We start from the raw sequence: 121,896 nt of genomic DNA, 5'->3' as shown, positions 1-121,896 counted from the left end.
TATTGCTGATGTTTTTGGTCTGGATACTTTGTTTCAGGGGCTGTCCTGAATATCGAAGGACTTTTATGAGCATCCCTGGCCTCTACCTACAAGATTCAGCTGCCAGCATCCCCGCTTCCTCTCCAGTCCCCCTGTTGTGACAACCGAATATGTCCTCAGACACTACCCAGTGTTCTCTGGGGCTGACACCGCCCACTCCCTCCGTGAAATCCACTGCCCTTGAGATAATGAAGATCCTTACTAATACTCTAAAGGCTTCAATACATCTCTGTTCAAAGAAAGACCCAAGAAGGTTTCTGTTTAATTTGCACAGAAGCTGAGCCCTTGTGCTACAAAATGTGGAACTGTCTTTTAGGTGACCCTTGCCAGCACAGAATGACAACGCTGAAATGTAATCAAAAAGCTCGCTCGGGGCTTCTGGATAGAGTCCTAAATCTTCTCCAGGCTATAACGGGTCATTATATCAGATCATGTGGGTTCTTTTCCAGTTAACAAATTGGATTTTTTTTTAAAGCATGGCAGTTGGATTTGTAATAATATTTAAGATTAAGTGGGAAGATGAGGGAAAAATTATTTTCTCTTGTCGTGCATGCCCTTAATTGAATTTTAGAATGTCTGTTCGGAAGAGCAAGTTCAATGTTAGAAGGTTGTGAGGATGCCACATGGTCAAAGTAAAAACAGATCCATGATGGTCCAAGAATTCCAAGAAAAATGAACTACCATGAACTCTTGTGATGGTCTATTTTATGTGTCAACTTGACTGGGCCACAATGCCTAAATATTTGGTCAGATATTATGCTGGATGTTTCTATGAGGGTAGTTTTGGTTGAAATTCACATTTAAACCAGTGGACTCCTGAGTGAAGCAGGTTACCTTTCATAATGTGTGTGGGCTTGAATAGAGCTCAAGATTGTCCTTCCCAGAGAAGAGAGAATTCTCCCAGCAGAATGCTTTTGGACTTGAATTATGTTTGCTCTTCTCTGGGTCTCCAGCCTGCTGGCCCACCCTGAAGATTTTGGACTCATAAACCTCCACACGGGACTTCCCAGGTGGCTCAGTGGTAAAGAATTCATCTGACAATTCAGGAGATAGGCATTCAATCCCTGGGTTGAGAAGATCTCCCGGAGAAGGAAATGGCAACCCCCTCCAGTATTCTTGCCTAGAGAATCCCACGGACAGAGGAGCCTGATGGCCTACAGTCCACCAGGTTGCAGAGTTGGAGATGACTGAGCAAGTGAGCACTCAGTGAGCACGGGCCTCCATAGTCACACGAGCCAATTCCTTAAATCTCTTTTTCTATCCATCTGTCATGTTGCAGTCCATGGGGTTGCAAAGAGTCGGATACGACTGAGCGACTAAACTGAACGGATCCATCTATCATCTATTTCTTTATGTCTATTCTATCTATCCTCCATCATCTACATATTTATTCGTATCTATTCTATTTATCAATCTATCATGTACCTATTTCTTTATATCTATTCTATCTATCCATGTACCATCTATATGTTTGTTTATATCTGTTCTTCCTGTCTATTGTCTATTGATCATCTGTCTATCTGTCACCTATCTGCTGGCTCTGTTTCCCTGGAGAACCTCAGCTAATACAACAATTGAGGATATTTCAAGTACACAAAACTTCCTGGTTGACCGCCACCACCCACTCACTCCCTCTCTTTTCTTCAGGAGCATATGGCTATAGATGTCTCCTGGGAGGGTTATGAAATGCCTGGTTTTTTAATTTTTTTTGTTTGTTTTGTTTTCATTTTTACACTGCAGAGGCAGCAGGATGCCAACTCTTGGGGGAGAAAAGTTTACTTTGGGGTTTGTAGAAGGAAGCATTTAACCAGCACAGCAGCTGCGAAGTTAGAAAAAGCTGCAGGGTTGCAGAAGAACCCCACAGGCTGCTGAGGTAGGAGGCAGATGTTTAAAAAAGAATTCATTAATTAAAAACACTTTGGGTCTTGTGGTATCTCCCACCCTGCAGGCTCTCCCTTGAGTCCTGCCCTTTCTCAGGGTGCCTGAGCCTGGTGCCTGCTGGGGTTAGGTAGTCCCTCCCTGCCACATGGGCTGTCATACCTGCAGCCTTGCTCCTGAGCACACGTGGGCTGCCGGCTTGTGGGAGAGCCAGGACTGGGTCTGGGAGCAGGATCGTTCCAGGTTGGTGTGCACTGGTGCACACTTGAGTCGGCATTCGGCAGTGTAACCTCTGAGCAGGTTCAAAATGCTCAGCTCAGAGCCTGGTTGCCTTTGCACCTGCTCTTCAGCTCCCTCCTGGCATTGGCTTTAATTGGGCAGACTCTCACGATGTCTCTGGTCTTGCATCATCAATTAACAACCACCACAATAATGATGATAAATGAACATAGATGGTGTGCTTACACAGCCCCATCGGGGAGGTTCTGGAGGCTTCCTCTTGCTGGTGATGAAGCTGAACCCAGAGAAGAAAACCCAGCTGCCCAGCTGGGGGAGGAGGGACATGGACTCTGAGGGCGCACCTCCCTGGGACTGCATCGGGGGGCTGACTCTGACCCTGGTTTGAGGATGCAGCTGAGTGTCCTCTGAAGCAGACAGGCATCGATGCCACAGACATGGACCTGAGAAGCAGCCCAGGTTCTTTTCTCTGGCCCCAGACAGGAACTGTCCCAGGGCTTCTCATTCCTTTAGGAGGGCACGTGCCAAAAAGTGAACTGGTCTTCCCAGGTCAGGCCAGGCAGCAGAGGGCCAGCGAGGACTTGGCGTGAGGGTGTCTGTTTCTTGGTGCCCCAGGTGGGTCTCAGGCTCCAGCGGTGGCAGCTGGGCAAGCTGGAGGCACTGGAAGATGGCATGTTCCCCTCCGGTACCTCCCAGGGCTGGACTCCCTCCAGTAACACCTGTAAGTTACAATCGCATTTCTTGCTGAAACCATTCAAGGGCTGAGTTTGTACTGGGGTGACATGAGCCCCAACAGAGACCAGGGCACAGCATGCAGGAGCCGGGGCAGAAGTCAGCTTGGTTGATCTCAGGGTCACACGGGATCCCCAGGGGGTCCTTTGGTCCCAGGGTGCCCATCCCTGCTCCACAGGTCACTCACTATGCCTCCTGTCTTCTCTGTTTCCTTGCTGCTGCTCCTGCACAGCGTCTACAGTGGCACTGAGCCAACCATCTCCTTCTGGAATCTTCTCTCCCTGCTAACCCACAATCTCAGCATTGCACAGTTCCAGCATGCTGTTCATGTTGGAAACCCTGTCCTACCGAAACTGGTTTCCCTATTAACCAGGGGGTTAATGCCCGCAATTTTCTTTTCATCTTTTACCAAACTCTGCGTACACAGTGGCCCAATTAGACAGGTGAAGGGCTGAGATCCAGAGATGCTGATTGAGAAACTTCTCACCCCAACAGGGGCCAGGTTGGAACCAGGCAGGTGTGAGCCTGCACCAATGCAAAGCCCACCACCCTAACCCTTTCCTCAAGCCCCCCCATTGAAAGTGAAAGTCGTTCAGTTGTGTCTGACTCTTGGGAACTCTCCAGTCCAGAATACAGGAGTGGGTAGCCTTTCCCTTCTCTAGGGGATCTTCCCAACCCAGGGATCAAACCCAGGTCTCAGGCATTGCAGGCAGATTCCTTACCAGCTGAGGCACCAGGGAATCCCCCTATTCATCACCTTACAATTACTGGTATGTCTGCTCTGACTGGTACCTTCCTTAAGGATCCTGAAAGGAGTGTAAGAGTCCATGGGTCTATCGTAGTCACAGACACATGCAAGCATCCTCTCAGTTGATTTTATTTTTTAAATTAATTTTTTCTGGAGTAGAGTTGCTTTACAATGTTGTGCTAGTTTCTACTGTACAGCAAAGTGAATCAGCCGCACCTGTACACATATCCCCTTTCTTGGATTTTCTTCCCATTTAGGTCACCGCAGAGCACTGAGTGGACAGAGGAGACCAAAGGGCTGCAGTCCACAGGGTCGTAAAGAGTTGGACACGACTGAGCGACTAATGCACACAGAGCACTGAGGAGGTGCCTTACAATGAAGTTCTCATTAGAAACCTGTTTTCTACACAGCATCAGTAGTGCATACATGTCAATGCCAGCCTCCCAATTACTCCCACCCCAACTCCTTTCCCCTCCTTGGTGGCCATATATTTGTCTGTCTATATATTTCTGTTTTGCAAATAAGATCATTTATACCCTTTTTCTTCCCTGGTGGCTCAGACAGTAAAGCGTCTGCCTACAAAGCGAGACCCAGGTTCGATCCCTGGGTTGGGAAGATCCCCTGGAAAAGGAAATGGTAACCCATTCCAGTACTCTTGCCTGGAAAATCCCATGGACGGAGGAGCCTGGTAGGCTACCGTCCACAGGGTTGCAAAGAATAGGACACGACTGAGCGACTTCACTTTCATACCATTTTTCTAGATCCCACATACATGCATTAATGTGCACTATTTGTTTTTCTGACTTACCTCGCTGTGTGTGACAGCCTCTAGGTCCATCCTCAGTTGATTTCAGAACATTTCCATCACCTCAAAGAGAAGCCCTGTTTCCTTAAGCTCTCACCCCTTGTATCCTGCCTGCCCCCCAACCCCCAGCCCTGCGCAGCCACTGTCTCTAGATATCTCCTGATTCTGGACATTTCATGCAAATGGAATCCTATGATACATGGTCTTTTGTGACTGGCTTCTTTCACTGAGCATAATATTCTCAAGGTTCACTCATATTGTCCCATAGATCAGTACTGCATTCGTTTGCATGGCCAAATAATGGAACAATATTTACAATGGAGTAATATTCCATTTGTGTGTATGTGTATGTGTGTATATAACATTTTATGTATTCAGTTTTCAGTTGATGGACCTATTTGGGTTGTTTTTACCTTTTGGCTGTTATATATAATGCTACCCTAAACATCTGTGTACAAATTCTTGTGCAGACATGTGTTTTCATTTATTTGGGGTATATACAGAAATAATAGACATGCTGGGTCACACAGTAACTCTGTTTAATTGTTTGAGGAACTGCCAGCCTGTTTTCCTAAGTGGCCGCACCGTTTTTCATTCTCTGTATGAGTCACTGCACACGGGTCTGATTTCCCCACGTCTTCAAGGCTTATTATTTGGACTTTTGATCCCTGCCATCCCCGTGGGTGTGAACAGGTATCTCACTGTCTCGATTTGCATTTCTCTGGTGACTGATGATCTGGAGCATTTCTTGGGTGCCTATTGGCCATTTGTGTATCTTTCCTGGACCAGTGTTGGCTAACAGTGGCTTTTGACCCTGGGCACTAAGCTTCAGTCTCAGTCTTCCCATCTGTGAAATGGGCTGACTACCACCCGTAGAGCACTCTTACAGAAGATACGATATGTGCTATTGGGACTTAGTGACTCTGACCTGAGGATGCATGCAGCAGAGAGCTGCGATCTCAGGAGCTACTAGAACTGGGGGTGGACGGCCCCCCCACGGCCTGGGTCACTCATCCCTTGGCACTTCTGCCTTGCTCTCTTCCCTGTCCCCCCGCACACAGGCTTTGGCCGCTCTGTGTCCAAAATATGTGGTGGGCAAAACTTTCTCATAGTAAAGCTCAGGAAACCAATTGACCAAATGAACAGCTATTCCAACAGTGTGAGCTGGGAGCAGAGTTTCTGGCTTTTCATCATGTGGTTGAGGTCCTGAATTGAATAGTGTCCCCCCGAGAAGATGGATAGTTCAGGTCGATTCCCAGGGTCCATGAACATGACCTTATTTGGAATTAGGCTTCTTGCAGATCTGATTTGTTGAGGTGAGGTCATCTAGGTGGGCTTCCCTAGTGGCTCAGATGGTAAGGAATCTGCCTGCAATGCAGGAGACCTGGGTCCAACCCCTGGATCAGGAAGATCCCCTGGAGGAGGGCATGGCAACCCACCCCAGTATTCTTGCCTGGAGAACCCCATGGACAGAGGAGCCTGGTGGGCTACAGTCCATGGAGTGGCAGAGTAGGACACAACTAAATGACTAATGCTTCCACTTTTCACACTGGATGGGGGTGGCTCTGGTCCAGTGACAACAGAAGCAGAGACTGGGTTTCTGTTGCAACAAGTCAGTGATCACTAGACATTGCCAGCAGCCGCCGGAAGTGGCCGAGGCCGAGGATGATAGTCACCTGCAGCTTCTGGGGAGGCGGCCCTGCCCACACCTTGACTGCAAACCTCTAGGCTCCAGGACCAGGAGCTCACGCATTTCCACTGTTTCCAGTCTGGGGTACTTCGTCATGGTGGCAACTAACAAATGCAGGTGACGATGATGTTTGTGACAATGTGCCCTGGGGGGCAATTCTGCCCCGTTTGTTGTGTGCTTGGTATTTCTATTTGTGTGTGTTAGTCACTCAGCCATGTCTGACTCTTTGTGACCGCATGAACTGTAGCCAGCCAGGCTCCTCTGTCCATGGGATACTCCAGGCAATAATACTGGAGTGGGTGGCCATGCCCTCCTCCAGGGGATCTTCCTGACTCAGGGATCGAACCTGGGTCTCCTGCAGCTCCTGCATTGCAGGCAGATTCTTTACCATCTGAGCCACCAGGGAAGCCCAAGAATACTGGAGGGGGTTGCCTAACCCTCCTCCAGGGGATCTACCCAACCCAGGGATCGAACCTGGGTCTCCTGCACCTCCTGCATTGCAGGCAGATTCTTTACTCTCTGAGCCACCAGGGAAGCCCTTCACAGTCATATAGTAACTAGATATAATCATGAGTGTAATAAATGGTGGAAGACCTGCGGCTCTTGTCATTCTCAGGTCTGCTTAGACATAGATCATTCTGAAAGATAATACAGACTTTGGAAGAAGGTAGGCTGCATTCTCTAAGTGGAGGGTCTGGGCCCTAATGAGTCATAGGAAGTGTTTGGTAACCTCCTCCCAACAAATGTCTACACAAACATTTCTCAGAAGGCTACATGGTCTGGTAAGTCAATGTTATGTACCTAGAACAACTCTCCCACTAAATGCACAAGACCCTCATTCTGTCCTCAACTTAGAAAGGGGGGTGGAAGCATGAATGCAAACAGCAGCATCCAGAGGTGACACCAGGGGCCGGGGGAGGCCAGGGTTGGGGACACAGACTCTGGCCTTACGTGCCCTCCCCTGGCTCAGGGCCGCCAAGCTGTCCTGTCCTTCTAGGGTGAAAACAGGTCAGGGTCCCTCCCAGCTCACATCTGTTGTCTGACTCTGGATCTCAAAGCTAATAATTAGGATTATTTTCTCATCCTGCTCATAAGGGTTCCAGGGGATCTTTGGATAAATTAGGTGAATGTCTTATTTGTCAAACACTGCTCACAGCCACCCCTGGGCTTACTACTAATCATTCTTCCCAAGTCTGTTCCCAAAGGACCTTCTGAGCACAGGGCCAGCTGCTCGGCCCAAGGAGTGCATTTTAATCCACTGTATTAAAGCTTTTCTACTTGATGACATTTCAAAGGAGGCGATTAGACTCGAGGTGCCAGGTGTCCAATAGTTTGGCTTTGTGTCTGGGAAACAATTTGTGAACATACTCCTTATTTTTGCATGTTCGTATTTTTTTTGAAACCATCTGGTAACCCTAGCGAGATGAGAAAGAACAATCTCTGAGATATAAGAGAAAACAAACCACGCAGGAGCTTTATTAGAATGATTATTCTTGAAGTTAACCATTGATAAATTCATTCAGGGGAACAATTTGCTTTCAGTGATCAGGAGCCCACAGATACACACCAGATGTAGCTAAAAGGACGAGAAAAATGCACAGCACGGCGCTCCTGGCCGCAGCACTACAAGGTACCAAGGATGTGCCTTCATCTCTGCAGCACGTGTGCAGCGGTCCACAGACTGGCCCAGCGCTGCCTGCTCTCAGGGTCCGTCAGAGATGCCGGCTCCGGGAGGTCGCCAGGAGGAGGCTACACACCCAGGTGGCATCTCCAAAAGCCAGCCTCTGTTTATAGGAACATCTCAGCGATTAAGAAATATGAGATGTGACTACGCACTGCCTTGAGGGTGAGACCCCAGCTCTAGAAGTCAGTGAGAGGGGAAACCAAGTCGCCTTTAGGATGTGAAGCGGGGCTGGCTTTTCCCTTAGAGAGGGGCAAAAGCTAGGTCTGCATCACCTTTACCAATCGTGGACATGGAGTTGGAAAGAGTGTCAGAAAGGCTGTGGGGGGCCTGCTGCCCCCATTGCGGACCTGCTGCAAATACCACACTGGCAAGTGGGATGGTCAGGCCACACCAGCTCCCAAAGCATTTGCTCCGGGAGAGTCAAACAACTGCTTTTCAGAAAAGCAGGGCGCCCGGTTGCTGTGAGGCAGTAAGCAGTGTAGGGCAGCTCTGGGCAGGAAACCCAGGCAGAAAGCGGAGGGTAATCTGAGATGCCCAAGTGAACAGTGCCCTGGGGCAGAGGTTGTTCTGACGCTCTGACTGACTGACAAACAGGCTTTTCCAGCTCCAGTGGTGGGTGATGCTTCTACTTTTCCCTCGGGGAGCAAAGGCAGGTTTCCATCCCTCCCATCTTTCCCTGTGGTCAATGCTTTTGCTCTAGTGTTCCAGGATTAGCCATGTGTCTATTCCTCCACCTGGTCAGGGATCACTCCGAGAACTCCAAAGCAGTTCTCGAGATGATCGCTGAAAAAAATGAAGGTTCGCCTTGATTTCCTGGCGAGCCTGTGTGGATGGTGGGGACGTGCAGGACTTGGGACCCACAGAGAAATCTCATTCTGGAAGTATTGTGTTTGGGCAATATTTTTCAGCCAGGTGACTCTTGGAATAAAAGAGCCTCTTCAAAGTGGTAGGCTCTTCTCTGGCTTTTCTGGGAGAGCTTGGTGTTGCCCTGTGCTCGGATCCCTCCTCACAGAAGGGAGGGAAATTCAGCGATGCTGTTGTCTACTGCATATCCTCCCTACTCAGGTTTTCTGAAATTAACGCCTTCATCTCTTTCTCTTCCCTCTAGGTGTTAAAATTTGATTGTCCTATTACTAAAAAGCATGCAATGATTGAGCTTTCCCCTGACCTTAATCTAATCCTCCCAGATTTGTGCCTGCTAATTTTTAAGACCACTGGCAGGGGAACTGATGAACCAGAACTGAAGCTAAACTGGGAACAATGTCACATCACTCAGGTCTTGGTAAGTCCTGCTCAGGGCACAGAGAGAGGTGTTATGGTCCTCGAACGACATCAGCCAGGACTCCCTGGCAGTGAGGTTTGGGGGTCTGATTCTAGTTTTAGAGCTGGAAATTGAAGGCTAAAGAATGGGCGCTTTGCTTTGTCTTAGATTTCCCGATGGGGCAGTGTTTTGAGGAAGATGCCAGTTCTCTTTGCCAGCGAAATACCAAGTGTCGGGGAACCGAGGTGTGGCCGGTGAGGGCGCTGGGTCCTCGCCGGTCACTTGCGAGGTTGCTGGATGTGCTGGGTCCTCGGGGAGGGGTGCCTGTCTATGGAGGCATGGGGCTTCTGGTGGGCCACCTGGGCGGCTGCTGGGGGGAAGTCCTTGTCACCCTGTGGGAAGACATGGAAAGCACTGGCTCAAAGCACTGTCTCAACAACCGTGGACAGTTAGTTGAGTTCATGCATGCCTGTCTGCTCAGTCGCTCAGTCATGTCTGACTCTCTGTGACGCCATGGACTGTAGCCTACCAGGCTCTTCTGTCCATGCGATTTCCCAGGCAAGAATACTGGGGGTGGGGGGGCCATTTCCTTCCTCCAGGGGATCTTCCTGACCCAGGGATCAAACATGTGTCTCCTGCATTGCAGGTGGATTCTTTACTGTCTGAGCCACCAGGGAAGCCTGAGTAAGTTCATGAGCAAGAACCAAACCCAGCATTCTCTGGCTTCCCTGTGCGAGTGGGTGGGTGGTGGAGTGGACAACCTGTTGGAAGGTGGAAACTCATCTCCTAGGACTGTGGGGAGGTCCTGAGGCTTTTTGGGGAGCTTAAAGGGGCACAAAGACCCATGTACTTTCTAGAAGGTGAGAAAGCTCGCCATCTCTGTCCCCACACCAGGGGTCAGGTACCACATGACTCACTCAGAACTAAGCTTGGGTGTTGGGTGGCTTTCTTCTGCTAGAACAGTTCTTGTGGTCATTTTGAATCCCATGGACAGAGGAGCCTGGTGGGCTATAGTCCATGGGCTCACAAAAGAGTTGAACCCGACTCAGCGACTAACACTTCACAGGTATTGCCATGTAATTCTTATTTCAAATTTCTTCAACCATTAAAAATGTAAAAACATTGTCAGCTCACAGATCCCCCAGAAACCCTTTGGCCTGTGGACAGGCTGCTGACCTGGTCAAGTCTAAAGAGGAAGAAGACAGAAGAGGATGGAGGAGAGACAGGCAGGCACTCTGGGCTCTTCCTGGCCACCACCCGGTCTGTCCCCGACCACAGAAGCACGTTCCATGGACAGGGGGGAAATTAAGAGCCTCCCCACCCCCTGGCTCCCGGGTGGATGAGTGGGGTGGAGTAAGGACAGGAGGGATCAGGAGATCATGTGCTGAGACCCCAAAATGATGAAAGGGCTCTTACCCGGGCGATGACTCCGGAGATAAACACGGTCGGCTTGGGTGGACTGGAAGACAAGAAGGAAAAGACATGGACCACCATGACTCACAGAGAGGAACAGCAGGTGATGCGAATGGGGAGACTGACTTTGTGACCACATGACAAATAAGGAGCCCCTGGAGGGAGGCGGGAGCACGCCTCTTGCCGTTATTTCATCACATGGACCCGATGGCCGCCATGCTCCGGACATCCGGGGGGTCCCCTTCCTCCTGAGGCTGAGCTCAGGCGGAGAGGGAGAATGCTGTAGCAGACAGAGGACATGTCGCTGAAAAGTACTCTTTTTGTTTTTGGTCAATCCTTCAGCTAACTGTGGGGAAGCCCAGTGGTTTTGGTCTCAACAGACTGTGGACTTGGGGTGATCCCTGGAGCAGGGAAGGGGCAGGGTCACAGGAGAACAGGAGACTCCAGGCAAGGAGCCTCCTGTCCTCTGGGCTGCGAGGCACTGCCCTTGCCAGAGTCCTCGGCTTCCAGAAACTTCTAACGGGTGAGATTCTCAGAGCCGATCAATGCAAAGCTCTTGGCCTTTCTGGGAATCCAAGTATTAAAAACGTAAGGTCCATGCTTCCGCTGCAGGTGGCACGGGTTTGATCCCTTGTTAGGGAACTGAGGGGCTTCGCTGGTGGCTCAGATGGTCAAGAATCTGCCCACAATGCAGGAGACTTGGGATCGATCCCTGAGTCAGGAAGATCCCCAAAAGAGGGCATGGCAAACCCTCCAGTACTGTTGCCTGAGAAACCCCATGGACAGAGGAGCCTGGCAGGCTACAGCCCATGGGGGTCACAAAAGAGTCAGACAAGACTTAGAGACTAACACTTTCACTTCACTGTCTTAGGGAACTAAGATCCTGCATGTTCCATGGTGTAGCCAAAGAACAAAAAAGAAAAGAAAAGAAAAAGTAAGGTCCTTGTGAAGCTCTTGCTATTTCTTAATCTCTTTCATCATACTGACTGACCCACCCTGTCACCAATACTGAGGGAACAGGATTTAGGATGAAAGCACTACATGTTCATTGTTCAAAAGCAACAAGCCAAGCACGTTAAAATGACTTGTAGTTCTGCTACCTGGAGAGAACTACTGTTGACGTGCAGGACGTCCTTCTAGCCTTCCTTTTTGTGGACAGAGAGATGCACTCGTTTCCTTATTAAATTGTCTTCTTACCAAAAGAGTCACTTTGTTTTGTAGTCTGCATTCTGCACTTAGTATCTGGTGAGCATACTTCTATGATATTATAAACTCTTCTATGGGTTCAATCCCTGGGTCAGAAAGATCCCCTGGAGGAAGGCATGGCAACCCACTCCAGTATTCTCACCTGGAGAATCCCACGGACAGAGGAGCCTGGCAGGCTACTGTCCATGGGGTTGCAAGAGTCAGACACGACTGAGGTTACTTAGCACTCACACATATGCCTTTATAAAAATAACCGCACGTGTCATAGTTTAGAAGCATCACAACACAGTTCCAGGTAGTACACAGGTGTGCACGCTTCTGAAATGTCTCAATGAGAGATAAGGGGACCCAGAAGCCATTAGGTGAATCCAAGGCCGGCCAGTCAGGGTGGACAGTGGGGTGAGGGCAGCTCTGGGAAGCGGGTGGCTTGGCTTAAGGCTGGTCCTGTGGGCAGACAGAGTGGAATCGTCACCCCTGAGCTGCCCAGCCCACCTCCCAGCAGCTCTGCTGCTCCACCCTGGAAGGAAATCACTTGTTTTAGCTCTCTTTTGCTGCAGGCAAAAGTCCCAGCATTCAGAAAGTTTGCTGTTTACATTGGAAGTTCATTTCAGTCACTCAATCGTGTCCGACTCTGCAACCCCATGGACTGCAGCACGCCAGGCCTCCCTGTCCATCACCACCTCCCAGAGTTTACTCAAACTCATGTCCATCAAGTTGGTGATGCCATCCAGCCATTTCATCCTCTGTCGTCCCCTTCTCCTCCCACCTTCAGTCTTTCCCAGCATCAGGGTCTTTTCAAATGAGTCAGATCTTCACATCAGGTGGCCAAAGTATTGGAGCTTCAGCTTCAGCATCAGTCCTTCCAATGAATATTCAGGACTGATTTCCTTTAGGATGCACTGGTTGGATCTCCTTGCTGACCAAGGGACTCTCAAGAGTCTTCTCCAACACCACAGTTCAAAAGCATCAATTCTTCAGCACTCAGCTTTCTTTATAGTTCAACTCTCACATCTATACATGACTACTGTATAGCTTTGAATAGACAGACCTTTGTTGGCAAAGTAATCCCTCTGCTTTTTAATATGCTGTCTAGATTGGTCATAGCTTTTCTTCCAAGGAGCAAGTGTCTTTTAATACCAAAGAGTTTAGCAAAAAAACTTGAAATTCCCCCATGTAATATCTGCTACTCCATGAGACTAAGGACTTCAAGTCTTACTAAGCAGCACAGAAATGTTCCCCACATGATGCTGGCTTTGTTTTATTTAGCTTTTGTTGTGTGGTTAACTGGGTTGGTTATTTTTTTTTACAAATATGGCTTGGCTACAGGATCAACAGCGAGCCAGGGATGAGTAAGTTTGGCCCAAGTGTAAGTCTCTTATGTCGTTATGTTTGGATTTGTCTGGAATCCAAGAACACCATGCCTCGACTGCTCCAAATCACCCACCAGCTCCGCCTCCAGGGATTTCATGGCCAAGGGTTTCCCATTGGAAGCTTGAGAACCATGCTCCGGATTCTAATATTTTAGAGGAAGCACCGAATGGCTTTCCATAGTGTTTCCACATCTTAGATTCACACCAGCAATGCATACGGGCTCAATTTCTCCACACACTCACCACTTTAAAAAAAACTATACATTTATTTATTTAATTTATTCATTTGGTGAGGGTGGGTCTTAGCTGCAGCACTTGGGACCCTCCATCTTCTCTGTGGCATGCAGGAGCTTTCAGTTGCAGCACTTGGGATCTAGTTCCCTGTTGTTGGTCAGTCGCTAAGTCGTGTCTGATGCTTTGCAATCCCCTGACTGCAGCACTCCAGGCGTCACTGTTTTTTCCTATCTCCTGGAGCTTGCTCAAACTCATATCCATAGAGTTGGTGATGCCATCCAACCATCTCATCCTCTGTCGTCCCCTTCTCCTCCTGCCTTCAATCTTTCCCAGCATCAGGGTCTTTACTAATGAGTCAGTTCTTCCCATCAGTGGCCAAAGCATTGGAGCTTCAGCTTCAGCACCAGTCCTCCCAATGAATATTCAGGGTTGACTTTCTTTAGGATTGACTGGTTAGATCTCTGACCAGGGATCAAACCTGGGTTCCCTGCTTTGGGAGCTCAGAGCCTTAGCCACTGGACCACCAGGGAAGTCCCCTCACCACTAATTATTTTCTGTTATTTATTTTTTGATAGAAGCCAGCCCAGTGGGTGTGAAGTGGTATTTCATTGTGCTTAGATTTAGCAACTAATTTTAAGAATAAGCTTTCTTATGGCAGGGAATAATAAACATTTGTATTGATCATTCAAGATCTTTATAGCATAAAATCCACTGCCCCCAACAAAGTCCTCTCTCCTCTAAAACACTGAAAAGGCCATAACCAACCATAAGGACACATGGCAACTGCCTGTGCAGAGGTGACCGACCAAAGGCTAGCCCCTCGTGTCTTATCTAAGAGCGATCTCTGTTTTCACACGTCTGTTTGGCAGAGTGTGTGTGCAGTGCTGGTTTTCATCAGACTTGGTCTTTTCCGTCTTCAATTAATAGCATCTCAAACTGGTCAGGGAGTGTCTATTACCTTCCTGTAGTAAAAGCCCTCTCTAAACTTGAGACATGGTAGCTTAAATTCACAAACCCCAGTAAAGTGTGTGCTCTCCAAGCTGTGCTTGCAAAAACACACTTGTTTAAATTCCATTAGGGTTCCACGTGAAGCATAACCTACATTTCCAAGATTCTATAAACTGTGAGAGCGGCTTTGAGGATTTATTTAATCTGATGAGAATCATTCTGACAGATGTTGGTTTGAAGAAGCAACATTACTTTCACGAAACAGAGACACTGAAAAATATCGTTCCTGCCCTCCCCACATCCTTAGGCCTTTTCAGTCTTTGAAAACCATATTTATTTAAATTTAAAGGAACCGCAAACCGGATGGAATTAGCGGGAATTTAGAGCCCCTGTAACTGTCCCATGGAAAAGGCAATCCACTCCAGCATTCTTGCCTGAAGAATCCCGTGGACAGAGGAGCCTGGTGGGCTGCTGTCCATGGGGTTGCACAGAGTCAGACACGACTGAAGTGACTTAGCATGCATGCATGCATTGGAGAAGGAAATGGCAACCCACTCTGGTATTCTTGCTTGGAGAATCCCAGGAACAGAGGAGCCTGGTGGGCTGCTGTCTGTGGGGTCACACAAAGTCAGACATGACCGAAGTGACTTAGCAGCAGCAGCAGCAACCCTCCCATACATCAGCAGATATCGCAGCTCTCTCACACTTGGCCTGTGTAGCTGCCAAACATTTGATGCATGTGGGTTTCCAGTATTCACCTGTCAATATGTGTTAGGTGCTTAGTCGTGTCCAACTCTATGACCCCATGGATTGTATGTAGCCCTCCAGGCTCCTCTGACCATGGGATTTCCCAGGCAACAATCCTGGAGTGGGTTGCCATTTCCTTTTCCACAGGGATCTGCCCAATCCAGGGATCAAACCTGGGTCTCCTGCATTGCAGATGGATTCTTTACCTGCTGAGCCACCTGGGAAGCCCATTTTACTGGTGAGGGGACAGTAAATCAGAGAGGTCCAGTAAGTCACCTGATGCCTGCGTAGTGGATAAGCACTCTGAGCCAGACTTGGAACAAGGGCAACCCAGAGCGTTAGCCTGTTGCCCTCATTTCAGGGCTGAGAACTGGGTCATGGAACAGGCTCTATTTTTAGATTCTGGATTTTACACACGATTTAGAGTTACAGATTTTTAAAGTAAGTAATCTATATGCAGTCAGAGGATCCACTATCCAGGCAGACAGTACAAAGTATTCAAATCAGCCTCAGCACTTCCTTTCTGACTTGGTAACAGATTCTTTTTCCTTGAAAACCATCATTTATGTCTCTAGCACTTAACTAGGGCACGGACCACTTCCATATAAGTTATTAATGCATCTGATGCTCTTCAGCAGGTGTTTCCCTCATTACAGGTGAAGGCGCGGTGGCTGAAGAGGCTGCACTTTGTTCGTGGTTCTTGGAAGCACAGCCTGGAGGACGCAGGCCTGGACCCCTCAGCTCTGTGCTCTGTGTTGGTTCATGGGCCCCACCATTGCCCACGTCTCAGCTCCCAAGCTTCAGGAGCAAAGCTTGGTTTCAAACTATCCATTGAGTCAAAATGCAGTCTACACGGTCTAAGAAGGAGGCCCAGAGGACGGTGGCAGGTGGATGCCAGCTGAGTGTGGGTTCTGATGTCAGACCATCCCAACTCTGCCAGTGATTGGCGGGTGGGCTGGTGTCTGACCTTCTGAGGCTCAGTTTCCTCATCTGTAGAATGGGTGGCAGTGGACCTTCTCTCACCAGGTGCTACACATACACACACTGCTTGGCACACAGCAAGTACTCCGCAAATGGCAGGTGCTGGGGTGACGAGGACATCCCCAGCCCTCCTATGTCTCCACCCCTGATTCACAGCTGGTTCAGTTCTGTCTCATCTTCAGATCCCCTGACCGTGTAGAATAACCCTGCTGATCCAGGACAGAGAAGCTTCCAGGTAAGCAAAAAGAGGATCTGAGATATATACACAGATGTCATCAAACCATGGACTTGAAGAAAAGAAGCCCTCTGGGTCCTCAGTCTATCTGATTCCTGTTTGACCCGATCGGAACGGCCTGCTTGTTAGTTTCCCAGCCCACGGAAGACTGGAACAAAGCCTGGACAGTGATAAGGCCACTTGAGCTTAAGGTGGGGCGGCTGCCCTGCAGCGGGCAGCTCCACCTGGCCCACCAGCTCCTCGTCCACCCGCAGCTGTGGTCACAGCACAGGAAGCAAGCCGGCAAGGAAGCTGGTGGGGACGCCGGTAGTGGCGGTGGGAGCATCGTCATGTTGGCTGCATGAGGACCTGGGAGCCATCATCACGTGATGCTCCTGCCCTTCCTGGTGAGAAAGCATGTGAGTGCTCAGAAAGGGACTGTACTCTTAAAATCTCCCTAAAGGTCAAAGCTGCCTGGGAATCAGGCAGCAGGGTTCTGATGAATGCTCGGACCCAGAAAGCTGCATCAGAGTCTCAATTTCATTTTCTGACGAGCGGCTAACACCTGGGATGCGGGGTGCGGGTGGCTGGGGTGGGGGTACTTTGTAGAAGGAACCCAGAGCAGACCTTGAGATGTGGAGTTTAGGCTGAGATCTGAGTGTGAGCATGTGCACACACGTGTGTAACAGGAAGGACACGACGCCACAGCCCAGTGAGAAGGAAGGGGCTTGGCTTCATCTGCTGTCGTCAGCAGAGTGCCTGGGGTCCAAGCCTCTCATCTCTTAGTGATGGAAGTGGGCCAGTTTGGGCTCAGGTCCTGTGACGGACTCCTGAGAAAAGCTATCTCCTTGCTGGGAGGACTGGGCCTGGAGGTGGTCCAGTAGCTGAAGCTGTGGCTATAGTCTGTGACTCTGTGTTCAGAGTTTACTGAGAAATATATCCCACCTGGGGTGATGTTGAATAGATTTCCTAGTAAATGGAAGGCAAGCAAAAATCCTTCCTGGCCACTGTTAATTCTTGAAATATCTTTCTGGCTTGGCATTCGCTTATTAAAGTTATTAATTTTCTGGACACCAAAATCCTAATTAGCATGCCTGGTGCCCAGAGGGAGCCCTCGCACTTGACTGCACCCAGGCACCGCTTTGTCTCTCACTGTTCGAAGCTTGGCAGTCAAGGTTGCCTCCCTCCTTCGGCCTAATGTCAGGCGCTTCAAGAACTCTCCACAAGATGGCAGTGCTGGTCCTCCGAGCTTGCGACTTTCAGGCCAGCCAGGCTTTGTCCGGCTAGGCCAAGCCCGGGAAACTTGCCCAGGAAACTGGGGGTCCAGGGTGGGCAGGGGACACTGGCACCCTAGGGTGTGCCCCCTTCTCCCTAAGGGCGAGGCCATTGTTCAGGGGGTCTGACTACAGGGAAACCAAGTACGACTCAAGGGCTTTAGGAGAAATTCTAGATCTAAAGAAAATGATCAGGAATCCAACTCCTTCCAGGATTTGGCATTTGGAGTTTGCAAAATCTTTTTTTTTTTAAAAAAAAAAAGCAAAACAAATTGACTGCATCAGGTCTTCACTGCAGCACTCAGGATCTTTGTGGCTCACGTGGGATCTTTGTTGTGGTTCACAGGCTTCTCTCTAGTTGCGGCATGTGGGCTCAGTAGTTGCGGAGCTTGGGCTTAGTTGCTCCATGGCATGTGGGGTCTTGGTCCCCCCACCAGGGATCAAACACGCGACCCCTGCATTGCAAGGCAGATTCTTAACTGTTGTACCACCAGGGAAGTCTCCTGTAATGTCTTTTTAAGGGCGTGAGCAAAGGTGCTCCTCTGGGGGACAAAGTCTGAATTTGTGTTCACATCTTCGTTTCAACAAGAAGACCGAGCTTCAGCATCAGCCATCGTGTCTCTAGTTCCCTGACTCAGGCCTGCTGATCCCAGGGGGCCATGACTTTGGGACAGAGCCCAACCCAGCCTGTTCCTCTGAGTCTGTCCCAGACATGAGTCTCCATGCCAGAAGATGCTCTTTGGAATTACAAAAAGTCTGCCCTCCAGATGACACTCTGCCCACAGATACCAGACTGGTTGTTGATCCAGATGCCAGCACCTCACCACCTGCTTATTTCGAGAAGACTGCCACCCCTAGTACTGACTGTGTAAGGCGAGGATGGACTACGTATAAACAAGTGTCAGACAGACACTCTAGCCACGGTGGCAGCTGCCTTACCAGGACCTCGGAAGCCCCTTCTTCCCTCTAGACACGTATTTCCAGAAAGCTACTCTAAGCTTCCCACCAGTGTCTTTACACATAGGACCGTCTCATCGTGTGACCTAACAAGTGTTCCTTCCTCCGTCTTCCCTCTGCTCTCACCTTATTCTCTCTCTCTTGCTGGATGCAAAGAGGATAAGATAAACACAGTCTTGATTCTAATTCTTAGCTTGCATCCTAAGGATTTCATACACAGGTGCCGTTCCAGGCCAGTGTGTGTGTGGCTGCATTCATCACGATACAGAGTGGTCACCACGTCCGATGAGGGAAACCTAGCCTGGTCGCCTGAGCGTGCTGGGGTGAGCCGAGCATCTGCAGGGCTTGGGAAAGCACCGCCTTCTGCCGCTGTCTCTACCAAGCGCAGTGAGGACTCGGCAGCAGAGAGCAAAGCTGTGTAACGGAGCGTTTGAGGGCTGGGCTTTGGAGACAAAGGGCTCTGGGTTCAAATCTTAGTTCAGAGGAGTAGCCTCCTTGAGCCTCTGTGTCCATCTGCAAAATGGGAACAATTCCTCTTTTAAAGAATAGTTGTTCAAGTGAAATAATGTATATAAACTGTGCTTACGGTAGGATACTGCCCCCACTGGCAAAACCAGTTGGTTACAACAGAGACTTGCTCTGAGCTTAACCTGAGAACACTTCATGTAACTATCCAACATCCAGTGTAGCGATCATTCTATGTATTAAATATTCTAAATGTTACCTCATTTCAGTAAGTACCACTTACAATGAGCGAACCCATCTTCGATTCTGAACACATTTGTTTCAGTGTCATGCTTTTGAATTCCAATATTGGGAAGTCCAGGTGGCTCAGATGGTAGAGTCTGTCTGCAATGCAGGAGACCTGGGTTCGATCCCTGGGTCGGGAAGATCACCTGGAGAAGGGAATGGCTACCAACTCCAGTATTCTTGCCTGGAGGATCCCAAGGACAGAGCAACCTGGTGGGCTGCAGTCCACGGAGCTGCAAAGAGTTGGACACGACTGGGCAACTAACACTTTTCACCAGTGAATAGCTAATGCTGCTGCTGCTGCTGCTAAGGCGCATCAGTCGTGTCCGACTCTGTGCAACCCCATAGACAGCAGCCCACCAGGCTCCCCCGTCCCTGGGATTCTCCAGGCAAGAACACTGGAGTGGGTTGCCATTTCCTTCTCCAATGCTGACTAGACAGGTGCTAAAACTATATATATATTTGTGGCCTACAGCTTGAAATCAGATCTCATTGGCTGTCTTCAGGGTCAAGGTTATGATTTATAATGAGCTGGGGGTTCATGGTTCAAAGTACAAAGTATGTATTTTCTAGAAGACAGCTATTATGGCTATAAAAAGGAAAATGATTGTGTAAGTAGGAAAAAACCTGACAAGAATGACTGTTAGTAGAATTCCTATTAGAAAGAGGTACACACTGATGTTAAATCAAATACAGACACCAAAACCCTCCTCTGATCTGGGTCTACTCCCATCCTGGGAGGTGCAGGGGGCTGGCTCTGCGTGGGACCAGCTCTCGCTAGGCTGGTTCTGGGAGACCCCAGCCAAGAAAGAGGAGGCCCGGATTAACTCTCTCCCTGGAGACTGTCAGCAGGTCTATCTTGGCTGTGGGAGCTTTGCCTCTCACAAAAGTCAAGACATGGCCTGGGAGGACCAGTCACAGCTCAGGTTAAAGTCAAGTACATGGAGAGATGATGAGAGCTTTTGGATTTCTCTGCTGCTGGATTCCCCAGTAATTACATCCTTAATCCACCCTCCAAACTCACGGCGCGGAGGGACTCCATGAGCTGATAGCGGCCGTGGCTTTCTCCCCAGGCAGCCGGGTGCACACGATAAGCGATAAGCTGCGGTCCTCAGTGGTCTGCGGATTTGCAGATTCACCCGCCGCCTGATTAAAACCCTGCCTCTGTGGACCCTCTTCAGATTGCACCACGCCCTCCTGCCTTTTCCAGAATTAACAGAAAAAGAGGCACCGAGTCAAGTACACAGAAAACTAAATGCACTGCAAATTCTGCCTTCTTGAAACAAGCCAACATGTGAGTTAGGACAACTTCCATTCAGTCAGGCAGCTCCCACCCTGTCCCACGCACTGAGAGCAAGCTCTTGGGAATATCCTGCTAGCATGCAGCGCAGCAGGACAGACCGCGTCAAGGTCCCTGCGATCGTGGGGAGTGCACGTTGGGCGCTGGTCAGAGCCTTCACTCTCTCCCTGCTGGTGAACAGTCAGGAAGCCAAGATTCCCTCCACAGTCCAGGTCACTGTCGGGGGTGGAAATCACTGTTCGGGACCCTATGGTTTATTCTTGACTCATCAGTTTCATTTGTTGGGTTATTTGTTGATTCATCAGTTTCACTGACTTATTCATTCAACAAGAATATGTGTGTGTATACACATACACACCCTAAGTACCCAACATGCCTCAGAATTGGGAAGGCCTCATGTTGCATCAGATGCATCTCCCACTTGCCGCCTGGGCGGTGGCTGCAAGGACCTACCCCCGCCTCTCATCACGGTCCTCCTCTCCCCCACTAACACCCACTGGGCAGCACTCTGGGTTAGGGGCCAGGGGGAGGGGGTAAGATGAAAGTCCTCAGGGAGCTGGGCCCGGAGACCCCTCGAATGTCATCAGGAAGCCCACAGGGCACACCTGTGAGGTTCCCCAGATGCCAAACTGGAAAACGGCTCATCACCATGTTCCAGAAATGGGTTTTCCTTATTTCAGTGTGGCCAGTCTCCATGACAACCACAGGGAAACCAAGTTCGTCCTCATTGACAGGAAGGAGGTCCACAGGCCGATCCTTCAATGGGGACGGGATCCTCCAGGGCTGCTCCTGAGTACCAGCAGGGGACCAGAGGCTCACTCTGAACTTGACCAAGGATTCCAAGTAGGGAAGGAAGGGCAGAGCCCCCAAAGCTCTCATTGCCACCCTCCCTTCCAGTGTCCCTTTGGGTATTGCCTTCCTGAAGGCCCTTTGCTTTCCATGGAGGCACCCAGATAATCTCCTTTTGCCACTGATGATGCATTCATGGTACCCGATATTAACATGTGAGGAGGGTAACAGGAGAAGGAGGCAGCAGAGGATGAGTTGGGTAGATAGCATCACCGACTCAATGGACATGAATGTGAGCAAACTCCAGGAGACAGTGAAGGATAGAGGAGCCGGGCTACAGTCCATGGGGTCGCAAAGAGACTGAGAGACTGAATGACAATCACAACGATAACCATGCAGCACCTGAGCCTCAGCGTCCTCATCTGAGATGTGGAGCTCGTTACCCCTGGATCTCACAGGGATTCAGGAAGATCAGGGGAGTGCTGTTTGTTAGGCATGCTGCATACGAGGTGGAACTCCAGGAGAGAGCTGCCATGAGGTTAGCGTGTGAACGAAAGCAGATTTATCCCCATGTCACCATGTGGATGGAGGACTGGATGGTGGTCACAGTACTCGCAAACATTAAAGCAGAGAAGCACATTCTTGTGGCTGGAGGAAGTGTAACCTGTAACCATGCGGCAATACTTGGAGACTACGACATGGATTGTGCCTGGGGCTTTGGGGGAAGAACTGAAGCTGAACCAGTGCAGCCTGGAGCTTCCTGCCAGGCCTAGCTATACCCGGAGAGATGGTCTCATGACCACAGTCACACAGAGGGCAGCAGGGATGAGACATCGGGGCTGAGCTCTCAGCAGGCTGGTGATGACTGAGCTCCTGCGGGTATTAGGGCTAAATGTAAGCTTGAAAGTGAAAGTGTTAGTCTCTCAGTCGTGTCTGACTCTTTGCGACCCCATGGATGGTAGTCCACCAGGCTCCTCTGTCCATGGGATTTCCCAGGCAAGAATACTGACTGGAGTGGGTTGCCATTCCTTTTTCCAGGGGGGTCTTCCCAACCCAGGGAGTGAACCTGGGTCTCCTGCATTGCAGGCAGATTCTTTACTGTCTGAGCCACCAGGGAAGTCCAAATGTAAACTCAGAGTTTAAGACATCAAAGAAGAACCTATATTTTGAGATGGCAGGCATGAACACACGCCGCCCAGGGCCTGCCTTCCACCACCATTGGGCAAATAAACCCATACTGAAGGCCCATCTATTCTGAGGGGGTGATGGAATGTGTGAGGACAGTGTGGCCACGTTTCAGAGGAGCCCAAGGTTGCCCTCAGTCAAGGGCAGCTGTGAGTTACCGTCACAAACGTAAAGGATTTGGGATGTAAACTAAGGCTGGGAGAGTTTTGTTAGGGTTGGGAGAGGCGGGCAGTTCGGTTGAAGAGCAGGTTCTGGCTGGGAAGCTGGACTTGGTGCCGTCAGGATCTGGGGTGGCAGAGATGTCTAGGGTTTGGCAGGTTCATGCACATGGGTGTGTTCACCACCCTCTGTACCTGGGCTTGTGTGTTGAATAAACACTAAACAACTCAGCCAGAGGGCTGAGTTCTACAGACTCAACATCACCAACAGAGCCTAACTCTGGAGGGTGGTCTGGGGCTCAGGACACATCTGACCTACATGCAAGTGGACCCAGGGCCCCGGTACCTCTGGGTTTCTCTGGGTCATGTGCCACAGGTGAGAGAACCCTGCCATTGATTTGCACCTTGTTGTTGAAAACTAGGACACACTGCCTGACAAGTAGGAACTCCTGTGTGACAGGGAAATAGTGTTTAAAACCAGAGCTCTTCCCGGGAATGTGGGCCACGCGGTCTCTGGAGCGGAGGGTATGAGTCCCCTGGGTTTGCACTGTCCGCAGCCTCGGTTACCGCATTCGATGGTGGAGCTGTTGTGATGGACACCAGAGGGAAGGACCCTAGACTAAGAAGCATGACTCCCAGGGGCTACCTGGAAAGGTGTGGGGCATAGAGTCTGCTGGGGAGTGGGTGCCTGGCTGAGAATCATTCGCCTGGGGGAATCAGAGGGCCGTGTTCCACATGAGACACTCGACCAAGCACCCAGATAAACCTCACCGGTGTCCGTGCTGCTCTCACGGAGGCAGGCGAGGATGGAATGGGAGTACTAACTTGAAACACTGGTTTTTTTTTTTTTTTTTTCTTTATGGATTTTTTGGTTTGCTTTTAAATATTTCTGGAGTACAGTTGCTTTACAATGTTGTATTATTTTCTGCTGTACAGCACATGAATCAGCATATATATATATGTGTGTGTGTATATATCCCTGTTACAGGAAAAAGCCATTGCTGACTCCATGTTGGAACTGTTTCTTTGACTTGCTTTCCGTTGCTTTTGTTATTATAATCACACATAATGGGCTGCCTCAGAGAATCCTGCCCCTCTGCCTGACCTAAACTAAAGCGCTTTTGTTCATTTAGCACCCTGTCCTCAAAGTGGATGGCAGGAAGAAATTAACTCCTCCCCTGCCTGAGGCTTGCGGTTCTAGGAGATTCTTGCAAGATTAATGGCCCTTTTACTTTGCTTCCTCACCTCCCCCCCATCTCTGATCCATAAAGGAACCTGCATCCAGATCCCGATAAGATGGTTATTTTGAGACATTAGTCTGCCATCTTCTCCGTCAGCTAGCTCTCCAAATAAAGTAATATTCCTCGCCTCAACACCTTGTCTCCTATTTGTTGGCCTGTCGTGAGGTGAGCAGAGCGACCTGGGACTTGGTGACACTCTATTTTTTGGATTTCCTTTCCATTTAGCTCACCACGGAGACAGTAGAGTTCCCTGTGCTATACAGTAGGTTCTCATTAGTTATCTATTTTATGTATATTATGCTGTGCCTGTGTGCTAAGTCATGTCCAACTCTTCGTGACCCCATGGACTGTAGCCTGCCAGGCTCCTCCATGGAATTTTCCAAGCAAGGATACTAGAGTAAGTTGCCATTTCATCCTCCAGGGAATCTTACCGGTCCAGGGATTAAACCCATGTCTCCTTCACTGGCAGGCAGCTTCTTTTGCCACTGAGTCACTTGGGAAACCCTATTTTACTCGTGGTGGTTTAGTTGCTAAGTTGTGTCTGACTCTTGTGACCCCATGGACTGTAGCCTGCCAGGTTCCTCTGTCCATGGAATTCTCCAGGCGAGAATACTGGAGTGGGTTGCCATTTCCTTCTTCAGGGGAATTGAACCTGGGTCTCCTGCATTGTAGGCAGATTATTTACCGACTGAGCTAGGAGGAAAGCCTATTTATGCCCAGCAGTGTATATATGTCAATTCCAATTGGGATTGAAACACTGTTTTAAAAGAAATAGTTTGTATCCCCTATAGGAAACCCCAGTCAAAGAGGAGTTCTTAAGCTCAAGATGTTCTGTTAAGTTTCCTCAGCATTTGCCTCAAAAAGGCACTGATTTGAATATAAAGGGGAAAAAAGCAACATCTTTATGGTTCAGTAACAGGTCTACCGGAGAAGGCAATGGCAACCCACTCCAGTACTCTTGCCTGGAAAATCCCATGGATGGAGGAGCCTGGTAGGCTGCAGTCCATGGGGTCGTGAAGAGTCAGACACGACTAAGCAACTTCACTTTCACTTTTCACTTTCATGCATTGGAGAAGGAAATGGCAACCCACTCCAGTGTTCTTGCCTGGAGAATCCCAGGGACGGCGGAGCCTGGTGGGCTGCCGTGTATGGGGTTGCACAGAGTCGGACACGACTGAAGCGACTTAGCAGCAGCAGCAGCAGCAGCAACAGGTCTATGAGTTCCTAAAACAATTACTAGTGACATAAATTCAAACATTTTCTTCATCACTGTTTTCAAAACAGATCACAAGGGCAGAAGGCATTGTATATTTGTCTTACTACCCTTTCTTGGAAGAATAAACAAAGCAGCCAACCCCCTCCTGCCTGTTCCCTGGCCAGCAGAGAGAAGACAGAATTGGCCCCCGTGCTCGTGGGGACGGTCACAGGTCCCTGACTCCCTGGGACAGTCCAGCTTTCGGCCTCGGTCACAGCGTCACTACTATTTGCACCTCCTTTCACGCTGGAAGACATACCAGTCTAAACACGTTGCATGGCAGCTCCAAGCCAAGACAGAATTTTAGAAGGATCCTCACAGACACTCAGGCTCGTAGGCGTTTGATCATGCATGTTAGCAATTCTCGAACTCCATATGACCTGAAAACCTGAGCCATCTTCGAGGGCGGCTCACGGGTTTTCTTTCCATTGTTTTCCCTGCACTGACCCTTCCCCAGCTGTGTTCCCCTGAGGACTTCCCACATATCGTGATACAGCAGAAGTGCTTACATGCCCAGCGCCCCTTCAAGGTCAAGGTTAATGGTTGAATTTACATTGTCCCCAGCACCTGACATAGTGTCTGGTGCACACAGAGCCTCAACAGATGCCGTCAGCACCAACTGAGTGTGGCGGGCACAGTCTATAGTAGTCGGGGGTGGGAGGGTGAGTTGTGGCTCATGTCTTAGGAATGCACAGAGCTCCTCTGGCACCAGAGCCTCGAAGGCTTGCAAGGAGCAATTCAAAGCTTTGCTTTTGTTACCTACTAGTCTGGCTGGGCCAGATCCACTGGCGAAGGGGGTGGTGGACCTGGTGTTTTCAATCAAATGGGCTCTTTGCCCAGCTTTTGCCAGAATGACCTTGAAGACTAATAAACAGTCTCTCCCTATTAAGACAGGGCTCAGGTTAAGAGGTACCTCTTAAATCATCTCATGCCAAACTGAGAGTGCTGGTGGAACGATGAGTTGAGCCTTAGAGGATAAGAAGTTAGCCAAGGGCAGATGGAAGAGAGAGAAGGGGCAAGCACCTTACTGAGACTACTTTCCAGAGTCTACGAATTCAATTTCACAGGAAAAGAATCCATCAACTTTTTCTATGGCCATTCCTGGCAGATGTCAACAGATGGGTTGGGTTTCTTTGCAGGACTCTCATCACATTTCCCTAATACCAAAAATTACAGACCTAAGGCACAGGTTCAAAGGCAGCCAACCTTGTAAAGAAACTGGAGTCTTTTTTTATAAAGTGTGACTTCACTTTACTGCAAGAGGGACCATAATGTCCAAGGCATTGTCTCCAGAGCTTGGAGAAGATGCACTTGGGCACCTGCTATTCCAACTCACATCATGGACAGGTTTTTAAGTTCCATTTACCTCTTCCCTTTAGGGCTTTGCTGGTGGCTCAGACAGTAAAGAATCTACCTGCAATGCAGGAGACCCAGGTTCGATCCCTGGGTTGGGAAGACCCCCTAGAGAAGGGCATAGCAACCCACTCTGGTATTCTTGCCTGGAGAATTCCATAGACAGAGGAGCTTGGTGAGCTATATAGTCCATGGGGTCACAAAGAGGCAGACACGACTGAGCGACTAACACTTGCCTCTTCAGCTGGATTCTCAAATATGTGTGTCATATTGGGAATTCTATTTTAGAATTTTGGAAGGATCACCAAGGGAGGAGCCCAGTGACATTAGCTCTAAAAGGGATCTTTCCTCTAACAATTAAAAGAAATATACCACAGGATTATGAGGGCTGAGTAAAACATTAAATCATTAAGAAATTGCTATAAATAAGCCGTGTTCATTTGAAAACGGACTGGTTCTACAAGACTTCCAAGGCTCATAAAATACTGCTGGCTTTTGGCGGTAGCTAGCACCTGGTGTGTGGCTTCCCTGGTGGCTCGGTGGTAAAGAATCTGCCTGCTAATTCTGGAGACGTGGGTTTGATCCCTGGGTCAGGAAGATTCCCTGGAAAAGGAAATGGCAACCCACTCCTGTATTTCCATTCCTGGGAAATCCCATGGACAGAGGAGCCTGGCAGTGCATGGGGTCTCAAAAGGGTCAGACACGACTTGGCAGCTAACCAAAAACAACGAGCAGCACCTGGGGTGCATGCCAACGGCTTCTTTAACCCAGCAGCCTGGGTGTGGGGTACCAGGGAGCCTTCTCCGTGGCTGGCCTCCCAAGGTGCTCCAGTGGAGCAGAGAGCAGGGCCCTGTGCTGTGACATGGGTCCCTGCCACCCAGCCCGGGGCTGGGCACTGGCTGGCTGTGACTTTAAGAGGGAGGCAGGGAGGAAGGAGAGAGAGAGGGTCACAGATGAAGCCTCTTGCCAGGTGCCGCGACAATGATGAGCGTGACAGTGACAAGCGATCCACAAGGTGTAGCAACCTCCCACCTGCACCCAGGAACAAGGCAGCCTGCGCCTCCAAGCCCCGAGCCCATGCAGGTAATGTTCATCTTCACACGGGCCTTTGTGCCTCAGAGTCTCCAGTACCTCCCCTGACCTCAAACCAAAACCCTTGGGGCCAGATAAGTGTCAGAATTCAGATTTTGTTGCAAACATTACAAAGGCACCACGCTGCATAAATCGTGATTATCACCCCTTAGTCAAAACCACTCATATTTTCTACAGCCAAACATATGGACGTGCCACCAAGTAGGATAAACAAGAACTATAAATAGCGGCACTTCAGTTTCTGCCACCGTATGAGTTTTACTGTGAAAATATGAAAACCTCTGCAGTTTTCCGAGCCCCCTTGGACTGTGCACTTTGCTTCTCTGGGGACACTGGGGCACTTTCCGCTCGCTACCTCCTAGGAGGCTCCCTCTGCCACCAAGCAAGAGAAATGGATTTGAAATTAACAAGACAGTACAGCTGTCGAGGGGTAAAAAGAATCGTAGGCATTAGTCTGGGATTACACAGAAGCTGCAGTCAGCTCTGTACATTTATCTATAGACAGCAAAATCTGATTCATGCATTTAAGCCAGACCTTTGGCAAGGCAGAATAAAACAGATGCAACCAGGAAATTCCTCCCAGATTGGCAGCCCGCCCCAGTGTTTTCTGGGTTCAGACAACTTGCACTAATAACCTAGTCTTACATTTGCAGCTGATCTCAGAGCCCACGCTCTAGCCACTCTTTGTGAGGTGGGCAGTGCGGGTGGCACGTGGGGAGCTTACCCTCTTTTATACAGATGAGGAAGCCACCTAGTGACAGAGGAGACTGTGTTACCTGTGGTCCCCTGTCTGAGAGGAAGTGGGGTCCCAACAGGAACCTGGGTCCTCAAATTCTCGGACAAACTGTCCTCCTAACGCCGGCCACATGCACAACTCTCAGGACTGTGGCCCTCAAATGTTCCAATCACTTCTAGTCTTTTTAAAAAATTATTATTTATTTTTAATTGAAGGATAATTGCTTTATAGTATTGTGTTGTCTTCTCTGGTGGCTCAGAGGGTCAAGAGTCCACCTGCAATGCAGGAGACCCCGGTTTGATCCCTGGGTTGGGAAGATCCCCTGGAGAAAGAAATGGCAACCCACTCCAATATTCTTGCCTGGAGAATCCCATGGACAGAGGAGTCTAGCAGGCTACAGTCCATGGGGCTGCCTAGAGTTGGACTCAACTGAGTGGCTAACACACACATTGTGTTGCCAGCCACCTCTAGTCTTGTAATGTGATTCAAATAACCTTGGTCAACTAATTCTTGGAAACCCTGCTGCCCATCTCCTCCTCTTGGAGATTTAAATGTCCTGAGTGCATGAGGACCCCAAGATGTCGTAAGGAACCGAGATGAACTTCATTTCACACGTATTTCATAAATGCATTTGAATATGAAATTTCTGGAGCAGAACTCCCATCGGCTCTGACACATTCAGGGACGCTGATTAAAGGCAGCTCCAGTTGCATTCCAGGCTGTGCATAGAGGTAAATGCGGCTGATGCACTTGGAAAGTGTTTTATCTCCAGGGCTGGAAGAGAAACCACAGTGATTTATCGGGAGACCCAAGTTTAGGGAACCCATTTTTCTAATCCTCCTTCTTTTCCTTCTCACGGCCAGTAATCCCCGGCCACATGCTGTTGGAGTCCTGGATGGACAAGCCAGGCTCCCTCTACTGCTTAGTCAAACAGTGAACAAGGCTGGGAATTCTGCTCACAGATGCTTGAGCACCTTGTCACTCACGGGGAGACACAGCACCCCCACTGAGAGCTGAATGTCCTCACTGGCACACACCGTCTGTGCAAAACCTGGTGGACAATGGGCATTTTTCATGGTGAAAGGGGACCCATCTGTGTTCTAAGCCCCTGCCCTCCTCCAGCGTTCCTTTCCAAGCCAGTATACCCTTTCCTGGGGCTTCCCCATTGCCAGTGGTAAAGAACCTGCCTGCCAATGCAGGAAACATAAGAGATGGGGGTTCGATCCCTGGGTTGGGAAGATCCCCTGGAGGAGAACATGGCAACCAACTCCAGTATGCTTGCCTGGAGAACTGCATGGACAGAGAAGCCTGGTGCGCTATGGTCCACAGGGTTGCAAAGAGTTGGACAGGACTGAGATTACTTTGCACACATGAATGCACATACCGCTTTTCCTGGCTGAGCAAGATGACGAGGGCACAGCAGCAGATTTAAAAGCAAAGTGAAGTTATACCTTTGGCTCTGATTTTTCCTTTGGAATTTGTTTGATCTATCAACATGCTGGGAAATTCCAGAAATTATGAAATTCTTGGTCAGGTGGGAGAACTAGACCAAGTATCACTGGTGAACATTTGTTCCCAGAGCTGGAACAAAGCAACATTCAAGTGGTGACTAGGAATTTTACTTTCATTTGGGTAATAGTAAAATTGCCCTTGAAAATGTGTGAGATCCCTAGAAACAAACCATTTTTCAAACATGTGCTATTAGGTGGGACAAGAAAGCAACAATTATTCCCAAAGTTAGGATGGGGGAATTCAAGCTTTGCTCAGGGTCAGCACTTGTATCAAACAGCGGGACACTAAAGGCTAAGGGTAAGTAAAGTAAGGGTTAGCCGCTCAGTCACTCAGTCCATGGCGTCGCCTGACTCTTTGCGACCCCACGGACTGTAGCCCTCCAGGCTCCTCTGTCCATGGGATTTTCCAGGCAAGAATGCTGGAGTGGGTTGCCCTTTCCTTCTCCAGGGTATCTTCCCCATCCAGGGATTGAACCTGGGTCTCCTGCACTGCAGGCAGATTCTTTACTGACTGAGCTACAAGGGAAGCCCCGGGGACACTGAAAAGATGCACTAAAACCTGTGAAGCAGGGGGCAGCGCCTGGGGCAGCATGGACCACTGCCTCCTGCCAGCCTGTCCTGCGGACAGCATTCCACAGCCAGAACAGACCCCGGTGGCCCCGTGTGCCCTAATGTTCTAGAACAACCAGAGGGATCTACTTACAGCGGGAAGACTGCTTTCAGCTCTAGGATTTTGACCGTAAAGGAGGTGAAGGGTCTGTTTCAGACATCCTGCTAAGAGCTAATGTTTCTCTGAGTCTGTGCCAGGAACAGATCCAGGTGCGGGTGGTGTGTAAACTCATGCAGCCTTCACAGGGGCCTGATCAGGTAAGCTCTATCATCAACCACAACTTGTCCACTGATGAGGAGGCCAGGGCACAGAGAGGCTTAGCAAGCTGCCCAAGGCTACACAGCGAGTAAGAGGGGAAGCTGGGATCCACACTCACAAATCTGGGCCCTCCGGGGCAGGCAGTGCTTTTCAGAGTCCAAACCTCCACATACTTTAAGGTCTTCTGAGGTTGCGACACAATCCTGTGAATTCACCCAAATGTTGCTTATTTGATAAGAAAATCAGACGGTGACTGATGAGTTGCTAAGACTAACTCATTTTACTAATCGATGGCCAGGCATCACTGCAGCTCCATGTAGCAGGTGCCTCTGCAAGGCTGGAGTGTGCCAGGGCACAGAAATGACTTGGGAGCACAGACACCCAAATTATAACTTAAGGAGAAAAAGCTGAATCTTCAGTTATTAATCCTCCAGTCTGCCTGATGCGAAGAACCAACTCATTGGAAAAGACTCTGATGCTGGGAAAGGTTGAGGGCAGGAGGAGAAGGGAGGCAACAGAGGATGAGATGGTTGGAAGGCATCACCGACTCAATGGACATGAGTTTGAGTAAACCCCTGGAGATGGAGAAGGACAGGGAAGCCTGGTGTGCTGCAGTTCATAGGGTTGCAAAGAGCCAGACAGGACTTAGCGACAGAATGACAAGTCTGGCATTGCTTAAACTACTCTCTATCGGACAGCTTTGATCACGACCCACAATAAAAACTCGGGTCATGTAACACCGGGACCTCGTGTGTGCACACGGGCACACCTAAAACAAACAGCTTTGACTCTTACAGCCTGGGAGGCACTCACATATTTTGTGCTTGATCCTATTCCATTAAAAAAAAAATGCTGGTCTGTTTCCACCCACTGAACTGACTTCAGGACCTACCAATGACTACAGCCTGCATTTGGAAAGTCCAGTTTACTCTGAGGAGTCACATGAAACGATAGGCCTTCCTGTGCCTCCACTTTTCTCTGTAATTATAATAATGCCTGAACATCACTGTGGGGCTTCAGAGGGAAATGCCTGCCCTGCAGGGCGGTTATAAGAATGGGCCGGCAAACAGCTAAGGCTCTCTCCCCAGGACACAGCGTCCTTGGACCAGATGGTGAGGCGCTGGAGGGTGGCTTGAGGGTGTTGTCAGGCGACTGATTTTTCCATTAGAGGAAAACCTTATTTAGTCAGATTTCACTGATTTGAAGTTTATATCCATTAGGAGACAGTCTGGATGAGTAGGCAACATAAACAGGATGGCAGGAAGTATATTAAAATCCCTTATGGAAGAAAGGTTTGGGGAAGAAACCCCAAACACCCAACAGTGAAAATATTATCTGTGTATCATCTTATACACAAACAGTGAATACATTTATTACAAAGAATTCTTACTTAGCCGTGAAAGCACGACTCTTCTACGAGGAATTTTACTGGCAACACTCTAATTAGACAAGCCTGAGTTATAGTATGGTTGCAAAAGCAACAACATCACATTTCTTTTTATTTTCTAACTTGGAATTCTAAAAAGAGTATCCCGTTGTTGAATACAATTAATACGAACTGGTAAAGTTCTACTGCATGAGGTTATACTTTATAAGAGCTGTTAGGTATGCCATTCAGAATACATATACGCATTCCTATAAACGGTCAGGCAGGGGACTTGCCCGGTGGCCCAGTGGCTAAGACCCCAAGCTCCCGATGAAGGGGGCCTGGATTCGGTCCTTGGCCAGGAAGCTAGAGCCCCCACGCCGTAACTGAGGAGTTTGATGCCGCCGCTAAAGATCCCACGTGCTGCCATTAAGACCTGGTGCACCCAATAAATAAACATTTTTTTAAAACGAGGCAAATTACTTGGGATGGCGGGTGACAAGTCAAAGTCCAGTGAATTCCATTTGACCCCACATTAGTCTCCTGGAGGCTGTGTAGCTGTGCCCAGGGCGCAAGAGCCAGAGCGTGCCCCACAGAGGAACGAGGCAAACAGGCCAAGGGCGAGAGCCCTCCACCCTCAGAGAAGGCTTCCTCTCCCATGCCGCTGTGAGCTCCCCGCTGCCCCCTGCAGAGGGCTGTGGATGGGCTTGGCAGATGTTGAGGCTGCACAGGGTTTGTGGTTTTCTCTGTGCTGGGCCTCCCAGGCCAGGTCACAGCTCAGGTGCCCGGGGAATTCCCAAGAGGTGACCATGAAAGGCACTGACGAGACTTCTCTGCGGGACTCTTAAATTTTTTTTTTCAATTTTAGCTTTTTCCTTTAAACTTTGCAAACATACACAGGAGTATAAAGCATCGTACGCACTCGCACCCAGCTCCTACAGCTCACATGCCGACATTGCTTCATCATCTGTGCCTCCCCACTAAACTTGGTCTCGTGGTGGCTTTTAAAGCAAATCCCTGGTGTCACGTCGTTCCATCCATAAACATTTGAGCAGGTACCTCTAACAGACAAGGATTTTTGACAGAACAAGACAATACCATTTTAGGACACCCAACGCAATTAATATTCATTTAAAAAGTAGTATGTAATCAATAATGTGTTCAATTTTCCTGATTTGCTGAAAATAAAAAATCTTTTTTCCCTTGGTTTGTTTGAAGCAGTAAAAGAATACATGGAACTTTAAAAATATTTGTATTAAAAAACACTTTAAAAAATGCTGTTCTGATTGTGCCCTGTTCGTTGGGTGGCCCGCAGGTCATTTCCTGGGCCTACCTTGTTCTGTGTGGGACCCGCTGTCTGGTGGGTAATCAGTGGGTGTGGGCCCTGAGGCCACCCTGCGGGCCCCTGGTTCTCAGCCAGAGGCCTCTTGAGAGTGAATGCACAGGAACCCCAAGGGCACAGGAAGACAAAAAGGCAGGGAAATTGGGGCCACAGAACTTTTTATCAGGGTCCTTTACGGGGCTGGCCGGCTGGGATGTGCAGGCTTGAAAAATTCTATACAAGGATGCACCCACATCTCACAGTATCATTGGAAAACATGGCTAATGTAAAATAAGCCGACAGTTAGCTCCTTGTAACATGTCCCAGGGGGAGTCCTCGAAAGGCAAGCATGGCTGTCAGTGATCAGCCCAATTTATCATGTGTCCCTCGTGCGCTTCAGGGCAGTGGCTCTAAGCATGGGCCCCACACGGCAGCATCAATTCATTGGGAAGGGGCTGGAGAGGCAGACACTCCCCCCCACCCCCAGATCTGCTCAACCAGAAATGCCGGGTGGGGAGGGGGTGCAGGGCTGGCGATCTGTGTTTCACCTACTCCCAGGAGATGCTGCCTTGACTCAGGCTGAGAACCAAGCCGTCCCCAAGGTCATGGTGCTCACGGGCAGAGGGGCAGCCCTGGAGGTCCAGTCTCCTCCACCTTCAGAAACAACTAGGGGAACACTTGCTCCTGCGTCTGGGGGTGCTGATGACGGGACAAGAGTGTGTGTGGCGGCCGCTCGGTCGTGTCTATTTGCGAACCTGTGGACTGTAGCCCGCCAGGCTCCTCTGCCCATGGGGATTCTCCAGACAAGAATGCTGCAGTGGGTTGCCATGCCCACCTCCAGGGGGATCTTCCCGACCCAGGGATAGAACCTGGGTCTCCCGCATTGCAGGCAGATTCTTTACTGTCTGAGCCACCAGGGAGGCCCCAAATAAGACAAGGCACAGGGAAATAAAGAAATATTTTAAATAAGCATTCTGGCCCTAACTCTGCACCCTGTCCCACTGCAGAGGTTGACGGGACCCTCCAGGGTGCAGTCCCCCCAGTTCCGGGCAGGCTTGGGGTGCCCTGCGGAGCAGCAGAGCTGGAGCAGGTGGTGCTTCAGGGAGCCCTGCTGGACGAGGACCAAGGAAGAAGATGCACAAGTTCTGTAATGAACTGGCAGTGCAGGCGGCTGAGCTGAGAGCCCTCATCACGCTAGAGGAAGTCTCATCAGGCCACCCTTGTTATATTTGAAAATGGAGAAGGTACTCAGGACCAGCAGAGCTGCAGACCTGCTGCCCAGTCGCTTCAACTAAGCTGTGGGCCCTCCCCCACCGAACGGAGGTGCATATGGGGTGTAGAACCCTGAGAACCACGCCAGCACCCGGACCTTCGAAAACTTGTCTGATGTGCCAGAAAATTAGAGTGAATTTGAACTTGTGTGAAAGATGCTCAGTTGTGTCTGACTCTTTGCGATCCCGTGGACTATAGCCGGCCAGGCTCCTCTGTCCATGGGATTTTCCAGGCAAGAAAACTGGAGTGGGTGGCCATTCCCTTCTCTGGGGGATCTTCCCAACCCAGGGATCAAACCTGGGTCTCCTGCATTGTAGGCAGATTCTTTACCATCTGAACCACTAGGGACGTTCTGCTATAACATGGCTCTAAGAGAACAAGGGTTCTTAATCCGAGGGGTCCAGAGATAAAAAAAATCAGGCAATCCGTGAACTAGGTTAGGGGAAAACAAACAAACCAAAACCAAACCCTGTCTTTTAATTTTCATTCTCTCTCACTGTGAATTCAGACAACAAGCCACAGTAGTGTGAGCAGAACCTGTAACTCTTAATTCGCTCTTACATCGCAGCTACCTTGAAAAACGGTTTACAGTCACCACCATTTCAAAGTGACAGCCGCGACCATGCAATCTTGTGATTAAATTCTTTAAGTAAATGCAGCCCAGTTTAAAATAGGGCTTCTCTGGTGGCTCAGACATTAAAGAATCTTCCTGCAATGCAGGAGACCCAAGTTCGATCCCTGGGTTGGGAAGATCCCCCGGAGAAGGGAATAGCTACCCAATCCAGTATTCTTGCCTGGAGAATCCCATGGACAGAGGAGTCTGGCGGGCTACAGTCCATGGAGTTGCAAAATGTCAGATATGACTGAGTGACTAACACACACACACACACACACACATAATAGTTTGATAATTGCATTTCATACCTCTTAGCACAAGTAGGAAAATTTGTATTAAGAGGAAGCAAAAACAAAAAATAGAGGAAAAATATAGAGGAAAAAATTCAAAAGGATTTGAAAAATGAGGAAACACAGATGGACAGACGGTAGGCTCTCCTGTTAAGAGAGCAGGGGCTTCCTATGTGGGTCCTTCCGATAGCATGAGTCTCAAATGTGGCTCTAAACTGCCCGGCACCCACTGTGGAGGGAAATAAGCGAATAGTTGCTGAGCTGCTATTTTTAGAGCAGGGAGAAGGGAGGACTTCCCCCCACCACCACAGAGGGCCAATGCGGAGCATAGTGAAAGAATGAAAATGAAAAGACAGGGTTTGGTTTTGGTTTGTCTGTCTCCCCCTAGCCTAGTTCAAATATTAAAACATTAAATGAATGGCGTAGCCTGATGGCCTGGGTCTGCTCCGTGGAGGGACGCTTCTGCACCTGATACTGGAGAGCGGTCGTGACGTGATGGGGATGACTGCAAAGATGGCTCTAAAGAGCATGCGCAGTGGACTTCCCGGTGGCCCAGCGCTCCAGACTCCAGGCTTCCACTGCAGGGGGCTGCGTTCCACCCCTGGTCTGGGAAGTTCCCCAAGGGCGTGTGGTGCAGCCAAGAAAAGAGACTTTTTTTAAGGGACTTCCCTGGTGGCGCAGGGGCTAGGACCCTGAGCTCCACAGTGCAGGGGGCCCTGGCTTTGATCCCTGGTCAGGGAACTCAATTCCGCTTGCCACAGTGAAGACCGGGTGCAGCCAAGTAAATAAATATTAAAAAAGGAAATCAAGAACATGGGGGGTCACCTCCCAGCCCACGGGCTGCCGACACTCCCAGCCCCTCCAGGTGACACTCGGAGAAGCTAAGTCTAATGGCTGTGCCCTGCCCCCTCTCCCCACAGGACATCGGCAGCAGCCAACAGTGCGGTTCCCGGAGCAACAAAAAAACTCAGATAGTGATCTTCCTGTCCCTTAGGCCATTTAACTAGCAGTTTCTGAGACCCCAGCAAAGGCCCCTATGAAATGGTTGCTTGGTTTTTTCTAGGGGGTAAAGGGGTCCCCTCAGAGAAGGCAATAGCACCCCACTCCAGTACTCTTGCCTGGGAAATCCAATGGAGGGAGGAGCCTGGTGGGCTACATGGGGTCGCTAAGAGTCAGACACAACTGAGCGACTTCACTTTCACTTTTCACTTTCATGCATTGGAGAAGGAAATGGCAACCCACTCCAGTGTTCTTGTCTGGAGAAGCCCAGGGACAGAGGAGCCTGGTGGGCTGCCATCTATGGGGTCGCACAGAGTCGGACACGACTGACGCAACTTAGTAGCAGCAGCAGAAGCAGCAAAGGTGTCCCCTGGAAAGCAATTCACAAGTTTATCTAGGGAGGAAAGTGAAAGTGTTAGTTGCTCAGCCGTGTAGGACTCTTTGCAACCCCATGAATTGTAGCCCACCAGGCTCCTCTGTCCATGGGATTTCCCAGGCAAGAATAGAGGAGTGGGTTGCCATTTTCTTCTCCAGGGGATCTATCTGAGCTAGTTGAACCCAGGTTTCCTGCCTTGTAGGTGGATTCTTTACTTGAAAAGCAATTCACAAGAGTTTATCTGGGGAGGAAGCAACAGACAGTGAAGGATTCACACAACTGTCGGGAAAGGAGGGGGTTAGTGCAGGTTTCCAGGCAAACTGGGCTGTTTCTCCGATGCTGTGGAAAGAGCCGGGCAGCTGAGCAGGACGGGAGCTCTCCTGCCTTGTCCATCATCCGTGCCCTGGGGCCACGAAAGCTCACCGTGGAATTTTCACCGGGAGGCTGCACCCAAGCATTTACCACTTTCTTTGCATGTCAGCTTGTCACATGTAACAATTAATTTGATGATCCCAAATTGGACCTGACAAGAAGCCTCTTGATGATACAGCACGTCTGGTATTTGGCAGAGGTGAACACCATTTCTAATTTCTCCGGCAGAGACGCAAGGATCAGGGGCCTTGATTCTAATTCCCAGAGCACTCGACTGCGCGCCGGCTGGCGGCCCGTGCAGCCCCTCCTCTGACAGCTGTGGACGGTTTTAGGAAGCCCGTGTCCCAGGGTTGCTCACTGATCATTTACAGTTTTCAGGATGTGAGGAGGACAGGCAGAGACTGAGTGCCACCACCAGAGAGTCAGTGGGAAAGCAAGGCTGAAGAAACTGACAGCAAGTCAGGAAGGAAGAGCATTTGGTTGGGGAACCTGATTAACGATGAACTTTGCAGGAACCCATCAATGGTGCCAGGTAAACGCCCTTTGGACTAGACATCCGTGGGCAGCCACCTCATTCCATCTCCTCCCCTCCGACAAGCGGCTGCCGACTAAACCCGGTGTGGGTCCCCTGCCCCCCAGCGCAGATGCCCTGGTCCCCCTAAGGAGAACAGTTTAGGGGAAATTCGTGTGCTAAGTCGCTTCAGTCGTGTCCAATTCTTTGTGACCCCGTGGACTATTGCCCGCCCAGCTCCTCTGGGATTCTCCAGGCAAGAATACCGGAGTGGGTTGCCATGCCCTCCTCCAGGGGATCTTCCGGACCCAGGGAACCCAGGGATTGAACACACTGTCTCTTATTGGCAGATGGGTTCTTTACCACTAGCGCCACCTGGGAAGCCCAAGGGAAATATATCAGGGTCTAAATGAAGACACTTGTCCCCTGACAGTGATGCCTCTCAGCTCACACCCACCACCCAGCAACGGGCCCTCACGCTGACTCTTTCTGGAAATCACTATTCCCGACCTCCCTTTAAGGGATGCAGTTAGGAATGAGACCACAGAACCAAACATCAATCACCAAAGCTGCACAGCGAGACATTCGGTGTTCAATGTACTGAGAAACGCTCTTAACACGTCTTCTAGCCCCTGGCTGCTGCAGCCGCAGAGTCCTGGCCGTCAGAAGGTCAGCCGTCCTTCAGAATCATGCCCCTTGATGAAATGTCCAAGCCAAAGAAATATAGTCAGACATGCCTTACTCCTCTGCCACCTCACTTCCTTCCTGCTATCACGTGCTTCGTTGCTCAGTCGTGTCCGACTCTTTGCAGTCCCATGGATTGTAGCCCACCAGGCTCCTCTGTCCATGGGGATTCTCCAGGCAAGAATACTGGAGTGAGTTGCCATGCCCTTCCTCCAGTGGATCTTCCCAACTCAGGGATTGAACCCAGGTCTCCCGCATTGCAGGAAGATTCTTTGAGCCACCAGAGAAGCCCAAAGAGCAAGCAGTTTACAAAAGAAAACCAGCGAACCATTTCTCTCATCTGAAACAGTATTTATGACAATAAACTCTTAAGCTGATAGGAAAGAGAAGATACATTAATAGCTTATTAGATAACAAATAAGAATGTAAAAAAAAAAGGCAATTAATTTAATCCCTTATATACACATCTCCTGTGCTCAGTCACTCAGTTGTGTCTGACTCTTTGTGACCCCGTGGACTGTAGCCCAGCAGGCTCATCTGTCTACGGGATTCTCCAGGCAAGAATACTGGAGTGGGTTGTCATTTCCTCCTCCAGGCAATCTTCAAGACTCAGGGATCTAACCTGCATCTCTAATGTCTCCTGCATCGACAGGCAGATTCTTTATCACTAGCACCATCTGGGAAGCCTATGTGTCTCCTATCCTATAAACATCATTTGAGTTGTGCAAGATCCCTCAATTAGGTAGTGGTACAACTGGCCCAACTCAGGTCTTCCAGCTGAATCCTATTTCACCTTGATACCCCGTGAGAACAATTATGTGGCTACGAACCCTAGAAACAATACTAAGCTCCTCTGGAGCAGCATAATGTTTATTGGTAAGCCCACGTCCTTGGGACATTTGGGGAGAAATAACAGATGAGAAATAGAGGTGCTTATAGAAACAACTGTTAAGAATACTCAGGCAATAAAAAAAAAATAATAACCAGGCAAGAAAGAAAACAACAGTTTTGAGTATTTTTAGTAAAGGAACAGACAGCACGCTACAGTCACTAACACACGGTGCTTTTCAAGGAGAGACTGTATTTCAGACTCTGGGTCAGAAGTAAAAGAAGGAATGTGTGAAAGCAAGCGCCTGTCTCATTAGAAGTCTTGGTCTGAGTTGGCTCTACGTTTTACTATATGTCACCATCTTCTACCAGTCAGTCCTAAAGTAACTCCATCCTGAATATTCATTGGAAGGACTGATGCTGAAGCTCCAAACTTGGGCCACCTGATGCAAAGAGCCAACTTACTGGAAAAGACCCTGATGCTGGGAAAGACTGAAGGCAGGAGGAAAAGGGAGTGACAGAGGATGAGATGGCTGGATGGCATCACTGACTCAATGGACATGAGTTTGAGTAAACTCTGGGAGATAGTGGAGGACAAGGAAGCCTGGCGTGCTGCAGTCCATGGGATCGCAAAGAGTCAGACACTACTGAGCAACTGAGCAATAACATCTTCCTCCTCATTATATTGCTGAGTTATCACAGTGCAGTGTTGATGGGGCTCCTAAGGATGTGTGAAAAGGATACTTATCCATCTTGACCTGCATCTGAAGGGGCCTGGCTGCCATCTGAGCGCATCTGCCAGCCATCCATTTGGAAGATTATTGAAGAAATGCCGAAATACAGATGTGGCATCGTTCAGGGGCAGAAAGACACATATAGCACAAAAGTAAACCTGAGAGATTTGTTTAATGAGCCGTTGAGCACAGGCAGCCCATTTCCCTGTGCTACCCTAAAACTGTCTTACAATAATTTTTAGTAAAAACTTAAAAAGATTTAAGAGCACAGCACCTCTCATCCTGTTTAAGCCTGAAATGGTTTATAAACACCTACCCAGGAACTGGGTTGGGAAGATTCCTTGGAGGAGGAAATGGCAACCCACTCCAGCATTCTTGCTTGGAGAATTTCATGGACAGAGGAGCCTGATGGGCTACAGTCCATGGGGTCTCATACAGTCAGACACAACTAAGCAACTGAGCACACAGGAGCACCCAGAACTACTCTACCCACAGGGGAATGCAGAGGACCTCAGTGAGGACTGAGCCATCTCCCCAAGTTTCTGGAGGACAGAATTCTGTTTTCTCACCTCCTCCCATGTCTATTGGAATTCTAGAACATGGAAGTATCTCCATAACAACCAGAGACTGACGTTAATTCATGCTGTGTTGTTAGTTCTCTCTCCTCAAAGCTTGCAGAGATTCACTGCCTCCTCCCGTTTCACTACAAAAGTCCAGAAAGAGAAATAGATTGGTCTACAAACCTTGTGCTACAGATGAGGAGATAGGCCCCAAAGGCCAGCATTCTACCTGGGACCACCCAGGGGCCACAGGCCAGGACACAGGGACCCGCCAACGTCCCCCACCTGCCCCCATTTCCACCTCCCACCCAAGATGCTGTAGGCACATTTCAGGAAAACGTGGAAACCTGATCCTTGAGGATGATGGGTACCCAAGTGACTTGACTGCACAGTCCTAAGGGTGGTTGAGATTTAAAAAGGAAACCGAGAAGACCAACAGATAAACCAACAGATGAAAGGCCTGAGCCGGTTTCCAGGGGACAATTTCTCTGCTCTGGCTCTGGGTCTCCCTAAGAAGCCCTCGTGCTCGGCCCCACACCTGGGTGTTCAGCGCTTCTCATTCAGGATGACAGCCATCTGAACACAAAGCCACAGGCTCTGAGTATCCAGAGATACTCAGGGTGGGATTCCTTCCCCTTCCCAGGAGGAGAGGTGGGGGTCAACTGACACTTGCTGGCCTGAGCCTCACTCCACTTCAGGCTCCCCTCTGACTCCACAAACGCAAAAAAAGAGAGGTCTCGTAGAAATCCACCCCGCAGGCTCAGCCATGCAGAGGGTGGCAGCAGTTTGCATCTGTTTCTACCTACAATCACTTTCAGAAGCTCTGGCAAAATGAAAACAGCCTCTCCCATTCTTTAGCAGGATTTGTTCTGGGTGCATGTGGCACCACCCTTCCCATTTAGGCCATTATTTCTTTTTTCCACTTAAAGTCATAACGAATTTAGGAACCGTGAGTCACTGGTTTTACCTTGACGCCAACTTCCTCTCATTTGTACTTCGGTCTGGTTTCCCCTCTTTGCAGCTGACTTTGGAAACCTTGAATCTATGGCTTCTCAGATAGTGCTGGACCCAGTCTCATCCAACCAGGGATTGAACCCATGCCCCCCGTGATGAAAACACAGGGTCTTAACCACTGGACTGCCTGGGAAGTCCCAGGCTCTCTTTTCAATAATTTCTCTCCAACTCCTTGTGAAAAGAGGGCCAGTTGCCAGAGGACAAGGGCCGGGCAGAAAAATAGCAAGTCTTTGTTTTTGGTTTTGATTTTTTTTTTTAATGTAATAGTAAAGGATATTTTAAAAAGCTTCTTATTTTATATGTGTGTAGAGTTGACTTACAATGTTGTGTTAATTTCAGGTGTACAGCAAAATGATTCAGTCATACATATACATGTATCTCTTCTTGTTCAAGTTCTTTTCCCATTTAGGTTGTTATATAATACTGAGCAGAGCTCCCTGCGCTGTACAGCTGGTCCTTGTTGGTCCACTTTAAATATAGCAGTGTGAGTCTTGGGAATCATAGGTTTGGGTTCAAATCCTACTTCCGTCAGTTTCTATCGGAATGACCTTGGGCACATCATTAGCCTTTCTGAGCAAATTTCCTCATTCATAAAATAAACATCCACCTTTTCTGTAGGTTGGGAGGACAAAATAAGACTAAGTATTTAAAGCACTAGTTTAAGAGCGGCCGGTATTTATCATTATTTGACTATCAGACTTTCTGAATGATGTTGAATTGCTTGTTTGATAGCAGGGACTGTCTTCTAAACTTATTCCCTGAGGCCTGATTAAGATGAGACATAGTCATAAACGCACCCAGCTGAGTGATAGATACTTTCTCAATAGATTCAAGTCCCATAGAAACATGGTTCAGTCCTGCTCTGTGGACAGTTCTCAGAGTGTCTACCTCCTTCTCTTTGCAGTACTTATAAATACGGTGACCAATTAGGAAGTTATAACTACTTATGAACAGCCAAAAGGTAAATTGTTCATATAACATTCTCTACCTTTTATAATACATGGGCTTCTCAGGTGAGACCCTTCAGTAAAGAACCCTCAGTAAAGAACCCTCCTGCCAATGCAGGAGTTGCGGATTGGATCCCTGGGTGGGGAGGATCCCCTGGAGGGGGAAATGGCAATGCACTCCAGTATTCTTGCCAGGGAAATCCCATGGACAGAGGAGCCTAGCGGGCTACAGTCCATGGGGTCACAAACAGTCAGACATGACTGGATATGCAGCCTTTGGTGTAGTGTTGATACACTTCTGACAGGCACATAGACTTCATCAGACAGACAGGGATGGGGTCTGACTACTCTAAGTGTGGTGGGAGGAGGCAGCACCATGCCACCCTCCCGGAACCTCGGGCCCACGCGCCGCACCCCCCGCCCCCGCCAGCCCATGGCATTCCGAGGTGATTCATAAGTTCTCTGAAAGCTGAGAGGCTCTGTCCGCTCCTGAGGAGCACTGCTGCTTGGCCAAGCACCACTGGGCAAGTCCCATGCTGTCCACACCTCCTACCTCCACCCCACCTGTTAAACTGCAACCTGTAAAGGATCTGAGTTTTACTTTACCTGCCAGCCAGCCAGTGTGGGGGAAATGGGGAGATGTCAGTTACAGATGTCATATATATATATGCTGCTGCTAAGTCGCTTCAGTCGTGTCTGACTCTGTGCGACCCCATAGATGGCAGCACACCAGGCTCCACCGTCCCCGGGATTCTCCAGGCAAGAACACTGGAGTGGGGTGCCATTTCCTTCTCCAATGCATGAAAGTGAAAAGTGAAAGTGAAGCCGCTTAGTCCTGTCCGACTCTGAGCGACCCCATGGACTGCAGCCTACCAGGCTCCTCCGTCCATGGGATTTTCCAGGCAGAAGTACTGGAGTGGGGTGCCATTGCCTTCTCCAATATATATATATAGTCATATATATATGTATGTATGCATATATATGTGTATATATATGTATGTATGTATGTATGTATGTATATATTTATAGCTTCCTGATGGCTAAACAGTAAAGAATCTGCCTGCCATGCAGGGGACTTGCATTCGATCCCTGGGTTGGGAAGATCCCCTGGAGGAGGGCATGGCAACCCACTCCAGTATTCTTGCCTGGAGAATCCCATGGACAGAGGAGCCTGGCGGGTTATAGTCCATGGGGTCACAAAAGAGTTGGACATGACTGAGAACAGCACATATACACACACATATACTATTATATAACTTAGTACTGTATTAAGAGAGTAGATCTTAAATCTTATCATCACTAAAAATGTTAATTATCTTGAGGGGGTGGAGGTGTTAACTAACCTTATTGTGGTGGTCACTTCACAATGTATACACCTATCAAATCATGCTGCACACCTTGAATTTATGTATATGTCAGTAATAGCTCATTAAAGCTGGGAAAAGATAATAAGAGTGGAAAACCTGGAGGGGATCAGGGTTTTGGTGGAAGAAAATGATGTGTTCAAATCTGTAGGCAATTTAAAACATTTTTTAGGATTGAGATATCCAATCTCTATATAATAGAGATTTAATAGACAATTACATATAACATTAGGATATTTTTAGTTCACTTTTTTAGACACCAGAAAGTGAACTCTTATTTTTTTATTTGTTTACTTTTAATTTTATTTGTTTACTAGTAATATTTGTTGACAAATTTCTATTGTTTTATGAATTGTTTATTCATGTTCTTTTTAATTCCTTGGGGCTCTGACAGTTTTACGATCAATATTCTCCCCATTCATTTTTGCAGTCCATGTTTGGTTTTTAATCATCACTGGGTTGCATCACTTAGCAGCTGCTGCTAAGTCGCTTCAGTCGTGTCCGACTCTGTGTGACCCCATAGACGGCAGCCCACCAGGCTCCGCCATCCCTGGGATTCTCCAGGCAAGAACACGGAGTGGGTTGCCATTTCCTTCTCCACTTGCTGCTAAGTGACTTAGCAGCAGCAGCAGCAGCAGCAGCTATTAAAAAAGAAAAAAACGTAAGTATGGAGTTACTTAAAATGCTGGGGAAAAGGTTTAGATAGCCCAAGGGGCAGGCAAGAAAGACAACACTGGGAACCTTTGATGGACCAGCACTCCTTTCCTTTGGCCTTATTTTTCAGAGCTTCAGGGAAATGAAATATAAATAGATGTACAGAGTGGTAGATTCTGGGCACAAGAAGTTAAAGTAGTGTTACTGATCTATAACCTAACTGCTCTGTGAATGTTCTTCAGACAGGTGACCCGCCAGTAAGTCCAAGTGAATGGATATCATCAAAGTCCCAGGTTCAAATGAACCGAGGGCCAGGAGGAACATATCCTGCCTGATGGTAGGTGTTTTTGGTCACGACCCGCTGCAGCCGCTGGGAGAGAAACACCTGTACGTGGAGACCTCAGGCACGGTGTGAGCGAGGAGAAGAGGGCATGGGGAGGAGGAGGCGGCAGGGAGACCCTGCCCAGCTCACCCTCTAGCAGGAGCATCGCTCACCCAACCTGTCCGCAAAAGCCCCTTAATGCTGTTCCCTGGCAGCTGCAGTCTCTCTCCACCTGTCAAAATTTCATATATGCTCCCAGGCTCAGAGTATCAACTCTTCATTGTCAACTGAACAGCAGATTCAGTAACTACACTCACATGTTAACCATCTTAGCTTTTCTCTCAACTCCCAGAACTTATCCAATAGTGCAGAGTATCAACGGTACTTCCTCCGCAAAAAGTGTAGATTTCAAAACTGTCAAAAAACAACTGCATCTGGTCCGCTTTCTACTGAATCCCTGTGTTGTAAAGTGAACTTCAGCAGCAAAGGTCCAGCTATTCCGTAGGAAGGAATGTTGTTAAAGACAAGGAAACCAGTTAGTCCCCCTATAATCAAACTTAAACATTATACTCCACTGCCATCTTTGAAAACGGGCACCCAAACCAGAACTTGGCTGTCCCTACTCTGTCATCTTGGCTTTCCATCCTTTCATTTTCAGGCCTCCCACGATGTCCCCAGAAGGGTAAACAGCAATTACTTCTCTAAATTTAGTCAGCCTGGCTAAAGACGCTCTAAATTTCACCACCATCGCACTGAGGGAATCAGCTACAAAAGGAGCAACAGATGCCATTTGGAATCTTTGCTCCCCCACTTTTTATCTTTAGTCCTGACTTACACAAGTTCAGAGTTAGCCAGAATAAAAAGTTCGTGGTGGCGGTCCAACTTTTGGACAAATTCTTGGGGGTGCCAAGGACATACTCTTCTCGAACGTTCTGGGATGCTCCCCTGTGGGGATGTGCTCACCTGAAGTGCCAGGAAAGAAGCCAACCACCCCTACCAGCACACCAACCAGCTCGTAAGTAGAACTGTGTAATATCTGTCCTTTTGTGAGTGGCTTATTTCACTTGTTTTTGTTGTTTAGTTGCTCAGTCATGTCTGACTCTTTTCGACCACATGGACTGTAGCCTGCCAGGCTCCTCTGTCTGTGGGATTTCCCAGGCAAGAATGGGAGTGGGTTGCCTTTTCCTTCTCCAGGGGATCTTCGTGACTCAGGGATCGAACCCACGTCTCCTGTTTTGCAGACAGATTCTTTACCACCGAGCCACCTGGGAAGCCTATTCGACTTGACACAGGTTAATCCATGCTGTGGCATTGTGACGGGATTTCCTTCTTTCCTAAGGCTGCCTCGTATTCCGTTGTATGTCTACACCGCATTTTGGCTACCTAGTCATCCACTGATGGACATTTAGGTTGCCTCCACCTCTTGGTTATTGTTAATAATGCTGCCATGGGTGTGCAGATAACTCTTGGAGACATTGTTTTCAATACTTTTGCATATATACCCATACGTGGGCAAGGGCTTCTTCTTAACATAAAAATCTCTGTGGATCTCTTCCCAATAGATGTTTTGCTTCTGGCATCTGACCTTTCTAGGTCCTTAATAAAATCTGGCATCTTATCTGTCAGGAGCTCCACCTGGAGAATCTGGATTAGGTGACCTCTCAGGTGTGTCCAGCTCTAATCCAATGATTCTATGAGAATTTCTTGAGTATAATGCCATCCTCATGACTCTGGCCCACATTAATGAGTATATCTTCCCCTACAAGATGTACACAACCAGAAATCAAAGTCAATCTCTCCCTAGAGAGAGCTGAGTGCTCAATGTAATATCCCAGAAGGAGGAAAAATTTTCTTCCTTAACACCGACCTTACCTGGCTCACCTCTTTCACCCGCTGGAAAATAAGAGGTAACCAAGTTACTAAGTTAATTAACTATTTACCTTTAAAGAATCAAATTCTAAGCTCATTATTACTGATTCACTAAGCATTTTCTGAGTGCTATGCATTCTGACCCAGTTGAAGTCAACAGAGTTTATTTTTGTTTTCCTCATTCATTCTTTTTTTTAAAATAGAATTTATTTAAATAGAGGGCTTAAAAATTTCAGGCATAGTCATTGTAATGTAATAAACTCAATAAAGGGCTCTTGTTTCTATGTAGTTATTTTTCTAGGTAGCATTATTCTATGTCGTTATTATTACATATTGCATTCTGTAAAATCCAGCCACTGGAGAGTTGATTTAAATTCAGTTCCTATGTTTATGTAATAAGGAAATGCTCTTGATAAATATTGCAACCCTCTGAGGAGCACCATAAAAACAAAAGAATTATCCATTCCAAGAGGCTGGCTCCAGTGCAGATGCACAGGGCTGTGTCTGGAGACGGAAGCCGATAGCTCCATCTCCTTTCTCACCTTCTTCCATCTGATGAAAGGTGGAGGGCAGCGTGGAGGTCTGGTCAGGAGGCTGGGGGACTGTGAAGGGAGGGAAGCAGATGCTCAGAGCGCATCAATCATACCTTGCTTCTGCATCCCTTACGGAACCAGATGTTGGGTAAATACTGCCTCCAAGCCCATGACCAGTAGCGCCAGGTGCCAGAGGACAGTGGAGCCTGTCGCACGTCCTGTCTCAGCCTCACCCTGGCGGGGTCCAGCCAGGCTCCCCTGATGCAGGGATGCCCACATGCTTCCTCCCTCCACTGCACGGTGAGGTTCTGATTCACCACCCACCAGACCCCAGCCTGCCTCAGGGCCCATCTAAGGGGAGCTCAGACTCTGAGTTCCTGATGACACCACTGCCCACGACTCCTGGGCCACAAAGTATTCTGCATCCCACACCAGTGGCTCTGTGTTCATTGAGCGATTCTGGACAAAACTTCTTAATGCGCCTCGCCGTGCTCCTCCCGGTCATCCTAAAATACATGTAGCCATGGGTTTTGGAAGACATGGAACTACATACAACCAGAGAGGGGCTTCCCCAGTGTCACGGGGCTAAAGAATCTTCCTGCTCAGCGGGAGACATGGGAAGCCTGGATAGGAAGATCCCCTGGAGGAGGGCATGGCAACACACTCCACTCTTCTTGCCTGGAGAATCCCATGGACAGAGGAGCCTGCTGGGCCACAGTCCATGGGCTTGCAGAGTCTGATGCGACTTCGTGACTGAGGACCTGCGTACAACCAGGGAACTCCTCTCAGAGCCACCACCCATAAGTCAATGATGAAGGCAGTCCTTGTCTCCAGAAGGCCACAGCACAGTCAGGGAAAAGGATAAACGTGCAAATTATTTTATTTACATTTATCCTCTATCTAAAAAACCTCAAACACAATGAACTAAGCATCAGCGCTGTTTACTCACAGGGACCATTTTGCCCGTCTGCGGCTGACTGTCCCCCACCCGGCCTCCTGGTCCTTGGGGCTCCGGATGGAGCAGCAGGGTCACCACCCGCAGGGCCCGGTGCCCCTTCATTGGCTTCCTGTGTCTGACAACATACGCATGACACTGTCTGGTTAGTGGGCTAAGTAAATTCTCTAGTTCTACCTTTGATACATTTCAAGAACCTAGAACTGTGCTCAAATATACAATGAATGAATTTAAACTAACTGTGACAAGATGAGGGGGTTTCCCAGGTGGTGCTAGTGGTAAAGAACCCGCCCGCCAATGCAGGAGACGTAAGAGACTTGGGTTCGATCCCTGGGTCGGGAAGATCCCCTAGAGGAGAGCACGGCAACCCACTCCAGTATTCTTGCCTGGAGAAAACCATGGACAAAGAAGCCTGGCAGGCTACAGTCCATGGGGTCACAAAGAGTAGGACACGACTGAGCGACTTAGCACACACATGACAAAATGAACATGTGGCTTCAAAAATTACTGCAAAAAGAGCCCTCCAGAGGCTGAGGTTACCACCAAGATAAGCACAATAAAAAAAGAGACGAGCTCAAGCTTCTTGTCCTGGTACAAGTATTTCACGAACCACATTACAAACACTGAAGATCTAATTAGACTTGACAGGAAGCCACCCTTTCCCACAAAACCTGAAGTCACCAGGAAGGACATTAGAAATTCAGATTTACATCCTGAATCATTAATGAGAAACACTACCTCAAGGGTATTTGGACCTTGAGATATGAGCTAATGACAATAAAAAGTCATAATGGTTGGCAGGACATTTAAAACATTGCTTATTTCACCTTGATCTCATACATTAATATTCATTTTGTATACATTTTACAATGTATATAACTAGCAAAATATGCAGAGCATAATTTAAAAATGAATATACAAATATGGGGGGAGCAGGCAAACAGCAATTTTTAAATTGATGGGGGGACTTCCCCAGTGGCTAAGACTCCGAGCTGTTAATGCAGGGGGCCCGGGTTCGATCACTGGCCAGGGAATTAGATCCCACATGCCACAACTAAAGATTCCACATGTTACAACTAAAAGACTTTGCATACCTCAGTGAAAATCAAAGATCCCGCGTGCCGCAACTAAGACCCAGTGCAACCAAGGAAATAAGTAAATAAGTAAAATAAATACTTTTTAAAAAATTAAAAAAATAAATTTGGGGGGTGCACAGTCACTTCCCTGATACAGGGCACCCACCAGGATGGGAGGGGCAGACTGCTGCTGTGCTCCGCCCGGGCAACTGTACATGCTCGCACAGAAGCAGGAGCCGTTCGCCGTGTGGGCCTCACAGCTGCTGAATGATTGTGCTGCTGTTGCTGTGGGATGTCACGGAAGCTGGGCACTGCCAACTGGTGCCTCGTGCCATGAGGTGCTGAAGCTTGTTAATAGTCGAAGTGTGTGTCCCTCTGCTCCCCCTGCTTCTTATGTTAGAGTCCTAACCTCCAGTAGCTCAGCATGTGGCCTTATTTGAAAATAAACTTGTTGCATAGTTAGTGGAAGCAGTGACAGATTTTACTTTCTTGAACGCCAAAAATCACTGCAGATGGTGACTGCAGCCATGAAACTAAAAGACGCTTGCTCCTTGGAAGTAAAGCTATGACAAACCCAGACAGCATATTAAAAAGCAGAGACATAACTTTGCAGACAAAGGTCCAACTAGTCAAAGCTATGATTTTCCAGGAGTCATGCACAGATGTGAGTTGGACCATAAAGAAGTCTGAGTGCTGAAGGACTGATGTTTTTGAACTGTGGTATTGGAGAAGACTCTTGAGAGTCCCTGGGACTACAAGGAGATCCAACCAGTCCATCCTAAAGGAAATCAGTCCTGAATAGTCATTGGAAGGACTGATGTTGAAGCTGAAGCTCCAATACTTTGGCCACCTGATTCGAAGAACCGACTCATTGGAAAAGACCCTGATGCTGGGAAAGATTGAGGGCAAAAGGAGATGGGGGTGGCAGAGGATGAGATATTTAGATGGTATCACTGACTCAATGGACATGAATTTGAGCAGACTCTGGGTGATGGTGGAGGACAGAGGAGCCCAGTGTGCTGCAGTCCATGGGGTCACATAGAGTTGGACACAACTTAGCAACTAAACAACAAGAATTAGTTAAGATGAGGTCATTAGGGTGGGCCCTGATGCAATATGACTGGCATCCTTATGAACAAGGGAAACAGGCCCCAGACACACACAGTGAGACAGCTGTGTGAACACTAGAGTTCTCCTGCCTCAGCCCAGGAACCAGGACGGGGCCTGAAACAGATCCTCCCCTACTGCTTTCCGAGAGGGCACGGGTCTGCTAACACCTTGATCTCAAATGTCTCGGCCCCCAGGACTGTGAGACAATCCTGGGTCTGTAGCACTTTATTCTGGAAGACCTAAGGAAATGAATTCACTGCTTCTTTGAGGGGAGGCAGGCTGCCTGGTGAGAAGGTCCTACTATAACCCAGGTGGAAATGCCAGCAGGTGTACCTGAGCCTTTGCAGAGTGATGGGGACAGGAGGGCTGCCTTGAGGAGGGGCTGCAGACTCAGTGATGCAGACAGATGCTCCCTACCCCTTGGCAGGTTCTCCCGCGCTACCCGCTGACCCGGGCTGCCATGTGGGGACCCAGGCACCTGCATGAGCTCTGTTAACCTTCTGCAGCCCAAGCAGCTCCAGGCAAAACAATGACTTTCACAGCTCGATGGCCAGCATACAAATTGTACCACTTCATCCATGCCCAGGTGGCCTACAGACACGGAACCACTGACCATTGAGACTCCCGGGCAAACCTGACAGAGCTGCCCAACAGCAACGAGACTCTCCCCGTGTGCCCCACCAAGACAGACAGGACCGTCCATCGCTATTTCCTGCTGCCATGACAACGTGCCTCATGTGCGTTCTATTTGGAGGATCTTGCTGTACCTTCAAGAAGGCTCTTCCCTGGAGGTGGCATCTCAGTCCACAAGCAGTTGATAACCCGTTACCCCATCATAAGGACATCCCCTGTTATTCAACACCCCACCTCATCAAGACTCTTCCTGTGGCTGAGGGCAGGGGTTGGCTGCCACGTCATGGGTCCTGCCTGCTAACCGGGGCACCCAAACAGCACAGGAGTGGATGGCTGGCACTCAGCACTCCTAGTCCACTGGCAACTCCACACATCATGGGGAAAGGGTTACAATGTTTCTAAAAGATAGCTGATGACTAGCCTGGATATAAAAGATGATCCTATTGCAAAGTAAGGATGATGCTGAAATTGGCTCACAAGCCTCATTCAAGTTCAAACATGAAGATAATGGCTTAAAGATAAAAATTCTCAGGCGTATAGGGTGTACTATCTCTTAACCTCAATGTTTTCAATTTTCCATTTTTTACTTAAGAATTAACTTTAACTGAAAGAACCATTAATAATGGCCACAGATTATCATTTGGCATCTACTAGAGATTGATTCGTTCCCCACCCCCAACTATGGGAAGCTCTTACCCTCAGGACCTCAGAATTTAACCTTTTATGGAAACAGGGTCTCACAGAAGTAAATGAGTTCAAATGAAGCTTTTAGGGTGGGTCCTAATCGAATATGAGTGGGGCTTTGCAGGAGGCGCCAGTGGTAAAGAACCCCCCTGCCAATGCAGGAGACAGAAGAGATGTGGGTTCAGTCCCTGGGTCGGGAAGATCTTCTGGAGGAGGAAATGGCAACCCACTCTAGTATTCTTGCCTGGAGAATCCCATGGACAGAGGAGGTTGGCAGCTACCGTCCATAGGGTGCAAAGAGTTGGAAACAACTGAAGCAACTTAGCATGCATGCATGATGTCCTTACAAAACGGGAAAGAATCACACACAGAGGGAAGGTGAGACGACACAGGGAGAGGGCCACGTGAAGACAGAGATCAAGGTGATGTATCTAGGACTCCCCTGGTGGTCCCGTGGTTAAGACTCTGAGCTCCCAGTTCAGGAGGTTCATTCTCTGTTTGGGGAACCAAGAGCCTGAGTACTGCACAGCATAGACAAAAAAAAGTGATGTATCTATAAGCCAAAGATGGCCAGCAAAGGAACCAACCCTGAGGAAACCTGGATCTTGGAGTTCCAGCTTCCAGATCTGTGAGACAATACAGCTATTTTAAGCCGCCCAGTTTGTGGCATTTGTTACAGCAGCCCCATGGTAACTCAGCCTACATCTAGTGACAACTGTTTCAGGCTGGAGTTATCAGTGACGGTGAAGAACAACAGGTGAAAGCTTGTTGTGAAACAAATACAGCACTTTCACAGTCATTCACAGAACACATAGCAGCAACAAGGAGCGTCATGGATATGCAGGTTCCATCTGAGGTCCAACGGGATGACTCTCTGCTCCCCCTACCTTTTTAAAAAAACTTTTAATTTTGTATTGGGGTATAGCTGAAGAATCGATGCTTTTGAACTGTGGTGTTGGAGAAGACCCTTGAGAGTTCCTTGGACTGCAAGGAGATCAAATCCTAAAGGAAATCAGTCCTGAATATTCATTGGAAGGGCTGATGCTGAAGTTTCAATACTTTGGCCATTTGATGCAAAGAGCTAACTCCTTGGAAAAGACCCTGATGCTGGGAAAGATTGAAGGCAGGAGGAGAAGGGGACAACCAAGGATGAGATGGTTGGATGGCATCACCCACTTGATGGATTTGAGTTTGAGTAAGCTCCAGGAGTTGGTGATGGACAGGGAAGCCTGGTGTGCTGTAGTCCATGGGGTCACAAAGAGGTGGACAGGACTGAGTGAATGAACTGAACTGACAGCCAATTAACAAAGAAAGTTGTGATAGTTTTAGCTGAAGAGCGAAGGGATTCAGCCATAATATACATGTGTCTACTCTCCCCACAAACTTCCCTCCCCTCCCATCCAGGCTGCCACATAACACTGAGCAACTCTCTGCCTTCTTATTTCAGGTCTTCTACTGTAAATGAGTGTCTTCTACTGTAATTTCGTGGTCTCCATGTAAATTTCTTGCTCAGCAATTAATAATTATATTGGGGGAAACAGACTGTGCAAATAGCCCATTTCTCCTTGAGTTTTTGCCCTCTGATTGTAGCATCCCTCAGAGTATCCTGCCGACAATTACTGTGGTGTTTGCCTATTGGTGATATTCTAGTTTACACATTTATTCATTGGAATTCTTCCATAAAGAAGAGCTGCCCCTTCTCATCTATGTATTCAATTATTTATATCAGTATGGACTCATGGATATCTATTTTACTCTAGGGGTTATAATCCAATACTATCATTATTTAAGTTATCACGAATTATTCCAGCTTTGCCATTAGGTGCGCCTTCTGGTTGGTTTCTGTGTCGTTCTGACACGTCCCCATCCTTCTGGGAACACTTCCTTGTGTTATGGCACTACAAGCTGTGCCAGGCTCATCTGGTGCTTTTCCAGCCCTGGTTCTGGAATGAACCACTTCTCCAAAATACCCTCGGAGAGGGCGATGGCACCCCACTCTGGTACTCTTGCCTGGAAAATCCCATGGACGGGGAAGCCTGGTGGGCTGCAGTCCATGGGTCGCAAAGAGTCGGACGCAACTGAGTGACTTCTCTTTCACTTTTCACTTTCATGCACTGGAGAAGGAAATGGCAACCCACTCCAGTGTTCTTGCCTGGAGAATCCCAGGGACAGGGTAGCTTGGTGGGCTGCCGTCTATGGGGTCACACAGAGTCGGATACGACTGAAGCGACTTAGCAGCAGCAGCAGCCAAAATACCCTTGACTGGGGAATGGTGTTTAGAAACCAAGATCCTGGCCCTAGGGGGTGCTCATGGCTATGTGGTGACAGTTCTTTAATGTCCTGTCAGTGAACACAGCTCGGATGTATGTATCTCTTCCATGTATGTTTATTTACATATGTATGTTCCCATCTATACCTACTGTCCATCCATCCATCCATCTATTCATCCAGTTAAGCTATGAGTTCATACTGAAGTAATGTGTTAGTCTCTCAGTCCTGTCCAACTCTTTGTGACCCTATGGCCTGTAGCCCTCCAGGCTCCTCTGTCCATGGGATTCTCTAGGCAAGAATACTGGTCTGTCCATGGGATTCTCCAAGCAAGAATACTGGAGTGGTTAGCCATTACCTTCTCCAGGGGATCTTCCTGACCCAGGGATGGAACCTGTGTCTCTTACATTGCAGGCAGATTCTTTACCATCTGGACCACCAGGGAAGCCTGAGTTCATACTAATACCTCTAATTCTAATTAAATATTACAGTTATCTTAGTCTTCCCCTTTTTCTGACCATGAGAAACTTGACTCTTCATCAGTCACAACATATTTATTTTGTTCAACTTGGTGCACACATAAAGCAATTTCAGAATCACTAACCCAAACTCCTGTATGAAACATTGACTAATTGGAGTGTAGCATTTATGCATTTCTTTTTTTTTGTCTTTAGCCTTATAGTATCCAGTCAAAATAATGTTTCCTGAAGTTACTTAGGTTAGGTCATTTTTCCACTGTACTCCTTGCAGTCGATAACACTAAGCATTTGTGTTACACTTAGGGCCATCTGTTACTGTGTGTATTCCATCTTGGGTATTTCCCACATCCTGGAAGATTGGAATTGTTTGCTTATTTTGATGGGGGAGGTATGTGAACATGAAACAGCATCACAGCCCTAAGTCAGTCCTGTACAAACTGTGGAGCTCAGGAAAGGCTGTTCCCTCCTGACCCTTAACACCCCTTTCCCCTACCTCACTCCTTCTACCCCTTTCCAATCCACCCCTAGTCCACACCTAACCCTTCCACTTCTACTTTACTCCTCCTGCCGTCTACCTTTTAAAATACTTTCTACCCAGCTCGATTCATGCTCGGGCCTCAGCGCGTGCTCGCCACTACACTGTATGTTAGTGGGTGCTAATGACCCCTGAAGTCCATTCTATGTCTGCAGTTTCTCCGTTACGTAATGAAACTGGACATTTTGACTTAATATGCTCAGCAGACAGATTTGAGAAAAAAATCACAGCTTTCCTTGATTGGGTCAGTTCTGAGATCAAGTCTTGCACCCACTCAGGAAAGTATGAGCTCACAACAATGAAACCTCTTACTCGTCTTGGATACAAAGGGCCGCAGGTAACTAGAATTCAGCCTGATGGGAATGTTTGGAAAACATTTTCAAATTTCTGCTACATTATTATCTTTTTAATAGCATTTTAAAACAATTTGGTGGTATAAGGAATTATCTTTTTAATATCTGAAAAATGATAGGACTAAGGGGACAAAGGGTAACATAAAGATTTGCAAAAGAAAAGTACAAGTACGAGGGCTTTGAGGTTTTTTTGGGTCATACAACAACCTCTTTAATGCTCCAGTTGTTCATTTTCTCTGCAATCAGTATTTGATTTTCTGATTGGGAAAGGAAGCCACCAGAGATGAGTCAGTAAACGCAAAGCCAGCTTTAAATATCTAGGAAGGAAAGCAGAGAGTTTTGCAAACGCGGATCCAAGGAGGAAACTGGCATCTGAGATTATGCATTTATTTTCATATCTGGAGAACGCTTGGCTCAAAACATGATAAAATAGAAAACTTTAGGATGAGGGTAATGTGAATTTTGAAGTCACGTGCCATGACATTTCCAAAAGAAATTAATATAAAACATTACATGTGTGACTAATTTCTGGAAATAACTATGGCCTTTCCATATGTAAAGGAAAACCAGCCCAGTGTCCCAAAAGCTTGTTACGAGCTGTAATTAGGCCATCTACTTTGGTGAGGTTGCATGGGTGGGACTGTGGGCTTGAGGAATATGGGAAAGGTTGTGGGCAACCCCAGAATCAGTGTTTATTTTATAGAGGGATCTAGGACTTCCCTGGTGGCTCAGATGGTAAAGAATCCACCTGCAATACAGGAGACAGCAATGACCAAGCTACTAATACTTTCTTCATTTTTCTGGATTTACAGCCTATATTGATCCCCCAAATATTCTGTCAGTTCAGGGGGTTTCTGTACCCTATTAGGGACATGGGACTTCCCTGGTGGCTCAGACGGTAAAGCGTCTGTCTATGATGCGGGAGACCCGGGTTCGATCCCTGGGTTGGGAAGATCTCTTGGAGAAGGAAATGGCAATCCACTCCAGTACTATTGCCTGGAAAATCCCATGACAGAGGAGCCTGGTAGGCTACAGTCCATGGGGTCGCAAAGAGTTGGACATGACTGAGCGACTTCACGATGACATGAGGGACATGGGATTCCAAGTCAAGACAGAGTTAGGGCTGAATCCTGGCCTTATCTGAACCACTGACTGGGTCAGATAAGCTCACTGAGCCTTGTTTCTTCATCTGTGTAATGGGCAGCTTTTAGGTGGTGTGAACATTAAACCCAATGGGAAGCACTTACTAAGTGCTCAGCACAAAACAGACACTCAGTTGGTACACATAGTCCAGGGGCTAAGAGTAGGGGCTCTGAACCCAGCTTCCAGTCTGGGATGCTGGCTCTGCCCCTTACTCGCTGTGTGACTTTGCAAAAGTCACTTAATCTCTCTGAGTGATTGAAGTGGGAGTAGTAATCCAGAATGGGGATAATAATGAAAAGCCAACTCCCAAAGGGGGATGAGAATAGAGTAGTTGCAAGGATCAAATGAATCAACATGGGCAGAGCCCCCGTTAGAACTGGGCTAGGTTCACTGCACTCTGTAATACCATCAGTGATCGCTATTAACTATAATTATTCAATCAGCCCACTAGAAAAACAGAGGCTGCGTGGTGGTGGAAGTGGACTGTTACACAGAATACCAGGTCTGGTGCGGGAGTTTGGAAGTTGTATTGGCAACATATGCCGAGAGCTGCAGCGTCTACAGAGGCTTCCTCGCCTCTGTCAACGGTGTGTGGGGGGTTTAACCCACAGCAGTGAGGAAAGAAGCTGTTGCCCAGAGGACAAGAGCCATCAGCTGGACCAGGAACACGGCGCAACAGTGTGACTGCAGGGAACAAACATACTCTGGCTCATGCGCAAACCCCGCCCTGCAGTCAGCCCGATTCAAAAGTACCTGGTTCCAGAGCAAACCAGCCTTCACGGTAGGTAAGAGACTAAAACCTAGGGTGCTGAGCATCCCCCTCCTTTCTCTTGCAATCATTTACCCTCTGGAATGTTAATTCACATTGTGCATCTTCCATAAATGCTGTATTTCATCTCATGAGAAAAAAAAATCAATAGAAAATGAATGGGCTGTTCTGTCGTTATTTCTAAACACGCTAAGAAATGATCAGCTGTCACCGTATTGACACTGTGTTACACACGGAAGTAGCTATTTGTCCCTTATTCCACTTAAACATGCAGAAAAGCATATTTCATTAATTTCCCAGGTTTTTTTTTCCCTCCCAGATACAGCTCTCTGTCTCATCCTCTCTCTTCCTTCTTAAGGAACCCGTGGATTTGAAGGGAAATGACATTCCAGTTTTCTAGTGGAAGAATGCTACAGGTCACATGTTTTTATCCTCGGTTCCAAGTCCAGGAATGTTCTCAACACCTAACGTTCTAACTCTTTTATGCAGGCAAAACTTACCCTGAACTGGTCCAAGTCTGTAAATCTTTAAAGTGCATCTCAGCTGGTATGAACATCATACACAGATTCCAACAGGCTGCTCGAGACCCCACAACGGGTACTGTATGAAATGCATATGGTCTTATTCTGCTAAAACCTGCTTCCTCTCCCAAAACATTAGAATTTCTGAATTCTGATATAAATTAGGCCCCACGGTTTTCAGATACAGGACCATAGACCTGTAGGAGAATTCGTGATGTGGTTATGTTCCAAACACAAATCTGTGAAAATAGTCAGTGGAAAGAAAATTCGAGACTTTTCTTTAAACCACCTTCTTCTTTTAAAAAACCAGAACTTGAGCTGACTTTCCTGGTGCTGATATCTCATGATTTAAAATGGGCAATAATCACTCAGAAACTTCTCCCCAAATTTTGTTCTCCCCTCCAGGGACCGCCCTAAGTGACACTCAATGTTTTCCCGAAAATACCCAATGGCACAGCATATACATAAGCAGATATGTGGGGTCACCAAACCCATGCACGTCCTTCTCGGAGGGTGCCTGCTGTCAGGAGCTATTCTTTTGGAAGCCTGGCCTGCTTGGAACCCTGGGCTTGGGGTTCATTCCTACTCAGTGTGGCAAGCACTGGCCTCTGTGGACTTCAGTCTCCCATGTGTAACCTGGGGAGCATTCCACCTGCTATTTAGGACTTTTGGAATGAAATGCACAAATATGGGCTGGCTGCTTTCCACACTTCCTTTTCCTCTGGCTGAGACGTGGCTGGAGACAAGTTACATGGTGCAAAGCTTAGTGTTCACTTCCCTTTCTGGGGACACACTCAGACAGGTGGGGACTGGTGGCGCGTGGCTGTGTGTTACAGGTGGAAGGAGATGGGCTTGTAACAAGGTCTTTGGACCAAACTTGACATCAGAACCTGCAAGGAAAGCAGGTGTAAACAGAGATGGTGGTGTTGCAGGAAGGTGAGCTGTTGGGGACCCAGGGATCTGGGGGCAAAGACATCATTTAAGGGTACTCGGTTACTTATCAGGGTGTGGCCTCAATGATTCAAGGTTTGGCTGAAACTGGCAAAGCTCTAACGCTTGTGAACACTATTTAAATCAGTGGTTCTCTGCCCTGACAGCCCAGAGACTCAACCAGAACAGCATTTTCTAAGGTCTGTGGGTGATTTCAATGTGGTGGTGGAGGGCTTCTGCCCAAAGACGGATGAATCCACTTAGATTTATTCGGGGCAAGGGAAGAAGGCATGCTCTAGCTGTCCTGTTTCTCCTCTGTCTGGGGGACAGAACCCCCTCCTCACTGAGCAGGAGAGGAAAAGCTCACAGCACAGGGCCCCAGGAGCCCAGGGTTTATCGGAAGCAAGCAGCAGAGAACAAACGTTAATGTTTAACCGAATAAGGGTGACTTGTGAATCCAGAACTTTCCTACCTGGGGCTTTCCCACTCCTGGTCATCCTTGTCCTTCTCTTCTTTGGTGTCTCCAGAATGCGGGTGTTTCTGCACAATTCGCATCCCACCAGCTTTCACTGAAATGAAGACGAAGGTGTGTGATCAGTGTGGACATGCAACCACCAGATGGCAGGGGAGCTACTCAAAGGTGTGTGGCTGTCCGGTGGCCCCAAGTCCAGGCCAGCTGGCAGTGACAGCTATTAATCATGGAGAAAAGTGCTATTATTGCAGTTCTTGAGTCACTAAGTCACAGCTGACTCTTTGCAGTTCCGTGGACTGTAGCTTGCCAGGCTCTTCTGTCCATGGGGTTGTCCAGGCAAGAATACTGGAGTGGGTTGCCATTTCCTTCTCCAGGGGATCCTCCCAACCCAGGGACTGAACCTGTGTTGAAGCCCCAGTACTGCTGTGGGAGATTCAGTATGACAGGATGCTCAACATTGTCTCGTGCTCTGGAGCCACTTAGAAACTTTCCAAGGCTCATCTGTGTGTCTGGTCTCCTTTCAAGTTGGTAAGAGCAGTGGTGGTACGAGTACAAACCACGTGGAGAAAGCAGCCGCCGGCTTTTAGGTTTTGTATAGTTTTGTGATGCAGCAGCGGCCACTCCATCCCTGCCTGTGACATTCTCTCAAATGCCGATGGTGCTCTGATGGGGATACAGCCACAGGCGACACGGGACATCGGCCATGTCACAGCACAGAGCCCTCTCTGGTGACAGCCTTTCCCAGACTGTGCTATGAAACCCTGGGGTTGGCAGAAGTTAAGTTCGTTTTTAAAAAACAGCCTTATTGACATATAATTCACATACGATGTGGTCCCCCTAGTTAGAGTGTACAATTCAGCGGTTTTGTGTATATTCAGAGTCACACCACTGTGGCCACAATCATTGTCAAACAGGATCATCACCCTCAACGGAAACCCATCAAGGGTCCCTCTCCAACCCCTCCTCTCCCCTCAGCTCCTAGCAACCAGTCACCTGCACTGGCCTATTCCGGACATCTGACAAATGGATTCGTAAAATACGCCGCCTTTGGTGACAAGATTTTTCTCTTAACATAATGTTTCCAAGGTTTACCCATGTTGTAGCATGTGTCAGTACTTCATTCCTTTTTTCTTGTAAAGATTTTTTTTTTGGATGTGGACCATTTTCAAAGTTTTTATTGAATTTGTTACAATACTATCTTTGTTCTGTCTTGGCCTTTTGACCTCGAGAAATGTGGGATACCAGTTCCCCAACCAGGGATGGAACCCGCACATCCTGAATTTAGAAGATAAAGTCCCAACCGCTGGACTGACAGGGAAGTCCCTTCATTCTTTTTCATGGCTGAATAATACGCCATTGCATGGACAGACCACATTTTAAGATCCACTCATCTGTGCATGGCCATTTGTGCTTTTTCCATTTTGGCTACTGGGAATAAAGCCATTATGAACGACTGTGTATGCACAAGTTTTGTGTGGCCACACAGACTTATACCCTTATTTCCTTGGTACATATGTAGGAGTGGAATAGTTGAGTGACATAGTAATCCCATATTCACTCTCTTGAAAGATCTTCAAATGCTTTCCAAAGCCATGGCACTGTTTTACACTCCAACCAGTGGAGGTTGCAATTTCTCCACATGCTTACCAACACTTGCTATTGCGTTTCTTTGTAAATATAGTTGTTCTAGTAGGTGTGGTATCTTATTACAGTTTTACTTGTATCTCCTTAATAATTAATATGTTAATGCTGTTTTGTAAGAGAAAAAGCAGCAACAAAAATGGAGATTCTAGGATCTAGCAAGTGTGGAAAGAGCTAGGTTGAACAAACTAAGTGGGTTTCCTCAAGACAGATATTCTGCCTTTAGCATGCACTGTAAGCTTTACGTGGGCCCAGAGTGTACAGTCTTCCCCAAGTGTATTTGACCACAGAATGTCCCTCCTTCCCCAGTAATGCTGGTTATCATCCTTTTGGACTCCTGTATTCCACGGGATAAAGTTGGAAATGCTGGCCTTATATCAAAAGCCACTGTCACATAGCAGTTGACAGCGTGTGTTTTAGAGTCAGCAGGTCCCTCCATGTCCTCGCTACATGTTCTCAGAGTAGTCAGCTGCTCAAAGTCTCAATGCTTCATCTCCAGAAAGGGGTTAAGAGCCACGTCCTAAATTGGAGGAGTTTAGATGAGAAGAGAAGCTGTAAGTCCTAACTCCCAAAGTGATGATGTTGGAGGTGGGGCTTTGGAAAGTGCTTAGGTCATCAGGCTTCCCTGGTGGTTCAGATGGTAAAGAATCCACCTTTGTTGCAGGAGACCATTCAATCCCTGAGTTGGGAAGATCCCCTGGAGAAGAGAACAGCTACCCACTCCAGCATTCTTGCCTGGAGAATTCCATGGACAGAGGAGCCTGGCAGGCTACAGTGCATGGGGTCGCAGAGTCAGACATGAGTGAGTGGCTTTCACTTTTTTCCTTCCTTTTCACTTAGGTCATAAGGGTGGAGCCCTCATGAACAGGATTAGCGTGCTCCTAAAGAGACCCCTGAGAGCTACCTCACCCTTTCTGCCAGGGAGGACAGGGAATATAGTTATCTGTGAACCAGGACATCACCAGACATTGAATCTGCTGTTGGCCTGACCCTGGACTTCCAGCCTCCAGAATGTCCATTGTTTATAGCCACCAGTCGATGGTATTCAGTAGTAGCAGCCCAAACAGACTAAGACAGAGGTGCACAGCAGCTTCCCAGCACTTATGGAAAGCAGACTCTGCTAACTGAGCTCACTGTCCAGGGTTCGTATGTGGGGCTCACAGCACTATGCACCCCCCAACCTACCCACACCCCCTCCCCCTCTGCCCCAGGACAGCCACTCCATGTTCTGTCACAGTCCTGCTTCGATCACAAAGTACAGCCAGCTGGTCAGGCCACTTCCTCCAGTGTTTCAAATTAAGCTGTTCTTGCTGTTCAGTTGCTAAGTCTCATCTGACTCTTTGTGATCCCATGGACTACAGCATGCCAGGCTTCCCTGTCCTTCACTATCTCCTGAAGTTTGCTCAAACTCATGTCCATTGAGTTGGTACAGCCAAATTTAAGTTGGACCCTGCTGATGACAGCTCAGGACTGCTTTGTGATGCTGCAAACAGGAAGGAGAATGTGAGACACCTTGAGGCTTATACACTTGAGGTTTATTAGTTTTCAATTTCCCTGGGAGAATTCAGAAAGCTGCTGATGGCTGCAGCATGGCCAGTGGTACCCAGAGGCACTCGCTCAGAGGAAGGTAAAGCAGAGGCATGAGAAATAAAAGACTGCATTTAATGACACGTCTGCTGGCCTAGGTTTGGGATGAGATTCTCCCTGCTGCCACCACCACTTCTTTTCAGTGTGGATATTCCATTTGTTAAGAAAGAAGTATAATCCTGTCCAGTAATTCTCTCAAAAATCTGATTTTATCCTGAAATTTTTTGAAGTAGGAATAATTATCCTGACTGATTTTGATTCCAATCATTTTATCTTTTCATTTCTAGAGCATTTCCCCCCTCGAATTCATCTGGTCTTTATTTAAGAGCATTTTACTTGTTTCCCATGTTTATACATTTTATCATTTTAGGCATACTTGTCTTATGGTTGTATACCTAATTTTTTTAGTTTTAATTTTTGGTTGTGCTGGGTCTTAGTTGCTGCTCACAAGCTTCTCTAGTTGGGGCTGTGCACCTCTCTAGTTGTGGTTCACAAGCTTCTCGAGGAGGTGACTTCTCATGTGGAGTATGGGCTCAGGAGTTGCTCTTCGCAGGCTCCAGAGCTCAGCTCAGAAGTTGTGGGGCACAGGCTCAGTCGCTCCACAGAATGCTGAATCTTCCTGGACCAGGGATCAAACCAGTGACCCCTGCATTGGCAGGTGGGTTCCCATTCACTGTACCACCAGGGAAGTCCTATGTAATTATTTTATCATCAGGAGTCTCACCCCCCACTGTTCGTTTTTCTGAATCTGGCTCATTTAGGGGGAGCGTCTTCAGTGAGCCTGTCTGTGGGGATCCACCGGGGTGGTCTAGGCAGCACCCCTTGGAGAGATGCTATGCATGCTTCTTTCAAACCAAGGCTAAGGGCAGCAGGAAATCCTTTTTACATCTGATTTCTCAGGACAGGAAAGACCAAAGTGTAAATCTGAACAGACTGCCCATGTACAGGCAGATCTGCAGTTACAAATTCTCAAGGAGACTCAGTTCTCCCTCTGGAGGCCAGGCTGAAACACACCAGCTTCCTCATCAACCCACTGTGCTGCTGGACACTTTTCCTGCACCCTCTCTGCATGGGTTTGGCTTCTGAGCACCCAGCTTGTAGCTGGGGTCTTAAATTAAATGAGGCTGTGTGTGTGTTGTGGAGGGGGGAGGTTGCCTAATTGAACATGAGTGAAAGTCGCTTCGGTCATGTCCAACTCTTTTCAACCCCATGGACTGTAGCCTGCCAGTCTCCTCTGTCTGTGGAATTCTCCAGGCCAGAACACTGGAGTGAGTAGCTGTTCCCTCTCCAGGGGATCTTCCCTACCCAGGGATCGAACCCAGGTCTCCTGCACTGCAGGCAGATTCTTTACCATCTGAGCCTCCAGGGAAGCCCAACACGACTGGTGTTCTTATCAGAAGAAGAGGAGACACCAAGTCACTTCCTGCCTCTTGGGGGCCCAAGGCTCAGACTAACCGTTCTCAATTTAGTTTCTTCTTTGGGTGTTGCTCCTAGAGATCACCCTCACTTTGGGCTAAGATTTAAAGAAGAAAAAGAAAACAAAAATACCATTTTCAGGTGGCTTCTCAAGATTTCCAGGGTTATGAAGCCTGCCAAACCTTAAGAAATGGAGACTGAAAATTCTACAATTATGTTTACATTATTCTTTACCCACTCTCTTGAAATGTAAGATTATGAATGCTTTTGTTTGAACAATAAGGCTAGAATTGTCCCATTAAACATTAAAAAAAAAAAAAAAAAGCATTTTCCTGCCCCATTTATCCCACTCCTATCCCATGTCCATAAGAAATGGATCAAAGGTGCTGTTATGAGTTGAACTATGACCTCCCCAAGTTCGTACACTGAAGCCCTGATCTCTGGAACTTTAGACCTGACTGGGTGTGGAGACAGGCCTCTAAAGAGGTGATTAAGGGGACCTCCCTGGTGGCCCAGTGGTTAAGAATCTGCCTTCCAAGGCAAGGGATCTATCTGGGTTTGATCCTGGTTCAGGAACTGAGATCCCACATGCTGCGGGAAAACTAAGCCTAGGCACCTCAACTAGAGAAAGCCTGCATGCTGCAACAAAGACCCAGTGCAGCTAAAAAACAGAGAACTAATCAAGTGAAAAAGAGGCTGTTAGGGTGGCCCTAGGGCTTCCCAGCTGGTGCAGTGGTAAAGAATCCACCTGCCAATACAGGAGACATAAGAGATGCGGGTTTGATCCCTGGGTTGGGAAGATCCCCTGGAGAGGGGAATGGCAACCCACTCCAGTATTCTTGCCTGGAGAATCCCATGAACAGAGGAGCCTGGCGGGCTACAGCCCATGGGGTCATAGAGAGTCGGACACAACTGACTTTATACTCACATACACACAGAGTCACACACTCACACACACACAGGGTGGCCCTAATCTGATAGGACTGGTCTTTTTATCAGAAGAGGAAGAGACACCCGGGACACACGTGCACAGAGGAAAGGCTACATGAGGACACAGAGGGAAGGTGGCCATCTGCAAACCAAGGAGAGAGGCCTCAGGAGAAACTACACCTGTTGGCACCTTGATCTTGGACTCCTGGCCTCCACGACTGTGAGAAAATAAATTTCTGTTGATGGAACCACCCAGTCTGTGCTATTTTGTTATAGCAGCCTGCACAAAGTAATACAGATGCCCATTTAAAAATAATCTCTGAATCATTTCAACTTGGCAGACAAAACACCTTGACACTGTAAGTCCCGGGTGTATTCTATCAACTGGCTAAAAGTAAAAAGGGTGTGCAACTCACTATAAAAGGAACAGATGATGAATGTCAAGGTGATGTTCAAAATAATCAAGTCTTGAGAAGCTCGCAGGGAGCCTGTCCACTCCTCTCTTGAAGTAGGCACACACTCCCAGACCCACACCTCCATTTCAGCACTTCATTTAATCCAGTTTCTAAAAACAATTAACTTCATCAATCTCTCACAGTATGGGTGGTGATTAATGCTGCAATAAAGTGGCAATAATAATAACTCAAGGCTGAGACAGATTCATTTTAACTTGCATGACTGCCAAAAAATATGACAGCATATATTTATCGATTGTTTTATCACTGTCACTAGGACCCTTCATTGGTCAGAAATACAAAGGAAGAGTTACTTCTGCAGAAATCTTTGCAGAATCATTTGCAAATGCAAGTATTTTTCTGAGACAGTAGTAAAAAACAAAACAGACTTTTGTTGTGATGGTTGTTATTCAAATGTGAGCTTCAAATGTGAAGAATAACAAGCTTCCTCTTGGTAGGAGTCCTGGGCAGAAGTTAAGGTTTAGTTATGAATTCTGGGAGCAGATCCCCAGGTTCAAGTGCCAGCTCTACATGTGCATGTGTTTGTGTGTCTGTGTGTCTGGGCAAGCTGCCGGCACTCTGCCTCAGGGTCCCATCCATTCAGTTCAGTTGCTCAGTCGTGTTTGACTCTTTGCAACCCCATGGACTACAGCACACCAGGCTTTCCTGTCCGTCACCAACTCCTGGAGCTTGCTTAAACTCATGTCAATCCAGCTGGTGATGCCATCCAACCATCTCATCCTCTGTCATCCCCTTCTCCTCCTGCCTTCAATCTTTCCCAGCATCAAGGTCTTTTCTAAGGAGTCAGTTCTTCTCATCAGGTGGCCAAAGGATTGGTGTTTCAGTTTCAACATCAGTCCTTCCAATGAATATTCAGGACTGATCTCCTTTAGGATGGACTGGTTGGATCTCCTTGCAGTCCAAGGGACTTTCAAGAGTTTCTCCAACACAACAGTTCAAAAGCATCAATTCTTTGGCGCTCAACTTTCTTTATGGTCCAACTCTCACATCCATACATGACTACTGGAAAAACCATAGTTTTGACTTTGCTGGCAAAGTAATATCTCTGCTTTTTAATATGCTGTCTAGGTTTGTTATTAAGCTAGTTAAGTTTGTTATTAAGGTTGGTTTTAACACTGAGCATCCAGCGCTCAGAGCCCTCTGTGTGTGTGTCCTTGGTGGCTTACCACCTCCTCCCAGTTTCCTCTGTGTGAAGTGGGGGTGGCAGGACCTGAACACCAGATCGTTGAGCGAGCTGTGCACCCTCCATGGTAAGGGACTCCCCGCCCCAGCAGCTGACCACCTCCAGGACTGTCCTCAGCCCATCACCATCTAAGAAAGCTTTTGGAAGAGTTGAGGACCCTGGATAACCCTTCCCACTGGGTGGCCACGTGCCAGGCCCTGTTCTAACCACTGGCCAGTTACCACCCCACCCACCTCACCCTAACCCTGTGGTGCAGACCACACCCCAACCCCAAGCCCAGGAGGAGGGGAAGCCACAGCGAGCAGAGGAAGCTTCTGCCCTCCATAGCCGGTGCCCTTAATCTCACCCTACAGGCCTTTTCCTGCTTGAACATTCCAGGAAACAGGGCATCACTGCTCCTCAGAGAGATGCCTCCGGCCAGGTTCTAGGCCCAACCTGCCCAGGAAGAAAGTGCGTTTGAGGTGGAAAGCTCTCTGTGAAGCAGCTTTTCCTGCCCACAGAGCAAAGCGGGCGGAGGAAACCTCGGCCTTTGTCAGGAGAGGAAGCAACCAAGGACAGTGCGCCCTGGGGAGGGGCAGCCCCCTGAGGTGCAGGGGTGCCTGGCTGTGAAAGGGTCCCCAACAGACGGCTCCATCCCCTTAACAGCAGGCCAGGAAGACCCACAGCTGCAGGCCAGGCAGGGTGAAGAGGAGGGTGTCCCCAGCGGGCTTGAGACGGTAAGAGCGCCCGGAGCCAGGGAGGGGCCAGCCCCGGGGACCAGCAGGGCAGGACCCCCGAGCAGAGGCTTCCCTTTGCTTTTGCTGGGAAGTGCTATTGAAATGTGATTCAAAGGAAAGCAAACCCACCAAAAAGAAGCCAGGAAAGGCTCTGAGAATTGTTCCGGTGAGAACAAAAGGCAAGCAAACCAGAGACGCCCAAAGTGCAGATCAGGGGTGAACCAAATCCTCCCAGGTAGAGCAGCGCTGTGGCCGGAAAGCGAAGTGGGCACGAGACCGGACGGCCCTGGGATGGGGACAGTGGGTGGGGCCAAGGCACAGGGAGGCGGTCATTCTTCGTGAAGAGGAGGGGCCCCACCGGGAGAGGGGTCTCCTTGGCCAGCAAAGAAGCCACGCCCATCCGGGGAGGCTGGCGTCCTGAGTGAGGGGCGCACTGCAAGGAGTGGGAGAAAGAGGGGATGCGGCTCTGAGTTAAGGGGACCCCGGGAGCTCCCCAGCCCCGCGGCCACGTTCAGTCAGTCCCCACAGGGGCTTTCCACAACGGGTGATGCTTGCCTGAAAAAATGAGTCCCCGATAAATTGCTGAACTTGCACCCCTGATGGCTTCCTCTCTGAGAAAACAGAGGATGAAAGAAGGGAAACTGCTATTCTCCACTCAGAGGCGAAAGGTGTTAGGGTGGGAAGGCCCTTAACTGACACGGAGGAACCTCGCTCACTCTCCAGAGGTGGGGTGAGGTTCAGAGACCTCGCGCGTGGGCTGGGACTAGAGAGGCCTTCGGTCTTCCACGCAGTGCGGGCTCCATCCCCCTGAGGCTGTGACCCAGAGGTCAGAGAGCCTGGTCGTTGTTCAGTTGCTCAATCCTATCCGACTCTATGGTGCCATGGACTGCAGCACACCAGGCTCCCTTGTCCTTCACTATCTCCTGGAGTTGACTCAAACTCATGTCCACTGAGTCGGTGATGCCATCCAACCATCTCATCCTTTGATGGCTACTTCAACTCGTGGCCTCCATCAGGGTCTTTCCCAGGAAGTCAGCTCTTCCCATCAGGTGGCCAAAGTATTGGAGCTTCAGCTTCAGTTCTTCCAATGAATATTCAGGGTTGATTTCCTTTAGGATGGACTGGTTGGATCTCCTTGCAGTCCAAGGGACTGGCAAGAGTCTTCTCCAGGGCCACAGTTCAAAAGCATCAATTCTTTGGTGCTCAGCTTGTGTGGTGACGGGGCCAAGACCTGCCAGACAGTGGCTGGTCCAAAGGTGAGGAGTGGGAGAGGCAGACGCAGGGGAAACTCTTGAGTTCAGGGAGGTTGGTTTCAGAAAGCCCAGGGAAGAGCAAGATCCCTGCCTGGAGGTTCTCGGGGACAGGCAGCCCGAGTGTTCACTGACCACGACTCCAGTCTCCCCTGCAGTGAGAGTGGGGCCATTTACCTGGGTCGTGGCCGATTCCAAGGAAAATAGACTGCGGTAAGCAGGGCAATGTCCCCCTCCCCACCAAGCTGGCCACACTCTAGTCCCCCACCTGTGACTATGCTTGGCAAGGGGGAATTAAAGTTGCAGATGGTACTGAGGTTGTTAATCAGCTGACCTCAAAATAAGAAGGCTATTCTAGATTACGTGGCTGGGCAACTGTGTTCACAAGGGGAACCTGAAATGTGAGACAGGGACACAGGAGCATCAGCGTGCCTACTGTGAGGAAGGCTGGACCAACTGTTGCGATACAGGAAGAGGCCGTGCACCCAGGAGCGTGGGGGCGTCTGGAAAGTGGAAGTGGCAGAAACGGGGTTCTCCCCTGGAACCGCCAGATGAACCAGCCCTGCAAATGTCTGTCCAGTGAGACTCATTTTGGACTTCTCACCTCCAGAACTGTAAGACGATAGAGCGGTGCTGTTTTAAACAACAAAGTTTATCGTCCTTTGCTACAGCAGCCACGGGAAACTAACACAGTGACACCTGGCATTTGCAGGTGGCATCTCCAGGCCCCCACACCTCGGCCTGCACTCAGTCCCCTCCGAGGAGTCCACATGCTGGACAGGAGGGGCCTCGCCCTCTGCATTTTTCCCCTGGTTGGAGGGCCTCCTGGGACAGAAGCAAACCTTGACTTGTTCAGCCACTGCGATTTGGACCTGTCTGTTACAACAGTGAATACAACGTAATTCAGCTGATATAACTGTAACTAATACAGGACCTGATACAAAAGTGTATAGTCCCTATACAAACAGAAGAGTCTATGAAGCTGGGAAGGGGAGGCCATTCACAAGACCAAGTAAGAGTGTGCAGGCATCTTCTGAAATGAACAGGACACTCACAGAAATGAGGGGGAGGAGGCATGTGTCAGCCAAAGTCTCAGAGCACAGAGGGGAAATCTTAAACACGTCATACAAGTGCCTGGTCCACCCTAACTGGAAGCTCTTGAAAAAAACAAAAAAATGCCGTGACTAAAAGGGTCTCTCTTTTTACTTGGCATCTCAGGAGCAAAGGCGAGCTTCCCAACTGGCGCTACTGGTAAAAAAAAACCTGCCTGCCATTGCAGGAGATATAAGAGATGTGGGTTCTATCCCTGGGTCGGGAAGATCCCCTGAAGGAAGAAATGGCAATCTACTCCAATATTCTTGCCTAGGAAACTCCATAGACACAGGAGCCTAGCACGTTACAGTCCATGGGGTTGCAAAGAGTCGGACATCGGACATGTCTTAGCGACAGAGCACACTCACACAGGAGCAAAGGCAGACACCTCTGTCCTGTATCTTCAAGCGCTGATCAGTGTGACTGGGTTGAGCACACTGGGGGTCATGATTAGCACACCTTTGATTTCATGGCTAATACAATAAAAACCAAATCAGTCTTGCCTTTCTAGCAACAGAGTGGCCTGGATAATACGAAACCTCCAAAGGGAGGTAATTCAGGGGGAAGTGTCACCCACAACCTTTTAAATGCCCCCTGAATGATCAGCAGACCAGAGAACTGAATTATTTTGAAGTTACTGAAGAAAAACAAAATGGTCTTTTTTCCACTATAATGAATAGAATCGTGTTTGTATTTCCATTTGACTCAGTTCTAGAAGGGACATAAAGTCTACTCTTGAAAGGAAACCACACATAAGATTACTAACACTTCAAGCCATCACGTATTAGATTTATGAGAACTTTCCTGACATATGGTTTGCGTCCCCTGGGGAAATGGGAGGGGACCAGGGCTGGCAAAACGTATGTTATGAAGAGACGTTATTCCCACCACTGCCAGAAACTCACGGAAACCGGCAGGAGTGAGTCACAGTGTGGCCTGTCACCAAGTCCCCCCTTTTGCTGGGGATCAGAGTTCTGCTATTAGATGAAACAGAACCTCACTCACTCGGTTCATCTGTTATTTACAAGAATTCCCAGAAAAGCAGCAATCTCATCTCATTTCTCCACAAATACTTGGTTGCCGAGAGCAGTGGCGAGCTCTCAAATCATGAAGACTTGGCTACTTTTACAGAGGACCCAGCCACCAGCACATCACAGGATGCCAGGCAGTGCCCACCAGCACTCAGTGGGTGGACTCTGTATTTATGCACACAGACCCCTTCCTCCGGGGCTCTTTAGGAGCCTCATTAACCTCACGTCCCGGGAGGAGGGCCTGGTGAAGAATGGAGCCCCTTTGAGAAGGGCTGCTGAGGTTCGGCAGCAGCAGCTGAGGTTCTAGGAGGCAAAGCCCCCCTGCCGCCCAGGGGCGCCACCCTGAAGTCACTGACTTGGGGGTGTTGGCAACACCCCAGAGGGCTTGGCCAGGTTTAAAAACGGCATTGTCCCCTTGATCCCAACTGCAAGGTGACTGTTCATTAGTGCCAAGCACTTAGAACTGACTGGTGAAGGGGAGCAGGCTGCCACCCCCAAAACCTGCCTCTTGGGCAAGTATGATTTTGAGTTGATTAAGAAACAGCACACAAGGAAAAGCTGGATACAGAGAAGTCACCCTTGCTGGGAACTTTTACACTCGTAAGGGAGATCTCCATGTGTAAGTATCTCTTTTTCTCTGTAACAGGAAGAGAAAGATGACTAAGTCACAGGAGAATCCTACTCTGCAACGACCTTCCCCTGGCTTACCAGGCATTTCCTGGCTCCCTCCCACAAGGGGAACCTCCTCTCCAGGGCATGTTTTAGGGCATGTTTTATCATTAGTATTTAAGGTGGGGCTTGGGAGTCACTCATTTTTCTTGAGCATCTCCTATGCATACAGGACTGATATTTGTTATTCAACTGCTTCTTTTTCTTTATTAGTCTGTTCTTTATCATAAGGGGGATCTCAGCCAGAAACCTAGAAGAATAAAGGCAAAGTGATTTTTCTCCCCATACCCCACACCCTAAGCATGCACACATACTAAGTTAGTCATGTCCGACTCTTTGCACCCCTCTGGGCCATAGCTTGTCAGGCTCCTCCATCCATGGGATTCTCCAGGCAAGAGTACAGGAGTGGGTTGCCATACCCTCCTCCAGGGGATCTTCTCGACCCAGGGATGGAACCTGCATCTCTTACGTCTCCTTCACTAGTAGGCGGGTTCTTTACCATTAGTGCCACCCGGGAAGCACCCCACGCCCTGTAACACTCGGCAAATATGAGTTACGATTTCCATGATGATGCTGCTGCCTAAGCTGGCTGAGAGTCCCGCCTGCACCACCAGGACACGCTGGAGACAGCTCAGCAGTGGAGGGAAGGTGTGGGCCTCGCGTGCCAGGGAGGAAGTGAGAGGCAGTAAGAGGATCTGGAGAAACTCACAAGCTATTTCTTAGGTATCACAGAACCAGGCCCTGCTCATCAACGGGACCCAGCCCAGAAGCAAGGGGCACAGGCAGACAGGTAGAAGTTGTGGAGTGCAGAGAAGCATACCTGGTTCAGAGAACAATAATGAGAAAACACAAAAGAACGTGAAGAGAGTCACGGAGGAGAATTTTATTGTTTTCGATTGCAGACTTAGGCACAAGATTTTATCATCCAACTTAAGCACTTAATGAAAGTGTTCCCAACGTTTCAAGGCTGTTATTTTGACTTAGGAACTGGGTTCTGGGCTATCCGTGATGATTACCCTTTATTATAGTAGATGCTTTTTTTTCTTTTAACATCTACTCTGCAGAACTGTCTGTTCTCTGGTCATGCTGGAGTAAACAAGACCACCCAGACCTTTCTACCAGAAAAGGCTTCCACGCAGAGATCTCTGTGCGGTACTAACTGAGAGGCAAGACACTGCAACCAATGAAAGGTTTCTTTCTAACCTGCACCCCTGGGCCAGGATGCCAGGCCCTTCCCCCAGCTCTGGCCAAGTGTGACCACCCTTGCGAAAGCCAAGATGACAGTGACGGCTTCCTTAGTGGCTCCTGCTGGACTGGGGTCTCAAAGCCTTAAGAGTCACTGACCTGAAGTCACTGGAGGAGTTTACCTGAGGCATTGACTGTCCCTGGGCTCCAATCCTATAGACGGTGACATCAAGCACAGACAGGCAGCTCTGCCCTGCTACCTCCTCAGCGACCATCTGGCACAAACCTCCCATTTCACGGATTAGGAAAACCGAGCCCTAGAGAAGTGACCAGCCTCAGACTCAGAACTCAAGTTCACCGCTATGCCAGCACAAATACATTGGCTCCCTTCTCCTTGGACATAAATAAGATACTTAATTCGTGATTCACACAGCCTAGCTGTTTACAATTCAGAGAAAACTCAGAGTCCTTCATGAAAATTTCTCCCAGGGAGTTAATAGCAACAGTTTATTCCTCCGATCTTCAAGATCTCCATATGGCTGTCTCTGTATGCAGTTACTGCCACTTTGCTTTGGTATCATCCCAACACGGACATTCTACAGCTACTCACTCCTTGGGGACAGGGGAGCCCCAGGCAGACTGCGGCGGCATGGCTGAGGGTCACCAGTGTAAACGAAGGTGTTCCCTCCTGCCTGGCTGCCCAGGTCATCAGGCAGCTGGGCATGAACCCGCAGTGGTAGGACTTATAGGCCAGAGTTAACATGAAAGGAAACGCTTTGAAGTTCTTTTTTAACTTAAAACGAATTCAACACAGAGGCCCCCAAAGTCTATTTTCCATTACAGTGGAACTATTTTCTAAAATCCCATGCCTCTCACACCCGCCCCTCCCTCCCCCCATCCACGCCATGCATCGGTTAGCCATTTTTCTTTTCTGGTGCCTGTCTTGCTGTTGAGAGCTTGTTTCACTAATGAAAAGTATGACCTACGCTGGAATGCAACATATGTTAAGGAACTGCTTTATTCACCGTGGAGACAAAGAATTAGTGCCCTATGGTGGGGGCGGCAGGCAGAAATTGGGGAAATCTTTCCTTCAACAAGAAGATGGCATAAATGTTCCACAGAAAGCAGCCATGTTTGGCTCAGGCCTCTGTTACTAGCAGACTGAATTGATCCTCTTCACTGACGTGTGGAATGGAGACCCTAAAAACCCCACACGCCGAAGCCACTGGGAGTCAGTCACCTCTGATTCCCTCAGTGCCCTTCCATATGGATTGATGGTCATTTCAAAGGAGAGGTGAAAAAAGCAATCGACCGGTTTGGGCAGATTCGAAAGAGCAAACAGGAACTGTGCTCAAAAGGGGGAGGAGACGATATGAAAATAAACGCTGCTCAGAGTCTCATTTTGGAAGAAAAAGACTCCAGCATTTAACTTTCTTGTCGCAGAAGTTTAGGATGTACAGAAACAAAAAGCAAAACAAAACAAAACAAAAAAAACAAAACCACTTTTGAGGAAAAGCAGAATGAGAAAGAAACTGGAGGGCGGAAAAAAGTCATATTGAGTGGTTAACGAGAGAAAAAAAAAGATTTCCACTCCTTTGGTTCTTTTTTGTAATGCTGTCAGCTTACAATTAATCATCGCCAAGACGCTGAGAACTCTGTGATTTGTCATTGTTTCGGCTCCTCGTTTTCCTTTGTAAAGCATCTGTGCATTTTAAGGAAGCATTCACCGCACAAACTTTTGGGGACACATTGTTCGGCTGGGCTTCTTTCAAGTCAGTCTAATCTGCACGCAACTCCCACGGACTTGCGATGTTTTCGCGTAAAGACAACAGGTGTCGCCCGCGCGGGGCTGAGTCTACCTCAGACCGCACGAGCGGACCGGCGGGCCGCCGCCTCCCCGCCCGGCGCCCCGCGTGCCCCGCGCCCCATGCCCGCGGGTTCGAGCCCGCCCTCCGGACCCGCGAGAGGAGAGAAAGTGGGAATGCGTCCGTACCGGCGGGCGGATGTCCAGCTTTCGTCTCCAGCTTCCCCTCGGGAGGCGAAGACATGGTGCGAAGCCGGTTTCGGACGGACCTAGGCGGCGGCGGGCTCGGGCGGCCAGGAGGGAAGCGCGCCGACAGCGAGAAGCGCGCGCGTTGCGCTCCGGGGTCGCGCACAGGCTCGCTGATCGCGGCCGCCGGGAGGGGGCGCGGCCGGCGCGCGCCGACGTGGCACGGTCCCGCCCACTCGCGGCTGCGCAGTGGCGCCACCGCGCTCTCCCAGCCCAGCCCCGCCCCGCCGGCCCCCGCGCGCGCCCCGTAGACTGAGCATGCGCAGTCCTTAGCGCCACGTAGGACGCCAAGACTTGAAGCTGAAGAGGAAGAAGGGGGCTCGGGGAGGGCTGGGCGTCGGTATACGCTGGCGATGTTGGCTAGGCAGGAGCGGGAGACTGGGTGAGCGTAGTCCAGCGGGAGGGTGTCACCCACGTGGGCGGTGGTCCGCCAACCCGCCAGAAGGACTGTGACCGTGGTGGGGAAGCTGAGCCTCCAGAGCTCGGCGCCCAGGCTGGTGGTGCGTGTCGTCGTCGGGGAACCAGCCGGTCTGCCACGTCGTCCAGCTCACATCTGGAGCCGCAGTTAGGAAATGAGACAACAGCGGGGACCGACCAGGGGCACGAGAATAGCCCGGATTTATTGAAGTTCAGTTCAGTCACTCAGCCGTGTCCAACTCCTTGCGACCCCATGGACTGCAGCATGCCAGGCCTCCCTGTCCATCACCAACTCCCAGAGTTTACTCAAATTCATGTCCATTGAGTCGGTGATGCCGTCCAACCACCTCATCCTCTCTCGTCCCCTTCTCCTGCCTTCAATCTTTCCCAGTATCAGGGTCTTTTCAAATGAGTCAGTTCTTCCCATCAGGGGGCCAAAGTATTGGAGTTCCAGCATCAGCAGCAGTCCTTCCAATGAATATTCAGGGCTGATTTCCTTTAAGGATGGACTGGTTGGATCTCTTTGCAGTCCAAGGAACTCTGAAGAGTCTTCTCCAACACCACAGTTCAAAAGCATCAATTTTAGGTGCTCAGCTTTCTCTATAGTCTAATTCTCACATCCATACATGACTACTGGAAAAACCATAGCTTTGACTAGGACCTTTGTTGGCAAAGTAATGTCTGCCTTTTAATATGCTGTCTAGGTTGGTCATAACTTTTCTTCCAAGGAGTAAGCTGCTTTTAATTTCATGGCTGCAGGATTTATTGAAAAGATGCTAGAAACAGGACATTCGGGGGTGTCCCCCACCCCCAAAAGAAGATGAGGCAGTGCTGTGAAGCCTGGAAACCTGGATAAAGGTTTTGGAAGGTTGCGTGTTTGTGCCAAGATGATGGCTTTGCAATGGGTCTTGATTCTGCCCAAAGCTGAGTTGGTCTCGTACCCTGGATCACGTCCTTCTCACCTTCTCAAGCACGTTGCCACGACTTGTTTCCTCTCCTGCACAGTCAATCCCACTGTACTAAGTTAGTGTCCACACATGTCATGTGGTTTTGAAATGGAAACACCGCGATCTCTCTTGGCCGTATGTCTAGCTTTGACAGCACAGCTGCTTGAAGACCGCCTCACCCACTCTCACTGCTCAACCCAGTCCAATCCATCTGTTTGTCATCCAGCTCCACAGAGGCTGCCACCCACCAGGAAGGTCCATTTATCAATGTCACTCGTGTCTTCTCTGCTGCCCAGTCCAGTGGTCACTCTTCACCTCTCATCCTCATTGACTTCTGGGCAGCACTTGACCTCGCTGACTGTGCCCCTCTTCGTTAACTGACATCAGGCTTCGCTATCACTGCCTTGATATCCAGGGTTTGGACTGGATACCTGCTGCTAATTCTCAGTGGTGTTGGTTGGCTCCTCTTGTAGGTTTCTAAACACTTGAGAATCCCAAGGCTCAACACCAGCCCTTTTCTCCGCCTTGCTTTGGCTTCCTTGGCCCATGAGTTCCATTATCTGCGTGCTTGTGGATCACAAATCTGCAAACCTATCTTTCTACACCTGTCCCTCCACTAAGCGCCAGACTCACATTCCACTGCTCCCTCAGCCTCCCTAACTGGAGGTCTCACCCAGTGCTGCCCAGCTCTTTGCTTCAGGGCACGTGTAGAAATGCACACACTACAGGTGGATCTGGAACTATTCCCCCCATTTCAGTAGCACTACTAGCAAGAGAGCTGTTGGCCAGGCAGCAGTCATGATATAGTTGTCATTGTCTTGCATTCACATCCAAACTTGCAGACAGGTGTCAGCAGCTTAGAAGAAAATCCGAAATCAATAGTGGGACACTTTTAAGAGATGCTCCATCACTAACACTATTGATAGAACATACTGAGGAATACACAGACACTGACGATCTGGATTCTAAATAGACACTTGAAGGACATGTAACTAAATTAATTGTAAGAATAATTTCCGTGAGTGCTATATGGTTAAAAACTTAAGTCTAAAAGAACCATTTCTAAGAAGCACAGGAAAAAAATTCTGGGTTAGAAAACACTGTGTTATAGTTTAACTGGACTCATTTTTTCCCCTCCAGACAGTCAATTCAGTGGCTCAGTCATGTCTGACTCTTTGCAACCCCATGGACTGCAGCACGCCAAGCTTGCCTGTCTATCACCAACTCCCGGAACCTGCTCAAACTCATGTCCATTGAGTCAGTGATTCTATTTAAGCGTCATCCTCTGCCACCTCTTTTTCCTTTTGCTTTTAATCTTTCCCAGCATCAGGGTCTTTTCCAGTGAGTCAGTTCTTTGTATCAAGTGGCCAAAGTATTGGAGCTTCAACTTCAGCATCAGTCTTTCCAATGAGTATTCAGGACTGATTTCCTTTAGGATGGACTGGTTGGATCTCCTTGCAGTTCAAGGAACGCTCAAGAGTTTTCTCCAACACCTCAGTTCAAAAGCATCAATTCTTTGGTACTCAGGTTTCTTTATGGTCCAACTCTCACATCCATACATGACTACTGGGAAAAACATAGTTTTGACTAGATGGACCTTTGTTGGCAAAGTAATGTCTCTGCTTTTGAATATGCTGTCTAAGTTGGTCATAGCTTTTCTTCCAAGGAGTAAGCATCTTTTATTTTTTAATTTTGTGGCTGCAGTCACCATCTGCAGTGATTTTGGAGCCCAAGAAAATAAAGCCTATCACTGTTTCCATTGTTTCCCCATCTATTTGCCGTGACGTGATGGGACTGGATGCCATGATCAGTTCTTTGAATGTTGAGTTTTAAGCCAACTTTTCCACTCTCCTCTTCCACTTTAATCAAGAGGCTCTTTAGTTCTTCATTTTCTGCCATAAGGGTGGTGTCATCTGCATATCTGAGGTTATTGATATTTCTCCCGGCAATCTTGATTCCAGCTGTGCTTCATCCAGCCCAGCATTTCACATGATGTACTCTGCATAGAAGTTAAATAAACAGGATGACAATATACAGCCTTGACATACTCCTTTCCCAATTTGGAACCAGTCTGTTGTCCCATGTCCAGTTCTAGCTGTTGCTTCTGGACCTGCATACAGATTTTTCAGGAGGCAGGTAAGATGGTCAGGTATTCCTATCTCTTTAAGAATGTTCCACAGTTTGCTGTGATCCACATGGTCAAAGGCTTTGGCATAGCCTATAAAGCAGAAGTAGGTGTTTTCTGGGACTCTCTTGCTTTTTCGATGATCCAGTGGATATTGGCAATGTGATCTCTGGTTCCTCTGCTGTTTCTAAATCCAGATTGAACATCTGGAAGGTCTTGGTTCATATACTATTCAAGCCTCACTTGGAGAATTTTGAGCATTACTTTGCTGGCATGTGAGATGAGTGCAACTGTGCGGTAGTTTGAACATTCTTTGGCATTGCTTTTCTTTGGGATTGGAATGAAAACTGACCCTTTCCAGTCCTGGGGCCACTGCTGAGTTTTCTAAATTTGCTGGCATATTGAGTGCAGAACTTTCACAGCATCATCTTTTAGGATTTGAAATAGCTCAGCTGGAATTCTATCACATCCATTAGCTTTGTTCCTAGTGATGTTTCCTAAGCCCCACTTGTCTTCACATTCCAGGATGTCTGGCTCTAGGTGAGTGATCACACCATCGTGGTTATCTGGGTCATTAAGCCGTTTTTTTTTTGTATAGTTTTTCTGTGTATTCTTGCCACTTCTTCTTAATATCTTCTGCTTCTATTAGGTCCATACTATTTCTGTCCTTTATTGTTTCCATTTTTGCATGAAATGTTCCCTTGGTAGCTCTAATTTTCTTGAAGAGATCTCTAGTCTTTCTCATTCTATTGTTTTCCTCTATTTCTTCGCATTGATCACTGAGGAAGGCTTTCTTATCTCTCCTTGCTATTCTATGGAACTCTGCATTCAGATGGGTATATCTTTCCTTTTCTCCTTTGCCTTTTGCTTCTCTTCTTTTCTCAGTTATTTGTAAGGCCTCCTCAGACAACCATTTTGCCTTGCATTTCTTTTTCTTGGGGGAGGTATTGATCCCTGCCTCCTGTACAATGTCATGGATCTATGTCCATAGTTTTCAGGCACTGTCTATCAGATCTAATCCCTTGGATCTATTTGTAACTTCCACTGTGTAATCGTAAGGGATTTGATTTAGGTCATACCTGAATGGTCTAGTGGTTTTCCCTACTTTCTTCAATTTAAGTCTGAATTTTGCTATAAGGAGTTCATCATCTGAGCCACAGTTGGTTCCCGGTCTTGTTTTTGCTGACTGTATAGAGCTTCTCCATCTTTGGCTGCAAAGAATATAATCAATCTGATTTTGGTATGGCTTTTTTCCACTTAGTGGCACATAAAGTCATATGTTAAGAGTGATGGCAGTTTAGATTCAGTGACCCATGATATTGCAAGTAACCCTGGAGGTAAGGAACCTTCTGAGGAAGGAATTAACTACCCAGGGGCCCTGGAGGCTCTGGTCCCCACTGGGCTGCAGTGAGGACTGAGAGTATCCATATACTTGCCTGAGACCTGTTTTGGGACTACACTGATCAAGACCTTCTGGTGTAACAGCTGTGCCTAGTTTTACATGTAGAACCTGAACTCCTGAGTCACCCACCTACCCACAGAGACCTTCCCATCTAAAGGAGAATCCGGACTATTCATTATGATGGGAGTACCTGCCTAATCCCTTGCGTTTTACTGCAGAAAATACTGTTATTTAAGGAATCGAGCTTGAAAAAAAATACCGATATTTCCCTTGCAGCTAGGAGTGGTCAAGAGACAGTTCCGGCCATTGAAATACAAGTGGAATTTGACTGGGGTTTTCTGGGGAAGTTTCTACATTTTTGAAAGAGGACCACTCTTCTTCCTGTTGACTTCATTGTTCAGATGGCCTTGAATTCATACAGAAGGTAGACGCCAGAGTGATTGTACTGCACCCATGAGGCAACCAAAGGTATATAAGCCATATGCAAGAGGTGGCAGAGCAGGAAGACAGATGGAGGTGGGGCTTTGAGATTCTGTGGAGGCTTTACAGAGCAGCTGACCCTGCCTCCAGACTGTTGTGGAAAACAAACCCCTGTTAGATCCACCCTGTGTGGATGGTATCTTTACATGCAGCCAAATGCAACCCCTACCCGGTGATGGGGCCCTGCCTGTCCCCAGAAGCCCCTCTGTAACAGCGACTCTGGACACTGGCCTCTCTGATGTTCCTCCCATGTGACAAGCTAGTCCTTCCCTCTGGGCCTTAACATTAGCTGTTCCCTCCACCTAGGATCATCTCCCCCAGATTCTTGCATGGCTAACACCTCCCCATTCTTGAATAAGGGTTTGAAAGAGCCTAGCCTGACCTAGAGAAGGTCCTGATCTAGAGAAGGCAGCCCAGGCCCTTGACTCTCACCACTTTGTCTTCATCCTCATCAATCATCTCTCTCCCTGGGCATTGCTGTCTTTCACCTCTGATGCACAATCCGTTTCAGCCCCACAAGGAGAGAGTTCCTGTCCAGCTTGCCCGCTGCATTCTCAGCACCCAAAACCGGGGTGGGCACAGATAGACATTCTCCCCCATCATTCTGGAGTGTTGATACATTTACTTTCTCACAACTGTTGCATAAATGAAGAGCAGCAAATGAGGTCTACACACAGAATGAAAACTAAACACAGTCATGGAGGATAGAGGAGCCTGGCATGCTGCAGTCTATGGGGTCGCAGCATTGGATGCAACTTCGTGATTGAACAGCAACAACAAATGTAGATGGCATGAATTCAGGTGGCCATGAATCTTTTCTGATACTTTACTTTCACTCATAAGTACATTTGTCCCTCTGTGTGTTATATGTTCATGTGTGTATTCATATGTGTGTGTGTGTGTGTGTGTGTGTGTGTGTGTGTGTGTGTCCAGGCACACAAGTCCTGTATCCTGAGGATAAATGTCAGACACAACTCTTTATGTGGATGTGCACACAATAAATATTAAAATTCCTGAGTGAATAATCTTACAAGTGCACCATATTTCTGGGAGTAAGATAGGCTGACCCATTTTTACCAAGAAAAAAGGCAAACAAAAGGGAAAAGAAAGGATTGTTGGACTTATGTGGGACACAACCCTGTTGAGTGCATCCTGGTACCAGAAACCAGAGTATTAAGCCCCAAACCCATTGCCTCCCACCACTGGCTGCCTTTTAAAGTAAGTTTTGGGAGCTAATTTTCCCTTCCTCTCTTAAGAAGGCTCTCTTGTCATCCCAAATGATACTGGGGAAAATGGCACTGAATCTAAGACACTACTTAATATGAATGCTGTAAACACTGGAAAAGTATTCAAAGAAGAAACAGAAAATGCAGATTCTCTCCTCCATGTGTGTGTGTTTTGTGCCTTCAGTTACGTCCCTGAAACATTCCGAACCTCAGTTTCCTTATCTGCAAGTTGGAGATGTGAACGCTGCCCTCCCTCAGGCCTGGAGAATCCAGGGCCTTCTCAGTGCCCCCTGCACACCCATGTAGCTCTCCATCATCTGCTCTCCATAAGATCCCGAGATACCAGAGCTTCTCTGCCCTCAAGGATGAAGGAGCCAAGCCTATGAAAGGCCAAACTCGGGCTGGTCCTCAGGGATGTGAAAGGCCAAGCACAGGGACTGGTAGCTAACTGGGGAGACCCAGGAGAGCCCAGCTCTTGCCACAGTCCTGGATGCACCTTTGAAAGTGCCTTATAAGTAGAATATACTATGGTATGTACTGCTATTACTGCAGAGGGAGTTCTTGTTGTTGTTGTTCAGTCACTAAGTCATAGACCAACTCTTTGTGACCCCATGGACTGCAGCATGCCAAGCTTCCCTGTCCTTCATCATCTCCTGGAGTTTGCTCAGATTCACGTTCATTGAGTCGGTGATGCAATCTATATGCAGTTCTTATTCAGTTCAGCTCAGTTCAGTCTCTCAGTCATGTCTGACTCTTTGCGACCCCATGGACTGCAGCACGCCAGGCCTCCCTGTCCATCCTCAACTCCTGGAGCTCACTCAAACTCATGTCCATTGAGTCGGTGATGCCATCCAACCATCTCATCCTCTGTCGTCCCCTTCTCCTCCTGCCCTCAATCTTTTCCAGCATCAGGGTCTTTTCAAATGAGTCAGCTCTTCGCATCAGGTGGTCAAAGTATTGGAGTTTCAGCTTCAACATCAGTCCTTCCAATGAACACTTAGGTCTGATTTCCTCTAGGATGGACTGGTTGGATCTCCTTGGAGTCCAAGGAACTCTCAAGAGTCTTCTCCAACACCACAGTTCAAAAGCATCAATTCTTCGGTGCTCAGCTTTCTTTATAGTCCAACTCTCACATCCATACATGACCACTGGAAAAACCGTAGCCTTGACTAGATGGACCTTTGTTTGCAAAGTATTGTCTCTGCTTTTTAATATGCTGTCTGGGTTGTATTCATTAAATACAAGAATTATCCCACGGTGTTTTAAAATAACCACACCTATCAATCAGTTTGATGAACATTGCTTTTTCATTTCGTGCTGACCCATGCCTCTGTCTTCTTGTGTTTTTGTCTAATGGATGAGAATTTTTATATTCTTACTCACCTCACAGGATTTCTCTTCCATTGTTGATTTTGCTTGGAAGGTGAGGGCAGCAGCCACTCTGAACTTTGCTTTGTAACATCCAGGATGTTTCTCAGTATATTATGTTGTGGGGGTTTAAATAATATTTGTTTAAATATAATTTCTTTGACACCCACAAGTCACATACAATACTTGAAGAAGATAGATAAGCATGTCCCAAAGCCAAATAAGAATGGTGGACTATCTCGTTCCCTCCCTCCGGCTCTCTCTCTCTCTGTCTCTCTCTCTCACACACACACACACACACACACACACACACATGGAGTCCTTCAGGGTTTCATTGGACCCCAACTTGTCAGTTAGTCACAGGGTAATTGAAAAGCATTTTGAGGCATTTTGCAAAAGTGATTCAACAGCTGGTAGAGGACCTGAAGGTCACTTTTCATCACATCTGAGGTCATCCTTTAGCTAAGGATATTTGAAGAAAAAAAAAAAAAACCAGCCCAAATCTCAGCAAAATATTCCTCTTATCTTTATTTGGAAGTTGGAAAATAGAAACTGCAAAAAAGATGGGAATACGACAACCATGAATACTGATTTGGCACAGAATTTCAAATGCTACATAAGTTCTTTATGAAAAATGTGTTTTAGCAAGAAATGGGGGTGGAGGGTAGGGATAATTTTGTTTCTGGCTGTTCCACTGAGTCATTATTTGACCTTGCGCAAGCTACTTCCACATTCTGTGATTATAGTGGAGGCAATAATACACCTCTCAGGCGGGAATTCAAATAGTTACTCAATATTATGTCTTAGCATTTATCCTTTGTATAAAATGTCCTACAAGGGTATATGAATTGCTATAAGTACAAAAAACAAACATGACAAAGACATCAAGAATAAAGAGGCTTTCAGCAGGATAAAATCATCTCAAGGGAGTATGAAATCTGAAATAGAAGAACAACGTACTTTTGTTAGCTTTTTTTTCTTTTTAAAGAATCTAGCCAGGTTCCCAGATAGCTCAGTTGGTAAAGAATCCACTTGCAGTGCAGGAGACCCCAGTTCGATTCCTGGGTCTGGAAGCTCTGCTGGATAAGGGATAGGCTACCCACTCCAGTATTCTTGGACTTCTCTGGTGGCTCAGCTAGCAAAGACTCTGCCTGCAATGCAGGAGACCTGGGTTGGGAAGATCCCTTGGAGAAGGGAAAGGCTACTCACTCTAGTATTCTGGCCTGGAGAATTCCATGGACTGTATAGTCCATGGAGTTGCAAAGAGTCAGACACAACCCAGCAACTTTCACTTTCATCCAGGTTTAGTGGTACTAAGACATTATTTTACCCTTTTCTTAGTTTGTGTGTGTGCATGTGTGTGAAAGGCTGTGAGTATGTCACATTTAGAGAGCTTAAGTTACAGATGACCAGCCAAAGGACACTTAGGCTTCACTCCTTTCTCTTCAGGCCCAGAAGCCTTGACTCAGCTTTCCATGTGAAATCAGTCTGAGGAGGAGAACCTGTGAATGGCTGAGGTTTGAGACTCAGCCTTCTCACACACGAAATGTGCAACATCAGAGAAACCATTCGCTGTGCGCCTCAGCGCCCTCACCTAAAGGTGGGGATTGTAACATGCCCCTCTAGAATGTTCACAGAAAGTATTATACACGTGACACCACATTGAAAGTTCTGGCTACACTGTAAAGGGCTAAGCACGAGTTTAGCCAAAGCACATTACTTGTTAGAGATTTTAGATCAACATCCAACTAGGCATTTATTTTAAAATACAAAACAGACAATGAAAGTTCTAGAACAGAAAGGAGATTCCCGCAGGTTTGTGGGTGGGTAGGAATAGTGATAAGGAACAGGTTTCAAGGGAGGGCGTGTGTGGAACGGAACCTTCCTGGTGACAGAAGGCAGCAGGAGGGCGTCACCCCAGAAGAGAAACGTGGCGGGAACAGCAGCTCACGTGCCAGAGGCCTGGTTGGTCTGGCATGACTTGAGGTGGGAGTAATGATGGACCAGAAGGTCCTGGTTTAAGTCCCGCTGAAGAGACCACTGGGTTCTTATCTCTGCCTCTGCATTCAGTCTCTTGCAATATCATGTCATGTAACCTCTGGAAAGGAGAAGGGATGGCAACCCACTCCAGTATTCTTGCCTGGAGAATCCCATGGACAGAGGAGCCTGGTGGGCTGCAGTCCATGGGGTTGCAAAAGAATTGGACATGACTGAGCAACTAACACATACAACCTCTGGAAAACTTCCTTGTACACTTAAGAGAGAATAAGAGGGGGGAAAGAAAAGCAAATAACATTTCAGTAGTATTTAAAAACATTTGTTTTGACCTCACAAGTGCCGTGGATAGATAGAAAACCTCCATGGACCACACTTTGAGAACTGCTGTCCTAGATCATTCTTCAGACACTTGTTGATTTAACAATAAGAAAAATATTTATGTTTGGATTAAAATACAATCACCACACTGTAGTCAGTGGTAATGTCTACCCTACAACCGGCCAGGATTACAATGGCTTGGGGGTGTTGCCCCGGCTTGGCCCAAGGCAGCAGGGGGACTCTCAGGGGCTCCCGTCTTTTAGGCTGACTCACTGGCCTTGCGCCAGCAATGTCAGCTGGGAGGGAAGTGTGAGGATGGCCTCCAGAGACAGAAGCAGCCCCCACTCACTGGGCTTCCCCACTCATGACAGCTGTTTCTGGATTCACACAACTCACCTGCTGTACTGTTTGCCTTTGAAAAGGCAGTCTGAGCAGTCTTCGAGTTTTAATAGTGTCGCTGACGTGATTTTTCCAAAAGGCTGCCTTGCACAGGCTTGAAAAATTGAGATGTAATTGACATACAGCATTGTGTAAGTTTAACGCTTATGATGTGTTGATTTCATACATTTATATATCAAAGGATGATTACCACCTGAGCGTTAGCTAACACCTCTATAATGTCATATAATTATCATTTCTCTCTCTCTCTCTCTCTTTTTTTTTTTTGTGGTAAGAGCAATTAAAATGTAGTCTTCTAGGAACTGTGATGTTTAGAATACAGATACTATAATCACTATCCTGTGTGTTAGAGCTCCAAGACATTTTATCTGCTAGTTCTGGGGGCTCAGATGGTAAAGAATCCACCTGCAGTGCAGGAGACCCTGGTTTGATCCCTGGGAATATCCCCTGGAGGATGGAATGGCTACCCACTCTAGTATTCTAGCCAGGAGAATTCTGTGGACGGAGGAGCCTGACGGGTTACAGTCCCTGGGGTCACAAAGATTCAGACATGACTGAGTGACTAACACTTTCACTTTTCAAATTTGTACGTTGAACAAGATTTCTCCCATTCCCCACTCCCCCCTACCCTCAGCATTCTACTCTCTGTTTTTATGAGTTTAGCTCCTTTAGATTCCACATGTAAGTGATGTCATACAATATTTATCTTTCTCTGTTTGACTTATCTTACTTAGCATAACGCCCTTAAGGTCTTTCCCATTCACAATTCCAGCAAAACAACAAAATAGTTAGGAATATGACCAAGGAAATGAATATGAAAACCACAAGACTTTGATGGAAGAAATTGAAGAAAACACAAACAAATGAAAAGATATCCCTTGTTCATAGATTGGAAGGATGAATATTGTTAAAAATGTCCATAATACCCAAAGCCATCTTTGGATCAGTGCAATTTCTATCAGATTTCTAATGGCATTTTCCACAGAACTAGAAAAACCCATTTTTCACAGGCTTTTAAGTAAGGAATGGCAAAAACCTCAAACAGGATACTCTTGGCCACATTTTTCTCTTCTAAACTGCACAGTGTGCCTTTTTCTCATTAGGCAATCTGAATGTCTTGACTGCTTTCAAGAAATACTTTCTATGAATACGTTTTGAAAAATGATGAAAACAATATACTTTGGAAAACCTAAATAGAAGTATTCTCTATGTCCAAAGGAGAAAGTGAATCACTACATATCAATAATCCTGGAGGTATTAGAGTCTATCATTTATTCTTTGTATGTTCCCTCAGGCTTCCAGGAAAAAAATAGATAAGGATTCTTGCTTACTATGTCATCTTGTAAATTATCCTTCAATTTATGTTTGCTTGTTGTTTCATTGTTAAACAGAGGTTATGAGTTTTGGGATGGAAGGCCACATAAGTGAAGTTTCATTTTTTTGTTGATGTTCACCTAGATCACCTCCCCAATAGAAAGGGTTTTATTTATTTTTTGTATTTTTTTGTTACTGGCTTAAAAAAAATTTATTTACTTTAATTGGAGGCTAATTACTTTACAATATTGTAGTGGTTTTTGCCATACATTGACATGAATCAGCCATGGGTGTACATATGTTCCCCATCCTGAACCCCCCTCCCACCTCCCTCCCATCCCATCCCTCAAGGTCATCCCAGTGCACCAGCCCTGAGCACCCTGTGATACATGGAACCTGGACTGGTGATCTATTTCACATATGATAATACACATGTTTCAATGCTATTCTCTCAGATCATCCCACCCACGTCTTCTCCCACAGAGTCTAAAAGTCTGTTCATCTATGTCTCTTTTGCTGTCTCACATATAGGGTCATTGTTACCATCTTTCTAAATTCCATATATATGTGTATTGGTGTTTTTCGTTCTGACTTACTTCACTCTGTATAATAGGCTCCAGTTTCATCCACCTCTTTAGAACTGATTTAAATGCATTCTTTTTGATAGCTGAGTAATATTCCATTGTGTATATGTACCACAGCTTTCTTATCCATTCGTCTGCCAATGGACATCTAGGTTGCTTCCATGTCCTGGCTATTGTAAACAGTACTGTGATGAATATTGGGGTATACGTGTCTCAGAAAGGATTTTAAATATGGTTATTTTATAGATTTATAAGGATTCCCAGGTGGCCCAGTGGTAAAGAATTCACTTGTCAATGCAGGAGACCCAAGAGGTGTGGGTTCATTCCTGGGTCAGGAAGATCCCTTGGAGTAGAAAATGGCAACCTTCTCCAGTATTATTGCCTGGAAAACTCTATGGGAAGAGAAGCCTCATGGGTTATAATCCATGGAATCACAAAGAGTTGGACACAACTGAGGATGCACAAATATTTTATAGATTTAGGTTAATTTATTCATGAATTCAGCTCTTTATTAGGAATCAGTGTGAACATACACTTAATTTTTTATACCCTAATCTTGAATTTGCCTAATAACTGATAATTTTGCTAAGTCGCTTCAGTCGTGTCCGATTCTGTGTGACCCCATAGACGGCAGCCCACAATGCTCCCCAGTCCCTGGGATTCTCTAGGCAAGAACACTGGAGTGGATTGCCATTTCCTTCTCCAATGCATGAAAGTGAAGAGTGAAAGTGAAGTCGCTCAGTCGTGTCCGACTCTTCCAGACCCCATGGACTGTAGCCTACCAGGCTCCTCCTTCCATGGGATTTTCCAGGCAAGAGTACTGGAGTGGGGTGCCATGGCCTTCTCCAAAAAAACTGATAATAGTCTATTAATAAGTGCATACCTGGCCTTGATTCTGGAAGATAACTTTTGAGCTCTTTCATTTGCAGTTTTCTTCTCTCTCACAGTTCTGGGGTTAGAAATAGACAGTACTTTCTTCTACAAATTTAAAGCCTATTTTCCCTGCTGAAGTTACCTTGGTGTCTTTTTAAGCCATCTTTTTATCTCAGCCAAATAATTGATTAATTATTCCATGCAGGCTAAAGTATCTGTGTGTGATTTTTGTATACCAGAGAAGTCTGTAAGTGATGATTTTAGCCAGTAGCCTAGCTCTTACCATGTTTGCAAGAAAAGTCAGCTCAACTGTTGCTCAATGTTTAAAAAAAGGTCCAAGCTTGGGAAATATGATTGCTATTAATTTAGATAAGAACATACCCCGAGCCGATCCTTCAGGTTTGGAGGGGCCCCCGGGGCACCATTCAGAGTTTTTCACGACATAAATTAATAAACTGCCACTGACTATAGAAAAGATAAAAGAAAATACACAACTTTCAGTAGCATGCTGGAAATTTACAACGTAACTGTTCATCTCCCTACCTGGTGGCTCAGACGGTAAAGCATCTGCCTGCAATGCGGGAGACCTGGGTTCGATGCCTGGGTCAGGAAGATTCCCCTGGAGAAGGAAATGGCAACCCACTCCAGTACTCTTGCCTGGAAAATTCCATGGACAGAGGAGCCTGGTAGGTTACAGTCCACGGGATTGCAAAGAGTTGGACACGATTGAGCAACTTCACAAAAAAAAAAGAAAAACAAAGAACCATGGAACGTTTGGGTAAAGAAAAGTTACACTTAAGCTAATCCTTGCAGGGTCCACAGAAGAGCTAAAACGTGGTGTGATGTCACTCCAGCAAGATGGGAGAGTAATTACTGGGCCACTCCTGGGCTGGATTTGGCTTATTCACTGCTCCATTTTCACTTAAGGATGTTATTGTTCTTTCCTCTGCTCCCCTTCCTACCTTCTCTCCCCTCCCCTCCCCTCTCTTCTTCCTTTTTCTTCTCAGAAAGAGAAACCAACCCTGAATATTTACTGGAATCTTGTAGAATACTGGAAGAATTTGTGGAATTAAGGAGAGGGCTCCTGTAACTTCAGGAAGAAACGTGGACCAATACCTGAGCTTCTCTCTCTACAACACCATCAGAGGATAACTCCAGGCACATGTTCATCTTTGTGTCTACTTGGCTAGGCCACAGCACCCAGGCATTCGGTCAAATAGCACTGTAAAAGTTTCTCTGAAGACATGTAAAGAATGACATTACCATTTAAATCAGTAGACTTTGAGTAAAGCAGCTTACCCTCCATAATGTGAGTGGACCTCCAACCAGTTGAAGGTCTTAATAGGGGGAAAAAAAAAGACCTCCCATAGGTAGTGTACTAGTCAGGGTTCTCCTGTTATCTGCTGCTTACTCATTGGGGAATGTAATCCTTTAACCCCATTCCTTGTATAACACCAAGTCATGAAATACGTGTAAGAGAATTGCATCAAGTCCTAAACCCACACCTAGTGAGGAATAGTGTTAGTGCATAAATCATGCCTACGGTTAGGAACTCAAGCTGCAAAAGCTCCCTGGCTTTGTATCAATTTAGCTCACCACCATAGATTATATATCTTATGTCAAATCTCTTGCTTGTTGGAAGATTCTCAGACTTCAGGGTCTAGTTTTTTCTCCTTCCATGCTTGCAGGTTGCAGGTAAATAAAAAGTATTGTCTCTAGTGGATCTGTGACATAAATAGAAGGTTTGCTCCCCTCAGCCACTCTCTTTTTGATACTACCCTGCTGGAGTTTCTGGTGCTAAAATCTGCCCCATCCCATGAGACACAGTGTTGGTTCCAGGCTCTCCATCAGCTGCCCACAGCTCTCTGCTTTTATCCTGGGCTCCTCCCTGGTGTTCTTCACAAGCTTTTCCAATGTCACTTACATGGCTGGAGAACTGAGTGGTCCTTGAGATTCCAGCAGGATCCTCAGCTACTGTAGCTGAGAAAGAGGAAGGAACCTTGTCCTTATCACCCACTCACAGGGGATGGTCCTGATACACATATACTGGCCCCAAGTCACCCCCCCACCACCCCTGGCCCCCTGCCCCCGGAAGCTCTGTCCTTCCTACTGAGCCAGAAGGGAAGAGGGCAAGGCATAACCTTTAAAAGAATGACATTGCTGTTAGGGATGTGACATAAACTGGTTAGAAACAACTAGGTCCAAGACAGTGAAAGATTTGACTTCCAATAGCCTATATCCCTTGGACAAGGAGATCAAACCGGTCATTCCTAAAGGAAATTACCCTGAATATTCATTGGAGGGACTGATGCTGAAACTGAAGTTTCAATCCTTTAGACCTGATGTGAAGAACTGACTCATTAGAAAAGACCCTGATGCTGGTAAAGCCGGAGGGAAGGAGGAGAAGCAGGCAGCAGAGATCAGATGGTTAGATAGCATTACTGACTCAGTGAACAAGAATCTGAGCAAACTCTGGGAGATAGTGGAGAACAGAGGAGGCTGGCATGCTACAGCCCATGGGGTCACAGAGTTGGACATGACTTAGCAACTGAAAAATAACAACAAACCCCTGTTATAATATATTAGCATCTAATGACATGCCTGCCAGTTGACAGTTCCAAAGCCAACCATAAAAGGCCAAAGAGTGGGTGGTGGTCCAATTCCTGGAAATCCCTGCCCTTGAAATAGTTCGACTAATCCTCCCATTCATTAGCAGTATTTCAGAGCCTCCTGCCTTCTGAAATGGCCCACACTCTGTCTGTGAATTGTGTTTTTCCCAGGATCACTCTTGCTCTTTTGAGAAGGACCACATTCTGTCTATGGAATGTGTTTTCTCACTAAGTAAACCCATGTACCTATCACTTTGCCTCTCACCAAATTCCTTCTGTGGTGAGACAAAAACAACAACAACAACAAGAAAAAAAACAAAAACTGAGCTTCATTAAGTCCTGAGACCAGGTGTGTGATTTTAATTAAAAGATGGTGGATTTGAATCCCAGCCCGTGGGTTCAGGCCCCTGTCTGGGTTTTGGCTGGGTTTGAGTCCTATCTGAGTTAAGTGGTTTTGCTACCATCCCAGGGTTATAAGGGCAGGAGGAGGGAACTACAGTCCCTTACCAGACTCTGAGGACAGACCTAGAAATCTCAAGACTAAAAAGGGGTTTCCTGATTTTATAGACTTTATTTAATTCAGCAGACACCTTTGAGGACCTACTCCATGCCAAGCACTTTTCTACAAATTGAAGATAAATTCTCAGCTTTTTGGGGGCTACTTGTGGCTCAGCTGGTAAAGAATCCATCTGCAGTGAGGGAGAGCTGGGTTTGATCCCTGGGTTGGGAAGATCCCTGGAGAAGGGAAAGGCTACCCACTCCAGTATTCTGGCCTGGAGAATTCCACGGACTGTATAGTCCATGGGGTCGCAAATAGACGGACATGACTGAGCCACTTTCCTTTTCACTTTTCTCAGCTTTTTTAGAGCTTATATTCTGGATGACTGGAGGCTGAAAGGGTGCAAGGTGACAAGTGACAGAGGTCAGCTTCTGATACTCTCCTCTAAACCAGCTGAAACCCGGGCCAACTCCCCAGATCCTGAAGCTTTGAGATGTTAACATGCTGTGTTGTTTGTGCAGGTGTACTGAACAAAGAGTTCCTCCGGGACACGTTTTAAAAGATAAAATCCAGGTGTGGTGGTGTTTGTGGTTCTCTGTTCAGGTCAAGTGAGACCCTTCAGGAAGAAGCTGTGGGCGTGGAGGGATTTATGCCTTTCAGATGTGACTCAGACCCTGAGAGCCAGGGTAGGTCTGTTGGTGAGAGTCCTTCCTCCTCTGGGGCAGGGATGGGCACACTGCAGCTCATGAACCAAGTCCAGCCTGCCTCTGGTTTTAATTAAAGTTTTATAGACATCAGCCATGTGCATTCATCTGTGTATTGTCTATGGTTACTAGCCATATGCTGCAGTGCTGGAGTTGAGATATGGTAGATATGAAGCAGGCTGAAGAGCCTAAATTTTATTATTTGAGCCTTCACAGAAAGTTTACAGACTCCTTCAGTATAATGGGTCAGTGCATGAAAAATGTTGCCTGCCATCAGTAAACAAAGGAAGTTGCAGCCTTCAAGTCACTGCAGCTGCCCCCAGTGGCGAGCCTGAGGGCACTCAGGAAGGAGCCTAGCAGGCTGCCTCTGTGATTGCAGCCACCCCCAACTGTGCACCCTGAGGGCATCCGGGCGGGAAAGAAGAGGATTCTGGCCCCACATAGTTGAGGGCAGATCAAAGGAATGATTTCAGCGAGTCCAGACTCTTGCATCTTTCCATACACAGTTCAGCTCAGTTCAGTTCAGTCTCTCAATTATGTCCAACTCTTTGCAGCCCCATGAACTGCAGCACGCCAGGCCTCCCCGTCCATCACCAACTCCCAGAGTTTACCCAAACTTATGTCCATTGAGTTGGTGATGCCATCCAACCATCTCATCCTCTGTTTTCCCCTTCTTCTCCTGCCCTCAATCTTTCCCAGCATCAGGGCCTTTTCAAATGAGTCAGCCCTTTGCATCAGGTGGCCAAAGTATTGGAGTTTCAGCTTCAACATCAGTTCTTCCAATGAACACCCAGGACTGATCTCCTTTAGGATGGACTGGTTGGATCTCTTTGCTGTCCTAGGGACTCTCAAGAGTCTTCTCCAACACCACAGTTCAAAAGCATCAATTCTTCGGTGCTCAGCTTTCTTTATAGTCCAACTCTCACATCAGTACATAACTACTGGAAAAACCATAGCCTTGACTAGACAGACCTTTGTTGACAAAGTAATGTCTCTGCTTTTTAATATGCTGTCTAGGTTGGTCATAACTTTCCTTTCAAGGAGTAAGCATCTTTTAATTTCATGGCTGCAATCACCATCTGCAGTGATTTTGGAGCCTTCCAAAATAAAGTCTGATACTGTTTCCACTGTTTCCCCATGAAGTGATGGGACCGGATGCCATGATCTTAGTTTTCTGACAGAGAAATTCATTAATTCAAGTTAAATTCATTAACTTGAGATGTCTGGTTTCCTTTGTTTAACAGTAGCGTTTTGATATTCCGACTACCTGGTCTCTGTTGCAAATCTCTCTATATATCCTGGCTCCTGCCTTATCTTGGAGAACAACCACTCAGAGCTGTCTGAGACGTTGCTTCCCAGGCCTACGTCCTCAATTGTGTCTGTCAAATAAAACACAATTCTCAGCTTTTAGGTTGTGGATCTTTTCAAGTCAACAAGTTGTGTCAGTTTGGGGGCTTTTCACTTTGCTTACCCCTGGTTTCTCCAGGTGACAGTCTTGCCTGCTCTTTTGTACTACTGAATTCTAGTATCTGGCTCACAAGCACTCGGACACCGCCAAAATCAGGGAATTTAACTCTGTGCAACAGGAGTTTCTTTCTCTTAGAAATCCATGTCCCCAGCTCCATGAAGTTTCTTGGGTTCTGTCCCAGCCCCCCAGTCTCACCCTTCATGAGCCCAGGTTCCCAGAGCTCTGCCTTCACATCCTTCCTGTTCAACCTCTTATCTGTATCATCCCCAATCATCACTTCAGTTAATGTCTCTGCCATCAGCACAGTGAGTGGGATTTTGACTAGTAGATAAATGGAAAGGAAATAAGGAAGCTTAAGAAAAGGAAGAGAAGGGAGGTCTCCAAACATTCAGAGATGCAGAATGCTCATCTTCTAATTTTTAGCTTGTGCAATTCTTTTCAGTCGACAGTTCTCAAAGTGTGGTCCCCGGACCAGCAGCACCTGCGTCACCTGAGACCTTGCAAAAATGGAAGCTCTCAACCCTAGAGCTACTCAGTCAGAAATTCTGGGGTGGGGCCCAGCAATCTGTATTTTAGCAAGCCTTCCAGTTAATTCCCATTCATGCTAAAGTTTGAGAACCATCAAACATTTGACTTTTTTTTTTCTATAATTTTTCGGGACCTGCTAGGAAGTTGAAATTCCAAAGCAGTCTTTGAATTCTTGATATACCCTTATTTTTTCACGTGATTGTTAAGAAAGTGAATGCTGCATGTTGAGATGCATTGGCTGAGACATTTTAAGGGAGGCATCATATACAGTAATGGCATTACTGATTAAGAACTGTATTCACCACAGAAAGGATCATTAACTGATTTTATGACACTTACGAGGGCTAATGTTTAGCTCACTGATTTATGAACATCACATCAGTCTCCCTTTTAAAAGTTAAATCTCTTCAGTTTTTGATCACAGTTGAGGAGAAGACATTGATTGATTATGTGTATTAGTGCTCCGTGACTACAAACAAGTCCCCATATTATCCCAGGAGGCTGTGAATGAGTCTAATTACAGGTTCCCATGTAAAGGCAAAGAGTCAGACATGACTGAGCAACTGAATAAAAGCAACAATGTATAGGCACAAGAGGGTAAGGTTGATGCTGCCCCTGAGGCTGCTGACTTTTACCCACTATTACCCTCTTTTAAAGGAAAAATCCCCCTGCCTCTTGGCACTCTGAGTTTGAATGTTTGGGATTTCCAAAGTGTAGTCTAAATGAGGAAATGGAAGAGTGAGCACTGGAAGCCTTTAGTCCATTGTTTGGAATATTTCCCTGGTTATGTAGATGAATGATGAGTGAAAATTTTGCAAGAAGGAGGACCCCTTCCAGGGTCCGAGAGTGGCTCTTATCTGTTGTTGTTTAGTTGCTAAGTTGCGTCTAACTCTTTGCAAACCCTTGGACTGCAGCATGTCAGGCTTCCCTGTCCTTCACTATCATCTCCCTGAGTTTGCTAAAACTCATGCCCATTGAGTTGGTAATGCCTTCCAACCATCTCATTCTCTGTTTCCCCCTTTTCCTTCTGCCTTCAATCTTTTCAAGAACCAGGATCTTTTCCACTGACTTGGCTCTTTGTATCAGGTGGAGAGTATTGGAGCTTCAGCTTCAGCAGCAGTTCTTCCCATGAGTATTCAGGGTTGATTTTCCTTTCCAGACCAGCATTTACTGGTCTGATCTCCTTGCAGTCCAAGGGACTCAAGAATCTTCTCCAGCACTGTGATTCAAAAGCATCAATTCTTCTGTGCTCAGTCTTCCTTATGGACCAACTCTCACATCTGTACGTGACTACTGAAAATACCATAGCTTTGAATACATGGACGTCAAGGGCCTTAGGAAGCATCACTACCAACAAAGCTAGAGGAGGTGATGGAATTCCAGTAGAGCTATTTCAAATCCTAAAATATGATGCTGTGAAAATGCTGTACTCAATATGCCAGCAATTTGGAAAACTCAGAAGTGGCTGGAAAAGGTCAGTTTTCATTTCAATCCCAAAGAAAGACAATGCAAAAGAATGTTCAAACGACCACACAATTGCACTCATCACACACACCAGCAAAGTAATGCTGAAAATTCTCCAAGCCAGGCTTCAATAGTACATGAACCATGAACTTCCAGATGTTCAAGCTGGATTTAGAAATGGCAGAGGAACCAGAGATCAAATTGGCAACAACCATTGGATCATCAAAAAAGCAAGAGAGTTCCAGAAAAACATCTACTTCTGCTTTATTGACTATGCCAAAGCCTTTGACAGTGTGGATCACAATAAACTGTGGAAAATTCTTCAAGGGATGGGAATATCAGGCCATCTTACCTGCCTCCTGAGAAATCTGTATGCAGGTTAAGAAGCAACAGTTAGAACTGGACATGGAACAACAGACTGGTTCCAAATTGGGAAAGGAGTACATCAAGTCTGTATATTGTCACCCTTCTTATTTAACTTATATGCAGAGTACATCACGTGAAATGCCAGGCTGGATGAAGCACAAGTTGGAATCAAGATTTCTGGGAGAAATACCAATAACCTCAGATATTCAGATAACACAACCCTTATGGCAGAATGTGAAGAAGAACTAAAAAGCCTCTTGATGGAAGTGAAAGAGGAGAGTGAAAAAGTTGGCTTAAAACCCAACATTCAAAAAACAAAGATCATAGCATCTGGTCCCATCAATTCATGGCAAATAGATGGGCAAACAATGGAAACAGTGACAGGCTTTATTTTCTTTGGCTCCAAAATCACTGCAGATGGTGACTGCAGTCATGAAATTAAAAGACTTGCTCCTTGGAAGAAAAGCTATGATCAACCTAGACAGTATATTAAAAAGCAGAGACATTACTTTGCCTATAAAGGTTCGTCTAGTGAAAGCTATGGTTTTTCCACTAGTCATGTATGGATGTGAGAGTTGGACCATAAAGCTGAGTGCTGAAGAATTGATGCTTTTGAACTGTGGTGTTGGAGAAGACTCTTGAGAGTCCCTTGGACAGCAAGGAGATCCAACTAGTCCATCCTAAAGAAAATCAGTCCTGACTATTCATTAGAAGGACTGATGCTGAAGCTGAAGCTCTATCGTTTGACCATCTGATGCAAAGAACTGACTCTTTGGAAAAGAACCTGATCCTGGGAAAGACTGAGGGCAGGAGGAGAAGGGGATAATAGAGGATGAGATGGTTGGGTGGCATCACAGACTCGATGGGCATGAGTTTGAGCAGGCTCCAGGAGTTGGTGATGGATAGGGAAGCCCAGCATGCTGCAGTCCATGGGGTGGCAAAAAATGGAATACAACTGAGAAACTGAACTGAACTGATACGGACCTTTGCCAGCGAAATGATGTTTCTGGTTTTTAGTGTGCCGTCTAGGTTTGTCATAGCTTTCCTTCCAAGGAGCAAGAGCTTGCAGGCAAATTCTTTACTGTCGGAGCCACTGTGGAAGCCAGCTCTTATCTAGTGCTCAAAAATGAATTTTCCAAGGAGATAACACACGCCAACAAAGCAAGAGACATCACTGAGGAGGAACACCGAAGTGGAGAGTAGTAGGGTTGGGGAACCCAGGAGGACTGGTCTGCCACATGGTTCACAGTCTCAGGCTTTACGGTAACTGTTTAGTTTCTGGGTTGTCTCTGACCAATCACTCTGACTCAGGGTCCTTCCTGGTGGCACATGCATCACTCCGTCAAATGGATTCCAGTGAGAAGGATTCTGGAGGTTGGTAGGACATACAGACTGAAATCTCCTCTCTACTCTTAATCTTTCCCAAATTCTTCCAGTTGGTGGTAGCTTGTTAGCTCCATGTTCCTTACCAGGACATCCTGTCATAAGATAACTAATTTAAGTGGTTACTACTGGGCCTGGCCACGGTGGGCAGTTTGGGTCAGTGGTCCCCCTAACAGAAAGATTCCATCAAACTTCCTTGATCTTGTGATAACGGCCTGACTCCTGTTTCCAGGTGCTCAGACTCAAAGGAGCTCCATCAACCTTCTTCCTCTGTCTTCACTTTCAGTTCACTTCAGTCGCTCAGTCGTGTCTGACTCTTTGTGACCCCATGAATCACAGCACACCAGGCCTCCCTGTCCGTCACCATCACCTGGAGTTCACTCAAACTCACATCCATCGAGTCGATGATGCCATCCAGCCATCTCATCCTCTGTCGTCCCCTTCTCCTCCTGCCCCCAATCCCTCCCAGCATCACAGTCTTTTCCAATGAGTCAACTCTTCGCATGAGGTGGCCAAAGTACTGGAGTTTCAGCTTTAGGTTTAGTAAGTTCCATCATGTGCTTTGTGTTTCATCTGTGTCCCCCAAACACATAGGATTTTCATGGACAGCACAATGTTTTTCTGTTATATCATTAACTGAAATAAATACATAAATAGTACTCCTCTTCTGGTTGATTTGGTAGAAATTCATTATTAGAATGGCAAAGGGAAAGTATCAGGTAATTTCAGGTCTTCCCGTGGTCACCCCATTGATTCAACTGTCACACAACTTGAAAAACAACAAGAAAATTCACCAGTTATGTGTCCTCTATTTGGATGGTGATTGTCCTTACTGACTCAATATGATTTGCATGTTTGTGATGAAGCATTTTATACATGTGACCAAAATACCTTTGTTCAAAATAGGATCATAGTAGCACTACTGTACATTTACTGCTAATTTTTATTTTATTCCCAAATAGAATATATGCCATTCTCAACTGAAGGTTTGGCTGGCTACACCTGTGAACAAAATTTTGCCTGATGCCTGTTGGGTAAGTAAAGTTTTATTGGAACACAGCTATGCCCACTCTTTTACATATTACTTAATGCTGATTTTGTGCTCTCATGGTAAGGTGGAATAGCTGGGACAGAGGTTATATAGCCTTTAAAGCCAAAAAAAGTTTACTGTCTGATTCTTTGCAGGAAGTTTGCCCACCCCTGTCAACTGCATCACTTAATGACACCAAGAGAGACAGCCTCACAGGGTTAGGCACAGACTGGCTTCTTTCTGACGTGAAATCAGGTAAAGGCTGCTTCTTTCCTGTTTCAGCTCTGCCCATGTCACCCAAGTCTTGGCTCCCTGTACCCGATGCTGAATAGAAATACAGAGACAGAGTTTGGAGGGAATGAAAGATGGCTTTATTCCTCTGCCAGTCACAGGGGGAAGACACGGCAGGCTATCATCTCAAGAACTGTGCCCCACCCCCAACATGGGCAGTCGGGGGGATCACAAAGGTGGAGCTCACAGTCCGGGGTATATGGTAAGGAACAAAGCAGTGAGAGTCTTGCTTGCTTCTTTTTCTTGCCCTTTCTCAAAACAGAGCTGCTGTCAGGTAGCCCAGTAATCAGGTCTGTTTGTCTCCGGTTTATCAGCCTGAGACCTTTTTTCTTAAATGTAAAAAGCTACAAGGGGTGGTCTGTTACAAGCGAGCACAGATTCTCTTCCTATATAGGTCATTACAGAATATTGAGTAGATTTCCCAAGTGCTATACAGTAGGTTCTTGTTAGTTATCTATTTTACATATAGTAGTGTGTGTATGTTAATTCCCAGCTTCTAATTTATCCCTCCCTCCCGTGTTTCCTCTTCGGTAACCATGTTTGTTTTAAAAATCTGTGAGCCTATTTCTGTTTTGTAAATAAATTCATTTGTATCATTAAAAAATTAGATTCCACATATGGGGATATCATATGATATTATCTTTTTACATCTTTTTTCTTAAATGTAAAAAGCTGCAAGGGGTAGGGCTTCCCTGGTGGCTCAGAGGTTAAAGCATCTGCCTGGAATGCAGGAGACCCGGGTTCGATCCCTGGGTCAGGAAGATCCCCTGGAGAAGGAAATGGCAACCCACTTGAGTACTCGTGCCTAGATAATCCCAAGGAGGGAAGAGCCTGGTAGGCTACAGTCCATGGGATTGTAAAGAGTCGGACATGACTGAGTGACTTCACTTTCACTTATCTTTCTCTGTCGGACTTACTTCACTTAGTATGATCATCTCTAGGTCCATCCATGTTGCTGCAAATAGCATTATTTTGTGCTTTTTTATTGGCTAATATTCTATTATATATATGTACCACATCTTCTTTATCCAGTCATCTGTTAATAAGTAGCTACATTTTGGGGACCATTAGTTATGCAGCTATAGATAACCATTACACAGGAGAAAAAAAAAAAAAAAAAAGACAAGCCAGAGCTGAATGAGGGAATGGTATGGCTTTCAGCTTGATAGAACTTGTTCAGTCTGCTTTAGTTAAGTTAAATGCAATTGGAGAATATTATGCAGCTATTGATAAATTATCCCCCTTTAGAAACAGACTGTTAATTTGACATGAGTTCAGACATCCCCACCTATTTTTAAACACATGCTGGGGCTCGCTGTCCTCTCATAGGTTTGCATAGTGTGCTGGGTCTTCAGCTATCTTTATGCACAGACCTAATATCTTAGCTCCTGTGGGAAAACGGCCTTATACATATGAACTGGCTAATATTTATACAAAAGAAAATGCCAGAAAAATGCCTACTTCGTATTGAGCTGCTGCTATTTCTTTCTTTGAAAATGAAACTATGGCACATCACAGATACACGTTTGGACTTTGCAAACATTCCCGCTTTGACCCATGCTCACTTGATGGAACAGCTGTTGTGCTCAGCAGCTTCTAGCACCTGCGCTCTGCAGAGGAGCCGCGCGCAGCGGGCACTGGGCAGCTGCAGCTGCCCCAGCATCACCCCAGCTGGATCCGCTCACCCTGCTGCCCCTCAGACCCCTGGCAGCTGCCTGAGTGGCTGTCAGCCAGAGCTGTGCCGGCAGCGGGAGCAGGACTCAGCTGCCAGGGCTGCTTGGCCCAAGATAAGCTGCTTCTGGAAAAGACAAATCAACTCAACTCGTATGCTCTGCTTTTCTTCGGTCATTCTCATCTGCAGAATCTTGAAGCTATTTTCTGAACATGGGTATATGCTTAGAAAGCACATGGCCCTGGACACGTGGACACACACGCAGACACACATGTGTGTGCAGACACCTTCATTCTCATGTTTGCTTCATGTGGATGGTTAACAGAGCTGAAGAATCCTCTGGAGCTTGTCCATCCAGTGCCTTTAAACCGACCATCCCTTGCTGTACCTTGGGGGTGATTTTTAAATGCAGATTTGGAGTCTCATCCTGACCTAGTTGGATCAGTTGCTGGTGTTGGCGCCCAGGAGTCTGTATTTACGACGGATGGTAGTTTGCCCATAGCCATCTCCACCCACCAAGCGGCCCTATATATTTGGTGAGTGGTGGCCTGCTTTAGTTTATTTATGCTGCTGTTAACAGGCTTCCCAGGTAGCGGAATGGTAAAGAATCCACCTGCCAATGCAGGAGAAACAGGAGATGTGGGTTTGATCCCCGGGTTAGGAAGATTCCCCTGGGGGAGGAAACAGCAACCCACTTCACTATTCTTTCCTGGGAAATCCCATGCACAGAAGAGTCAGGCGGGCCATAGTCCATGGGGTTGCAAAGAATCAGACATGACTGAGCAACTGAACAAACACACCGTAACAACGTACCATATAGACTCATGGGCTTAAACCAGAGATGTTTATTGTCTTGTAGCTCGGAAGGCCAGCAGTCCAGACTCGAGATGCCTGCAGGCTGGTTCCTTCTGAGGCTGGGAGGGAGAACCTGATTTCAGGAGTCTCTCCTCAGCTTGTAGACAGCCGTCTTCTCTGTGTCTCTCAACAGGGTCTTGCCCCGTGTGTGTCCAAATGTCCCCTTTTTATAGGGACACCCATCTTATTGGATTGGGACCCACACTAATGACCTCATTTTAATTTGATTACAGCCTTTAAGACCCTCTCTCCACATACAGTCACGATCTGAGGTATTGGGGTCAGGACTCTAACGTGTCTTTTTGGGGGATACAATTCAACCCATTGAATACTTTGAATGGTAACAGATCCAACTTTGACTTTTTTCCAAACTTTGGAGTTTTCCCCTTCACTTTCTCCAGAAGCTCTCTGCTTCAACAGTCAATAATGAGGTGTTGAGAAACCATGGGTTGCTGGGTGGTGATAGCCTATAATAGTATGTCCTGAATTTTCCACAATAATAACATGATCATGGCTATGTTTATGGGCACTTACTATCTGTGCAAAGTGTCTTACATGCATTATTCAATTTTAACTTTCACAGCAAACTTTGAAGAAATTGCTGTCATGTCTCCTAATTTAGAGATAATAAGCCTGAGGCATAAGGAAATTGGGTAATTTGGCCAAGACCTCAGAACTAAGGCTTCCCTTGTGGCTTAGCTGGTAAAGAATCCGCCTGCAATGTGGGAGACCTGGGTTTGATCCCTGGGCTAGGAAGATCCCCTGGAGAAGGGAAAGGCTACCCACTCCAGTATTCTGGCCTGGAGAATTCAATGGACTGTATAGTCCATGGGATTGCCAAGAGTTGGACATGACTGAGCGACTTTTCACTTTCAGAAGTAGTAGACGCAGGTTAGGGCCCCAGTCCAGGTCAGAACAATTCTAGAAGCCATGCTTTTCTTTATTGTACATTAATTGTTATAAAGTTTTCAGTTCAGTTCAGTTCAGTCGCTCAGTCATGTCCGACTCTTTGAGACCCATGGACCGCAGCACACCAGGCTTCCCTGTTTTTCACCAACTCCTGGAGCTTGCTCAAACTCATGTCCATTGAGTCAGTAATGCCATACAACCATCTCATCCTCTGTTGTCCCCTTCTCCTCCTGCCTTCAATCTTTTCCAGCATTAGGGTCTTTTCTAATGAGTCAGTTCTTTGCATCAGGTACCCAAAATATTGGAGTTCCAGCATCAGCATCAGTCCTTCCAATGAATATTTAGGACTGATCTCCTTTAGGATAGACTGGTTGGATCTCCTTGCAGTCCAAGTGACTCTCAAGAGTCTTCTCCAACACCACAGTTCAAAAGCATAAATTCTTTGGTGCTCAGCTTTCTTTATGTTCTAATTGTTACCAAAGCCTCTTTGCATTTAGCTGGTCTTTCTTCCCTATCTCATTGGTCTAACTTTTTTGTTCCCCTTCTGTAGCCTGAGTGACTACATTCTTTCCTCATTGTCAGATGCTTCCATAAGATTTCTAGGCCCTTTTGAGCCCTTAGTTTTCCAGGGTCCACACCCCTGTTCTTTCCTTGGGTGCATGCCCAGCATCCTCTGACCACAGTCCACCTCTTGGACCCTCCAGTTGGCTGATATGCATCTTAACATGTTGTCCCGGTGTAGACTGGAGCTAGGTTTACACACAGTCTTGCTATAAATGAGCTGGCTTATTATGCTCAGAGTAAAGAAACATCTCCCAGTCAAGTGTGCTTGTTGTCCCATCAAGACAGATCACACAGCTTCTGTTCCTTCCACGTAAGTACATCAGAATATGGGCTAAGCACACATTGTGGGCCAGGACTCTATGTATACATCACCCTAAGCAATGCATTCCCACTGTGTTGACCAGGGCAAAGTTACAAACCAAGGAAAGTGAGCCTCAGTATTCCGGGGACAAGACCCTACTGTTGGGACCATTTCTGGGGTTTCCAGCTCACTGTACAGTGCCGACCACAAACTCCCCTCTTAAGCAGGTTTATCACGGTTGGAATTATTTGGAATTATCCAGGGCTTATTCCAGCCTCTGGAACTGGGACGGACTCTCCTTCTCTCCATCTTACTCTCTTTGGTTTATACAGTTGCCCTTTAGGTAACCTTAGAATTCTAGAGATGGTCATTGTCCCACATGCATGGTTTTGTACTTGGCCTGCTGCGTATGGAGGAGATTGACATCACCAACTTGTGCAGGGCTGTTCAGTGTGGTTGATTTCAGCGTCTATAATGGGACAAGAGCCCAGCTGCTAGCCCTCCTTCCCCTCCCTCCCAAACAGTGATGAGCTCTGGCTCCAGGTGTTCTAGATTCTGGGGTCCCTGCAGTTGAACAAGACACATAGGGTTCCTGCTCTCAGGAGCATTCTAATGGTGGATTGACATGTGACAAACAAGTAAGCCCATGAAGTGTGCTCAGGTTGTGTTAACTGCAATGGTGGAAATAAAACAGGATAACAAAGGGTGTGTGTGTGTGTGTGTGTGTGTGTATGAGCCTTCTTCTACCAAGTCTGTCTAGTGCTCAACTTTCCAGCTTCTAATTTTTGCTTTCTTAGCAGACCTACAGTCTCTTGATACATCTTGTGTCAGTACCAACTCACCTGTCTCAGCCCCCTTCGTTTGTCAGGTGAAGATCTGCAAAGTGATTTTTGAATTTACCCCAATAGTGGAGTTAAATTAAATATGCAATCAACCAACTTAAAACTACAAGTGGTTCCTGCCAATGTTTTCAGTCAGCCCGGCACGATTCTGGACTTCAGATATGATATGAACTCCTCGACACCACCTCTATTTTGTGAGAGTCGGTGGAAGCAGAGCAGAGCCCTGGAGAAATTGCAGAGTCCAGCAAGATGGTCTTTGTTTCCTGTTCCTCTGCCCTTTCAACTCCTTGGCAATGCCCCTGTCCACCTCTCAGCCCTCTTCATCCTGGATCCTCTCCATTAATCACAACAAGAAAAAAGAGGCTATCATTTATGATTAGGAGGAAAATCAGGGTCATGGTTACCAGGCCTGGGACCCTCTCTTCAGGAATAACGGTGCATTTTTCAGTAACCTCCACAGTTCTCATTCTTGAGGACCTCCAGCTTTGCCAAGCAAGTTCTAGGTCAGGGACCCTGGCAGGTCATCACACAAGGAAAGAGGAGCTATGAGGCCAGTGCTGGGCCCATCTACATCAGTAAGGCCCAGACAAGGCAGCCAGGGATGGGATCCATATCAGAACAAATACTGCCTTCCATGGAGGGCAAAGGCCCTCAAGTCCGGGGATGGAGAGAAGGCTCTTTCAGGCCTTTTCCCTGAGGTTTGACAGGACAGAGCTGATGGTTATATTGAGTGTCCTAGAGCCCCTACTTGGGCTATAAGTCAGGGAAAATGATCTCAGGCTGTTTTTTAAAATTAACATTTTAGGAACCACTCTCCTCTTGTGGAGTGGGAGAGCCTACCCTCTTTAAACGACATCTCAGACACGAGCCACCTAAGCTGCCTATCTGCTGAGTGGTCTCTGGATGGGGTCAGGTCATCTCGGTTACTTCTGGGCTACTGACGGGGTAATCCAAGCAGGGGCTGGGGGATCTGGGCTCCCCTGGCTGCAGCCCCAGGCCCGCGTCCACTCCAACTTCCTTGGAGTTCTACCCTGTGGGGTGACCACCCCTTTTCCTGGCTCTTCCCCACTGGCTCCCTCCCTTTGCTGCCTTCACAGAGGCTGTGGCTCCCTCTCCCCTCATTCCTCCCGTTCCTTTAGCCTCTGTTCTTTCCTCCGCCTGTGCAAAGATTTTCAGCTCCACAGAGCTCATTTCCTGAGTATCATCTGTCCATCTTTGCACTAGGTCTCTGCCTTTAGGCAGAGGCACCGGAAGCTTGGGCCAAAACTGGAAGCCGGAAGTGGGAAGTGAGAAGCAGGAAGCAGTTGTTTCTGCTGCTTCCAGATTCCTTCCTTTGGGGCCCAAGAAATTTCATCCTGGTCAAAACCAGTGAGATTAGGGATGCAGAGAATCCTGCCCTTGGGACTACACTGTAGAAAATATTCAGGAAGATGGTTAACCAGGATGCTGATTTCAGCAACAAAGCAAGGTGAGATAAGGAAAATTATCAGGGAGCTACTGCAGAAATGATTTCAATAACTATCATATGAATGAGTGACATGATCCACGGCTACTTGTCACGGGGTGGATAAACACTTATGCATATCAAAAAATGTCAACCTAACTTTGAGGCAAGTTTACATTAATTGTAGAGGCAAATCCAGCTGATATATGTCCCACCTTCCTGGTGAATTGCTCAGGTAGCATGGTCTAAAAAACAACTAGAGACACTGGCCTGTAATGAACACAGTGTGGACATCTCACTGTGAACATTTTATCAAATATGCTACTTCAGTTCAGTTCAGTTCAGTCACTCAGTTGTGTCCGACTCTTTGCAACCCCATGAATCGCAGCACGCCAGGCCTCCCTGTCCATCACCAACTCCTGGAGTTCACTCAAACCCATGTCCATCAAGTCGGTGATGCCATCCAGCCATCTCATCCTCTGTCGTCCCCTTCTCCTCTTGCCCTCAATCCCTCCCAGCATCAGAGTCTTTTCCAATGAGTCAATTCTTCGCATGAGGTGGCCAAAGTACTGGAGTTTCAGCTTTAGCATCATTCCTTCCAAAGAAATCCCAGGGCTGATCTCCTTCAGAATGGACTGGTTGGATCTCCTTGCAGTCCAAGGGACTCTCAAGAGTCTTCTCCAACACCACAGTTCAAAAGCATCAATTCTTTGGCGTTCAGCTTTCTTCACAGTCCAACTCTCACATCCATACATGACCACTGGAAAACCCATAGGCTTGACTAGATGGACCTTTGTTGGCAAAGTAATGTCTCTGCTTTTGAATATGCTACCTAGGTTGGTCATAACTTTCCTTCCAAGGAGTCCTTGGGTTTTCTTCTTTTCAGAGTTGACATGTCATGTAAAAATTGAGTGCAAATAAAACTGTCCTGTCATGTAGTATTTCAAATGCTCTCTAAGATCTGTTTCTAAAGCATGCACTCTCAAGGGGAGTAATTCTACACTCAAAGGGGGGTGAAAAATCCTTTTTTAGTGCATCACTTGTATAGCTTTTTATGAACTAAGCACAGATATATAATACATAAGTAGATATACAGTATGTCTTTAGTCTTAATATTTCACTGTGGAGTACTTAGGACAAAAATATCTAAAAAGAATCTTTGAGGGGTAGAGGTGATAAAAATTGAGTTGAGAAACAGTACTTTAAATGGATGATACTTTTGTGAAGGTCTCTATTTTAAAGTATTATCTCCTAGTTAATTTTTAAATTAGAGATCCAGATTTTCAGATCTTGAGCTGCTTAAGACAAGACAGATCTATAGCAAGTCACTTACTGCTAGAAGGCAACATCCATCCCTCTTTACCATAGCATGAAGGCCCCCAGGAGAGTCTTCCAGTCGGGAAGTCTGTGCCATGCTGTTTTAAAATAATAAGGCTGCTTATTGTCCACAGCCTGTGAAAGCAGTCTCATTATTGTTTTATGGTCAGATCTCTTTGGTAATAATAGTACCGATAATTACAACACTGTGTTTCATCAAACCAAGACTCAATTGATTGTAAGATGTGCAGTTAAAGTTTGACACAATGCCAGGATGCTGCAGACTGTCATATGCATGGAAGAAATGGTAAAATGTGGGAGAACTGGATCAATGAAATGTAGAACCAATAGCTGACAACTGGTGAACCTTCACCACATGCCTGGTGTATCTCAATGAATAATTTCAACAGTAATGCTGATTACATATGATGATACTTATTACTACCTTTATTTTTCAGATGAGGATAACTGAGGTTCAGAGAGGTTAAGTAACTTGCCAAGGATTGTACAACTTCAAAATGGTGGAAGCAGGAATCAACTAGAGGACTCCAGGACCCTCATGCCTTGACTTTTGAGGAACACAAGGCTGCATCTTTTCTTGTTCTATCCCCCATTACCTGGAAAAGCAGGTTCACCTCCATTCATTCAATGTCCAAGTTTCTGGAAAAATGTACAAGGTAGAATGCTTGTAATTTTCAAATTCAAGAGGTGGAAGTTATTTTATAAAGAAAGGTTTTGAAAAGTATGCTTTGATAAGGCAGCATCTGCATGCCTTCCTGACCTAATTTAGCTTGAACTTGGGGTTGGTCCTGACTCCTACCTCCCACAGTGGGATTGTGGCTGGACATTCACCTTTTTGTGTCTGTCAGTCCTAAAGTTTAAGCCTCATAAATCTGGGCTCTGATAGTCCAACAGTGTCACTAATAAGCTCCTAGAGGATGAGACATTAAACCCACATTTCTAATAGGTTTACAGTCTTCTGCTTTGGGTTACTGTCTGGGGGTGGTGTTCTGTTTCTATCTCTTCTTTGCCTTCATTCAGATTGCTGTTCTGTAAAGGATCCTGGCTGTCCAGAGTATATTTAGCTCATTTGGCAGGGACACTTTCTTAACAGTATAGAGATAACCAATTGTATAGTTTATATTGGAATTGAGGATTTTGCCTCCCTCAAGAATATTATAATCTTAACTACTGTTTGAGGCTCCATTGCTTTTAGATAAATACAAAAATGTGTTTTCGCTTCCCCTATTCTAGTGAGCGGTTTTTCAAATGGACTGTAACCGAGGCTTTCTCTGTTTGCATTGAGAGTCATCTCAGGTTTATTTAAAAAACCTAATAAAAATGTGAGCTGCGCACAACTAGGCCAAAGCAGAGGAATGAAAAGAAATTGTTTGATGAGGATTTTGCAGAACAATGGGACAAGGCTGTTGCTCACAGAAGGACTTAGTTTTTTTTCTCAGGAGGGGGAAGTTTACATCTGCCCACCCCAGCTAGTCACTCCAGAAGGTTCAGATGACCCTTCATCCTTCATACAAAGCGATCCCACACATCTGAGGCAGAGACTCCTTCCACGTGACCTCAGTTAGATTGAGGTGCCTTTCTAGTAAGTTCTTTTCTGACTTTGTGCCTTATAAAGCCTTTTGAAGTTATTTTAAACCAAAACAAACAAAAATTTCAAGAGATGATGTCTCCCTGAGCTTACGCTTACCTGGTGATGTTTCTCCTGCCAATTTCTAGACCGAAAAGCATCCCACCTATGTTAACTATTGTTGTTCAGTCACTAAGTCACATCTGACTCTTTGTAACTCCACGGATGGCAGCACGTCAGGCTTCCCTGTCCTTCACTATCTCCTGGCGTTTTCTCAAACTCATGTCCACTGAGTCAGTGTTAATTATATATTTTGGCAAAAGTCAAAAGGACTGTTTTTCCCCCTAAGATTTATCCCTGGTTTTTGTTTACTTCAATAAATATTGTCAGTTGAATAAACAAACTTTGGCTAGCAGCTGGGCTGGTGTTTGGTTCTGTTTCTTGTGAGGGTTGAGTACTGTGGTCTTTTAACTTTTATTCATGTTGCCTGTGATTCCCTGGTACCTGAGCAGAAGGGATGCTCATCACAGTTGGTCTGAGGAGTCTCTTCCTGACCACACTTTCAGTGACATGTCAGGGCCTGAAACTAGCCTCAAGGGAGCATTTACACCCCAGAAATTGGCAAGCCCTACAAATCATGGCAGGCTTCCCTGGTGGCTCAGTGGTAAAGAATTCACCTGCCAAGCAGGAGACCTGGGTTTAATCCCTGGGCCAGGAAGATCCCCTGGAGAAAGGAATGGCAACCCACTCCAGTATTCTTGCCTGGAAAATCCCATGGACAGAGGAGCCTGGCGGGTTACAGTCCCTGGGGTTGCAAAGAGTCAGATATGACTTAGTGACTAAACAACAACAACAGTAACAAATCATGGCCTACCCACCACTCCCTGAGTCTGTTAAATATTTACAGCTGCCCAGTGCCCATGGCTGTCACATCTCAGTGACTCAAGCCCTAGAAGACATGTTACAAGCGTTGGACAAAGAGTGATCATCCAGGAACGTGGTATGGGGCTTCACCAACAGAGGAGAATGCTGGATGGTCCTATAACCGCTGCCTCTGCCATCAGTGAGCTAGAAGGTGTATATGTGCATGTGTGCACAAGTGTGCACCTCTGTATGCATTCATGCATGCACCTGTGCACGTGCCCATGTGAACTGAAGTGAGCCTCTGCGTATGGCCTAGGCCCAGGCAACTCCTCCCTTCTGCATGATTTCTCTTTCCTCCTCACTCTTCCCTCCCTGCCTGAGCCTGCCAGATCTGGCGGGGCATTCATTAGCCAGGCAAATGGGCAAACAGCTGCTCAGAGCTGAACATGCTTTGGGGGAATGAAGAGTGACCCCCAGGGCAACGTGAGGCTGGGGCCATGCCAATCACATCCTTCCCCTTCTCTCCTCCATCGCTCCTGCATGCCCATTAAACTTAACATTCTGGGCCCTTTAAACAGGAGAAGATGCCTTGGCTGGGGCATTGGTGGGGAATGATGGGGGAGGGAAAGCTGATGTGGCCTGTTTGCCAGGCAGTTGGGGTGGGGGTGGGGCGAGAGTCTGGACAGGCCATGGTGTCAGAGCCTCCTGGCTTCTCCAGAATCTTCTAGCTGGGCCTCTTCCTCCTCATCACTGAAAATTCAGACTGACCTGAGGATACTGAACCTTTGTGAGCTCTTGGCTCTTGCCTGACCTCTGTAGATACTGCTTAGGCTCTTCGGGGTAGAGGCCTGAGTCATCACCAGAGTGAGAGATGTGAGCAGGAGCCCCGGCCTCCACTTTGTGCCCTGAGGCTAGGCTGCTCCTTCCTTTTGTGGGCTTACGATTTGCCAGCATTTCTCTACAATCTTTATGCACCATAGAAGCCTTAAACCTCACAAGCATCCACTGGGGTCAGTCAGTCAGACTCTTTGCCACCCCATGTACTGCAGCACTCCAGGCCTCCCTGTCCATCACCAGCTCCCAGAGTTTACTCAAACTCATGTCCATTGAGTCACCATCCAACCCTCTTATCCTCTGTTGTCCCTTTCTCCTCCTGCCTTCAGTCTTTCCCAGCATCAGGGTCTTTTGCAGTGAGCCAGTTCTTCGCATCCATCAGGCCAGCTCCACCGGGGTAGGTAACTCGTATTCCCATTTCCCTGGTGGGTAAACAGATTCCAGGACTTGAAGTAACTTGTCCAAAATCTCACAGCCAGCAACTGGGAGAGGCAGAACTGGAGGCCAAAGTTCCAGCCCTTCATCACCATTCAGTCTCTCAGGGGCCAGAGGCAAGTGTTCAGTTTAGTTGTGGGTTCCCTTGACTCTGTCTCCCACCGATGTAGAATCTCACATGTGACCTAGGAACGCTGGCTTCCCTGGGCCAGGAGAGGAATCCATGACTTCAGGAGCCTTTAATTCTTCCTGCATTAGGCGGGCAACTGTGCTGCATCGGGGAGATCACTGCTCTTAGACTCTGCAGGCAGGGCCCGAGGAGGTGGGAGTCCATCCCCGAATCCGCCTCTTGCTCTGTTCTGGGGGAAACTACAGCCTAGTGAGTAGAGATTGTGGACAGCTTGTGGGCTTCACGTTCTGCCAGGCCAGCTGCGGACCTTTGTGAGGGTACCCTCCCTGTACAAGAGGGTACCTCTGGGCACTGCTGGAGGTGGGGGTGGGTGCATGAGAAGCTTGAAAGGCAGCGGGAAATCACCACTGTCATCCCCCAGGAGTTGCTGCAGGAGGACAGGGCCCATCTAGGAAGAGATACAGCAATGTCCCAGGTGCCTGGTGGGCAGGGCCACGTGAGACCCTGGACGTGTGTCATGGGTGGGCACTGTGTGGGCATCAGTGAAATGAACCAAAAGCCCATGGCTGCCGGAGGCCGGGTGTTTGGGCCTTCCGCGCCCACCCTTACCCCCTAGACCTCTCAGAACCATCGCAGGGCTAGAGGGAGACATTTTCCGAGGTGATGCCCTCCTAAAGTGAAAGTGAAAGTGAAATTCGCTCAGTCGTGTCCGACTCTTTGCATGCAACCTCATGGACTATACAGTCCATGGAATTCTCCAGGTCAGAATACTGGAGTGGTAGCCTTTCCCTTCTCTAGGGGAATCTTCCCAACCCAGGGATTGAACCCAGGTCTCCCGCACTGCAGGCAGATTCTTTACCAGCTGAGCCACCAGGGAAGCCCAAGAATACTGGAGTGGGTAGCTTATCCCTTCCCCAGCGGAACTTCCCAACCCAGGAATCCAGGTGCTTAAAACCTCCAAAGACTGATGAACAGAGCAAGGAGGGGTAAACAGCCCCGATGGGGGCGGGGGCGGGGGCGGGGGCGGGGGCGGGGGCGGGGGCGGGGGCGGGGGCGGGGGCGGGGGCGGGGGCGGGGGCGGGGGCGGGGGCGGGGGCGGGGGCGGGGGCGGGGGCGGGGGCGCACCTGCTTGACTGTCTTCTACGGTTTCTTTTCCAATCTTGCCTCTTCTAACGAGTCTAACCTCAGCCCGGATCAAATAAAGCCTAGGCTGTACTCCTCTCCTTGACTGGAATCGCTTGTTTAGTTTGAGCATGGCTGTCATTTTGCTGCCTGCCTGTGAAAGGGAATATGCTCAAATTTTACAGGTTCGTGAACTTCATATATTTTCGATTTTCAGCAGGGTCTCCAGGCTGATTCCACATCTCCCTTCTGGCGACAGTTCTTCCAAAGACAGCAGTTCTTTATTATTATTATTATTTTGAAACTCTTTGTAGTAGAACAAGGGCACTGACATGTCGGGGTTCGTGGAGAGGTGTGTTTTTGTCCCAACCTGTTTACTGTTAGTAGATGTGAGATCAAATCTGATTTTCAGCAGGCCATAAAACATTTGACTGTTGGTATTTTTTGTCATTGCTTAGTTTGCTAAGACTCTTTTATGACCCCGGGGACTGTAACCCATCAGGCTCCTCTGTCCATGGGATTCTCCAGGCAAGAATACTGGAGTGGGTTGCTATTTCCTTCTCCGGGAATCTTCCCGACACAGGAATCAAACTGGGATCTCCTGCATTGCAAGCGGATTCTTTACCACTGAGCCACCAGGGAAACTTCTATTGGTATCTAGATAATTACGAAAACATCCATTTCAGATGCTGTATTTTCCTAACAGTTCACTTTTGTTTTGGATAGAAGACTGTCAAGCTTTAAAATATTCTGTAGCCTGGGTGGCCTGGGTGGAAACATGGAGGTTCCTTTTGTGTTACACAAAGTGTAGAAGACTCTTTTTTTCCCCTTCACTTCCGAGGAAGAGGTTTTCTTGTACAGTAGAGCTCAGCCGAACCTGACATCTGCTCTCTGCCTCCGAGTTCTCAAAGGTTTGCTGAATAAAACTCAACAATAAATCTCAGAATGGTCCTCACTATTAGGTGTTGTGGGGATGACCCACAACAGTGTGTGTGATGTGCTCTTCACACATGAGCATGAGCCACATCTGGATGTGTGAGCATTCCAAAGTCCCCAAGGGGCGCTTCCTAGGAGGAAGTGACAAGGTCAAGGTCAAGATCGCAGCCCTGACCTTGACTAAAGCCGCCTCTTGGTCTGTTCTTTCATCTTTTAGGTGTAGGAACTGCTACCCTCTCTCATGCGAAAATATCCCCTTGACCTCGTGATCATCAAAGACGCCTCAGCTGGTACTTTTCTAAGGAATCCTACATGGCCTGCATGAATCAGTCTTAAGATTGACCTGAAATTGTCTGCACATTGAAGGGCTAAGACAATCTTACGCACCAGTTTCTCTCAACCCTCCAAATTCAGCCCATGGGATGGGCCTCCATTCTTTACTCCTCCCTCTTTCCCAGCCTCTTATCAGGTGACTTTGCATCTCTGCTTATCAAGAGGTAACGTGTATTTCCCCGCCTCTGCACATGACCTGGCCTTATGTCTTGCAGTGACTCAGTGAATGCAGCAGATGAGGCTGTGGGTACAGGCCTGACTCTGGGCCTTCAGAGACCCTGTGCACTTCTGTTCTCTCTCATGCGTCTTTATGAGAACATGGCCATACTAGCCCGTTTGAAAATGAAAGATCATGTGAAGTAGACCCAAGATGTCCCAGCCCAAGACCATCACAGACCTGCCCATCCCCAGCCACACTCCCCACCTATTGCAGACATGTGAGCATGGCAGCCAATGGCACCCAAGCCCATTTATCTGATTCAGAAATGGTATTAATACATGGCTGTGGTTTTAAGGCACACAATTTGGGGGGCTTTTTGTTACTCATCAGTAACTAACTGATATACTTGGAGCACAATAAGTGTTTGTGAAAATAGATAATGTTTTTAGATTTTTATTCAGCTCATCAAATAAGCCCTGGATCCCCCACTGTGAGTCCCCATCCCGTGGGTCTCCCTACTCTAGTCCTCATTTACTTCTGCTCTCTGTGCTAAGTACATGCATCTGTCAGCTTCATAAATACTAGACATCATCCACTCTTCACATTTCATTTTCCTATATAGAGTCCAAGAAAAGAAAAAAGAAAAACAAATCAAAGTGCTCCTTCCTAGTGGGAGAAAGAGGATAGTATATTAAATTGCTGGAACCACATTACGTTGACACAAAAGTACAAGATGAGTGGCGACTCAATTCCAAGCACTGCAATTTGGTATCAATTTGACCTCCCTCTATCTCTTTAAAGCAGGAACATCAGTCCTCATTCTCACAATTGTCTCAGGCGAGCCCCCAAATGCTGAGCACAGAGGGAAGACAGAGTAAATACACAGGGAATGGAATTGAATTAGATGGAGAGAAACTGTCTAATTCTAGGTTTGATTTCTGCTAGTGCCAGGTATCTGCCGTTTGACCGTGGCCCAACAAGTCATCCTCTGTAAATGTGTTTCTTCTTCTGCAAAATAGGAATAATTCTGTCTGCTCTAGTTATCTCATACATCATTGCAAGAGTGACATTAGATGGCATGTTGGAAATGCCTTGTAAGCTATCAAGAACTCCATAGTATAATGTGAGGCATTGTTGTGGTTGTTACTATTTCAGGTCCAGCAGGGGAGACTGGATCTGGGAAAAATGGCAGACAGCCCAGGGTGGCCGGGCGGGGAGGAGGACTTGTTTCTTTATCAGCAGATAAACATAGGCAAAGCATTGTGACTCAGATCAGAAAAGAAGCCTGGCAATAAACACAAAGAAAATGGTCTGGGGAAAGCTGACGAGCCCACAGTTGGAATTCTGCACTGGGGTTTAGGAACACCAGCACTAGGATGCTGAAAACATTGAAGGGAGTCCAGGGGAAAGCCATGTGAGTCACTCCGGAATGGAAGATCCAAATTGGAAGGGAGTGGGTGTGTGAACTTTGGCTCCCAGAAAATAGTACTTGTTTTCCCAGGCTCCTCCAAGAGATGGCTGTTTCCAGGATGTGTGCCTTGCTCTGAAGTTGGGGAGGCTGGTGTACAGAGCCCGCAAAGGGGTGTCCAAACTCCACCCCTAGTCTGGGCGGAGAAGACAGAGATGCTCCAGAGGAAGAGGAGTTGAACGAAATTTTCCGTGTGGACCATACAGAGTTATACTAATTAGGGCGCTTTGGGCTGCAAATAACAGACAACTAGCAAGGCTAAGGTCATTCATTACCCTTTAAAAAGAAGCCCCGAGACGGGCCAGTGCCAGGACTGATTACTTCAGCAGCTCAGCAGAATCATCTAGGACTCAATTTACTCCCCCTTCTGTCTCTGTTGCCCTTGGTGTCTTGAAAACGTGTTAGTCGCTCAGTCGTCTCTGACTCTTTGTGACCCCCATGGACTGTAGCCTGCCAGGCTCCTCTGTCCATGGAATTTTCCAGGCAAGGATACTGGAGTGGGTTGTTATTCCCTTCTCCAGGGGATCTTCCCAACCCAGGGATCAAACCCACGTCTCCTGCAGTGCAGGCAGACTCTTTACGGTCTAAGCTGCCAGGTGGCTTGGTTTGTGCTTTTAAACCAGCTTCCCACATAGTCCAACGGTGGTTGCTATGATTCCCATCATATCACACAGATGACAACATCTCTATCCCTTTGTAAGAGCAGGAAATAATTTCTCTGATATTTCCTGGCAGATTCCTCCCCCTGTTGCCCTTGACCATGACTGCATCCCTTTGCCAAACCTACATCCATTATCCACATGGGGAGTAACATGGCTTGACTGGCTTGGCCCAATCAAGATTGTCCCAGAAACTAGAGTGAGCCTCATCCACAGAAGCACAGGGCCTTCTAATCCCTGAACACAGTTGGGATTCTGATGGCAGGCAACAAGGGAAGCTGCAAGAAAAGAGCTGGCTGGGCATCAACCAGGGACCACTGCTTCCCTCTGGTCCATGTGCTTCACAGGAGATGCTCTTCAAAACGGCATACATCAGAGACAGGATGTTGTCGGTGCCATGGTGACAGTGACATGATGACATATTGGGCAGGTACTTGGTACCACGTGGGGTGCTTAGCACTTAATAGGTGTCATCTCATTCACCATCTCAACAGCCAGAAGTCCCCCTCTAATGAAATTTTTGGAGGAAGAGGGGTGGACCTCGAGTAACTGAAACTCCTAGGAAGAGTCCAAGGTTAATTCTTCTTATATCAAATTACTCTCTCTAAATAACAGTTTTGTTGTGGTTCTGGTGAGTTTCTTCTGCTCTTTCTAGCAGCCGGCCTCACCTCTGACCTCGGTGATGTCTTCCCTGGACTGTATCTTAGACGATGTCCTCAGCATACATGACCAGGGATCTAGGAGAGAGTCCAATGATATAAAAAGCCAGACCAGAAGGGAAAACCCTTTGAAGTTCCATAATTTTTTTTTTCCTTTGTTTTTGATTTTTTGAATTGACACAAAATTTTTTAAAAGCCACAACACAAAAGTGCTGTTAAAAGTAGGTTTGGTAAACAACAGTGTCCCACTTTAGAACACAGGGAACTGTATTCAATATCCTGTAATAAACCATAATACAAAAGAATATGAAAAAGAATGTATGTATATATATGTATATATATATGTATAACTGAATCACTTTACTGTATGGTAGAAATTAACACAGCATTGTAAATCAACTATATTTTAGTAAAATAAATGCAAAAAATAAATTACAGAAAGTAAAAAAAAAAAAGCAAATTTTCCTCCCACACTAGTCCCTGCCTCGGTCTTCTCCCCCATTATTCCATTTCTTCTTTCCAATTTACTGGTGAATTATACTTTCTGGTGGCTCAGATGGGAAAGAATCCTCCTGTAATACAGGAGACCCAGGTTCGATCCCTGGGTCGGGAAGATCCCCTGTAATAGGGAATGGCAACCCACTCCAGTATTCTTGCCTGGAGAATTCCATGCCTGGAAGTCTACAGTCCATGGGGTTTAAAGAGTCAGACTTGACTGAGTGACTAGCACTATCATATGCCCAGTGCAGGCCGGCCCATGGAAATGCATGAAGTTTCCGTTGGTTTCTTCCCTCCCAGGGTTTCCTGCATCCATCAGTGCCAAGCCCTAAGCATCCGTTTCACAATGCCTCCTCATTCCTGTCCAGTCACTGCTTCTCCCTGGACCCAGGGTGCCAGCCTCCAGTGGCCTCCATGACCCCACTGCCTGCTTGTTCTTTGTCTCCATCCTCTTTAAGGGTGTATTTTGCACAGACTACAACACGGACTGAGTTGTACCCCCAACCCATCCGTTCATATGTTGAAGTCCTGACCCCCAGTATTTCTGAACATGACTATATTTGGAGACAAGGCTTTTAAAGAAATGATTAAGTTAAAATGAGGTCATTGAGGCAGACCCTAATCCAGTATGACTGGTGTCCTTACAGGAAAAGGAGATTCAGGCATGGAAGTGAGCACACAGGGGAGACCATGTGAAGAAATCTGAGAGAAGATGGCCATCTGGGGTCAGAGAAAGACCTGGGGAGAAGCCACAGAAGAAACCAACCTGGCTGCCTTGTTGAGCTTGGACTTCCAGCCTCCAGAACTCCAGATAAATTTCAGTTGTTCATGGCAAACAGATGGGGAAACAATGAAAACAGTGAGAGACTATTTTCTTGAGCTCCAAAATCACTGCAGATGGTGACTGCAGCCATGAAGTTAAAAGACATTTGCTCCTTGGAAGAAAAGCTATGACCAACCTAGACCGCATATTAAACAGCAGAGATATTACTTTGCCAACAAAGATCCATCTAGTCAAAGCTATGGTTTTTCTAGTAGTCGTGTATGGATGTGAGAGCTGGACTATAAAGAAAGCTGAGCACCGAAGAATTAATGCCTTTGAGCTGTGCTTTTGGAGAAGACTCTTGAAAGTCCCTTGGAATGCAAGGAGATCAAACCAGTCTATCCTAAAGGAAATCAGTCCTGAATATTCATTGGAAGGACTGATGCTGACGCTGAAACTCCAGTCCTTTGGCCACCTGATGCGAACTGACTCATTGGAAAAGACCCTGATGCTGGGAAAGATGGAAGGCAGGAGGAGAAGGGGATGGCAAAGGATGAGATGGATGGATGGCATCACTGACTCAATGGACATGAGTTTGAGCAAGCTCCTAGAGTTGATGATGGACAGGGAAGCCTGGCGTGCTGTGGTCCATGGGATCACAAAGAGTTGGACACGACTGAGCAGCTGAACTGGAATGAAACCACACATTCCGTCTTATGGTACTTTGCTGCAGAAGCTCTAGGAAACAAATATAGACAGCTCTGATCAAGTGAGTCATTTGTTCAAAACTTTTTGAGAGTTTTTAGTTTCTTAGCATTAAGCAGACTTCCTCCCAGAGGCCTTTCTGGGACCTTAGGATCTGAAATTGACCTGCCTTTACTGTCTTCACTGCTTATGCATCCACCTTCTGTGCTTCAGCTCAGAATCAGCCCAGAACTCTGGACTGATTTTCATGCAGTGAACATGTCCTGAGATCTCCTGCCTCTGTGGCCTGGCACGCACACAGGTTGTTCCCTTTATGAAAAACACGTTTGCATTCCCACGCCATGCCCCTTCCATCTCTAACTGCAGAAAACATGTCTATTACTCAAGTCTGACCTGAATACTGCCTTCTTTATAATGCCATTTGCTCTCCCAAACCCACGATTCGGTGGGGCCACCCTTTCCCTTGCCTGTACTGCTCTGTAAAATCCTCATGACAGCCATTGCATTCTGCCCCGTGTTTTACTTAGGTGTTTTTTGGATCACCTTAATATGTGACTGTGAAATTCTTAAGCACAGCTTCTTCATGTTGCTCAGCCTTCCCTCTTCGCTCAAGGATAGGTAAATGAATAGCATACTTTCCTAAAGATAAGTGGGGTAAAATAACATTGTTTATAATTTGTTTGCTCTGTTTTTTGGTTGTTTTTTAAAAATTATTCATTTATTTAGGGCATCCAGGATTCGCTGTGGCACACAGGATAATCTGTTGCAGTGCGTAGGCTCAGTGGCTCTGCAGCGTGTGGGATCTTAGTTCCCCAATCAGGGATTGAATCTATGTACCCTGCCTTGCAAGGCAGGTTCTCAACCACTGCACTACCAGGGAAGTCCAATTTTGCTCCATTTTGAAATGCTATTTATTACTATTTTAAAAAATTGTATGTATTTTAATTGGAGGCTAATTACTTTACAATATTGTAGTGGTTTTGCCATACATTGACTTGAATCAGCCACGGGTGTACATGTGTCCCCCATCCTGAACCCCCCTCCCACCTCCCTCCCCATCCCATCCCTCAGGGTCATCCCTGTGCACCAGCCCCGAGCACCCTGTCTCATGCATCAAACCTGGACTGGCAATCTGTTTCATATATGGTAATATACATGTTTCAATGCTATTCTCTATTTAAAAAAAAATATTTATTTATTTGACTGCCCCAAGTCTTAGTGTTTGTTTGTCTGTTTGTTTGTTTCAGTTGCGACCCCTGGATCTTTAGCTGTGGCATGAGAACTCTTAGGTGCAGCTTGGGGGAGCTAGTTCTCTGACCAGGGATCAAACTCTGGCTCTCTGCACTGAGAGTGCAGAGTCTTAGTCCCTGGACCATCAAGGAAGTCCCTTGATTCTATTTTGTAATTAGGAGCCAAAATTTTAAAATAATCCCATTAGAAAAGCAAGAAACAGGAAAGATGAATTTGAACTGTGTCCCTTCTGGAATGACCCAGAGGAAGATGTGAAACTCTGGGTAGAGAAACCCTGAATACACAATTTACTTCACCTGCTATTGTAGCTATGCTGTAAAATAGAGGCTACTTAGCACAGCATTTTGCCTGAGTATCCTGGGATGTTTTCTGTAAGAAAAACATTTGATCTCTGGAGACAAGCCTACAGAGGCTTTGCCTCGGAAAGGTGGCTGGATGGGGGGCGGGGCAGGGGGGGATTCTGTCTTTTTCCTCTGGAATTAACTTGCCTTTGAGATGCTTCGCAGCATGCGAGAGCAACAGTATTCAGCAGGGAGCAGGCTGCTGAGTGCAAAGCTACACCCTTAAAACCATCTGCTCTGCACACACATAGGAACCATTAATAAATTGCACATGTGGGTTGGCCTGGACTCGCTGAAACGTGATCAAAGGGAGAGAGATTTACACCAGCTCTCCCTTCCTATTTGCTTTCTGGCTGTCATGAGAGTGAAGAACCCAATTAGAGGTAAAAAAAAAAAAAGGAAAAGGAAGAACAAAAATATTACCTCTCTTCCAAAACGCCTGCAAAATGAGAGGAAAAATGCTTTCTTTTCACTACTGCAGGAAAAAACCGAGAGATGAAACTCTTAACGACGTGAAATCTAATGGGAAAATGGATGGATTTTTTTTCCCCCTGAAGTGACTTAGCAGCAGCAGCAGTGAATCTCAAAACAGTTCCATTTCCACCCTCCACCTTTATTTTTCTTCCTTCCCCCCCACAATGTCTGTCCCATTAGTGAGGCCTGCTGGCAGGCCCTGAATAGGATCTGTGATGATCCGCAGGCCTCCCCAGAACAGTGACATACACATGCCTTGAGCAGCTGTGCTCGAGGGGAAGGAGCCATGCAGTAGTTTTCTCCCTCACTGGGGAGTAACATGTGCTGCTGTCCCTGGGACCCCGAGATGTGGCTAGATGGAGGGGAAGGGGACTTCCTGGCCCTGAGACTCCCTGATGGAGCTGGGTTTCTGGGGTGCCCTAGAGTCCCAGCTGTCAGAAGCCATGAGGTTTCAGGGAGAAGGGATGGCGAGGTGGAGACAAGGACGTGCCTCTGTGCTGAGAAGGGCTGGGGGAGGCTGGAAGGACCTCCGGCCACGCAGACAACCTGACTCAGATGCTGAGTGTCTTAAATCAGACAGCCCAGAGGCAGGGCCTGAGACAGGACGTTGTTCAAGGTGTTTGTTGAGGTAGTGCTCTCAGGATAAGGGCAGGAGGAGTCAGGAGAGAGCAAGTCAGGGGAGGAGCCAGGTGAGAATGTGGGCTCCACTGGAGACCAGCTTCAGCCTGATCCCACGGGGAACTCCAGAGCAGGCCTCGTACCGAATGGTTGGTCCCATTAGAGGCAAGAAGGCTGGCCCTGTATATCATATTTGGTCATGGGGTAGGAGTGGAGCAGCTTCTACTGGGGCAAGGGGAATGCTCAGCAGATGAGGCCAGTGGTGCGTTACCAGCTGTGTTAGTCCATGCAGGCAGCTGGGACAAAATGCATTGGTACATTAGTCCATGCAGGCTGCTGGACAAAGGACCATAGACCAGGGGTGGGGCGAGGAGTGTGCTTAAACAACAGAAATTTATTGACTCACAGTCTGGAGGCCAGAAGTCCAAAGTCAAGGTCCCCAGTGTTCATCATTGCAACACTATTCACAATGGCCAAGACATGGAAGCAACCTAAATGTCCATCGACAGATGAATGGAAAAAGAAGATGTGCTTCGTATATACAATGGAATAGCACGCACACATGAAAATAATAGAATAATGTCATTTGCAGCTACACGAATGGACCTAGAGATGATTATACTAAGCGCAGTAATTCAAACTGAGGACAAATACCATAGGATATCACTCACAGTGGAATCTAAAAAGATGATACAAATGAACTTATTCACAAATCAGAAACAGACTCACAGCCATAGAAAACGAACTTAGGGTTACCAAAAGGGAAAGGTGATGGGGGAGTGATAAATTAGGAGTTTGGAATTAATGGATACACATAACTGTATATAAAACAGATAATCAAGGTCCTACTGTAAAGCACAGAGAACTATATTCAATATCTTATAACAACCTACTATCAAAAAAATGAACGAATCTAAAAAAGAATATTCTTGCTGTGTCTTCTTATGTCATGTTCCCCTAAGTGTCCAAATAAAAGGGGACCTTTCTATAAAGACCCCAGTCATAGTGGGTGAACCACCCTTCTCATGACTTCATTTGAACTTGATTGCAGTCATGAAATTAAAAGACGCTTATTCCTTGGAAGGAAAGTTATGAACAACCTAGATAGCATATTCAGAAGCAGAGACATTACTTTGCCAACAAAGGTCCGTTTAGTCAAGGCTATGGTTTTTTCCTGTGGTCATGTATGGATGCGAGAGTTGGACTGTGAAGACAGCTGAGTGCTGAAGAATTGATGCTTTGAACTGTGGTGTTGGAGAAGACTCTTGAGAGTCCCTTGGACTGCAAGGAGATCCAACCAGTCCATTCTGAAGGAGATCAGCCCTGGGATTTCTTTGGAAGGAATGATGCTAAGGCTGAAACTCCAGTATTTGGCCACCTCATGCGAAGAGTTGACTCATTGGAGAAGTCTCTGATACTGGGAGGGATTGGGGGCAAGAGGAGAAGGGGACGACAGAGGATGAGATGGCTGGATGGCATCACCAACTCGATGGACATGAGTTTGGGTAAAGTCCGGGAGTTGGTGATGGACAGGGAGGCCTGGTGTGCCGTGATTCATGGGGTCGCAAAGAGTCGGACACGACTGAGCGACTGAACTGAACTGAACGGAACTGAACCTCTGTTCAGACCCTATTTCCAACAAAGTCACAGTATGAGGTGCTGGGGGCCAGAACATCAACACAAGAATGTTTGGGGTGGTACAACTCAATCCATAACACCAGCCAACACTTTTCAGCAGCTTGGGATGGATGCAGCTACAGGCTGGTCAGAAGAACCTGGGTAGAGCACCGCTGGCCTCCATGCTGCGTAGAACTGAAAAGCAAGCGCCCTTGTGAGGTCATTTTAGTTGTCACCACTGGTTTCTTCTGGCACCTTCTTCTCAAATGCAGCAGCCCCTGGAGGAGATAATTCTCAGAAAG

At 47.3% G+C, this 121,896-nt stretch overlaps 1 protein-coding gene and 1 non-coding gene across 3 annotated transcripts; one reads left to right on the top strand and one right to left on the bottom strand.

Annotated features, from left to right (window-relative positions):
• Positions 1-7,577: 7,577 nt before the first annotated feature.
• DAP (death associated protein) lies at positions 7,578-74,631 on the bottom strand. Of its 2 annotated transcripts, XM_055554632.1 has the most exons (4): positions 74,386-74,615; positions 59,217-59,313; positions 10,491-10,533; positions 7,578-9,466 (listed from the first exon to the last, which is right to left on the bottom strand). In XM_055554632.1, the coding sequence occupies exons 1-4, from the start codon at positions 74,438-74,440 to the stop codon at positions 9,353-9,355; spliced, it is 309 nt and encodes a 102-aa protein (XP_055410607.1). In that variant the 5' UTR covers positions 74,441-74,615; the 3' UTR covers positions 7,578-9,352. The 2 variants fall into 2 exon arrangements, with proteins under 2 accessions (XP_055410607.1, XP_055410606.1); XM_055554631.1 differs by lacking the exons at positions 7,578-9,466; positions 10,491-10,533 and adding an exon at positions 27,429-29,051 and having other exon boundaries at positions 74,386-74,631.
• A 24,293-nt stretch (positions 74,632-98,924) lies between these two features.
• On the top strand, positions 98,925-98,997 carry TRNAS-GGA (transfer RNA serine (anticodon GGA)). The gene has a single exon. It is a non-coding gene; the product is annotated as a tRNA-Ser (tRNA).
• Positions 98,998-121,896: the final 22,899 nt, after the last annotated feature.

This window comes from Bubalus kerabau, chromosome 18 (assembly GCF_029407905.1).
Source record: "Bubalus kerabau isolate K-KA32 ecotype Philippines breed swamp buffalo chromosome 18, PCC_UOA_SB_1v2, whole genome shotgun sequence".
Classification (NCBI taxonomy): Eukaryota; Metazoa; Chordata; class Mammalia; order Artiodactyla; family Bovidae; genus Bubalus; species Bubalus kerabau.
Note: the sequence above shows the minus strand (reverse complement) of the source record. Positions and strands in the feature narration are given on the sequence as shown.

Excerpts from the sequence above, each read along its gene's own strand:
- DAP (XM_055554631.1), bottom strand. The coding sequence starts at position 74,440 with ATGTCTTCGCCTCCCGAGGGGAAGCTGGAGACGAAAGCTGGACATCCG. Across the intron at positions 59,314-74,385 it reads AGCTGGACATCCGCCCGCCG|TGAAAGCTGGTGGGATGCGA; the intron begins GTACGGACGCAT and ends TCTTCATTTCAG. Across the intron at positions 29,052-59,216 it reads CAGGAGTGGGAAAGCCCCAG|CCCTGGAGATAAAACACTTT; the intron begins GTAGGAAAGTTC and ends TTTCTCTTCCAG.